Below are 102,063 nucleotides of genomic sequence, written 5' to 3' on the forward strand. Positions count from 1 at the left end.
CACAGCTCTTACCCTCTGCCACCGAGGTGTTCATCTCAGGCCCTTGAGCAACCTGGCGTATGGAAGGTGTCCCTGCCCGTGGCAGGGGGTTGGAACTGGATGAGCTTTAAGGTCCTTTCCAACTTAAACCAGTTTGGGATTCTATGATGTCCACTCTCCTGCCAGAGCCCCAGCAGCCCTGCCACTATGCATGGGAAAAGGCATTTCCCAGGGTTCTTTCCTTTGGATACACAGTGGGTTTTTTTGCTTGTTGACAAGGGAGTATTTCCTTTTTGGAAACAGGGATTGTTTTTGCAGCAGCTTTTACTGCAGTTTGTAAAACAAACATTTCCCAAGTGCTTCATGGTTCAGATGATGTTACTGTTATTGGAACATCAGTGTGAATGTCAGAAAATGTACTTCTTGATGGGTTTTGTGCTGCCCAGCTCCCAGATGTGATGCTGAGGACTGCTGGATCCTTTTGGCTGAGCTGGCTGGGGGTTTCCTGCATTGGAAAAGCATTTAGGTTTAGATTAACATGCTGTAGCCCAAGACTAGTTCTCGCGCCGCTGCATGCAGAAGGGGCGCATCCCCTCTGCTTTGCTTGAGTCAGGCTGAAGCCACCTCTTGTCTCATGAGGGAAGGACATCTGCAGCCAGTTCTAGTTCTACCCACCTCATTCTCTCTGCTCCCCTTCCTGACAGGCCCCATACCTGCACTTCTGGGAGAAGCTGGAGAAAGTTTTCCCTCTAATACATCCTCTCACTATCCCCGCTACATGCAGGATGCCAGATTTGATGCAGATGCTCTGATCTGTTCTGACAAATCCTCTGTTTCTAAGTAGATAATAACTAGAAAATCTTCCTAAATAAATCCTGTTTTCAGAGCTGTGCACAGAGTTGCAATTCTTTTCATACTAATTAACTGCTGCTCCTTGCACTGAACTGGGTCCATCCTCAGCCCCTTGTAGGAGAAAGAGGGCACAGATTTACGGCTGCTGAAGTCAGTGTGGGACCAGAATGGAGTTTTATGACTGTAAAACATGAGTCTGATTTAGCAGCAGTAATGCCCAAGTGACCAAAACACTCCTTGGCTGAGCAAGTATTAGAGGTAGCAGATAGCTGTAATCCCAAATTGCAGTGGAAAGGACTGGGATACCTTGTCATTATATCAGTAGTGGAGCGAAGCTGGCACATGGATCTGACCTGGAAAAGAGGAATATATTAGAATAATACCTGTTTATTTCCATGTCTTCCATCAGATCAAGTTGATATATGGATACCGAGACATCCCCCTGGCAAAGGGCTTCCTGGATCTCCATCTATCGCAAGCTGGGACCACATATGGCCATGCTGGTGAGGTATGTGCGCGTATTGAACAAACACAACTTCTTTGGGGAGGTTCATCATGGGCACACTGAAGAAGTGAACATCCCTGGTGGTGGCGGCTGCTGCATTCCTGTGGTCACTGCATCTGTGGTCCAGCTTTTTGACCTTTTTCCATCTGCACATCCTCGGTCTGCAGCCAAAGCCATCGGACAGCAGAATAGAGCTGCAGTACAAGGCTCTGGCTTGTACAAGAGGCAGCGGTGCCACCTTCAGCACAGAGCAGCAGAGCCTGTGGAGCTCGGGAACAGGAGCCTTTCCTTGGATGGATGCATTTCACAGAAAACTGGAAATATCATAGAATGGTTATGGTCCTTTCCAACGCAAAGATCATCCAGTTCCAGCTGCCTGCTATGGGCAGGGACAGCTCACACTAGACCATGTGCTCGCCTCCCCTTGTGCAGCCGTGCACCGCTGCGGTGTCACCAGGAGGTGGCACAGCACGAATGGAGATGCTGCGGAGACAGCAGCCGCTCCGCACCCCGAAACGACCCGCAGTGATTCAGTAGCAGGACGGTTCCAGGAACGGGCAGGAAAGTCCCATCTTCTTTCTCGGAAACGCGTTGTGCAAAACCCTTGTACATGGGAGGGAATAAAAACAAAGGCACAAAACCCACATTTATTTGGAGAGAAGGGAAAAAATGAGCACATTCCCCCGCTTTGAGAACATGCAGATGTCAGGACAGCCACTGTCTTGTGTCCCCATGGCCTTTCTGCATGAGCAGAGCCTCAGACTCCTGTTCCTCTGTCTGACGCCCTCTAATATCCCATCTATCAGTACGTCCTTTAAGGAAACTTCATTTATAGCTTGTATGATATTAATGATGTAAGCTATGAATCATTTATATGCTATAAGCTATAAATTAAGTTTATTTAGAAATAAAATACATGCTTTATAAAAGTTATATATTTAAACAATATACAATAAAATATAAAACATAATTCTAATTATGATTATAATGACTTAATATTTACATTTACAGTTTTATTTATAAATATATACTTATAAAATCTGTATATTTTATTATATTTATATAAAAATATGTTTATATACTTAATATATATTTATATGTAATTGTGTATATATATATTTAAAATATAAATATGTGTTTTTATTATATGATATATAATGATATATAAATATAATTATATGTATATATATTATTACATATTATTTGTAATTTATATATAATTTTTATATTTATACATTTATATGAATATATTTATGATAAATATATAAATTTAAATATAAATAAATATATGAAAGTATTAATAATACTTTCATCCCCAGATGGAATCAAATGCATGTTCCCCACAGGACATATTTAGCCCAAATTCCCTTGCAGGAGCTCTCTTTAAGCACCTGTGCAATTTCCAGCTGTATTTTTTGCTAAATATCAGCAATTTTCCCTTTCTAGCAGAGAACAGAGGCTGTACTGACCTCCAGCTCTTTGCATTTCAAGAACATCATTGTCTATATTTCACTTGTACAGATGATTTTGCAAGGCATTGCTAGGATTGTAAACCATACACCACACCACTTAGCCCATGCCCACTCTGTAACCCAAAAAAAGCTGATTTCTTCCCAGAAAAGACTTCCTCCTCTCCCAGTTTTCCCTTCTTGGGTTTACATGTCAAAAGTTAACAGAGAATTAATGGGGTCCTAAGAGAACAAGGACCAAGCACCTCCTTCGGGTTCTTGGGGTCCTTTGGGTGCACAAGGACCAGCCAAGCGGCTGCTTCTCCCTCCCCAGCAGCTCCCCATGGGGGGGCTTTGTCTTGCCCAGATGCTTTTTCAAGTCAGTCCAGCTTTTAGCTTTCACAGCATCCTCATGGATGCAGCTTCATGCCATGCCCTCCGATCTGAGCCTGGAAGAGTTGTCCCTGTCACTACTACAGCCAACCTAGCAGGAAAAACCCCAGGACAGCACATAGGTGTTCTGCAAAAACAGGAAATCAGATGTAGAGGATACTGTGCAATCATTTACTCACCGGAGCCCGTTTCTTGCTTTTCAGTCTCTTGTGAGAGGCAATCACAAATCCCCACGTGCAATGTGGTATAGCTCTGCGACACGATATTGGCAGGAGCCTCCTGTCCTACCCTGAGAGGGGAAAAAACCATTGCAGTTTCAAGGCCAGTTATTTTTCAAATTAAAGGAAAAAAAAGAGAAATAAATGTTATGCCTTTCTTTTGTTCTTTGTGCATTCCTGCTTTGCATCCTGAAACCCTTTAGAGAATTTGTGTTTGGAACATGAAATGGATTTCTCAACATGAGGCCAAACAAAACCAAGTTCTGTGGGTGGAGGAAGCGGTGGCCTGTGCCAGCAGCCAGTGCCAGCAAGTAGATGTCCTCAGCTGCCTAAGGTAAGGTCGAGCAAATCATTCTTCAAATCCTTCTTGCATCCCACAGCACTTGCTTTAAAGTCATAATCATAAACTCATAGAATAATAGAATGGTTTGGGTTGGAAGAGACCTTAAACCTCATCCAGTTCCAACCCCCTGCTATGGGCAGGGACACCTTCCACTAGAGCAGGTTGCTCCAAGCCTCATCCAACCTGTGTAAAAATAGCTCTATTCACATACCTGGATGAGGAGGACGACGTCTTAGATCATCTTGGTGTGTTTTGCAGTTGGAGGAGCTGATGGCTGGGCTGGCTCCTGGCTTTCATTTGGGACATGGAACAAGAAGACTGCTGCAAGGTAGGAAGCTGCTCAAAGTGAGGGTCAGGCTGGTACGGCCACCTGCAAGAGAAATGATTATTTACTTATAGGCATTATAGGTTCCTATAGCTGCATCCAGTTACCTGGGAGAGACAATAGTGATGGCAGTGACAGTTCTTCCCACAGACCCATGGTATTTTACCACCACAATGACACAGAAAGACCTGTGCCAGCACAGCCCAAATCCATGGGGAGCATTTGTCTTTGGCATCTGGGCTCCCACTGACATCCACCACCCATATCTGACCCAACCCAAGACCTCTCCAGGGGCATTAATTACTGGACTAGATGACTTCTGATATTGTCAAATGGCAAACATTCATTCTAAAAAGCCCCAGCAGGAGGGCTGCATTCAGTCCTCATGCCAGTGACATCCACCGTGACCACAGACACCCAGAAGCGTTTCTACCTCCACTGCTGCACAGCCTATGTCCTTCTTTACCTGTCCATAAAACACCATGTGATGTCTGTGCCGGGATGAGGATGCATAGGGACAAACCGGACACCTCCATTCTGCCCAGAACATAAGTTCATGAACTCCTGTTATCATTCAGGCATGACCTAATTGAAACAGCAGGACTTACACAATCATCTCCTCTGTCCCCTTCTTCCACTTCTTTAAAAACACACTTCCTGCTCTTTCCAGCTGGACAAGCTATCCTTGTGCCTGCTTTGAAGTAAATATGTTGTTGGGTTTGGCTGCTGTCACAGCCACACATGGTCTTCGGCCTGATATTTTGTCCATCTGCTGCTAAAGAGAATAGTTTAAAATCAAAAGGGGTTTGAGGTGCGGAGTAGAATTAGGGAGAACCAATGCAAGAGGAAATTCTCAGCTTTTCACATGAATAGTAATGCAAGCTGAAATGCCTTAAAAGTTAAATACTCTGAGAGATGCTTGTTACGACATCCTGGTACTCACGTGCTGCAAACAGGGGAGCATATGTTGGTTCGCATTAGCTGAGGGCCTGATCCATCCTGCTCACCCCTCTCCGCATGCAGATGTAATCCAACCCTGATTTCCTCTTTTGTCTCAAGTGAATGGAAAAAGGGAATTGGACTCCTCCGCCGCCGAGGTTGCCAACATCTGCCTTGCCTCATTTCTTCTGCTTGAAGAACATCTGGCTCTGCTCTGGGACAGCCATGTATGGCCAGTTGTGTTGCACAGGAACAAGCTGGGCTCGCTGTGATAAAGCTTCTCATCTGCCTGGCTGGAGATGCCCAGTGCCCTCATGGAATGGGAGACCGTGTGTTCATGGTGCCTTTCCTTCCAGAGCACACACAGATAGCTTTCTGTTTGATGCTGTCAACCTGTTTTCCTCTCCCTGCAGGTTGCTGTGAAAAAAGGATGGGTTTTGTTCAGTTGGACACAAGATGTGGAGGTGCCTGCCTAAGAAAAAACACATATAGCCATGGCACTGCTGCTGTGAAGGGGGGATACAGCTGTGAGGAGCTGCACAGGGCTGGGGTACATTGCCTTTACTCTGCCAGGTGTCTTCAGGCAGGACATCCCCTTTTAGGCCATCTGCTATGGGCTTCCTGCAGGACAACAGCCCTTTGCTTAACATTGCTCAGCTTTACCCTCCTCCTCCTCCACAGGAGTTAGTCTCTGCTATTTTGCAGCTTGCATCACTGCTTTTTGTGAAGTTCCTTGAAATTCTCAGAAGTGCTAAATCCCAACAACCCACTTCGTTGTTGTGGCTTGCTTGCACTTAGGGTGAGTTGCTGAACTAGCATTTGAACTAGACAACGCCCATATCACTATCACAGCTGCAAGAGGATGAGGAGACCTGGAAAGCCGTGTTATTCCTGTCCAGACATTTTGCTAACGCCCCTTTGCTCCCCAGAACTTTGCAGGGTGAAATGCTCCTAAACCTTGAGCACACGTGTGCCTTGCTCTCCAAACTCAAAACCCACTGCCTGGCACTGATTTTCCTTACCTAAAATCAAAGGCAAAGGCTGCTCTTTGCTGTTGCTCTGGGATGCCTGTTTGGGGAATGGTGCTTGGGGACCAGCACTGGAAGCAGCTGGTGGTGAATGGCCCTTTGTGTGCTCGCTGCATAAAGAGGGCATTATTAACTCTGATAAATAAGAATCTCCCTGTTAATAAGAGCAAGTTATTGCATGAGTTACCTCCAGGAACGTGCAGCATCCGCAGCACAGAGCTGCCTCATCCTCTTTGTGCTGGGTTGATGGATGCACCCTGGGGCACGGCCAACACGCTCTGGTTCAGGTTTGTCAGCAGAGACACTGTGTGCATGGGGGGCTCCTGCTGTGCTGGAAAACAAGGAGAAGAACCAAAACGTTAGGCCAGTTTTGGAGCTGGTTTGCATGCTGGAGCAGGGCATTCCCACTGGTCACGGAGCAGGTACAGAGGCTGCAGCTCCTGGGAACGGTTTTTCCCCCTGCAGCCCTTCAGCTCAGGGCAGGGCAAGGGAGGGAGGAGGAATTCCTCTGAAGGGATTATTTCAGAAGCCAGTTCATTTCCAGGAAATATCTCTCTTGTTCTTTTTATTTTTTCAATGGAAAAGCCCAGTCCTTGTGAACTTTTGTTAGTTCCCTCTTGCCAGCAAAGTTCCACTTTGTGCTGGTGACAGAACCCCTTTCTCCAAGCACTGGCCACAGGCCAGGACCTGGAAATCTTGACTATGTGCTACCAATGCCAGGAACCCTGTCCCCCTGATGCTTCAGCTCCAATCAGCTGGCCTTTGGGGCGCTCTCTGTAGGTCCTTTTCCTTCTCCTCCTTGTGCAGGAGATAACAGAGCCAGCTCTGCTTGCTTCATCTTTCCCTGTAATGAAAAGCCTCAAATATCATGAAGAATAGTCAATCAAACCTGTGGTAGCAGAGGATGAAGTGGGTTGGTGGTAGTTCCTTGCAAGAAACAACTGTGCAAGAGATGTTGGAAGGAATAGCCCAGGCAGGAGATGCTCTTCACCCCAGAGAAGGAAATGCAATTGCCACCAGAAGATTTCACACCTCAGTCCTGCACTCTGTTTTCATGTCTTGCCTGAATCCCAGTGCACTCCTCTTCAACCAGCTGCCAGAGGTGCTCTCTCTGGGACAGGACTGTGCTGGGGCTTTTATTGCTGTTTGTTGTCTTTACATCACTCAAAGACCTCTTCCCTTTCACAGAGCTCCCATTTCCTGGAGCTGAGTGCGTGCACAGGTGACTGCAGTGTTGGTGATTGCACTTCCCAGGGGTGGGGATTACAGATGGAGCTGTTGTGCAATCAGGAGGGAAATAATCACGATCCTTTTAAATATGTGTGCTCCAACTGCCAAAATCTGTTTTGAAGCTGAGTGGGGAACAGACCCAAGCAGTGATTGCGACACAGCCACCGCTGCAGAGCAGATAAAGAGAACTGGGCTTCGTTTGTTCTGTGAGAGTTTTAACCTTTGCAAAGGACCTGGGTACAGGGATAAGCGTGCCCGAGCTGTCAGGAGGAGAATAATAGAATCATAGAATGGTTTGGGTGGGAAGGGACCTTTAAAGGCCACCTAGTCCAACGCCCCTGCAGTGAGCAGGGACATCTTCAACTAGAATAGATTGCTCAAAACCCTGTCCAACCTGATCTTGTATGTTACCAGGGATGAAACACCTACCTCCTCTCTGGGCAAGCTGTGCCAGTGTCTTACCACTTATTGTAAATTACTTCTTCCTTATATCTAGTCTAAATCTACCCCCTTCTAGTTTAAAACCATTACCCCTTATCCTATCACAACAGGCACTGCTGTAAAGTTTGTCTCCATCTTTTTTATAAGCCCCTTTTAAGTACTAAAAGGCTGTTATAAGGTCATTGCAGAGCTTTCTCTTCTCCAGGCTGACAGAGATAGCAAACATGAGGGACTACAGCTTGCTGGCCAGTAGCTCTTGGACCTCTGTAGCCACCTCCATCCCCATGGGAAGGAGTCTGAGCTGTTCCTGACAGTCCACAGCAATGATGACATACGAGGGTGTAACTGCAGTTTCTATAGAGACTTTTATTGGAAGGGTATAAAAATAGGGTGCAAATTTCATTAAGATGTATTTAAACATATCGTAGGCAAATAGCCTCACGCATTGGTGGGAGACGAGCCCAGAAGTTTGGCAGCATGTCCAGAATTCCCTGATGCACCCAGATCTACTGAGCAAAGCAGAGCCTTGATCCCTAGAGATGGATTACGACCCCTGCAAACCTCTCTGTTCCTTTGCTGTGTGCTGCTCTATTTGGTGAGAGCTCTCAGGAGTGTAGGCACCATTTCATCAACCAGCCATTGGAAATGCAACTTGGGGTAGGGCTTAATGTAGCAATGTGCAGGTGAAATGTCTTTTGCATTGGAGAGGAACCCTCAGCGGATGCTCACTGGAAATTCAGAGCTTGTTCACCTCTTCGTGGTATGCTGATAATGGTAGTAAATATGTGCAGTATCACATCAGGTTAATATGGAGTAATGTGTAAATGAGCATCTTGGATCTTTAACAGTCCACCTGCTGAAGCTGTTTCCATTCAAAAGCCCCATCCAAAGTCAGATCAAAATTATCCTTTTCCTGCTCTCGGGAGAGTTCCAAAAACACCTGAAATGGACAAGACAAAACTGATTATTTCTCTGACTTTCACTAGACACTGTGATGCTCCTTTACAAGAGGTACAGCCCTGCAACCCCTATGAGTGGTATGTGAAGTAGTTTTACATGGGGAGCACGTATACACAGTAGCTAAGACTCTTATGCTCTCTGGCATAAGATGCTGAGAGGCACCCGCTGATCATAGGTATATCCATAGAGTAAGTTTTACCCATCAATGGTTTGACATAAACATTCCTCATCTTTGCTACCAGCAATTGCTGTACAAGCAGCAATAACCTACTGCTTCAGGAGCAACCACAGAGGCTGGTCATGGGCATCTACCAAGAGCATCCATCCCCATGATGCGCTGTGTGCCTGACTTGGGTGAGTGGAGTCAGGCAGCAACAATTTTCCTGCACTTATCCCATCATGCTAAATCCCAACAACGGAAAAAACTCAGACCATTTTCTACCACTTTCCCAGCAGACGATTCATCACCCACCACCCCCCAGCAGTCTTTTGGTGGTGCCTCTCTGCTCCACCAAAGTCTCACGACAGCTTTTCTTCCTGCTCACGCCTTTACAGCATAGCCAGCCTTGAAATCACCTACCTGAGCCAAAGTGTTCAAAGAGAAGCTGTAGTCCTCAAAGTTGCAATTTCGTTTGGCTGGAGAGAAATGGAAAGAGGGTCAAAAATTAACAGTCTGTGTTCCACCTTCTCAGAAAACCAACTTGTTTTGCTCTTACCTTCCTCTAGCTTGGAGAATGACTGAGACAGGGGCAGTGCATCTTCCATTGGGACCTTGTAGACTAGCAAAGAGGGGAACCTTGAAGAAAAAGAAGAAAAGGTGATTCTTGCTCTGTATTGAGGTCCTGGGACCAAAACTTTATGTCATGCTATGAGCTGGATGTGTGATGTTTTGCTGTAGAGTGCACAGTAGGGTTGGATGTGGTGACATTATCAAAACAGGTCCACATACAGGGACTCTGAGCTGTTCATCCCTCTCCAACTGAGATCCTGAGTCTGGCCATCACACTGGGCACATTTTTAGGGATGAATTAGTGTTGAAACCACAGTTCATCCCATATGTTATAGTTACCGCTCCTGACGGGCTGCGCTTGGGAAAATCCTCAAAATCTCAGCATGGAGAAGATCAGCACGCCCTGGATCCTTCACCTTAATTTCCAGCAGATAGCTCTTGCCAAACTTGTTCTTCAGGTACTGAATGGAGCCAATGCACCTGCAGGAGGGGGAGGAAAAAGATGGAGTGTGAAACCATTGGTACCCCATTATCTGCTCCTTCCTAAATTGATGAAATCATAGGGAGCACTTCACAAAGCCCACAGTGATGGGCTCAGGAAGGTGAGGCTGGAGGAGAAACCCCTGTTGCTGCATGGGCTGTTTCCCAGCTCAGCTGCATTCCCACCGTAGCTGCCCAGACACCAGGATGGCCACACGGTCACACACTGCCTCTGCCTCCTCCATGTAGTGTGTTGAAAGGATGGCTCCTGACTCCTTGGTTTTCAGGGCGGCACGAAGCGTTTTCCTTAAGACCAGAAGGGGGGAAAAAAGAAGGAGAAAAATAAGTTAACATTCCCAGGAATATCAGGCACCACTTCTTATAGCTTTGTCCCTCCAAATGCATCTCCCTTGAAACAAGTGTAAAAATTCGCATACAACAACTTTAGACTGATGTGCAAATGGTAATACTTTGAAATAATAATATCGGAATATATATATTAAAAAATATATATATGAGAATACATCCTTTTGACTCAGGTCCCTTTATGAGTCCTTCCAAATCCCATGTATGACTGTCCTAAGGTTTGCAATAAGGATGAGGGTAAAATGTTTTTTCTCTCTCCTTGCTCATGCTAGAGAGAACCAAGAAAATGGAATATCCAGCAAAACCATTGGCAGGTGATGAGCAGCACTAACCACAGATGGGGTGAAACACTCTTTACTTAGCCTTAGGCATTGCATTCTTGGCTTCCAACCCCTTTACCACCATTGTGGCACAGTGCCTGAGGTCCTACTCACCAGACACAGCGCTGCCCGTTGGGGTCCATGCCAGTTGATGGCTCGTCCAGGAGCAAGACTGCAGGGTTGCCGAGCATGCACACTGCAAAGCACAGCTAGGACAGGGAAAAGGGGCTGAGTCAATCCTTTTGCAGTCCCTGGAATTCTGTCTACAAAGAGCTGCAGACACAATTGCTTCATTTATGGGAATTGAGGTTTGATTTATAGGCAATGTGGTTTTGGAAAAGGCTGATTTTCCATCACCCCACAGTGGGAGACGACACGATGTTCTCCTTGTAGTTCAGAGAACAGGTAGGTCCCTCTGCTAACAAAGGGGATATTTGATTTGTGCTATGAGCAGTGCAGTGCTCATTGTAGGTAACACAATACAAACCTTTCTGGTTATCCCAGCAGATAATTTTCTAGGTTTCTTTTTTAGGTAGCCTTGAAGCTGCAGAGCATTTACTATTCTGTGAAGAAAGGGAACAAGTGGAAAAAGGAAAGAACATTTTTGTTATTCCAAATCAATACTCTCATCAAGGACTCCCAAAGTGATAAGAAAAAACAACTTTCTTCCCCTTGCCTTTTACTCCTGCTTGTTTTCATGAAACATTTGTTGCATTATTAAAATGTAAGTGAATATTTGAAGCAAAGTGTACTGAATAAGCCACAAGCTTTTGTCTAAATCCAGCATTAGTGTCAATAGCATTATAAATCCATTCCACCTTGCCAATGTCAGCTGAACAGGCAGCGCTTAAGCACTCTTTCTTGTAATGCCCAACTATAACATCAGATTTCAGAAAAGCTTCCTAAAGATAACACACTTAAAAGGGCATTAGTGGTAAATTTATCCTCACTAGACGCACTCAGGCGAATTGGAGATTTTCTTAACCCACTCACTTAATCATGGCATTTAGCACAAAATCGTTTTTGCAGCTCCATTTCCTGAGATTCTTTATGGCTTATTCTGACTTTCTGGCCCTCTCCTCATAGCCTAGGAGTAGGGATAAACCATTTGCCAACTCCTGGAAGCACCCTCCATCCGTACCGGTTGACAGCAGCAGCCGTATCTTCCTTGGACACCCCTTTCATGGCTGCATAGACCTGCAGATGCTGGAGCACGGTGAGGTCCGGCCAGAGTGGGTCCTCCTGCGGGCAGTACCCCAGGAAGGGGGGTGCATGGTCCTGGAGATGGGAGGTTGCTCCATCTCCTCTCTTCATCAGCACCTGCACAAACAAGGTGATCTCTTAACATACAAAGAAGGGTATGGTTCAGAGGAAGGCTATGGGCTTCACAGGGATTTAGACAAGGAAACCCAAAGAGCAAGGCAGTGATTTTGCAACCCTCATTTGCATTGTTTCTAAAGATAAACATGGACAATTAAGGTAGATGCAGCTGCTTGTCAAAGTCAGAACAAGCTCACAGTTTGCTGGTGATGCGCTGGCACAGGGTGCCCAGAGAAGCTGGGGCTGCCCCATCCCTGGCAGTGTTCAAGGCCAGGTTGGACACAGGGGCTTGGAGCAACCTGCTCTAGTGGAAGGTGTCCCTGCCCGTGGCAGGGGGTTGGAACTGAATGAGCTCTAAGGTCCCTTACAACACAAACCATTCCATGATTCTATGAATATTTTTATCAATACATTTAGTTTAATACAATCATTACAATTTAATAGCACAGTGAATGTATTTAAAACCTTGATCACTAATAATGCTTTGAAAAATAATGATAGCTTAGCCTAGGAGCAAGGTTTGCACTTGTGTTTTTATCATGGATCTCTCCCCTTTCTCCTACCTGCCCAGCAGTCAGTGTCGTCTCTCCAGTGATCATTTTCATAGCTGTGCTTTTACCAGCTCCGTTGGGCCCCAGTAGCCCTAATACTTCTCCTGGAATCAATGCATATAATTTCTTAGTAATATTTCCCCTTCAAGAAATATACCAGGCACAGTCCCACAGAAGAAAAAAAAATACAAAAGAGAGTATGCTAATACAAAGATCATATAAAAGTAAATAGTATAAATATATGCCTGAGAACCCATGACTTTTCAACTGTAACTGATGCTGTGAGTCTGAGCATTGCTCCCAGGGCTCTCAGAAGCTTCTGCTGAAGTGGATCCTGGCAAGAAAGGGCTATGTTATTTTAGGTAACAGAGTCAAAGGTAACTAACACGATGCATCCACGTCACATTGTCCATTAACACATCAACTACAGACTGAACATGCCTTAACCACAGAGCAAATAGATTTGACCTTTACGTTCTTGCTCAGATAACTGAGAATTAACTCTCTGGGTATGATCAGGAGTCCAAATTAGGTCTAGGAAAACAGTTCCAAATCTCACCTTTTTTAACACAGAAGGAAACATTTTTGGTGGCCATTTTCTTCTTCTTCTTAAAAACTGAACCGGCTTGCTTTATTTTATATTCCTTGCACAGATTGCTGACAATAATGACTGATTTCTGGAAGCGAGGAGGGACAAGAAAGATCAGTCTATTATATCGGATAACATTAAGCCTTCAGTAATATTTTTCCATTAAAAAAGGGAGAAAACCTTCTAAAGATCTTTGTTTTATGGTTCACTGAGAATCTGAGGTGCAACAGGACAATTTATTGTCCACATTCCTTTTAACAGCTTTCTTCTCTACCCTGATGGAACCCACACTGTATATTTGGGAGTTGGATTCTCCCCATGAGAATAATACAGCCAGACCACTGACCTGTACTTATTTGGTGATTTGTTTTTTACCGGTGGGCTTCTTATTGGTATAAAATAAGACAAGACTTGGTCATACCTCCTCCTGACTTGGAGCTGCTATGGCATTTCTCACTGCTGCTCTTTCAGCTTTAACATCTTCATCTTCCTCTTCAAGCTCCTCAGGATGCTGGTGGCTGCTTTCTCTTCTTGGGGAAATCCTACAAATGCACCACATTCATCTTAGCATTTTGTTCTTCAACCTTGTTCTCCACCAATGGAGAACATTCACTCCTGGATAAACCAAGAGTTCAACATTTCTTGCATTTTTTAATCAACATTAATTTGAAAAATATATTTATAATCTGTAATTTATAATCAAAGAACCAAGCTGGTACATCCACACAGCACAAGCAACACCATATAAAGGTACTAACAAGCCTGAGAGCTGTTTTATAGCTCTGTAGCATTTAAGGAGCTACTTTAGTTATAAAAAAATCACCAGTACTACAACAAATATTCAAATATAAGGACAAAAAGGCAATGATATCTGACCAAAATGTTGCCTTCAGGGAAAAGCAGTGTGGTGGAAGCTTAGATCTCGCATGTGCCTGCGATGCACGTGTGTTTATACCAACCTAAATATTGGGTCTTTTCTTAGAACTGCTCTTCCATATTTGATCTCCAAATATCGAAGAAGAAAAATGAAACCCACAGAATGGATATAAGGCTGAAAGAAAAGAGGTTGCCGCATTAACAGCCTTGCCTTCCATGCTACTACGGCTGAAACTGAGAAGGTGGTGGTGGGGTTATAAAATATGTGGGGGGGAAAACCACAGTATGTAAAAATAAAGCCCATTAACATCTAAATTTGGGGTAATCCTGAAGGATGTGAATTCTACTGTCACTCACCGATATGAGAAAATACCAATAGTAGAAGAAAAACATCATTCATAAAATGTTTGTTAGCATTAAGTGATTTGGGCTAATTCCATTTCCCCTTCCCCATTTCAAAGGAGCTAGGTTACTACAAGGGAGTAGCCCATTGAGATGCTCCTGCATGAAATGAGCCCAGGGCTCTTGCCTGTTTACTCATAACTGAGGACAGGGCTTTAGTAGACACTCATTACTAAACAAAAGTAATCTTAAAAGTTTTCTTACTGCAAAGACAGCTATTAGTACATCACTCTCTGAAGTCACATCAAGTAACTTGGCGTCTTCTATAAAAATCTATAAGAATAATAAGAAAATACACAATGAAGACCTGATGGCTCATTCTGGAAGGGTTAAAAGCAAATAACAGATACTTTGAAAATGTAGGAAAGCTTCTGATTTACCCAAAATAGTCACTATACAATGAACAAATAAGATGTTTAACTTTGGGCATCCAATACCAGAAAAAGGCACAGCACTCAGTACCTGTCTCAAACCCTCCTTCCAGGGGTAATGACCTATCATAGGGAAACATCTCATCTCCTCTCCTTTGAGCAGAGAAGAGGTGGAGGTGAATGGGACAGGACAGAGGAGGAGCCTCTCCTGTTTGGACTCACTCCTAAGCAATTTGGGGCTCATAAACGGTCTTGCATGTAGCTGGAGGGTTTCATTAAATTCTTGGCTAACTTTCCACCACCCCACTCAGCTGACATGGAATAAAGCACCTTGTGAGTGTTCTTAATTCTCCCTTGGTTTCCATGCAATGTAAGATGTGCAATTTTCTCTTATGGTTGTTCAAGCCAAGTTGCTCCACTCTGCGTAGGAAGATCCTAATCTACAATCACAGCTCAACTGCACGAGAAGTATCCCCTAACCATAATGAACAGCTGGGAAAATTAGATCTGATCCGAAATGGACATCTAATGATGCACTCTGACCATTGGGAAAATCCCATTCATAAGAGGAAACTAAGGAGCCTTCCCAGAGTACAGTGTGATTAGCACCAGACTTTGCTCACAAGGACACATAGTTGTGTTCTATGGTGGGATTCCTCTCCTCGCCTAGTGCTGCTGCTTACCTGCAGGCAGCTCATCGTCACACCCAGCAGCGGGTACACGGGAATCAAAAGAGACAGAATGTAGAGGCTGGCTCTGATATCAGTGAATAAATCCATGACTCTGCTGATGATATAAGTAACGAAGCATACCTAAAAATAAAGCAAGAGGGTAACTTAGCTGATGGAAGGGATCACACTCATCACTGGTCTTAAAAGTTGTGTGGGTCTACTTTTTTAATTTCCTGATGGATTTCTAAAGGTGGACAGGAGATATAAAGATGAGAAACAGTAAGGGGTCAGGAGATTCTCAACCATCTCTGCCTGAGGGTAGGATGCTGGTTTGGGTCAGCCAGAGAAACTTCTTCCCAGGCACAGGGCTGCTTCAGGGAGAACAATGAAGCACGGCATCCCATCCTGTTCATTCCATCCCAGGTTCATGCCAAATAATCCATGTCAGGCTGCATCTAACCTAATGGTTCATATCTCAACACCTTACATCTCCTGGATCCAAAGTGTTGAACAGAGCGATAAATAACTTTTTTGCCTTCATTCCTGAACCAGCTGAGGGTAGATCCAGGCATTTCCCTGTGCCACAGCAGGATTATGGGAACAGAACATGGTGTTAGGAATTTGATATAGAATTGACTGCTATAAAACACATGCTCATATTTATGTTCTACATCTATGCTTGGTGTTTTGACATAGAGTTCATCCTTAAGATCTCAAAATACTCTTCTATAAACCCTACAGCACATTTTCTAGCCATATGCTTACCACTATCAGGATAAAAGACCAAAAATCACAGTTCCATCCTTTGCGAAAGATGAAGGAGATCACATAGATGAAGAGAACAATAGAAATTCCATAGCCAAAAGCACCTGTGATCTACAGAAAGAAAGGGCTTTCATTAGAAATTAGAGTCATCTAAATAACCAGAAACCTATATATAGCAATATGGTTCAGTTTAAACGATCATATATTAAGATCAAGGTATTCATAAATTACCACAATTCTACTGCCAAGTGTAAGGGGGTATATTAAAGGCAAGATTTATTGCCTTTTATTTCCAGCTGGGGAAACCTACATGATAGAAGGTGAAACAAGGAGAAGGTCACTAAGCACCTGGGGACCCAAAGGTGTCTCCTTTATCCCTACACATGCTCAAAATATTACCTCAATCCCTCCCTAGTGAACCAGCAATCAACAGAATGGGATGTACCAGTAGAAAGAGAGCGTCGGCGTGCCAGGAAATCTTGGTGCTCAATGCAAACTGGATCCCAAACATTGAGAAGAGAAGGAGCCAGCACAGTGGGATGTCCACCAGTGCCTGGCCACACCAGTATGCTGAGGGAAAGAGCCCTGAGACCCTCAGCTGCGCACGAGCTCCCACCTGGGAAGACACAATGCAAAGGGCAGTTTGTTGACTGCAAAGCTGCTCATGGCATCACACTCAAATGTCCTTGTTGCAATGCAGTTGTAATCCCTTCTGCACACCCCAAATCTGCTCCATTTCAAGGGATTTACCTTGTAATCCTGCATGTAGCCCATTGCAAAGTGAGGAGGAAAACCAGGGAATAACAACAGCATATAAAAGAGGTAAAAAGAAACAAAATAATTCCAGTATTGTGGATCCTCTATCTGAAAACAGAAGAACAAAGCATTTGTAGAAACCATCTGCAACGTAAAGACTAGATGCAACAATTCATTTTACTGCATTTCTCATGTAATACAGGGCAGGATGAACACAAAGTGAGATTTGAAACCAAATATTGGCAGGAAGAAGGTTTTCCTCAAACTACAGCCCTGCAAAGTGATGTAGAGAATAAGGAACCTCCTGAAGAAACCCTCCCAGCCACGTTCAGCATCCCTTGAGATCCACAGGGGAAAAATTAGCTTCAGTTTTCCTGAAGTCAAACACGATGGTTCCAGAGTGAGCATTGAGGAAGGTGGGTTTACAGGTTTACAGACAGCCCATGTGTTTCCTATTAAAAGCTGATGAGTTCCTGAGACCTTAATCAGATTCAAGAACTGTTTTCTGACACCTCTTGGCTTGGACACTTACAGAGAAAAATGGATGGCTCCAGATCCGAATATGCATGGTGGAATTGAGGGCTCTCAGCAGAGCATTGCTAATGATGTTCACAAGCACCGGGAAGCAGTTGACAATCTCCATGTGGCATAACACGGTAAACCTGTAGCTCTTCAAAGAGCAAGAAAACAAGATGAAAACTCTTGGCTTTTCTCATCTGCAGTAGAAAAGGAGCATAGCCAGGAGAATCCAGGCCTGGAATAACTTTGCTTACACTTTGTTTGCTTAAAAACCTGAATTATGAGATATTAGAAGTCAATGCTACAAAAAATATGAAGCTTGAAGTGGAGGATGAAGGTGATAAGGTCTCCTCTATCATGTAATTTACTGGTTAAAGCATTCACATCTTTGAATCCATGGGCCTTACTCAATAGGACCATCCCACAGGTAGACGTGATGGAGGCATCATGCTGAATTATTCAGTTATTGGGAAGAAACGGGTGGAGGAGAACAAAAATCCTCACCTGACCTTCGCAAGACACCTTTATAGCCCCATTGTGTTTTAGCTCCTCTGTGGTGTTTTCCTCACTTGTTATTTCTACTGTGAGATCTTGGCTCTCGAGCATGTGGATGAAGTCTTCAATGTCTGTTCCTGGCGTGAAAGCCAAAAGCAGAGGAATCATAATACTGGACAAAAGAGTCTTTGGTGGTTTGTTTTTTTAGTTCAAATCCATGACCACCAAACAAAACCTGGGAAAGTCTAATAACTGTGGACATCAGACAGCACACACATGGGGGATCATTGCACATTAATTCTTGTGAAGTTAATGGATTTCAGTCTCATTGACTGCATTTTTGCATTGTCATTTTTTCCCTGCCTTTGCTGAATTGCTGCAAAACGTGTCCTCCTTTGCGATGGTCTGATGAAGCCAGCACTTTCGTACTCTGGCCAAATAATGTAAAATAGCATCCATTCATAGGAATATCGAAGGTAAAACTGGAAGTAGACCATTAATTAGTGAGCATTAGTGAGCCCTTACTGGAGTATGGCTTGAGAATCCCACATTGTGAAAATGCAGAAATTGTTTGGATAGAGGTCTGGATTTGGGGCAGGGAATGAACTGGGTCCCTTCTAATCTCGTTTGCTATGATACCCCTTTTCACATCACTACATCAGGATCTCACCCAGTGGGTTTCATTCACAACCCTTTAAAAATGACAATTCCCATCTTCTCCATCACAAAACCCTCAATCATCCCTTAGATCCCCTGCATCCTACAACCATCTCCTCTCTCACATTTTCCTTTGCAACGCCAAGCAGCCCCAGCATAGGAAAGGATGAGGAAAGGCTCGTTCCCCTCACCAGTGTTGTTGTGGACCAGGAGGCTGGTTGTTGTCTCTGACCAAGCCCTCTTCCCCTGGGGCAAGAAATACCGTGCAGATGAGAGCTCCCAAGCACTCACACTCTGCCAGGCAGCAACCAGGGACAGTTGCAAAACCAGAGGAAGCAGAAAAACCACATAGAGCAGCAAACTAAAGAGAGAGATGAAGAAACACTCTGAAAACACATTCAGCAGAACGCGGTCGTGTACCGGGAATGGTAAACTGTATTCAGGTTACCCAACGCTCCTTCTGTTAGGAATTTTTGGCAATTTTCAGAAGTCTCAAATTTGATCGTTCACAAAGGACCTCAAAACGTATCAGGAAGAGGACCTCAGATGTGGAGTGCCCAAATTTTTAGAGCCATAAAATGCTTTTCAGACTTCCTTAAAGATGCCTAAATCAGCATCTCCCATCTGTTTCTTGTACCCCAGCAGGAAATACCCACTTGAAGATCAATGGGGCCAAAATAGCTCAACACTGGCAACGTGAGAGAATTTTAAGCTGAAAGAGGAAGCCTGAAAGTAGCATTTTTCCCTCCTCTTTTTGTACAGTTTATTTTAAAACTTTCCCCTCCCTCTGAAATAAACGGATTTCTAAATGATTCTTTTCTTCAGAAAGAAAATAGGTTTCCATTGCATAAATTACTCAGAAAGGAAAAGGCACAAAAAGGGAGATTTTTATACTACTGGCACTGGAAAAGAAGCAGCTTTCGTCTCCTCTGAGTGCAGATTACCAAGATCATTCATTACTAAAACCTGATATCAACTAATCTAAATGCTCATCAAAACAGCCTGCTGTGATTGTCTAGATCTGCAAGAGAGAATCGCTTTAGTACTTACATGGACTGCAGGTTTTTCATTGAACTCTTAAGCTTTAAGAAGTGCACCCATGCCATGGCAGAGACCTGCTGCCTCCAGAGACCCAAGCCGATGACTGCCGCCTTCCCAGAGCCCGAGAGCAGCAGGGAGTCCGGCTCCATCTCATCAGGGCATCGTGGTCCTGCTTCTGCATGCTCCTCCCCGAGGACGTGCTCATCTGCAGAGAGTTTTCCACGTGCACATTTATGTCTAAGACCAGCTTCTATGTTTTAATGTATGAAAGCCTAAGAGCCATCTAGTAACCAGATGTTGGAGGCCAGGGGTTATTGCAAAGTAGCCGTTCCCTTTGGCTGCGGGTTGTGTGTTTGCAGCCACGATTGTACCTTCATCCACTGTGGCTTCTTCCTCCAGTCTCAGGAAGACATCCTCTAGGGTTGTCATGCTAACTCCATAATTGATAATTCCCTGGTCAGAGCAGCTGTCGAGGCCACTGAACAGATCTGCAGGACAGAGATAATGTGAGTGCCTTCAGCGTTTCAAATATAAGCACATGTAAGCTCCATCCCTGGCAATGTTCAAGGCCAGGTTGGACAGCGCCTTGGGCAACATGGTCCAGTGTGAAGCATCCCTGCCCAAGGCAGAGGCATTGGAACTAGATGATCTTAAGGTCCTTTCCAACTCAAACCATTCTATGATTCTATAATCCTGTGCTAAAATTGTGGGGGAAAATCAAAATGCAACAGTTCTAATTCCTTATGTGACTCTTGTAGAAAATCTCCCTCTTCATTTCTCTTCCCCCACATTTATGATTATTTTTTTTTCCTATGGACAATTCTTAATTATTTTAATATACTTTACCTGGGAATTTGTTCATATTTTCTAATGGCAGTTTATATCTCAGCTCGTATTGACTGTGTCCTGAGAATATGACATTGGGGATGTACCGTTTAACCAGAGATGTCACGCTCCCTAAGTCACAGGACTCATTGACATGGATCCTGTTCAGTTATAAAAACAGAGATGCTTAGTTTTGAAAAAACAAACAAGCAATACAACCAACCAAACAAACCCAACAAACCCAAATAAAAATAATCCCCCAAACCCAAACATGAACCCAAACTCAACCAACCAACCACCACCACTGTGTTTGATTGGATGCATATAAAGAAAGCTCCAGTATATTTCATTCATTCCTTACTCTGGAGTAAATTGTTGATTCAGTTTATTTAACTGACTATTAATTAGATTAATTTTCTTGTTTTGATGACATCTGCTCTGTGGTTTCCCCCGACAGTCATTCCGGTGGCTCCTTGTACATGCATATTCCCAGATAGCAGTTTCTGGGGCTGAAGTAGATACCTTAAATGATAGCAAATCCCCCATTTTTTCTTCAAGAACAGAGAAGAACCAACACATTTCAGCCTCCCATGTGAGATAAAAGCCTTGCGGTCTAGAGAAAGAAAGAGCCAAAGGAATTTATACTGCAGAGCTGTGGTTCTAAACTGTTTTTGCAGCTGAACCTCACATGGGCTTTCTGATCCAGCGTTGTCCTGCAGAGATGCTGCAGGCTGAGCCAGTGCTTACCTGCAAGGATATCAGCCTCATCCATGAACTGAGTACTGAACAGGATCACCCGTCCAGCTCTGAGCTCCTTGAGGAGGCTCCACACCTTGTGCCTGGAAAGAGGATCCAACCCAGCCGTTGGCTCATCCAGGAACAAAACCTGCAGAACGAGTGAAATCAGACATTCCTCATGACAGAGTAATTGCTTGTCTTTTGGGTTTAGTGTTCTCCTGAAAGCCTCAGGTCCTGAGGGCAAGAGATCCAGGACACCTTTTATACAAGGGCATCTATTCTGGGAGCTGAGGTCAGGGAACTGTCTATGTGCTTTAAAACTAGATTACCAAGATGGATCAGTAATATAATGAAATTATTAAATTTATTAACTTTAATAATTATGAGAACTTTAAAGATGTCTGAAATAATGCAAGAACTTTTAGCCAAGTACCTCAGAAGGTTTTACTTACGTTGGACCTGAACATTCCCTATATTACTGAGCCGTGCCTGCTGCTTTACCTGGGGGGTCCCAAGCATGGCTATTCCAATGGATAACTTCCGTTTCTGTCCACCGCTGAGTTTCTCCGCTTGAGTGTCTTGAATGTTACCGATATCCAGCAGTTCCAAGATGTTTTGCACCTAGAACAGCACAAGGATGCCCATTCTCAGCACCAGATATCCTTCCATCCTTTACTAGTTGTGAAGGACATCTGGCTGGGACTGGAGGTGCAGTTTCTAAGAGCATGTACTGAGGTCTACCACCACCAGCAGGAGGTCATACCCTCATCTCCTCAGGTTGTGCAGATGAATTGCTGTGGTAGCATCAAGCCCACAAGCTTGCCTACTAACCTGGTTGATAATGGACACCAGCTTTGGTTCTCAGAAGACACAACCAGGAGGACCCTTTGAGCTTCCCAAAGGAGCCTTTGCTGAAACATGATGCATTCCAGGGGTGTATTCAGAGAAACACACAACTTACCTCTCGCTCTACCTCTTTGGACTTGATGCCCTTGATTTCTGCAAAGGTTTTCAAGTTTTCTTTCACCGTTAAGACTTCAAACTGCACATTGAACTGGGGACAAATGCCAATCATCTCTCTAATCTCTTCCCTGTCTCTTATTTCAGAGAGTTTGTAATTGTAGATGGTTGCAGAGCCTGTTTACAGGAACAAATATGGTGAGGTGGAATGAACTGATCTTTACAGCTTCTGAATCAAGCCCACTACTTGCCATCCTACCTTCAGAAGGGAAAGTGAGTCCACTGAGCACATTTAACAGTGTCGTCTTCCCAGCCCCACTGTGGCCGAGTAAGGCAGTGATCTGACCCTCATAAATATTTAGAGACAAACCTAGAATGAAAACAACATCAAGTTTGGGAAGAAGTGAGGTTTAACTTGGCTCAACTCGTTGTTGAAGGCAAGATAAGTCAAGAAGTATAAGCCCTAAGTAGCAATAATTAGCAAAATGTTAAGCAATGTGGGACAGAGTTCTGCAAACCTTTAACTAAAGGTATAAGAAGCTGCTCTGTATTTAGCAGAAGAGACCAAAATACAGTAGAAAAAAATCTTTCATCTCTTTAGTCTTATTAAAAATGAAAAATCAGTAAAGGCAAGACAAAATAGTGACCAGTTACATCACTTAATATTTGACATAAATTTCCAAGCAATGCAAGTGTTTTCTTTGACTGAAATGTTTGCACAACTGTTTTCCCTCATTTTTAACAGGAAGCAGTATCACAGCTTTCTTACCTCTTAAAGCTTCTGTCTTCTTGTCCTTCTTTTTATATGCTTTTTTAATATTGTTGAGTCTAAAAGGAGGATAAGGAGAATATTATTTCAGGATTCTTTTTTAGTGGAAGGTGTCCCTGCCTGTGGCAGGAGGTTGGAACTGGATGAGCTTTAAGGTCCCTTCAACTCAAACCACTCTATGAAATACATTTCCCTGATGTTCTTTTTCATTCTTATGGGCCTTAATTTACAATGAGAGAAATGGCATAAAAAGTAAGAGGTACTGGGAAGCAACCCTGAGATTCAGCAGGATTTGGCATGCTCTGTACACAGACGTGAACATCTCTACCTGACACACAACACTGCAGCACCCAGCCTTGCAAAGACAAGCCCATTGCAACACATGGGTGGTTTATAATGGACTGACCTCCATGTTCTCCTTATTGACCCTAATGGATGTTTAACAAAGTCCAAAACAAAAAATCCCTGTTATTTTTTAATCTCAATTTATCCAAATTTCACCATTAGTGCTCAGCTTGAATTATCTATTTCTCTCATCTGCATTTTATTACTAATATTTCTCTGTGAAACAAAGTGTTTTGCAAGAGCCTCATGAACACAAAAACTGCCTGGCTAAGTCAAAATAAAGCTGATGGTGGAAGCGGTGGTTGGTGGGAGCATTAAACCCAAGCTACCCAAACTCAAAAAGCATGAAAAGCAACTCCTGTCTTTACCTGATGGCCTCTTTTCCCATGAATTCAGGGGGCACTGGCTCTACGTCATCACTGAGGAGCTCCTCAGGGCTCACTGAAGCTCTGGGCATCTCTCTGGTGGAGCCTCTCCTGCTCCGCACCCAGTACGAGGGCTTCAGGCAGAAAAAAGGGGGGTCTGGGATGCCATATTTGCCTGATGGGAAAGCAGAGAAGATGACCTGTCATTAACCAAAGTGACAACCAAGACACCATCCTGGACTAAACCTTTAAGAGGGTCTAATAAGTACTTGGGTTACTCAAAACTGGTACTTTGAGAAGTTAAAGAAAGAGGTTTGGAGATGGGTTTAGACAAGACAAGCAGGTTGGCTTCAGGGCTATATCTAGTGAATTCAGCATTTACTTAATGAATCAACATATTGTCCCATACATTATTACACTGTTTTCTCATAAACAGTTCAACAGCAATATAAGAGAAAGAAAAACCACTAAGTACTTTGTTGTTTTTGATTTGGGACTTAAGAGCATGTGTGCCAGGGGCAGAAAAGTCACTCAGTAATATAATACAATACTTTTTTTTAGGCCAAAACCTATTTTGAGAATGGAGCAGCCCCTCATTTCCTTGACAAGCTATTACAAACAATCCATATAAATCAAAGGTATAAAATGAGAGAGTATAATCATAAGTATAAATTATACCTACCTGGCAGAACTTTGTCGAAGTACATAGCTAACAGCATGTACAAGACTGAGTCAAAGACCAACATAATGTAAGTTGAAAATAAAAAGTATGAATCCTCCATTAGGTTAGAAAAAGAGAAACCCATTCCGTATTTTTCTAAATGGAAAACCTGAAAGAAAGGACAAAGAAGAATAATTTTCAGGCTGGAAAACTATGCACATGCTGTCAAACCATGGGTGCAATTGACTTTGTTAACCTAGACATCGTCTGTGGTACTGACCAATTTTCCTTTCGTTCTATCTAGTGAGGAAAGGAAATACATTTATGTCATGCAGACATCTTATGATTTCATTTAGAATTTTCCAGAACAATCCAGAAGCAGAGATCAGAGTGTTATAGAAAATCATCGAAGAAACATGATATTGGCACCCTTGACATGACAGAGTCATGACAAAGGCGGTGATATTTTACATAGTGATTGATTTATCCATATGGTAAATTGTCAGTAAAGTCAGTTTCTTTTCCTTCTGGTGTAGAAATCTCCTCTCCCAGGCAGATTTGTGTGTGTGTGTGTATATATATAAAAAAACATATATATTTGTGTGTATATATCTACCTATCTCTCTCTCTCAGGAAATCAAATATTACTGCACAGAATTATCCAAAGTGGGGATGGAGGATGGATGGCTGCAGCAGAAACCTCGAATTGTGTTTGCAGTGTTTCTGTTGCCAGGAAGAGTTGCTGCAGCAAAAGGGGAATGACCGAGTAGAGAAGAGCTGATGTCCCCAAGTCAACTCCCATCCTCCTGGGGTCCAGCCCCAGAGGATAATGGTGCCGTTGTGTGCGGCGATGGGCTCCCTGCAGCTTCCTCGGGTTCATGTGGGTGCTACAGAAGTGCACAATGACAGATTGTGAGGAGGGCTGTGGTTTTCTTTGCATTCATCAGCTTTTAAACAGGGGAATGGGATGGGAGCATTGGAGCCCCTCTTTGCTGCCCAACAGCAACTCTGCTCGCATGGAGGTTTCAAGCCATGATGTGGGTATGAATGAAGAGTACCTGAAGATTTTACAAATGTGGAGAACCTGGTCTTTTGAAATGAGGACCATGACTTCCTACACCTTTATCACCAAAGCACAGCAGGGTCTTTTATTGCCACTGTCTGTGATAAAATATACTCTGTTTGTCCCCACTATTTGCCCAGGACAGCAAACTATTGGGAAGGTTCAGCTGCAGAGACGATGCACCATACCTTTGCAATGCCAGCATTAAATGCAAAAGGACAGAAGAGACCAAGAAACCACTTTAGTGGTTCAGGAAGATTTTCTATCAGCACCACAAGGCTCAGGCATCCGAAGAGGAAGGTGATGAGGAACCCCACGGAGCCAGCAAGTTTGGAGGTCCTTAATAGGGAGCAGAGCATGAAAACCAGGTGGATCTGTAATAACAAAAGTTTCCTTCAGTAACTGAAGAAAATAAAACTCTTTAATGGTAGCGCCTCCATTTGGCAGGCAAAGAGATTGCTGCTGAGCTGAGTCCTTGTAATAAAATGCACTAAAGTCCTTCTTAGTGTGTTGATCTGAGTTTCAAATCAGGTCTTTGGTAGCCAACCTGTTGCCTGTCAGACCTTCAGGCTGCAATTCAAATCACTGCAGCTGAGTAAGAGAATCCACCCAGCTATTTCAATCAGTATGACCATGCAAAGGATACAGTCCTGCGCCATGCAAAAGGCCCATCAACAGTGTAATAAATCACATAGTGAGAAAATTTGGCTGTAAAACCTGACTTACACACGCCAGGCCATAGAGGAAAAACAGCAGTAAGACTGCAGGGAAGCTGCTGAGGTAGAAAGAATCCTGCACCACGAGAGCTGTCAGCAGGCAGGAGAGGACCATCACATAAGCAGCATACAGCAGACTCCAGGAGAGCCTGAGGATGGAAAGGGGGCATTACAGTTTCATTTAAATAAGAACTGTTATTACAACTTAATCTGCATGTCACAACCACTTTATATTAAGATATTAATTATTTCCCAGGGTCAACTCATTTGCATCCTAGGCAGAACAGATAGCACCATCCACCTGAGGAGGAAATACCCAAGGAAGAAGAATACACGCTTCTGATTTTCCCTTAGAGTACTGGAGAAAACTTATGATCTCATTAACTGACTGTTCAAGTGCCCAGGAGCATACTGACTTCTGGCAAACATACTTTAGTTAAAAAAGAGCTCACCAAAACGCAATGTCCTGCAGTCCCATTGTCTTCATCAAAACTTTGAGCTGCTTCTTTTCTCTTACAACATTCATTGACAAGAAATACATGAATGGAGAGAAACACATCACGATAGTAATCATGAAGTAACTGTACTCTAGTGTGATTGAGGAGATGACGCTCCGGGACTTCATGCGGATGCCAGCAATTGATTTCATTTCTTCCCAAACAGAATGATTTGACACCACCTAAAGGAATTCAAGGTCAATGTTTCAGTACTTATTTTCTACAGCGAGATGGATTTATATAAGGAACCTTCTGATCCGTCATTCCTAGATGTACTTTTGAATGCAGCTTTATAGAAAACATCAACAAGTAATTCAATAATGCCCTACAGGAAGGGCTCATCTGATTTATCTGTCTGCACCTCAGCCAGATTCCCTCCTTTGTCTAATGGGAGAGATAAATCTTTCGGCTCATCCAGAGGTAAGGATTCAGGCACACAAATGATTCACATTCCCCAGTGTCCTGTTTCTCTCCCCAGGTATGAAAGCTGCCTGGACACCTGGAGATGCACAGCCAGGTGGAATGAATCCTATCCTGCTATACTTTTGAGGAACAATTTGGAAAGGAAGGACAAGAAATGACAGACATGTCTGCTTTGAAACCAAATCATCCAGCAGATGTGCAGAGCACCCCAGTCTCCTGCAAGAACTGTCTTTTCCTCGGAATCTGAGTAATTCCGTAAACCAAATAGTGGTATTACACTTGGTTCCCAGCCTTTAAGAGAAATTGTCATTTAAGAGAAACTGAAGTTAGCACAAATCTTCAAAATTAAATCAAAATCCATCATTTTCTTTAGGAACTGCTGCTTGCATTCAACTTCCCACTGGCACTGCCAATAGTACTCAGGTGACCGAGTATTTAAAAAGCTTATTTTTATGCACAATTTTCTGGCTTTGCTATTGCCACAGAACAATTTGTCTCTCCTATACCAAGCTTAAAACAAAAGGACCCCTACATCAGCTCGTAAGTTCAATTTACCTCTATAATAGCAGCATCGATGCTGGCCTGCAGGGACAGGAAGCCTTTGTACCAATACCTTGGGCTGTGACAGTACCGTGATGAGAAATTATAGCAGTTATCTGCAAGGTGAGAGGTTAAGGGCATCACAGGTAAGAGCAGTGGAAAGTAAATGGTTTTCACTACAAAAGCTGATGATAAGATGCATGTGCACTATGGGAACTCTTCAAATGGACAGTGTCCCCCTGACCAAAAAAATAACAACTTATTAAATCACTGAACAGGTATAGGTTAATCCAATAGAGCAATTCCATCCATGCCAGGCAATCACCCACCCACAAATTCTCATTTTGTATTACCTATGTATCCAAAGTTGTCATTTGGAATAGCCACATTCCCAGTAGGAAACCTGAGGTGATAGGAGAAGTTGTCCTTAAATACAACCCCTATAATTTCATTATTTGAAATCCAGGCTTCTTCCAGGGCTCTCTCACTGTCCAGTGCCTCTAATATTATACCTGTGGTGTGTAAGAAAAGTATTGCAATGAGTTTCTATATGAGTTTCTATAGGTCTGCAAATATGTGCACAGGGATTGGGGGTATATTCTGCTTTTTTAGCACTGCAACTCCTCCTTCCCAGTTCTCCTCACTGGATGGGGTGGCACCTTTAAATACTTTACACTTTATCTGTTGAGAAATATACCTCAGAAGAACAAACCAAGGTGTCTTAATAGTATTAGTCTACATAGTGAATATTGGGAAAGATTCAGCTTTGCAGCTCAGAGGCACACACTGGCCTCACTAGTAACTGATATACTAGAGAAGAAATATTTGTGAGAATGGAAAATTTGGGATGAATTTTCTCCCCTCACAAAGACACTGGAGAACTAGTCAAACACAATACCTGTACAATAGGTTAAATAGTGACAAAGCTACATATTTAGCAAGCCAACCATACCTATCATTACAGAGTTCAAGGCCACTTTATTCATGATCTGTCTTGTGGTCACAGTGATGGGTGTATAAGCAATGGTGACCCCAGTGGCATCATAGGCAGGATCATCCAACTGCCCGAGGTAGCTGTAAGGCACTTCAGGGTAGCGGATGTTCATCATAAACGTGCACACTATGAAAATCACGGGCAGAAAGAACAGAGACAGCATCCACTCCTAGGAGAGGAGAGAGCAGAGAAGAGGATTTAATATATGACAATACAAAAGCATATTCTATGTGGGATTAAGGTATAAACAAGAAGCACTAAGTATCTTAGATGTTAACATTGCATTGTGCCTGTCACCTCTGTAAATTACTCTGCTCGAAGAACCCATCTGTGCTCTCATATATCACATAAAAACCAGAAGTATTATCAGTCAAGAAAGTGAAGTCTCAAGTGAAGTCTCAAACCAGCCAGGCTTTCCAAAAGTACTTTAACTTAGGGCAGGCAGGGATTGGCCACTCTCAGGGGTTACCTACTCACTTTTGCCTTTCTGTTTCAGCTTACCTGAAAGCTCTGCATCTTCATCCTCCACTTGATTAGTACGTTTTTCCACAAGAGAACTTTAGTTTGCTGGAACACACTCATATTTCTCTGAAGAGTCTTCATCTTTGCACCTACAAACATTTTTTTTTTGCCCCAAATTACTTTCAAATACAAGAAAAACCAGAAGAGCAGTGGCTGCTTTCACGTGCACATCTGCACAGTGATGCTTTCCTTCCCTTCTCACTGTGAGGAGCAGCTCAGACCTTGTGTGCTGAGCACAAACCAGCCCTGCAGCACAGTTTCTAGCACGGAGGGACCACATCATCCTCAACATGCTCCCAGCCCTTACAACTTAGTGGTAAGACACTGATTACAACCAGAATTTCACACTTTCGTGCTGTAGCATGGTAGTGCTGGAGGAGTTATTGATGAAATACAAAGGGAAGATCATTCCACGTGGCCTAAAATGGGTTTAGGTGGCTTTAATAGCCAAGAAATGACAACATGGTCAATTAAAATCACCAAAACCTTTCTGCATGTCATCTTAATGTGCTGAAGGCTTCATACCAAGAAGCGTTGAGCAACTCCTGGCTGTAGCGTGAGCTGAGCTCACATGGAAAACAGCGTTGATTGAGAGCAACTCGGAGCTACGAGAGAACAAATTCTTGGAAGTGTGCGGGGAGAGCTGTTGTTGCTGGGGATATTAATAGAAAACATGAGAGAAACAGCCAGCCATGAGCATGCTTTGGTGTGTTACTCCAACAGACCTGGCAGCATCCTTGAAAAGACGTGGTCAAAGCAAAACAGAGATTTGTTGCTTAGATTAATGCTGGCGGTGGTATCTTAAAGAAGTAGGCACAGAACTGGCTGTCGAAGTAAGTTTTGCAGATGAGATACATCCATATTAACCATCAGTAATTATGAGTAACTTTAATGAGGAAAACAACTTGAGTACCTTTAATGGGGAAAAGGACTAAGTAACCCCTATGCAGAACAACACTCATTGCTCTGTTGCCACATATGTAGCTAAAATATACTTTCAAACAAGACATTGATCTTCTATACATGAAGTCTCAGGCAGAAATAGCAGAACATTTATAGATCTAATCCTTCCAAACCTTCCTGTCATATGGAAGGAGGATTTATGTTGTGCTGTTCCCTTTGTGGGATGATTCCTCACAATGCTGACAGGCAAGACAGAGTTTATCTTCTTCCAATTATTTATACTCAGCCCACAGGAGAGGCATGTTCCCTGTAATGAGGCAGCAGGCACCAGAATGCTGGAAGAGCAGCTGCAACAAATGGTCTTCTCTCAGTGCATGCTGCAAACACATGCACTAGCACAGCATGCCAGGAGGATGAGCAGGGACACGGGCTCAGTGACAGAAGGCTTTTCAAATTCAGTCTTTAGCTTACACTGCCTGTCAGGAAAGAAATCTGCTCCTCACGTGCTGGATTAGTTAAAATATGGAGCTGAACTGATCCTACTGCATCCTCTTAGCACTGAAAAACTCTGGAAATACACCTCTGTCATAAACTGAGCTCCATTTGTATTATTTCATATCAAAGTATCACCTTTAAGTAGTCACTAAGCTTAATCACAAGCTTAATTCAGCCTGTCAGAAAGATGCCCAGTGTCCCACCTGTGCATTCATATTCTCAGCCAATATTGACAGTGTTATTAATTACTGGATGTTTTCATATCTTTTAAATAACAATTTTTACTTGCTTTGAGAAGAATGTTTAACCTTACCTTGATGGGAAGGTTTGAAAGGAATCCAGAGCTTGTCCTTTGCAGCGTGCCTGTAGAAGCTGAGATGCTGAGCCTCCCTGGGATGGACTGGCCCGGCTGTCCCAGAGGCTCTCAGTGTTCCTTTGTCCACGCACTCATTTCTTCACTCCAGCACTTCTGCCAAAAGGCATTCCTCACACCATCACTTCTCTTTTCCCTGGCTTCCTTCCCCCCTCCTTCCTCCTTGGCAGATGTTCAGATTTATTTATGTTATAAAAAGCAAACAGAGCATATTGCTGTTGAGTTGCTGGAGCAGATTCTCTGAGAAGTTACTCAGCAAATTCTTGAGTCTTGGCCAAGAGAAGTAAAATGAGCCAACAACAAACCACACAAAAACCCTTTCTCTGGCAAACTCCGTTGTGTTTCTCAGTGCAGCAAGAGAGGCTGAAGTCAACAGCGATATAACAGCACACTGCTGCAGGTGGAAGAGCAAAAGGTGACTCTCACTCATCCCCAAATGGCAAAGGTTGTATTTGCAAAGTTGCAGTGTCACCAGCCTGGTATGAGAAGAGTGTGTGGGGTGGTTGCCTGGGGGCTTCTCCTGGCAGGAGGGGCCCAAAACTGAGCTACAGCAGCCACCTGCTGGTACCTGCCTGCATCCCTGCCTGCATCGCCCAGACACTCATCAGTGCCTGCGTAAGTCATCTGCATCCTCCTTGCCTGCATTACCCATACTGCATCATCCGTACCTGCATCACTGGCATCATCCACATGAACCAGAGGTGATTTAGAGCTCATGGTGTAGGTAAGGATCTTGCTGCTGTGTCGGTCCCATAGGGTGGAGCTGCCACTGTCCTCTAGTGAGTCCACAGCCCAGCCTTTCCCCAAGGCTGGATGTATTGAGAAACAGGACAACAGGGCACCAGGGGAAACACCTGGTTGCCTAAATGTAGGGAGATTCTATTTTACTTAGTTGTTGTAATTCCTTATTTAAAAGGAGCCCTGGCTGGCAGATGTCTAAGAAGAGATGCTGAACTGCTCAGGCAGGGCCAGGATGCTGGTGCTTGCTCCATTTCCCCATTAGCGTCCCATTCCTTCCAAGCTCACAAGAGTGTGGGGGCTAGCAAGGAGCCCACCCTTTCTTCAAAAACAAATCAGACACACAGAAGACCTGCTCAGCCAACTGTCCTGCTCCAGCACATCTTGTTTATGATTCCAGATAATAGTCACTTTTTAAAGATGGTGATTGAAGAGCTGCCAGTTTTCAATACACTTTTCCAGGGGCTGCTGAGTCCTCTCCTCTCTCCATGTGTCCAGTGCTGAGGACTAGAGACAGACCAAGGTGACCTGAGCTGGAACACAGCAACAGCAGCTTTTGGGGTCAAAACACAGCCCCAGACCCCTCCATCAGAAAACACTACCTTTTTTGGCCACATTACACCAGCCAGAAGGATGCCTCTGTCCTGCTGTCCTCCTGCCATGGATGACTGAGGGTTTCAGAGCCTCCTCTGAATTTGTACATGATTCTCTCCAACAACCAAGCCTCCAGCACAGCCACAGTGCCCACCTCACAGCCTTGGAACCATCAATTCACCTCAGCCCAGCAAACTTTCATGAGTCAGTCTGAACAGATGAAGGGCAGGCATCAATTTGACAAAGGATAAAGGCTTTATTTATTAAAATAAGATCTGTTTAGTTTGTGAGACAGAAAACCTGCAGAGCAATATGTGTTGCAACATCGGTAATCAAGACCCAGGGCTGCAGCTGATCACACACATCAGTAACACTGATGAAATACACTGGCTATTTTCCTTTGTGGCTCCAAGGAATCAGGGGTGAAGTGGTCTCTGCTCCACAGCCCCATCAGATGCTGCATCAGGGTCATGCTCCTCCAGGTCCCTGGTGAGGTCTACAAACACCTGCAATGTGCCACAGCAGAAACAACCCCATTATAGCCAGTATTCACCCTGACAGTATTTACACTGGTCACAGGCTATTTCTTCCTTTTACATAGTCAGTTCCTAACCTATAACTTCTACATCAGCATACCTGTTGCAAGGAGTGCAACGACAAGCTGTAATCCTCAAGCCTGAAATTCTGTTTAGCTGCAGAAGGATGGAGAGGGCATCCATAAAAACCAAATCCATATGAGCAATTTGAAAGCAATCTTCTTGCTTAATGGATTGTTTCCTTTTACCTGCTTCTAGCTTGGAGAAAGACTGGGACAGAGGTAGTGCATTTTCCATTGGTATCTTGTAGATGAGTGAAGAAGTCGTCCTGAAAAAGTAATAAAATGATGAGTTCATCACTGTGTGAGTCAACACCAAGGTTTAGGGGTGCTTGTAGGTACTCCCAAGTGAATTATTGAACAAGGAACAACAGAGGGTCCCAGCACAAGTCCGGGCTGGGTGTGCAGCCCATGGGCAGTGACCTTCCTTGCCAAGATGCGTAGGGGAAGAGGTGCAGAACTTCGGTGTGGAGAGCATCGCTTTGCCCCGGGTCTGTCACTTTGATTTCTAGGTGGTAACTTGTGCCAGACTTCTTTTTCAGATCCTCAAGGGAACCGATGTACCTGCAGAGGAGGGAAAACATTGCTCAAACCGTCATGATCAGCAAATCAAGCAGCCACTGTATACGAGCAGCAGATGCCTCTCCTCTTATTCATCAGCTGTTTACACTGTGCTGCTGAAACAACCTCCTCACCAAACTGTTTGTTACACACTTGGAACAATCCAAACCAAGATATTCTATTAGATTAAGAAGAATCATAGTTGACAAACTGGTTTGGGTTGGAAGGACCTTAAAGCTCATCCAGTTCCAACCCCCTGCCATGGGCAGGGACACCTTCCATTAGAGCCCATAGACCCCAGTGCCCACCGTAGCTGCCCTGACACCAGGATGGCCACCCGGTCACACATCGCTGCCGCCTCCTCCAGGTACTGCGTGCTGAGGATGGCTGCACGCTCCTTGCTTTTCATGGCAGTCTGAATCACTTTCCTGGGAACAGAGGGGTCACAGTTACTTCCCAGGAATAGCCACAGAAAATCTGGTTTATGTCTCCCACACCCCAATTGAAATGATGAAGTTATAAATGAGTTGATGACTATTTAAAAGCCGTCAGCTATCTTGTGTAAAGATGACATGTGGATGCTGATGTTACGTTGCAATTTGTCATGTCAGCATCCCTCCAAATTTTACACCTTCAGCATAAACTGCTGATGAAAAGCTGGAGCAAAGCACTAAATATCAATGACGAAAGGGAAGGACTACCTCTGAATTTTTCTCTTGCTCTGAAGAAAACAGGAGTTTTTGTCTTTTGTACCACATACATGGGTTCGGCTGGTGTCTACTGAGATTTTTTGGGGTGTACCACCATTCAGATTGCATCTGATGGTTAGCAAGGGCTTACTGCCTGCTGAATAAGGAGTTTAAGGGTACTCCATCCCTGTGCATTAGGAAAAAGGGGAACCTCTCTGCCTGCTCAATGGTTACTACAATAGGGAAGGTAAAACCCATTCCGTTAAGTCTGTCACACACTTCTCAACTTTGCTAAAACATGGTTGCTCACCACATAAGGCGCTGTCCTTTCAGGTCCATGCCCACTGATGGCTCATCCCAAAGCATTACCATTGGATCTCCCAGGATGCTCAATGCAAAACACAGCTGAAACAGGAAAGACACTGAGGTCAGGTCAGGTTTGCTTTTACTTTACCTGCAGAACTGGCGAGTTGTCCCTCTACACCTTAATTCATGTGAATCTCTCAGAAGCTGAAGTTCATGATTCCAAAATGCAAGAGGAACAAGGATTCAAAAAAACCACCTCAAGGTGTTCTTAGTTAACATTGGAAACTCCCAAAATCAGCTTCCCCCAAAACTTCTAAGCCTGCCAAAGAACTAAAAGGGGTTTTCCATCCCATTTACTGGCAGATGCACATGGTGGGGCACGAAGAGGTGATTACCTTGTAAATCCAATTTGTGGTTAGCATTTATTAAACACACAATGTGGGAGAATGGGGAAAGAGAAGAGGGAGGGATCCTGCCAGGCTGGATTCAAAAGCTACTGATGGAAACAGATCATGCCAGGAACCCATTCTGCTCAAGGATTTCTGTACACGTTTAAGGAAGAAAGCAGGCATAGAAAAGCTAAAAGTAGCCAACACACATCTAACACAAACCTTTCTGGCTTCTCCAGCAGATAACCTCCTAGCTGGGGTTCTTAAATGCTTCTGGAGATCCAAAACCTTTCCTATGCTGTGGGGAACAGAAAGGAAAAACACTGAAATGACCATCTCTGCTTGCTAAGGCAGGGGTACAGAGGAACCAGACACTAACGTATTTGTTTCAGCTGATACACATCACCTAGGGTTACTTGGTGATTTTACTGCTAGCTTGGATGGTAAATTGAGTAATTTTTACTGAAATTCAAGACAATAAGTGCAGCTAATGAGAGAAGTGAGTTATTCACCTAACTGACCATGAATTGGAGCAAGTGTAGGGTTTCCTAGATAAAATAGGGTTAAAATCTTTATTGATAAGGAATTGAGAACAGTAACAGCTAGCAGATCTCATGAGAATGAGATCCCATTTCTCAAAGTGGCATCGAAGGTGCTGCCTCTTAATCACGGCAGCCAGGTTTGCTAGCAGACAAACCTTTCCCTGTCCTATACCTCTGGAGAGAGGAAGAACCGAAAGCTGACATTTGGTTTTGTACCGGCTGATGATAACTGCTGCATCGTCTTTCCTCATCCCTCTCACGGCAGTGTAGACCTGCAGGTGCTGGTGCACGGTGAGGTCTGGCCAGAGCGGGTCCTGCTGTGGGCAGCAGCCCAGGCATCCCAGGATGCTCTGCCCTGGGGTGGAGACAGCTCCATCATGGACCTTGAGCAGCACCTGCAAACACACACACCTCCATAGCTGTAGAATGTTATTCTGGGGAGAACCATTGAACCCCTTGGAAATGTGGTTGTGTTTTCTCCTGTGTTGTGAGGAACCTCATGAGCACATAGAATCATGGAATGGTTTGTGTTGAAGGGACCTTAAAGCTCATCCAGTTCCAACCCCCTACCACGGGCAGGGACACCTTCCACTAGAGCAGGTTGCTCCAAGCCCCTGTGTCCAACCTGGCCTTGAACACTGCCAGGGATGGGGCAGCCACAGCTTCTCTGGGCACCCTGTGCCAGCGCCTCAGCACCCTCACAGGGAAGTATTTACCACCATAAAACTTTGGGTAATAGTACCAACATGAGACCATTTTTTTCTTTGTAATTCTTCTCTATTTCAAACATTCAGTCCCAAATCTGTAACAGCAATGGTATTTTCCCTCCCCCAGCACATGCCATTAATCATCCTGCACATAATTAAGTGATGGATTTTTGCTGGCCCAACCCTGTTCCCATTCGTTTTCAATTTCCTGGGTTTGCAAGGCTGTTTATGAAGAGTGTTATTAATACGTTTTTTAGATGTCAACATTTCTTACAGGGTGTGTGAAATTTCTTGATGTGTTTCAAACACACACCAAAGACTTTGTGTAGCTCAAACCCTTAACTCTGTAACACTGATTTTGATGTAAATTAGAATGTGCTCAGACTAAATCAAAGCACATCATTCTTTTCTTCTTACTTCTGCAAATAGGGTTGCATGTACATAAATTCCCTGACTTTAGGGCTGTGTTGCCAGCTTGCCTTATCACATCCTTAATTCATAAGGGCATCAAGGTCACCCCCTGCTGCCCCAAAAGAGTCACCTACCTCCCCAGCAGTCACTGTTATATCTCCAGAAATCATGTTTATAGTGGTGCTTTTTCCAGCTCCATTGGGTCCTAACAGACCTAATACTTCTCCTGGAAAAATGATGCAAGAACTGTTAATAATAAATATTGTTAATAAAACTGTCTTCCCTGTGTGCCAGGCAATATCTAAAAGAACAGTAGGAGGAAAAACTGCTCATAAATCCCCATAAATTAAATGCAGGAGTTCAGGTGTGTTTGGTCCAGTCACACAGAGGAATATTCTAACAAAAATATGGTCTGCAAATGTGACCTTCACATTAGTCATTTATAAGGAGTTCAGCAAAATACTTGAACCTTTTTTAACTGTAAAAGAGAGGTTTTTGACAGCAACTTTCTTCCTTTTCTTAAAGATGGAACTGGCTTTCTTGTCTTCATATTCCTTGCGCAAACTGTTGACAACGATCGTTGACTCCTGTGAAGAGATGAAGTGGGAAATAAAACCTCTGTTCCTATCCCACAAGACAGCTCATCTGTTCTTACCATTAAGTATGACCCTGTAAAGACAACATTCCTAAATTAAAAATCCAGGAAACAGAGCAACAGAATGAAGAAAAGCAGAATAGGATTTAAAATACAGTGCCAGCTAAACTCCTCCTGGTGCCAGGGTGACTGTGGGCTTCATGGCGAGATGTGCACTTGGACATCAGATCAGTAAATAACAAGTGCATGAGCTAAGAAAGCAGACAGGCCTGAAGATGGAGAATGAAAAGAAAACAAGCCATAAGGCTGGTTTCACCTCCTCCTGCTGCAGTGAGGCCATGACATTCCTCACTCTCTCCCTCTCTGCATGGACTTCTGGGGGCTCCTCCACAGGGTGCTCCCTGTTCTGGCGGGCAACCAATCTCCTCTTCTGGATCCTACAAATGGAGGAGGAGAGATAGTGTCAATGGGAATCACTTCCAAAAAGGATTGATTTTTCAAGTTTGTTCCCAGTGTGTTGCCAACGCAGTGCCCTGTAAAATTTGAGTTCAGGAGGTGTTGCACAGACAGTATCTACTCAAATATTTATTAACTGGGGAAAAAATAATCCTGCTGGCATGCATCAGAAAATAAGGGCTGTATTTAGCTTTTCTTTCATCAGCAAGCATTGGCTGGTCCTATAAGTATTGACCAGGTTGACACCTTCCACTAGACCAGGTTGGACGGGGCTTGGAGCAACCTGCTCTAGTGGAAGGTGTCCCTGTCCATGGCAGGGGGTTGGAACTGGATGAACTTTAAGGTCCCTTCCAACACAAACCACTCTGGAATTATATGATATGATTCTATAGTCCTTTGCTCGACACATGCCAGTGATTTGTTCAAGGAGAATTTAAATACATGTGGCAGATTTTCAAAGGTATTTGGGCATCTCACTCGCAACTGCGTCACATTTGTCAATATTTGACAACTCAATATTTTTCAAAAACCTCCTACATGACTTAGGTGGTCAGTCACATGCTGTTGGTGACAGATAAGCAGAGAGCAGGTTTCAAACCCCAACCTGATGAAGCTTATGGGGAAGTTTCCATCCTGCAGCAAGCAACAGTAACACAGTTGAAAAGGAGTTAAAATGTTGGATTTCAGTTTGTAACTCTCAGCTTGGCCAGCTGGAGTGAAACATCCTGAAACCTCAGTTATGAAGCTTAATGTAAAAAAGCTTAAATCACATTTGTTGTTCTCTCTAGGACATTGCAGGTCAACTGACCTTCTATTGCAACATGCTGGGTGGGAATTCACCACCAAACGCATTCAGGGAAACTCCAGTAAGTAAAGTCAGACAATAATAACCCAAAAGAATATAACCCCCCACCTCCCTTCATTCTCAATTTCCTCCCTTCCAGATAAACTGATTCAAACAAAAAATATTACTTTAACCACACTTTGCTACAGGTCTTTAAGTTCACTTGTACCCTCCTCCTGCTGTCAGGGGTTGAGCCAGGAGGATGCTGCCTGGTTGTGCAGCACTGAGCCCATCCCACAGACTGGGACAACCAGGCTCCAAAGGCACCCTGGTGCCCACGACACACCTGAAAATGGGATCAAGTCTCGTAACTGCTTCTCCAGATCTCATCTCCAAACAGCGCAGGAGAAAAGCAAAAATCACACAATGGATGAAAGGCTGAAAAGGAAAAAAATGGAATAGGTTCGTATGGAGAGAAGATAACATCACACTTGTTTAGCTTTAACTATAAGGGGATGCAGGAATCTATCTCATTTACTTCAGCTACTGAAAAGGTCCAGAAGGGGAAGAAGTTAAATTGATGCTTCACATACATTTCCACCTCATATGCAGATCATTTGCAAAGGCCTTGGCTTCATACTGCAGTTTTAGCTCAGATAATCTGCACCCCAACAGACATCCTACAGGATCAGAGAGCACTCCTTTCTTTTGTAGAAGCAGCATTAGACTGAGTAGTTGATTAATAATATCCCTGCCTTATACATGAGCTCTGCATAATCCCCCCACTTTTGCCCATATGATACAGCAACCAGGGGTCACGTATGGCACAAGCCCATGATGACTTGGATGTTCCTTCCATCCAACATTTAATATGAAACTTTGACCGCGTAACCCATGCTTTATTTATGGGGAGAGTTATAAAAGCCCATTGCAAGTCCATCACATTAGAACGGTCATGCAAAACCCCATCATCGAATTGCTCCTTACTGCAAAGGCAGCTACGAAAATGTGATTCCACGTCTCAAGAAGAGTGATATTGTCAAACCATGAGTAACTCTGCAAGAAAAGAAGGTCAGTCAGTCAGAAAAATTCCCTAGCACAGGGTGCCTCAGCGCAAGGTCAGGGCAAGCGTGACATGTAGGATGCTCAGCTTTCCTCAGGATGGGATAAAGGAGCTTTGATTTGTACTTATTCTTTTGAGTTCATACTGCCTCAAAGAGCTGTGGCTTCCTTGGCTAGAGCTAATTCAGAGATATCTCAAATCAATCAGGTTGGATTGATCTTTTTCATCATTGCTTCTCTCTTCCCAGTCTTTCACCTCCTTCTGCCAGGTTACTTCATCCAGGTATCCCCCTCTACCACCTTCCCCTCCCATCCTACCCTGGCTGCCAAAATACAGTCATTATAACAGCTCTTTGTAACTAAACCCCCCCAAATATCCCAATCAAACAAGTCCAGTCTTGGCCCCTTATCTCAATCCTCAACTTGGACCCTTTATTCTCCTGTTGTCTTTTGACAGTTGGCTCTTTGAGACAGGGAATTTGCAAAGTGCCTCTTGCTTTTCCAGTTTGTGCCATTAGGACCATTACTGAATTTAGTAGGACATGTTTACTTACTGGTGTACTGAAGATCAACCAGCCCAGAGGTGGAAACACAGGAATCAAAATAGAGAAGGTGAAATAAAGTGCTTCGTGTAGGTCACTGAGCATATAGAGCGTAGAATTCACCTCGAATAAATCAGAAAAACATTTCCAATATTAATGTGTTCTTGCTAAAAAGTAGGCTGTCACTAAAAATCAATCTGATTTGGGTTATTCTGCTGAATAGCGGTATATTTGAAATGAAATCTCAAGTGGTGAGATGTGTAAATCAAATGCTTCAGATTCACTTCACTTACCAGAATGAAGATGAAAGACCAAATGTAACGATTGCTTCGTCCTGTGCGAAATTTAAAGGCAATTAAATAGACGAGGAGGACGAGAGATACTCCATAACCAATGGTGCAAATGATCTGGAGAAAGAGAATGGTGTCAGCGACAAGGAGATGGATGTGGGTATATGAAACCTGCCTAGAGCAATCTGTTTAAATGAAAGTATTTAAAGGACAAACTCACTGTGAAAGGAGGGAAAGGGATTTGTGTCTGCAGGCAAAGAGCTCACCAGGGGCAGGACAGTGTTGGCCTGCAAGGGGCAGATGCGATTGAAGAGCACCAGGACCCCAAACATGAGGCACATCAGGGTCCAGAAGAGTGGGACATCCACCAGTGCCTGCCCACACCAGTATGCTGAGGGGAAGAGCCCTGCGAGCCGCAGCTGGGCACGAGCCTGGAGCTGTGAAAGAGAATGGGGAAAGGGAGATGATTTAGAATAGCCTAAAGCATCATTCCTGCTCCTCCTTATCCATTACCCTCAGTCCTTCCTTCCCTGCCTCAGCCTTCCTCTCCTTTTCAAGCACTTCTAAGTCTGTCTTAGTTCTTCTCTTGTTTTAAACCACATCATTATTTAAAAAACCCAAACAAATCCTCCTGACCCCCAAAAGCTTTAACACCCCCCAAACTGTTCAGACCCCTCACTGATTCCCTGAGATGGAGGGTAACACACTTTGGAACAACATTGTGCTCATGTGACTATATTTCTTCTATATATTATATCTAGATGTATCTAGTTTATTATGATATTATTCTACATGGTATAGATATATCTAGATATAATATGATATATTATAGATATAATATATATTATAGATGTAATATCTAGAAATGCCCACTGGTACGTGCTCTCTGCTCTCCAGAGATGTTTCATTTGCATTTATTCCTTGTGTAAGACCACTTCCAGCATGTGCTTTTTACCTTGTAATCCTCCATGCTCCTCATTGCAAACTGAGGAGGCAAACCAGCAGCCAAAATCAGCATGTAGCTGAGGCAGATGAAAAAGATATCACTCTTTACTTCTGGGTTTTGTATCTGTGGAAGACAAATACGGAGGCATATCAATAAACAGCTTCCCAGGGAAAATCTAGCTAGCTCAATGCTCCTAGGATGGTTAAACATGCAAGTGCATGATAACACTAATGGGAAGTCATTTGTGTTTAAGAAAATAAAACAAGGCATTAAAAAAACCCCCAAATTTAGCATCTTAGAAGCTGCAAAAAGTATTGGAATTAGTGTAAACTGTTGTGGATAGATTCCATCTTTTTGATGTTTTTCTTTCCAAACAGATGCTGAAGAAAAGTGAGGTGTGCAAGAATTACTTGTGAAATACTTATATTTATTCCTATATATAATACTTCTATACATTCCTATACTAAGAAATACTTATATGAATTCCTACCATATTGCCACATAGCACAAGCTTAAACGTCTCATGGCACTGAAAACCTGTAGAGCACTTAAACACTGCAGAAGAAATTACCATTAAATAGCACTGGTTTTGACTGCTGAGCAATGCCCCCAGGAGCTGGCCAGCAGTTGGACCATTAACCCCAACCCTTGGAGGCTGCTCGCCCAACCAGGTTTCCAACCCATTGATTATCACTTCGGCATGGCTATTTCAATTCATTTTCATCCAGAAACACTCACACTGTAAAAGGGCTCACTCCAGACACGGATGCGCGCAGTGGAATTGAAGAGCCTTAGAAAGGTGTTGCTGAGGATATTCACCAGCACAGGGAAGCAGTTGATGGGTTCTGCACTGCACATGACCGTGAATCGGTAGCTCTGAAGATGTGAGAGCAAAAGACATTACCTTTACACTCATGGAAGGTGTGAGAAGGAGCTGAGAGCAGTGAGGCGTTGAGAGGAAAGCAATGACAAAGGAATTAGAGTTATTGGTGGGATCATGGAGACCTGGAAATGTGCTAACGAGAACCACAAGGAAAATGAATGATAAAGACTTCTGGAGAAGATGATTGATAAAGACAACAACTTCTGGAGAAGAGCACAAAAGACTTGCATTAGTGCTTTCCTCTAAAGATCACTGTTAAGAAGCATGCAGTGGAAAGACCCAAATATAATCCTGGTTTCCCCCAAACAGAACTACCAATATTATTTAATATGTCAAACAAATATTCTCCCTTTTGCTGGTGTGTGTATTTTGCTGTGCCTCATTTAAACACATTGCAGAAAATCCTGTTGACACACAGAATGAAAGAAGCAAAAATATCCCTCACCTTGCCTTCCAGGGATATTTTTATAGCTCCGTTATATAGTGGAATGCTTGTGATGTTTTTCTCCAGAGTTATTTCTGGGGTTATGTTTTGAGTCTTCAAAGCAGCAAGGAAATCCTCAATTTCTGACCCTGAAATCAAGCCAGGAACAGAAATTAGAGTAGTTAGAGATTTATTTCTTTAAGTATAAACAGTTTCATATAGGCAAGTTCCCACTTGCAGAGCAGAGGTATGTTAAAACCCCCCAAACATTCAGAATATAAGCAAACTTATATTTCCCCTATTCTTCTTCTATTATAATTAAACTGGTTAAACACAATGTATGTTTCCACAGTTAGGTTGTTTATTGCTTTTAATAAGGAAATAAATGCCTGGTTCGTTGTTTTTTTAAATATCAGCTACTCAGTTATCATCACTAAAACTGCATTTGCTTCTGGCCAAAAGAAAACACCTCCCAAAGCCACAAGTATATAAAGGGACGTACAGAAATAGCAAGGCAAGGTTGGTCTATCAACTCTAAGAGGACTCAGAGTGGTGCAGAAAGCGAATCAACATCACATGTTCTTCTTCACCTGTGTCATTGATGATGAGAAGGTTTGATGATTTATTTTGCATTTTCTCTTCAGTGGGAAGGAAATACAAGCTGGCTGTGATTTCCCAGTTACTGGAGCTGTCCCACAGTTGAAATCCAATGAAAATCATCATCATTGGAAGGATGAATATTCCAAAGAACAGCAATCTAAATGGAAAAACAGGCCATAAGTGGGTGCAGGGGAACTCCACTTCCAACTGTGTGATTTATGCTGAGAAAGACAAGGGGGAATTTAAAACTTAAGCAATTCAGAGCTCTACCAGTAAGATCCGACTGTCCTTATTACTGCAGCTTTTCTATGTTTTTCACCTAATTATCTGCTTCTAAATATCACCACCAGTATTTAAGTGTTCCCTCATTCACCCAAGGTAATGATCAAATACTTTGAAAAGCACCAAGAGGGAAGGCGAGAGCTCTTGTACTTACATGGACCTGAGAAACTTTCCTTCATGCTTTAGCTTTAAGAAGCGAACTCTCATCACAGCACACACTTGCTGCCTCCAGAGCTCCATCTCGCTCACTGCTGTGCTTCTCTGTTTGGAAAACACCAGGAGGCTTTGGTCCCTCTCCTCCAGGTCTCCGTCCTCTGTGTGTTCAGCACAAGGAATACCATTATCCACAAAGAGCATTCAAGGGACACATTTTAATCACAGTCAACAAGAATCTTCTATTCTGGTTAGAGGAATGCTTTTACTTTTTACCCAGAAAACAAACAAGGGCAGAGAAAAGGGGCCATAATCTATCTAGAACGTAATTTACATCACTGAGTTCAGATTGGCAGAACCTGGGCTCATCTGGAAACACTTCCAATAGCTTCATTGGCCTTGTGAAATGCTGATGTCTACCTTATTTCTTCCCACCTCCTGGTCTGGGCAGTGCACCCTTCAAAGGCAAATCACTTCCAATGTCATCCTTCAATTCTTGAGCTTAAAAGCATGTGGGAAGTCAAGATTGAATCATCGAGACTTCTCCAAGAAGGTCTTCTTCAGGAAAGTTAAATACAACTGCAGCTCTTGACTTACCAAAACCTACTGAAATTCACATTGATACTAATTAGGTAATCAATTAAAAGGTATGCCTATGTGGAACCTTAACCATAACTTGCAAATCGGAGTCACTGTTTTACCTTCTTGATCAATGGCTTCCTCACCCTCCAGCTTCAAGAAAACCTCTTCCAGGGTTGTCCTGCTAACCTCATAGTTAACAACACCCTGTGAAAGGCTGCTCTCCAGATGGCTGAAGAGATCTGCACAATAGAAACAACAGACTCAGCCCAGTGACCAAGGCTGGTGTTGAGCAGAAGCTTAGACTGGCAGGATTGATCTTGCATGTTCTAGCATTCACATCATTCATCTCCATAGCTTAAAAGCCATGACAAATTTATTGCTCTCTTTAGAAGTAAGTAGCAGAAAATTCAGAGTCTTTGATTACCATGGGCCATCATGAAACCATAGGAGACCCAGTGGATTGTAGTTTGTAGATCAGTTGGTGGATTTTCTTTTGTTCATCTGCGTTATTAATATTAGCATGTCCATTAGAGGCTTTCTATAAGGATAATATTTATGGAGCTCTGGGCTTCCAAATCCCATGCAGTATTGACCAGGGAATATAGTTATTCCCTCCACCGAAACTTTGCTGTCTGCTTTTCCCACCACTTGGTTTCCCTTTACAACCCTGGCATAAGGACAGGCTTTTCTTACCTGAGAAGCTATTAGTGTTTTCCAAAGGTAGCATATAACGCAGCTCTCCCTGCTTCTGTCCTTTGAGCACAGCACTGGGGATGTACTGTCTGACCAGGGATGATATAAGCTCAGGGTCACACAACTCATCTATGTGCATCCTGTTTGTATCAGAAAGCAATTACTATAATATTAAATGAGAAAAAAACAAAGCATGCATCACCCATTTAAAACAGAAAGCCACCAGAAGCTCTTCAAGCCATAGGGAAACCTCCAAAACTGGGCAGCATTTCAGTGGGGATTTTCATTGACATCTGCAGTGCCCCTGGTTTTGCCATGCACAAAAGGAACACAGAAATTAAAATCCAAAGGAAAACAGCTTCCCATTAAAGCAGTTGTACATCGCTGGCACCACAGAAGAGGTGGAAATTACAATTCATTGTACTCTCATCCCATTTGGGCTGCAAAGGAGGTTGCGAAGTCATTTTAGCTGCATGCACAGAGCTTTGAGTATTGGCTTCCAAAGAAAAGCAGCTTCTTATCCAAAGCAAGATATTTTTGGTAGCGTCAAAAGTCTTCTAAATTGATTTGTCAAGATTTCTATTACTCTATATAGAAGCTCTGTAGAGACACAAACCCTACAAGAAAGGACATCAACTAGAAGCTTTCCATAAAAAGAGTGATGACAAAAAGAAAAGGATTTACCTCAAGTGATAGCCAATTCCCCATTTTCTCTTCAAGTACAGAGATGAGCCCACACACTGTAATCTCCCATTTGAGAGGAAAGCTTTCCGATCTAAGGAGGCATGGATACAGAGGATTGAGGGGGGATTTACAACAGTGCAGCAGACTGACCTCACTCTGCTCCTTCTGAACTCAACAGGCATTTTTATAATGAAGTTGAGAGGAGTAAGGCCAGTGCTGAAGGGTCTTTCTTTTTAAACTGATTCCTTTCTCCTAAGCATCAAGGTTAATCTTTTAATTACACATTCTTACAGGCCTGTGGAAGATTTCCCATGCAGCCCGGGAGCAATATGGAGACAGGAAAAATATTAATTCAAACAATATCACTAATGCGTGTGGGTGCTGCTAGTAGTATATCCAGATAATATGCAAGTGCTTCATCCTGATGCAGAACACAAGCAAAGTCTTGGAGAAGCACATCAGTCCAGTTTTAGCCTTTGCTCAGCCTGGGGTGGGTGGTCGCTGTCAGACAAAATGTGTCCCATGAGCACAGACTGCATCATGGTGGGACCCATATGTAGGCTCTGCAACAGGAAAGTCTTGTTTGTAAAGTGTATTCAGCTACAGTGTGAAGATCTAGGCTCACCAGCATGAGCATCAGCTTCCTCCATGGACTGGGTCGTGAAGAGCGTCACACGTCCAGCCTGGCGCTCCTTCAGAAGGTTCCACACGTGATGCCTGGAGCAGGGATCCAACCCAGCCGTTGGTTCATCTAGAAGCAGCACCTGCAAAGGCGAATGAGAACAGACCTCCACGTGTCCAAGCTGGAATTTCCATCTTTACATCATTTCATTTCATGTTTTTGATGATCTCATTCCGAGAATAAAATGCATCCTCAAATATCAGCCATAGTTATTGCTTTCTCCTATTACAGTATTATTACCATTTTAATCTAAAATACAGTTCTCATTGACCTAGAATCCTCAATCCTTCCAGCAGCCAAGTGAATTAGCAGTTCAGCAGATTCTGAGTGCCAGGGGAAAAGCACAAGTGTCTATGTGCCAAGTCAAAATGCAAAGCTATGTGCTACAACAGTTTGTGTTTTGTATGTATAAATATGACCATTCCCTACCTGGGGATTCCCTAAAATTGCAATTCCAAGAGACAATTTTCTTTTCTGTCCTCCACTCAGAGCATCAGCATGAATGTCCTGAAGATCAGCGAGGTCCAGCATTGCGAGAACCTTCTGCACCTTGGCAACATACAAAGACAAGAGCCAGATTTCCAAAGCACTGGTCGCATTTTAATTCATAGAATCATAGAATCAACTGAGTTGGAAAGACCTTTAAGATGATCAAGTCCGACCTTTACCCCAGGTCTGTCAAGACCACCAGTAAACCATGTCATAGAGGCTGGTTATAATCTTTTAAAAAGCTCAAACTTTCCAAGATGCCATGAAACAGAGGTTAGTGACTGACAAGCACATACCAACCTCTTGCTCTAATTCTTTCTGCTGAATCCCCTTGATGTGAGCAAAAGTTCTCAGGTTTTCCTTCACTGTTAAGGCTTCAAAATGCAAATTTAACTGGGGGCAAATCCCAACCATTGCCTGAATTCCTTCCATATCCCATACTTCAGAAACTTTGTGGTTGTATATCATTGCAGAACCTGCAGACAGGAATGAATGAAACAAATCTCATATGGTACAGTATTTCCAAGTTATAGGGGGAAAGCAGACTGCTTTGTATTCATACCTTGGACACTAATTCCAGCATTGTGAATGTTTTTCAAGTGCTTAAAAATTAAAAGGCAAAATAACTTTGTGTTGTCCAAAGCTTTAACACCACTCAAAGACACTTCAGAGCACAAAATCTCTCCCTTAAGAACTAGAACATATTTCCTATAGGTATGCAGCTCATGGAAAACATCAGGCCACCCAGACTGAGAAATAACCATCTGTGCATGCTTGCACACATGAGCATATCCATAAGGGATGCATTATCCTGAAGCTTGTGTTGATGGAGCAATCTGCACTGACAACAAGCCAGATTGGATGACTGAGGCGAGAATTTGGGGTTTTGCATCTTTATTCTTTTATATATGGAAAGGCAACCATCTTTTCCTCTTCAGCATTGGGGTCCATCATCTTACCTGCTGAAGGCTTGGAAAATCCACTGAGCACATTTAAGAGAGCAGTTTTTCCAGATCCACTGTGACCAAGTAACGCAGTGATCTGGCCTTCATATATACTTAAGGACAAACCTAGAATAAAAATAGGATGACATTGGCATGGAAGTTTGTGATAAATAGACTTGTACCTGTAGCTTGCTACCAAGTATGACAGAGGAGTGACGCTTACAAAGATGAGAGGCAAAAAGCACAGATCCAAAACCATAGGTTGCATCTTCAGAAGTTAGGACTAAACTTCGTAAGGAACTTCCAGCCATGAATTGAGGGAACAAGCGTATTAGCTTCCATATTCAAAGAATTTTGACTTCTGTTTTCTATGGGGTTCATAGACTTTTATTTTAGCATGGCTCAAGAAAAAGTCCACAGAAAGAGAAGAGCCCATACCCTTTCCAACACGTGAGATCAAGTTTTTTCAAAGCAGCCAGACTTTGTTACCTCATTTCCTTTAAAAAGAAAATACTTCTTTTGTATTTCTGTGGGTTGTTGGGGTTTTGTCAGTCAATATAAACCTTTGAGACCATATTGATACTTTCACCATCACTTGGAGATCTTGCTAAACAAAGGCGTCTAACACACATCCCACAACTATGCTATGACTGTATCAACTACCTTCAAACCTGCAGCTGGCAGATGTGCAAGTGCTTGGAGAACAGGGCTCGGGCAGTGACAGCAGCCTCAGCTATAGACAGGGACCAAAAAGACAAGTTTTATTTGCCCAAAGTAGTTTACAATTAGAAAGGGAGGTTCAAGAGGGGACTTCTCAACTGGTTCATTGCTGCAAAAGCCACAGCTTTTAAGGACACTTAAACTGTTGCAAAAAAAGTAATAAATATTTACTTTCCTGGAGTGGGTGGGAAAAAAAAATAACAACCTGGTGGAAATCTGCCAGTCATTTACCCCACCAGAAACAACCATTGCATAATGGGTTTTGACAGTGCTGGGGGCAGGATTAAGCACATCTAGTAAATTCTAAAACAGTTTGGGTTCATATCTGATGGAAAATGAAATCAAAAGTGTTACAAGACCTCTCTTACCCCTTAGAGCTTCTGTTCTCTTGTCCTTCTTCTTGTATGTTTTTTTAACGTTGTTTAGTCTAAAGGAAAGGTAAGCAAGCCGTTACTATTGGATCTCACAACTCTGGCACGTTTCTCCTGCCTCAAAATAACCTTGGAAAACTACTGGAAGAGTATTTCTCAACCTCCTCCTCAAACTGGTCCTGCTCCTTACCAGCTGAAGGGATTGCTTTATAGAATGCATTTCTTCTACTCTTAAAAGCAGAATTAGGTAACGTGCTTTTCTAGAAGATGTTTAAAAGGTTTCAAAGTCAAACTTAGAGCACTTAGTGAATGAAGCAGAAATCCCTAGGGAATGTAGTTATATAATTAAAAACAATGACCTGGCTATTATTTTAGCAGATTTATATTTGCTTTCTAGTAATATACAATGGACAGTAACAGCAATGGGCCAAGCTCCATAGCGATGTAAATGATGGTATCTTATGCAGCATACTCCTTCAGCAATGTTTTAAAGGTGATGGTGAAGGGGGACAGACTCATTGGTGCTGCTGTGCGAAGAGGAAAGTGCAGGGAAAAGAGCTGGTCCCTGGCACTGAGGATGTACATGCCCAATAAATCTTAAAATCCAGCTCTGGAGTGGAATGAAACACTGAACAAAACCCTTTCGCATATTTACCACTAACCTTATCTATATATGTTAAATGGCTTGGTCTAACATTTACTCGTGCAATATGGCTATGCCCTCTAGAGTCAAACACAACACTTAGCATTATATTTGTCATGCCTACAGGAGTCTTTACCTAATTGCTTCCTTCCCATCAAAGCCTGGAGGCATCGGCTCAATGTTATTGCTGAGGACAGGATCGTTGCTGCTCTCGCTGTCAGCTTGTACCCCCATGTACCCACTCCTGGGCTTGCACCAGTACGATGGTCTCAGGAAGAACAAAGGTGGGTATGGTGCTCCATACTTGCCTGGTTCAGAAACAGAGGAGGTGAAATATCAACCAAAATCTGCTATATGTCAGCTCAACTTCGATAAATGCCGTGCCCAGCCACCTCTTCTCTATAGGTGCAGAATATAGACTTTCAGCAGCATAAAAGGATTGGTAATCTGCAGTTAAAGTTGTCCACTCATCTCTATCTGTAAATGCAGGTGAGGAACGATCACAGCAGAGACCTCATTGAGAACCTCTTTGGCCCAGAAGGTATAGGAAAATCAGGTCAAGTCCAACAACATCCTTTTAAGCTCAGTGGTTAGGGCTTCTGGAGTAGGATCTCAGTGCCTCATTGCAGGGTTTAATGTTCCTTTTAGAGCCTGTTTTTGAGGTAGCTACATGCACTCAGCTCGTGGGAAAACAGGATTCTTCCCAACCACTTTCTTACTGAGCAATACAGCAAACCCAGTTTTCATCCCCTGATGTAACATGCCAAAACTCATTGTTGTTAAGATGCCCTTCCACAACCTGACCAGCTTGCTACTAGGACACCTTTTTTATTGCTCCATGTAAATTACTGTTCTCTCAGTCTATTCCATGGCCCCTTTGGCAACTTTCCGCCTACAAAGAGAGATGATTATTGAAGAATAATGCGAGGAAATTTGTATTCTTTCCCTTACATTTCTACTCACCAGGCAAAACTTTATCAAAGTAGATGGCCAACAGCAAATACAAGACACTGTCAAGGCTCAGTATGAGGTATAGGTTAAAGAAAGGGTACAATTCTGGTGTAAAGGCTGGTCCATATTTGTCCAATTTTAACATCTAGGGGAAAACAAAAAAGCACGAGTCAGATGCAACACTTCCTTTAGCCAGAAATACTATGTGCCAGCCACTGCTGTGTCATCATGACCATTTTCGCCAGAAACCCACGTCCACTCATGATCATGATGCTGTTTCCAAGCAGAACAACACTTTATCACGACCACAAGTATCAGAAGTGCTTCAGTAAGCTCAATTCAAAGTTGTGCAGAAGCTGCAGCACCAGAAGAGTAATGCACATAATATTTGCTAACGCAGCACTTCAAGACCTCATGGTTCTTGCAAATGTTGGTACCCACTAGACATCCCACTGCTGGGATAATTTTCCAGAGATTGAAATTAATTGTATACACAGAACTGATAAGTTCATGATGCAGTTGACAAACCTTTGAGATGCCAGCTGTAAAGGCAAAAGGACTGAAGAGATTTAAAATCCATTCCAAATACGATGGTAGTTCTTCAAACAATGTCAAAAAGCCCAGCAATCCAAAGAGGACGTGAAGGACAAAGCCCACAAAACTGGCAAAATTTGACTGCTTTAACAATGAGCTGAGCATGAAACAGAAGTGAATCTGCAGCAGAGAAAACCAGTAGTTAGCATATGCATTTCTGCTGGTGGCTAAATAAACCAACATGGAAATCCAATGAGCAAAATTAGAGACCCAGTTGAGTTTCAGCTGTCCCCTACACAGCATGTCACAAGGTTTGCACCATTTAGCAGAGAGGTCTATAAGGGCAGACAGATAAGACCCCTGTTGGCCTCCCGAGGAGGCTGGATGCCAGGAAGCAGCCCCAGCCTTCCCATTAATGCTAATGTCAGCATCTCTCTTTACTCTGATCCAAGTCAGAATGTAATAGAAGTGAGATATTAGCCTACAAATTATAACAATAAATCCCAGCAGTGAAGTATTTGTTACTTTCTCGTATAATGCCCAGCCCCAGAGCACTCTGTAGTCTTTGAGTTTCAGATGTTTTACTTAGGAAACGGAAAAGAATTGTTCAGCATTTAAGAAGACAAAAGCAGACTTACAGATGCTGTGCCATAAAAGAAATAAAAGAAGTATATTTCAAAAAAGCTGTAGTCATGGATGACTCCTGTAATCGTGATCAGTGTCAGGAGAGTTGCTGTTATTGAAATGTAAATGGTGTACAGCAAGCTCCAGGATAACCTACAAATGAAGGCACAGTTATTTTTGCCTCTGTACATGACAGCACACGCCATGGCATAGCCAATATAACGCACATTGTTTTTAATTCAAATACTTCATAATTCCAAATACAAATCTCTTTAGAGTTTCCAGACTGGAAAGGTGCAAATCACAGAACCATAGAATGGTTTCGGTTGAAAGGGACCTTAAATCTCATACAGTTCCAACCCCCTGCCACATGCAGGAACACCTCTCAGTAGACCAGGTTGCTCAAACATCCATGTCTTGTGGCTACCCAAATCTCTGCAAATGCAATGATGCCAGCGAAGAGCCACAGGGCATCTAATCACTCTAAGGTGATTGTAAGTGATTGCTGCTGGGGTCTGGGGAGCTACTCTTCTGAGCTGAATGGTGCTACCAGACCCACATCCGTCCCACAAGCTAGTATACATCTTATATACATAATTCCTATAATTACCCAGTTTATTTCTATGAGACTTACCAGAACGCAATATCTTGCAAACCCATTGCTCTCATTAACACCTTCAGCTTCTTTTTCTCTCTTATAACTTTCACTGATAAAAAGTACATGTATGGGGAGAAGCACAGCATAATATAAATAATGAACCAAAAATAATCCAGTTTATACACGGGTTTGATCAAGGGCGATTTCAGACGAACACCACTGATTGACTTCATCTCTTGCCACACAGAATGGTTTGTTTTCATCTAAAGGAAAGAAATTAGCCATTCATTTAATTTTCTGTAATGAAACAGCCAATATCAGAACAAACAGGTTCTCTTAAGTGTTTATTATTAGTCTGTCAGTAACAATGTTACATTTGTAAGCGGCAAATAACATCAATATTTAGTGTCTCTTGGTATTGCCTTGTAATACTCACTAACACTGCCTTGAGCCAGGAGAATGATCTGTCATTCTTTTATCTTTTGAATCACTCTATGCATTTGAAAAGTTAATGATGATCACAGAAAAGCAACTGGTTTGAGTTTGTTGGGGTTTTTTTGGTTAGTTGGTTGTGTTTTTAAGTTTACAGATAACTCTGGAAAGAATAGAAAATGTTATTTTCCATCATGATCACACTTACTTCTATGACCGCAGCATCGATGCTGGACTGCACCGATAGGAAACCTGCATACCAGTACAAGGGAATGTTGCAGATTGATGAAAAATTGAAGCAGGTATCTGAAAGAAAATAAATGAAGAATTTTATATATTTCCATATATATGTGTGTGTAAATATATATATATACACACACACACACATATAAATTCTCAAGTATAATCTGTGAGGTTGAAAATGTATTTGACCTAAAGGTCAGGAAATCAAGAATCAATGCTGAGGGCAGGAGAGAAGCTCCTCTAGAAAATCCAGAGCACACTGAAGCTGGGGTCACATCTGCAAAGAGCTACTGACTTGTGTAGACAGGACAAATGACCTCTCCATCCTTTCTATTTTCCAAGACGAGTTCTTAGCAAAATACTTTTCTTTTTTCTCCATCGACTGATGAACTCACTTGATTTTCATCTCATAATAAGGTTACTATTTGTTTTGGATAATTTACTACTTTTAGTCAGTAAGTAGGGGTGATTTTGGTCAAAGAAGTAGTAATATGGACAAATGTGTGTGTAGATTTATGCTTTAATGTATTAAATACATGTCCATACACTAAATGTTAGAAGTAGATTAGTGTACACGCAACGCTCATTTTCCAGGCATGATCTGACATGGCAAGACTTAGAAAGTAGAGGGACAAAAAAGACTGTGGATAATGTGTTCTTAAAAGCTTTTTTCTCTAACATTTGTTTCCTTCTAAATAAACAAACTCTCAAATTCTAATTAATATCTTTCAAAAGCACTTAGCACATAGAGCCTTTGATCCCTTTGCAGTGGCATGGCATCACAGAGATCCATCTAAGCACTTTTTAATGTAAAATCAAGTCCTCTGGTTTCATTTATTTTGTTACCGATGTGTTCAAAGGCATCACTTGGAGACACCACACGGTAGCTTTGAAATCTGAGATGGTAGGAGAAGTCATCCTTAAAAACAACACCGATAATGTCTTCCTCCAAAACTGCTCTTGTTTCCAGATCTTTCTTATTGTCCACCTCTTCTATTATTATTCCTGGTGTTAAAAAAGAGGGAAAACAGAAGAATAAAACTACCACAGCTGAAACTTAGATTTTACATTATTACATTTATTAAATATGAAAATGGGCATCAGCCACAATCTGTACCCTCAAGAACTATGTTGTCTAAACGCTTTTCTCCCTGCACACAATGACTGTGTCAGGGTCAGTTCAGACTGTGCAGCTCTAACAATGATTTAAGAGCAGCATTACCTGTCATTGCAGAATCCGAAGCCACTTTGCTCATTATGTGCCTGGTGGTGGTTGTTACAGGTGTGTATGCAAGTTTAACCCCTGTAGCATTGAAGGCTGGATCATCCAACCGTCCCAGGAACTTGTAAGGGATTTCTTGCCGTGGGTAGTGGAATATCATACTTGCTGATGTTTGTATTATTAAGAGAAAAACCACTGATGTGGTCCATTCCTAGTGAAAGGAAAGAAATGCAGAAGTGAGTGGCAGCCGAATGAATTGGAGGTTGGGTGGTGTGGGAATTGTCTTCAAGGACCCTCCTCATCCAGCTCTACTATGCACGGTCCAGCTCCTCCAGCCATCAATGCTGTCTTTCTTGAATGATGAAGAGCCATTTCACAGATATAATAACTTTAAAATATGAGGAATGTTTGAAGTGAAAAATATGTTTTCTTAGCACTGGAGCCAATGAGGTCTGCTAGTAATTTTACATCCGTGATCATCAACTGGACGTTGTGTTCCTCTGGGCAGCACGGAAATGGGATCAACAACCAAAAGCCACAAGCCAGCTTTGTAACAAGACCTTCTTGTGCCATGATATTGTAGTGTCTCACATTTTCCAGAGAACCACATTACCAGCTGAGGTTTCTCATATATCACCCAGCATAAAAACAATGCAAAGTAAAAATCATTTGTAGTGGAAATCCTAACTTCCCTTTGGAAGAACTGGTACTTGCCTGAAAACTTTCTGTCTTCCTCCTCCACACCAGAAGAATATTTTTCCATAGGAGAGCTTGGGTTTGCTGAAGTATTTTTGAGGCTTTCTTGAATATCCCCTGCATTGTCCCAGCTAGGAAGAGAAAGAAAATATTATCATTTAGAATACAATCATAGAATAAAACAGATCACTGGAAGTGAATATATGTATTCAGGTAAACACCAATACCATGCCAAAGGTTAAGAACTTCTCTCCATTTTACAGTTTGGACAACCAAAGTGAAGTTTGAAGGAAATAGTCCAAGATCACACAAGGGAACAGAGACCTGGGTTGGACTAAGCTGCCTCTTCCACTTGCATCCTTCTTCATCCAAAGAGGCTTTGCAGAAAGAGGCATTCAACTGGCTGTAGTTTGATTCTTTATGTACATAAAATTAACAGAGAAAAGCCAGTCCATCCTGTACTAAGAATGTGAGAAGATTGAACAGCATATCGAAGAAAGCAGTTATACATTTTTTCTTTTTTATGCAGTTATTCAAAATACTTAACACAAATGATCTGCAGCAGCGGGGTCAAGTCCAGCTCCTGAGTGCTAGAAGATATTGATGTGTTCAGTTTTCACCCAAAAGCTAATACATTGTATTACAGCTCTGGGGTAGATAGAGCAGGGCAGCATTAACACAGCAATGTGTTTCTTTATATCCTCCTAAATACTAAACAGGGAGTATCTATTGGGGGATATTTCTACGGGGAATATTTATTTCATCTCCAACTTTAACCATGTGGCCAAGCAGCAAATATCCTGTGCAAGAACAATAGCAATTTCAGAGCAACTGGTTTCATAACCTCCCCAGGAGGAGAGCAGGGGAGGGAACCTCAGAACATGTTGTTGTATTTTAATCCTTCAAAATGACTGGAACCAAAAGAAATCAAAGCGAGCTCAAACACACAGTGCTCTATTCCCCTTGGACATCACTTCCTGGTTTCACAGATTGGGCAGCTGGAGTTAATAAACGGTTCTACTACTCTGTTCCCTTCACTGTTTGTTTTTGGAAGAACTCAGTATTTGCATACTCCAGGGGCAATGGATCCAGAATCCCTGTTTATCCTCTGACTGTTAGCATAAGGCTTATCTCCCTGGCGTGCTGCTTTCCCTGCCTGGAGCTCTCTCCCTTGCTCCCCCACTGCAGCCTGCAGTGAAGGTTAAAGGCAATCCGGAAGAGATTTCTAGGAAGCACTAAGTTTTTTGCCCAGGTCTGGACTTCAGCCGCTGTGAACTGGAAGCAGCAGCTCAAGGATGCTGGGGCAGTAAACAAGAGTTCATGCTGGAGTATTTGGATAACATGGAAAACATTGTGCTCTTGTAAGAGCTGCACTGAATGTCTACAGAGATAACAAACACTTCATTAAAACTAAAGATGGAGCAATTCTAAAATTTTTAGGAAATTCCAACTAAATTTCTACCAGTTTTTATCTTATTTTTGCCTTTGGAGCAAGAAGCAAATACCGCTGGAAACACAAAGCCGGAAATTCAAATAAGTGATGCTGCCTGCAAATGCTGCACAGGCTTCATCAAGATGAATTCAACTTTCAATTAGATATCAAAAGACACAAAATGTAAGTGGGGCAAACACCTCTACAAGACCTGAGATTCAAACCTTCTGATTCAGAAGACAAAACCAAGCATCAGAAATCTATTTGGAGGCAATGGTGTTTGAGAAGCTTTAAACCAGTTAAGAGCATCACTTGTAAGACTGGATGTCTCTGGAAGCATTTCCCTTCCCTGGGGCTCATTAATTCCACCCAAACTTCTTGCTCTCCAGGAACACACTCCCCAGGTGCTGCAGGAACTTTTACTGGGATCCTGTGTCTATCTTTACTAACCCAAAGGTTATCCCAGGAAGCCATGTCCCATAGAACCACTTTGTTTATTTACCATCTCAGGGATTTCCTATTTGGCAGCTCCTCAGACTTTTTTTCCCCCCTCTAATAAAAACCTATCAGAGCATATAATGAACAACTCCTAAATGCTATTTAGGAGCACTGGCAGGAACCTCTCGATGCTGGCTATGAAGAAAGCCAGCAGCTTTCCCATAGCCAACGATCAATCCCTGCACATGAAGAGTGCAGAGGTGAACATGCTCACTATATATCCTCTTGTTTGCCAGTTAGTGCAAAAACAAAGACCTGCATCTGACCCCTACGCAGCCCTGTCTAACTCCTGATAAATGTGAGACAGGTTTGTACTGACTCTACTCTTTAAAAGTTTTAAACTCAGAACTTGAGGAAAAACAGCTCTAAGCCTGTTCTGCATCAAAGTTCAACACTTTAATTCATAGAGAAGTGAAGTTTGGGGGTCTGTGCTTATAGAACCCTTTATTGGTGATGGCAAGGCTGGAGGAGGGGGGAGAAAAGAGGGATTGTTATCTGGAAAGACCCAGTGCTCAACCTGCAGCTCTATCTTGAGCCAAAGTACATCAGCAGCAAGAATCAAAATCACACCCAGAAAAGCAGAATAGTTTTGCTTCTTTGCCTCTTAAACATTTTGATGTGAAGCTTAGTGTTTGCCAGAGAACAGAGCTGGAAAGCACAGCTCTTACAGTATGACATTGTATTAAAATAGTTAGGAAAGAAAATGATCACCAAACACAACCCCTGCATGAAAGTGCCCTTAACAAAAGGAAAAATGAAGCTTCTTACCTGGTAATGTGCTTTCCATTAGGAACAGGTCTCCTCCAGCTCCCAGATGCCTGAGCTCTTCGTCTCTTCGCAGCCCTGGAGAGGGTTCAATGCTGTATCACAGCTTGATGGCCTTGCCCCTCTCCAGCCTGACGTCAGAGTCCGGTCCCAGAGGTGGGAATGCTCTTAAAGCTTCTGGAGCAATGACCCAGCGGGGGAGCAACACCTGCAACCACCCAGCCTAAAGCCTGGACATATTAACACTGTGTTTTGCAGTATTTAATAAAACATGTGCATTGTGTGCAACACAACAGCATGTTTCTACTGGAAGCTGGTGTCCTGAGATGGGGTGAATGTGAGCTCTGATGGGTGGCAAAGCAACCTCGCCCCTGCCCGAGCTTCTCTGGAGGAGAAACTTCACATCTCAGGTCCCCAGAGCCTGAGTAGCAGAAACTCCTTCCTTTCTAGAGGCAAATCCTATGTCCGTGGACCACTGGGATTTCTGTTTCTCAGTTCCTCTTTGGTTTTAATATATTTAATTTTCCACTCCTTTTAATTGCTTTTCCAGTAGTTGCCACACAGCTGGAATCAGGATGGGGTTTGTTGGGTGTTCTAAAAAAAAAAAAAAAGCTTTCCAATGGATCTGCATTCAAAACAGGCAGGTGAGGAAAACAGATAAGCCAGGAAATCCAAATGAGTGTAGAGCCACATGACAATTCAACTAGCTTAAGGAATTTGGTTGTCCTGGAGCTTCAACAGCTCAACTACTCTGCATCTGATCCGCAGAGCTGACTAAAAACCTTAAAACACAAAAGCCATCTGGTTGTTGCTTAATAAAAGGCTGTAAATCTTCTGCAGCTGCCAATTTACTCATTTTCGAGGCATGAGCTTATTTAGGAGAGGAGCAGAGTGTTTCCCTGCATCACTTCCTGTTGGGCAACAAGGGAGGAATGGGGAAGGCTGCTCATCACTGCAGAAAGCACATCTGTGATGCACTTCACTAAAAACCCACTACTTTTCCAACACATGCCTTGTGCCACAGCTTGCTGGCAGTACCTGGTGAAGTGTAGAGCCCTGGCACATCTGCACTTTATCTACAGAAAAATGCATTTTAACCCCAAAACGACACCTGGGAACTTTCCCCAAATTCAGGTTGAATTCTTTGGGGTGGTTTTCATCCTCACTGAGGGGTTCAGGGAGCACAATCCCCTTTCATTTTGCTAGGTCCTTAACTAACCCACCACAGGGCTGAAGATGGACCTTCTCCTCAGCAGCAGGTCATGCCAGTCCCACAGAGCAGCTGACGAGCAAGCAATGCACTTCATCCCTGCAGACCATGGTTTCATGGTCCAGCTTCAGACATCCCTCGTGAGCACCCACCCAGCGAGCTTGTCCTGGGTTCCAACCACAAAAATGGATTATTATCTTTTCAGTGCGGTTGATTTTCAAGTGGATGAACGTGATTAACTCTGCAGACGCAGGACGTGGTGTGCCAGGAGCATGCAGCTGCCGCGGGGTCACTTCTAGCCTGAAGTTGGGTTGAATTCATCTGGCTGCAGGCGGTTGAATTCCAAGTGTCTCAATATTGAAATTCCCTGAATTCATTTGAAAATAAGGAATTATTGCAGCCTGACAGCCCCAGTTATACCTGCCCCCCATGCTCTGCCTGAGCCCGCTCACCTGCAAGCCTCAGTGCGCCCCAGGAACAGCAAAGACTTTTGAAATCAACCCCCTTATTTCTAGCAGAGGAAAGCACACACATAATAGAAACACTAGAATTTAACAATCCAATCCATCTTTATTTTGGTAGTACTTTCTGGTGGAAAAGGAAAAACCTCGACTTTACAAACACAACAAAGTGGTAAAAGACAGACATGGATAAATTAAACTGCAAATGATTCAAAGTGCCCAATAGCAACATCAGGAGGAGTGTTACCAACGTGCCACCTTTAGACCCAACACCTTGTGTATCTGCAGAGTGCTGGACATCAGCTACACAACAGACTTCACTTCCTATACAGAGAGATTTTTAAATAAAGGCTTTTCTTGGGGACATAAATGAAATTAGACACATTAAATTCCTCCATAGAAAAATACAACCTTATAATAACACCACAAAGTAAATGCATCTCCCAAGTTTTGGATATACTAGCTCAGTATTTCTCACAACCACCCTGCAAGGTAACCAAGCCCAATGGACCGGGAACGGTGGCACAAACTGAACTGATTTACTCCAAGTCCCACAGTCAGCCTGAATCCAGCTGCCTTGTCTCAGAGCACAACCTGGGCATGTGTATTGTACGGCTGTGATTTGGCATGAACCAAGTGACTTAAACTTGCAGGAATAGAGCTCTCAAACCAGAGAATCCCCTGGGAACGTAATTTTGCATGTGTTTTTCCCTATTCTGGCAACTATAGTCATCATATGATACTTTGAAAGACTTCTGACACAATCCACTATGATTACATTAATGTTTGAGGTGGCATCTTGTGCCACATTGACTCTATGTCCCCACACCAAAAAGGTCCCACCCAAACACGCAGTTCACCTAAAGAGCCAAATTCTTCACACAAATACAGTGCCACCACCAACTGGGTTACTCCAGGGTAAACAAGATCAGTACCAAGGTGAGCAAATCTAGCTGCTAATAGAATCTTTCTTCTGATCCAATTGAAACATTAGGAAATAAGAAAGTATTTGAAACAAGAGGATGTTATCCAGACAGTCCAGAGCTATTTTACAGACTATTAACTTTGACTTTAATTTAAAGGATAAAATTAAAAGAAGGCATCAAGGCTAACAGGTCACAGCTGTACTTTGATAAGTTCACATGAACAAAGAGTGCTGTACGTTGCTGGACAGATGTGCAGATGACACTTGGCTGAAATACCATTAAAAGAGAGATGGAAGTAAGAAAGGTGGGATTTGGAGAAGACACCTAACTTGTATGTACACACATGGGAAAGCATCCCAAGACGAAATTCTGGGTCGCGCCTTTGCTCCAAATAAAGGAAAATGCTCAGAGATGTCAGTCAGCAGCATGGATGCAGCTGAGAGCAATGGGATGGGGGTTCCCAGGGGCTAAATAAAAGGCTACAGAAATAAAAGAGCTGAATTTGGGTCATTTTCATTTTCTTATAGAGAAGCTTCACCCCTAGAAAGGTTGCTACTGGAGCTGCAGTTTAGAGGCTGGTGCTTTAATCCCATTCTTTACCTCCATTCTGTTTCCAGCACAGGAGATTGGGGCATATGCAAGTGCCATGGCTGAGGGCTCCCCAAAACAGGGACCTTCCCCTGGGGAAGCAGATGGGATGTCCACATGTTCCTGCAGTTCTTGGGCTCAAAATTTTAACTACAGCACAAAATCTGTACATGTTTATACAATCCACAGGTACAGAAGAGGAAGCAAAAGTTGTACATAAAGAGTTCACACCTCCCCATCGTAAAGTAAGAAACTAATGATAACAGATTTGGGCTCAACATGCTGACAAACCACTATCAGACGTATAACATACATTATTGCCTGATAAATACAAACAGTTGGGACACACAACTCTCTGTTAATCCATAGTTTCTTGAGTTTTTGCAAGAAAAACAAAGGTCTTTTCTAATTCTAATGTGAAGATGCATAATTGATATGACTTATGAAGCCAATGTCTTGATATAAATGCACCTCTATACTTGTTCATTGCAGAACACAATGAACTGTTAGCAATCTTTAATTGTACCTTATAAAACTAAAGGAAGTGATGATAGCTTTGTGTAGAAAACCAAAATATATATATTTTTTCATACATCTGCCACATCTTAGGATACAGGACCACCTATTCTGCTTCTCTTAGTGCTTCTATGCAAACCAAAGGCACTATTCCTACCGATGAGGTTGTGAATTTGGATCTTTTCCTTTTGGGTTTAACAAAGGTGAATGGAAAACTGCCAGGTGAGGACAAAGCAAACTTTCCTGTGCTGAGCACACTGCTGCATTACTTACTGCTATCACAACAAAGACGGATTAGGAAATACTGTTGCACGGACTTATGAATTCACTGTCAAAGAAAACGAAGACATCTAAGAAGGACTGTCTCTAAAAGCAACTGGCAGGATACATGTTGTTACACCCAACAAAAGAATCAAGACTTTGTAACGAAGACAGGGAATACTCACATCTCTGCAAATCCCGTAACTACACAATTATGTCTTTGTACTTTCACCAAGCAGGGGAAAGAAAGCATCCACATCTGTACACCCCTTGAACCCTACAGTGCATGCATTACAAACACCAGCGCCTCCCATAACAGCAGCAGGAATCAGCCACAGCTGCCAGTAGAAAGGAATGTGTGTGTCAACAAGTGCCATATTATATCTGTAAAGGAACATTTTCACATTGGTTGGATACCAAGCTAAGCTCGCAGTGGAATTCAGGACCCTCTCTGCAGTGAATATGATTACTTTGGAGTGGTTTTGCCCCTCTCTTCTAAGCAAGTGCATCTTCTAAGCATAAGCAGGGATGGAGCAGCCGGTGGGAGAACAGGACCTTGCAGGGACACATGTCTGCACAGCACCTCATTGGGCAGGCAGCAATACCCAGCCAAAGGCATGGGGGAAGGCAAGACCCAGTGAGCAGGTCCCACAGGGCAGGATGCTCCAACAGCAACTGGTTTTGCTCAGATGCAAGATTTCCAGTAAGGATCCCAACCTCAGCACAGCACAGCCAAGGGAGAAAGGCAGGCGGGTGCTCCTGCACAAGCCACCAACACCAGGAGGTGACTGACTGTTGCGGCAGCATCTTCTTGCTCAAACTGGGAAACAGCGAGGGGAGAAGGAATTTCAGGTCAGCCAGAACAACGGTGGGGATGCTCACCGCTATTGCGGCAATATTCCTAAGGCCAGGATGGTGGAATGTGCTCCGTGCTTCCAAATACGATTTTCCTTCTCCATCCCAGCTTGGGTGTTTTCCACGCTCATACCCTGATGTCTGCACAGAGGATCATCACTGGCACAACACACCAGCTGCAGAGCAGGTCTGGACCATGAGGAGCTCAGAAAACAACTCTGTCTTCCTGTGTTCTCTCCCACCACAGTGTGCTGTTCAGGGTGCCAAAGGTGCTGTCCTCCTCCTCCTGCTCTTTAGCAAGCTCAACAAAAACCTGTGACAGACAGAAAGGGTGTGAATACACCATGCTGCTTATAGGAATTTCCTTAGTAGAATTCACGCTAAAAGCTTCACAAATATCAGATGTATTGCTTCATCTCCAAACAGGAAGTTATTAGTATTTTGAGGTTTTTCTCCTTGCTCCCACCCTTCCACATAAGTTCTTCAAGAGAACAGTGAAAAGGAAGTTGAACCAAGTACACACTGAAGGACGTTTATGGTCAGCAATAACTAATCCAGAATAAGCAATACTAAGCCTCATCTTTACCCTCCCTTTCAGGGAACTGGAAGTCCCAATTCTCTTTGGAAAAGGGGATTTCAGGTCCCCAAAAGTGCCCAAGCAGGCATCAGCAGAGCATCCCCAGCTGCCTGAAAGCCAGGTACAGGGGACAAGCTGCCTGCACAGGGCTCCTCATCCCCTCCATCCTCTACCATAGCAAGGGCAAATTGAGTCCACCCCAGATACCTACAAAACCCCCACCAAAAGACCTGCAACACCTTTGCCTGTCGGGGTTTACTTCCACAAAGCATCATTTGCTTTAAAAACATACCTGTTCCAGTGTTGCCTGAGAAAAGCTGTACTCCTCGATGTTAAAGGCATGTTTTACTGTCGAAAGAATTAGTAAGAGAGCACATTTAGGGTTGCTTCACTATCTGACACAACTGGATTTAAAGTATTCTAAGCTGGTACAAGTGCTTACTCCGGATTTCACTCAAAACAGAGTTGGGGACAGCAATAATAATAGAAAACATAAATCATACAGATTTGGAACAGAAATGAAGAAGTGCCACCTCATGGCAAATGTGTTGGTTATGGGGGACAAAATGATTTCTGTATGTGATGCATGGCAATTGCTTAATTACCTTCTTCCAGCTTGGAAAAAGAATGTGATAGTGACTGTACATCTTCTTTAGGAATTTTATATGCCAAAATAGAAGCAAAACTGGAATAAAGAAACAAAGAAAATACAGCTTCAGGTGAAATTACTCAAAGCAAAAAGATTAACACCCAAGTGAAGGGATTTAAACTCATTTTACAAAGGTTATTCCAGGCATTTTGACTAGTTGTCATCATACAAGACAACAGGAATGATGCAGCTTCAGACCAGCTGGTTTATAACCCGTATCAGAGACCCAGGTCCAGGCGCATCAGCTGAGATCCCCTGAGACTGCTTTGTGTTTCATGCTCTTCAGCTTGGATTCAACCACTTGTATTCTCTTATAAACTCATGAAAGAAAAATCGCTGCCGGGAACTCCTGTGGTTGTGAGGTTTTGCCTTTCAAATGAACTCAGGCAGAGGCCACAGGGTCTATTGGGACTTTGCATCATGCAGAGGTTCCTGCAACCCACATTCCAGAAAAGGGAGCTGCTCTACCCCACACATTTGCTTCTATAAACTGAACTCTCCTCCAGATCACCCCCATTTGAGGAACACTCCTTACACGATGCCCCCAGTGCCCTTCTGGAGAGTTTCACCAAGCCAGATCCTTGAGTTCATACAGCAAATTAAAGTTGTTGACAGAAAACCACCCAACCCACCCTCAAACTCTGAGGTACCCCCAGAAAACGCTGAAGCGTTTCCAGACAAGGGCCAGTGACTCAGATTTTACCCATTTCCCGAGGGCCCCAACTGAGGAGGAAGCCGTCAGGCAACAGTTATGCAGAAATAGAGTTTTGCTTCCTCTGTGCTGAACATCTGCAGGCAGGGCTCGCAGCCATCGCCTGGCAGCTTCTGCTGGCCTGCAAAACCCTCCCTTTTCTTGTTTTTTAAGCCATGTTTAAATATTTGTTGTAAGTTTTACTATCCTGGCATTCCCTGCTCGGTGCCAAGGAACTGCTGAGGAATCAGGGGTTTGTATTAACATCAACATTTTCCATGTATTTGTTCAACTTCACCTTTCCTGGCGATTTGCGTTCGGGAAGATGTGCAAAATCTGGCTCTGCAGATACTCCACCTGCTGTACATCTGCTGTTTCTTTTAGTTTCATTTCCAAGAAGTATCCTCTGCCAAACTTACTCTTCAGGTGTTGGACGGTACCTATACATCTACCAGTTGCAGAGAAAAATGAGTCATACCTATTACAACACACTCAAAAAGCAACCTAACTCCTAACAGACCATTTTTTTTCAGTTTAAAGCTTAATTTTGCTCCAAGTTTAAGGTGCAAAATAAATTGTATATCTGTATTTTCAAAGCAATATGTTCTAGTTGACTGCTGTCCTGCCCTCCCTGCAGGGAGGGCTCTGGTGGTACCTGAGCTGCCCGGACACCAGGATGGCCACACGGTCACAGACAGCATCTGCCTCCTCCATGTAGTGAGTGGTCAGGATTGCTGCTCTCTCCTTATTTTTAAATGCTGCTCGAATTGCTCGCCTACAGAACATAATCCAAAAAAATCCCTGAATAAAACATTTGGCACTAACAGTAAATCCTGGGTTAGTAGGGAGAGGGGACTGTGATGGTCAAACACAAACCCTCTATTTTATGGAACAATACTACTACAATTAACACCTGAATTTTTCACAAACATGACTCAAATCTATACTCCTTATAAGATTACTTTTGACTTCCAAGCTTTAAATCTCCAAGCTGTTCTGGGAGAGGACACAGATGAAGCGCACCTGGCACTAAGGATGCGTTATTCCCTGTCTATGGCTCTCCCTAGTGTTAAGAGGGATAATGCACACATAAAACTGGGCAAAGAGAGACAAGCCTGTGGCCATCATGGCCCTGGCAACACTCACCACATGTGCTGCTTGGCTTTTGGATCCATCCCAGTCGATGGTTCATCCAAGAGTGTGACCCGTGGGTTGCCCAGCATACTGAGGGCAAAGCACAGCTGGGAGGAAGGCAAAAGGACAGGGTAAGGACACCATGGGTCCTGGGGACACCCCAACATGGGCAGCTAGAGCAGCTCCCCCATACCTTGCGCTTCAGACCCACTCCCAGCTTCTTTGTTGTCTTCTGCAGGTGGTCTTTTAGATCCAGGGCACTTGAGATGCTGTAGAAGAGGGAGGGCCGCATGTGAAAAGCTGGGAGGGTGATGGTTTGGCTTTCCCCTCATCACACAGCATGCAGAGTCTCATTTGAAGGACTCAGTTACAAATATTTGGATATAAGGTATAAAAAAAGCAGAGCAGTAACAGAATTGGAGCTGTTATTATAAGGATTGCATTAGGAAAAGTGGAAATAACCTCCAACAAACCTCTAAGAAAACCACAGCTAAACCTTAAACATTCCTATAACAAACTACTTACCGTTTTACGACTTCCTTAACATCAGATGGACTCATTCCTTTGATAGCACCATAAATTTCAAAGTGTTCCTGCAATGTAATATCCGGCCAAAGCGGGTTTGTTTGAGGACAGTACCCCACAAATTTCACTGAGTCGTCTTCACTGTGCAGGCCAAAAGCATCATCTCCCATCAGAACCTGCGAGGAAAATGCACAAACCTTACTCAATATTGTAAGTTTCAGAACGAGTTTTGTAAAGTTTTAGCAAAAAAAACTTGGGAATGCTTGTAACAGTAATAATAATAATATTAATTTTCTGTTTGTAGCATGTAACGTACTTGCCCACTGGTTGGCTCAATCTCTCCAACAAGCATATTAATTAACGTGCTTTTCCCAGCTCCATTGGGTCCTAACAAACCCAGTATCTCCCCTAAAAAAAAAAAGAACACAAAATATTGCCCATGAGGTCAGATAAATGGATTCAAGAGTAGTTGTAACTAAAACAGATCAACAGCAAGTAGTTGAACTCCAACCTTTTTTTACGCAGAGAGAAACGTGGTTCGTTGCCACTTTCTTTATTTTTCTCCCCAGAAGAAATTCCTTTCTTTCATCAAACTCTTTGTGCAAGCTGCTGACTAGGATTGCTGGCATCTGGAATTGGAGAGAGAAGAGGCTGTGGATCTCAGCAACGCTGGGAAACCTCCAAATCAGGGTTCTGGGTAATGCCACAGCGTTACCTCCTCACTTTTGGGGCTGCTCAGCACTTCTTGGACTCGCAGCCTCTCTGCCTTCACATCTTCATCTTCGTTCTCATCACGTGGCACATCTGGAAACTTCCAGGTTTTGGCTTTTGTAAAACACTTTCTAAGGGTCAGAAAACAACACGATGCTGCTGCTCAGCATCCAGCTGAGATTTGCTTGTTGCTTTGATGCAGAAAGCAACTTGTATTTGCCAAACCTGGGAGTAACATGTTTCTGCAGCACATCTGAGAAGCCCCAAAAGAGCAGAAAGAGCTGGCAGTGACTGCAACTGCAGTCTTCATGCTGTGCTCTTTGGTGGGGTATGGCATCTCTAGCCACGCAATGGGAAAGGAAGTTCCCCTATTTTTATATAGGTGATATACTTACAAAATTCCTAATTTTGCAGGAGTAACTTAAAGGAAGTAACTTTAATGCACTTTAGTGACTGAATTTCAGACAACTAAAACTAGGAGAGCAAATTCTGCAGGCACTTGGGATAGGATATAACCAAAAGGTATTACATTTTCTGCAACATCCCCCTTAGCTATACACTGCATACTCCAGTTTCATCACTAGCATAACTTTTAAAAACAGCTCCTTTGGATTATTACTTTTACAAAGTCTATTCAACAGAGACAGACCTGAAAAACGGATCCTCTCTCACTGTCCTCCCTCCATTCTTCAGCTCAAAACATCGCAGTAGGAAGAGCCACACGACACACTGCAAATAGGGCTAAACCAGACAAATACAGTCGTGGTTACCTGGAGCACTGCTAGACCTTCAAGGGTGGTGACCCTATAGGTAAACCTACAGGTGATCCCACCAGTGTAATGTGCAACAAGAAGCCCCAGCTCTTTACCACCACAGAAATACTGATGTTTCCAAGAAGATGCTGCTCAGTGGGTCAACACTGAGCATGCACAACCAGAGTCTGTTTAGATTTAGTAGCAATGATTTGGGGTTTTTGGAGAGAGGAAAGACTATCCCCTGCTCCAGTTCTTGCTCATCAGCATTGAATTCCATAATAATCAGAATAAATATTGGCACCATTGATAAGGCTGCCGAAGCAGCAGATGTTAAGCTGGTAAGCAGCTTTACTGGTACTGTTCACACTGCAACAGGTTGCAAAAGCTGTGGGCTCCAGCGATGCTCAGCATTAGATCAAACCTTTTATTAATAAAGAAGCCTGAACAGAAGGGGCATCCCAGCAGGAGCTGGTAATTCTCCCAGCAAATACAGCAAATAATCAAATAACCACGCTTACAGCTAGAACTGCTACCAGGAGCCGGTCCCACGGGTCGTAGTATCCGCCGTTCTTCCGCTTGCCTTTCCATGAGACCTGACAATGAGGAAAATATATTCAGGTAAAGAATCACCTACCAGAGACTGCATGTTCTACACCACACTTTAGTCTCCATTAGTCATTTAAGATATGCTGCTCAAGCACTTTGAGCTCTGCAGAGACCCTGCTTGCACAAGTTCAACATCACTAAAACTCCATCAAAGTCCCTGGGGCTGCTCCTGGTATAAAGCCACCAGCTCCCAATTACCCCATCTCCCATCCCTGGGTTTGCTCAGTCCACAGGCTGAGAAACACATGGTTTTCCTTTAGATATTTAATGGAAGACTTGCTCCTTTCCTCATTTTAGAACTGCAACGCTTAACTGTCAGGATGAAGGTGGTTTTTCACCACCAGTTGCTATTTTTCATGTTAAATAGCTGCGGATGACGTTACACCACTGCTGCCCCATTATCATTACAGACACCCACCCAGCCCTAGCCATCAGCAAACACTCTGGAGAGGATCTCCTGTGTCCCCCTTACCTTTATAAAACAAATCAGGCAGCCAATAAGGGGATAAATGGGAATGAAGATGGAGAAGACATAATGCAGGACGGTGGTTACCAGGTAATAATCCAGAAAAAAGGCCACTTCAGTGACAACCGTACACAGCAAGGCTGTCTGTACAAAAGAAAAGGGGGCAAAAGTTAATTTTCATTTAGTGTAGGCTCTCTAAGCATAAATAATCTAATTTGAGGTACATTTTTTAAAGCTTTTATCATTCAGGATATGACAGTAATTCACATTAGTGAATGGTTCAGATTTCTTGTGCATTAAGGACACACAGCGCAATAAAATAACTGCGGCTTTGGAGATAACCAATCTTCCTAGCTAACCAAAACCAAAGTAAAGCTACTCACCACTGAAAATATAAATGACCAAAATTCTTTTGTATTCTGGACTTTTTTGAATGTGAAGGAGACCACGTAAGTGAAGAGCACGACTGATGGGACATAACCAATCAGGCAAAAAATCTGCAACGAGAGGAAAGGTTTCTCAGGAAAGCAAGAACCCAGGGGTGGATGTTTTGTATAACTGGAATTACTTCAGTGTGCTTCAAAACTCTGGATTCATCTGTGTCACTTAATTTGATGTATTTTGTCACCTTGGTACATATAACATACACTATTAAAGACATAAATAAGAGTATGTGGATAGGCAGGAACCTCACTTGCTCAGTTTCCTTTAAGCTATTTCCCCGTGTTTTAAATAACACAGGCTCCCATAAATGTTGACCTCAAGATTTTGGCAAGTATTAGGAATTCCACCTTCAACCTTAGCATTTGCACAGGAATGAAAGCAAGGGTAAAGGCACTTGGAGATAAACCAGCCCTGGAGCACAACAGTCACATCCCAAATCTGATTAACTCTAGAGCTCTGGGAAAGCAGCGAGGAAAATCTGATTCTTCTCAATTACAGCCCATATCTCAGGGAAGCCCGCACTGAATATAAAAGACATGAAGACTTGTAGCTTCTTCATTTCATTCACATACTGCAATTCATTGTGGAGCCGCTCTGTGTTCAAAGTCACTGTAACCTTGTCATTAGCAGCATGCTGATGCAAAGGGAGCAATTATCAATCAGCAGCAAAGAGCAAAAAGCAGACTGAGCAAGCAGGGCAAAAAAGGATAGAGCATTTCCTTGGAAGATCCTTGTGTGTAAAAGCTCCATTTTATTCCAGTTCTGAATGACACTCCAAAATGTGAGTATTTTTCCCCATGAAAAGTAGTACTATTTTGCCTTTGGTGCAGCGTGACTGCTGCCTCTGCTCCAGCAGCCTTAATTAAGCATTTTCATAGAATCACAGACTGATTTGAGTTGGAAGAGACCTTACAGCTCATCCAGCTCCAACCCCCTGCCACAGGCAGGGACACCTTCCACTAGAGCAGGTTGCTCCAAGCCCCTGTGTCCAACCTGGCCTTGAACACTGCCAGGGATGGGGCAGCCACAGCTTCTCTGGGCACCCTGTGCCAGCGCCTCAGCACCCTCACAGGGAAGAGCTTCTGCCTAAGAGCTCATCTCAATCTCCCCTCTGGCAGGTTAAAGCCCCCCTGTCCAAAGCCCCTCTCCAGGTTTCTTGTTGCCTGCTTTAGGCACTGGGAGCTGCTCTAAGGTCTCCCCTGCGCCTTCTCTTCTCCGGGGTGAACAAACCCAGCTCTCTCCATCCTAAGAAAACCTAAACCCTTGTAGAAAACAACATAACCACCCTCTCACACCCCCACATGTGCTCCAGTCCCCACTGCACTCACCACAGCAAGGAACTTGCCCACATAGAAATAAACACCATAATGGAAGGCGAAGAGGCTGCCTATCATCAGGATAAGGATGGAGAAGAACAGCGGGAGGTCAACCACAGCTTGCCCAGTCCAGTAAGCAGAGGGATAAAGCCCTGCTATCTTCAGCTGCGTGTATGCTTTGATCTACAATGGGAAAACACAATGTAAATTAAATGTTTGTTAGTTAAAACATCTCTTAAGATTTTTTTCCTCCAAATTCTAAGATTTTTAAGTTTTTGTGCACTCTCTGAATCAACACCCAGGAGTTTACCTTATGGTTTTCTGCATTATCCATGGCAAAATAGGGTGGCATTCCAGTTATGATGATTCCCAGCAACACGGCTTCAAAATAGATCTCCAGTCTGAAAATTGTGTCTGGAAGGTTCTGAAATATAAATCAGATTTCTTCAGTACTAGAATGTGTGTGACCAAAATAAATGCATTTAGAATTGGAACATGACTGTAAATGCTGAAACATATATTCTGTGTATCTCTAGATCATCTGCGCCACAGCAGGAAGGAAAACACCTATGGAAGTTTTTGGAGTTTTTTTAAATGTGTCTAATAAACTTCTAGGGCATTTATCTCCTGCAGCAGGTCCTCTCCTCCCGTAAAGGCCACCCCAGCTCTGCATAGGAGGCAGCAGACCTCTAACATCCCCACATTCAGCCTCCGAGAATTGCAGGTAACCTGTATCAAACCTGTAATAAATTCCCAAGAGAACATCCTCTTTTCAAGCCCCTTTTTCCTCCTCTTCCACAAGCTGCAGAGAAAAATCCCAACATCTTTCATCATAGAATCATGGAATGGTTTGGGTTGGAAAGGACCTTAAAGCAGGGCAGGACACCTTCCACTAGACAGGTTGCTCCAAGCCCCGTCCATCCTGGCCGTGAACACTGCCAGGGATGTGGAAGTGTCCTCTTCATGTCATTCCAATGCTTTGCCACCTACCCTGTGTTTAAGGGTGATTTTTGCTGTGCTGCTCACCTGAATGAAGGGGTTGCTCCAGATCTGAATGCTCTCCGTCACGTTTAAATTGCGCAGGAGTAGATTGCTGATGATGTTCATCAAAACTGGCAGGGAATGCACCATGGTACTGTTGAATACAACTGTGAAAACATAGTTCTGGAAAGGAAAGTATGTGCTGGATTAATTCTTCTGCACGAAGGGCAATACCCTGAGAGGGGTCTCCTATGGGCTTAATTAAACCTGAACATGGGGACAAATGTTTGCACAATAGAGGATGCTTTGCAGGAGGCTCTGGGCTGCTCAGGGTGGTTATAACACATCACCTTATTCAGGAAAACAGTCATGCTCACAGAGAACAAATTATTTGGGATAAATTCCCAGAATGTTTTATGCAACTGTGACACTATGACAAATGATGCTCCAGACAATTACAGTCTGAAAAACAAAACCCACAACAACCCACACTCGTATGTTCTTCCTAATGTATTTAGAAACCAGACAGGCCCAAATTTACATTAGCTAAGGGCTGCCCTGTCACACTGATATTAACAGTTTGCAATGAATAAAAATGGGAACAAGAGACAGAGCTGACATATTGCAAAGCAGTTGCTTTGCTGGGGATTAAATACGACCCCAACGTTCAAATCTGTTTCACACTCCTCCAGTGACCATATTGAAATGAATACTTACAATCCAAGAAGCTCATTTTCTTTACACATGAGAGCACGATGGAATTATACTTCTGTCAAATTGTATAATTCAACCAGCATAAGAAAAAAAAAATAAACCCCTATGCCAGGTCTCTTGTGAAATAAAATACTTCTCTTGGCTATTTGTATCCTTTGAAGGAGAAAAGGGGATGGAATTTTTATTGGTCTACCATAATTATCATTAAGGAAGAACATTCATTTTGATAATTGGATAATATTTCCATTCTGTTCATACAAGTCCTCTTTACAGACCTCTTGTATAAGCAATATCATATGATATTATTTGATTATATGACTCAATATGTGCCTTTCAGTCTGGAGAACAACAAACCCAGCCTCTACCCAGCTGCTTGTCTGCTCTTTGGGATACGACTGAGCCAGTCTGGCTGTCTTACCTGTCTGGATTCAAGGTCAAATACGTTTAAAGCTGTGCTGTGAGGTGCTACCGAGACGTAATCACTGTCATTGAACATCTCCAAGAGGATATTCATGCTCCCAAGAGAGTGGACAATGTCATCGATACTGGATTCTGGTGTGAGACAGAGAAAACAACACAGAATTGTGGAATTGTTTAGGTTGAAAAGACCATCAAGATCATCAAGTCCAACCATCAACCCAGCACTGCCAAGCCACCACTAAACCATGTCCTTAAGCACCACATCTACATGTCTTTTAAATACCTCCTCATCACCAGCTTGGAGTGTTTTACACAGATGTATTTTCTCACTGATACAATCCTATGATGAAAGATCACCGTTTCCTCACACATACCTACCAAAGAGTCCTCTGCTATTCTCAACGACATGAATGGCTTTATTTTGGCTTCCCACTCAACAGCCTCCAAAGAATTCAAGAAAATGTTATGGTTTTATTCTCCAATGCATTGTGCAAGTCATACACAGCAGAGCTGCCAACGAGCGTTATCAGGAGACTCAAAGTTTCAGTTGAACAGAGAATTAGCTAGAAGAGCAGGAAACCAGCAGCACTTTGATATGGTGTCCAGAGAAATTAAGCTGCATTAAGCACAAATTCCTGGTAGCTCAGACACATTTCCATTGCCTGGATTGCTGCTACACACATTTAAAACATCCCAAGTTGAAACAAAAAGGAATTTTCCAGAATGTTATATAGCAGGATTTTAAAGTTAATGTATCTAAATGGCTCTTGGGCCAGTTCCTTCATATGGGTCATTTTATGACATAGTGAGCACAAGGCTACCAGACATAGGAGGAGGAAGATCTCCAAACCAACCTCTATGGCATGAAGGATACTCACTCTCTACCACCTCCGGGTGCTTGGAAACAATTCATTTGGGTTAATTACAAGGAAAAGTAATTAACTTTTTGTGCCCAGCCCCAAGAGCTGTACACACCATCCTTCCCCACCGCATGAAATGCTACGTTAAAGAGAAAGGTGAAGAGAGGAGCATCTCTGCCCTCCTACCTGTGGAGTTCTGCAGCAGGAGGCGACTCCTGTACTTGTGAGAGTTCTCTCCGGGCTTCAGCAAGTACAAATCTGGGGAGAGTCTGATAGCAGCGACAGAGTTTTTGATGATGTGGTGTATGAAAAACAATAAAATCTGAACTACAAGAAAAATCAGGAAGAGCAACAACCTGAAAGAAAGAGAAGTTTGGGGGTTATTAAAATCCAGTGAAAGCCAACCCCATTTCCGTGCATGCTATTAAACATCACCTCCCTCACACCCAAAAAGCATGCATTCAACAGTAATGGATAGCATTATACTTACTATGCTTCAAATATAACTATGGGGAGAAAATTAAGCACACCCTGCCTTTTCTTTGGTGTCATTCAAACAAGTTTTGAGTATTTTTGTATACAAATAAGAAAGCCCCAATACTTACATAACTCTTACACACTTATTTTCCCGCTTGAGACTAAGGAAATGAACTTTTGCTATGGTGGAAACCTGCTTCTTCCAGAGGGCTGTATTGCTCATTGCTGGTGCCTTTGTCTCCGACAGCATTAGGAGGCTCTGCTCCATATCGTCGAGGGATTTTGTATCCATTTCATCCTGCACTTGCTGGGAATTGAACACGCTGTAATCTGAAAAAGAGGAGAGTGAAACTCTACAATGCGATGCTCTGGTAGATCTACGTGGTTTGGAATGGTAGGGCTGGAGGAAGCTGGGTGCCCATCAGTTCCTGCCCCTTGCTATCGCAGAAGCCATCTCATCTCAACTTAACCCCAAGGTCAATGACACTGATCTACCCAAAGCTCTGAATCACACACACAGCAGATGATATAAATTTCTGCCACTCAAAAGGTGTATTTGCCCCAATTTCTCACCATTAATCTACGTATCATGGAATCATAGAATCAACTAGGTTGGAGAAGACCTTTAAGATGATCAAGTCCAACCTTTATGCACAAGTATTGTTCAGTACCAGCTGTTAAACCCTCTTATACCCATGCAGAAACTTTGCAGGGTAGTTTACTAGTCTGTATCACACAGAAAGCTCTAGAAAGATTCAGATAACTTAAACCATTGAAAGTTAACATCAAAAGAAAAATTGATTCATTCTGGAGTAATATTAAATGATCCCAACTGCTCATTTGAATTCAAAGTTAATTTAAAGGAGGGGAAAACCAGACAAGTTCATCTATTTCAGCCTTAAGTGCAGGCTGCCAATATTACTGTTCATGCAGAAAGTTGGGAATAAATTTTACATTGCGCATTTACAACTGCTTGAAAGTAAAGCTCCATTAGGAAAATAAACCCCATTTTAAAAAGCATCACTGCAAAGCAAAGAAGATGTAAGTACACTGGATGAAAGATTAATTACTGCAGACATAGCAAGTAAAAAGTTTTTCCTCTGCATCCTCCCAGAACCACTCCACACCCAAAACCACTGCTTTTGAGTGGGTTTTCTATGTTAAATATTTCAAAAGCCTGGAACTGGCTGTGAGACCAGAGGAGCTGCTGTGCTCTGCAAGAGGACTTGTTATTCTTGCCTTCAAGGCAAAACTCCTTCTGGCAGTGATGTGGGCAATTCTACATTAACTAAGGCTAAAGCAAATATGAGGAAAACCAGGAAAATAGCCATGGTCCACCCTACCTGCTTGATCGATCTCTGCCTCAACCTCCAGCTTCAGGTAGACATCCTCCAGTGTCGTCATTGAAACGCCATAGGTGATAACGCCCAGGTGGGAATGAGTGTCGAGGTCAGAAAACAAGCCTAGAGACAGAAATGAAGCATTTTGCTCTGAAATAGGGTTACATCATCTCCCAAGAGGTCTTCAAGCACACCAGAGGCATCCCTAAAGCCTTTTGCATGGTGGGAAAAAGCAGGTAAGGTGTGAATGTGGTTGCTTAATTATGAAGACACAGGTCGTGGCTTGAGAACCGAGGTTGGGATAAGCTCTTTTTAGCACAAAACTTCAATGTCCGGTCAGAAATGGGCATGTTTTCCTGAAGCTGTAGTGTTTATGAAAAGCACCTCAGCACCTTGAATCTCCTGGGCTTAGAGCTTCCTCCTGGATCTTGCCAGGAAGTGAAGGACTTGACAAAATGAGGAGCTTCAGAGCCAAGGTCACACTGAAGGGAAAGGCAAATAGGTAAAATGGGAAGAGCAGTCAGATGCCCGACGATGCTCATCACATCTCCACAATTCCTTCTGCCCCAGTGGCTGAGGCATATTCCCAACCTCAGCTCCTCCTCAAAATAGTTCTGGGGAATTGATTCAATCCTGCATAAGGTGCCTGTTTTTCCAGAAAGTTCACATAGTGTCTGCTAGAGGTGAAGCCAAGAAATTATTAACTGATTAAATGCAATGGAGAAAATACCATTTATGAAATAAGAGCCACAAATGCACATCAGTATTGATTCTCCCTTAGCTTTGCACAAAGGGGACGCTGTTTCTTCCGTATGTCTTTTCCTGGGAGGTGACCAAGGAGCCCAGGGCAGGACTGATCAGGTAACTGCTGCCATCTAGTGAAATCAGCACATCTGCTCTGTATTCCCTCTCACAGTGAATTTTAAGGCAGTGACATGATGCTCTTTGCGGCTCACAACAAGGGGGATTGATTTTGGTAGGACTTGGCACTCTCTGGCTTCCTGTTGAAGGCCAACTCTGCTCATTAAAATTCTCTCTGATAAGATGATGCTTCTGCAGGACAAGGGGATTCTTGGACAAAGGGGTCTCTTCATCCTTCTGCTAACAGCATCTCCCCAACCCTTGCTGCTGGGTACCCGCATCCCTCTTAACATACCACAGCCTCCTCAGAGGAGACGATGAGGTCCTCACTCACCTAAGACCTCACTGACTGAGCATCAGCCAAATAATGAATACATATAAAACCATATAAATGCAGAAGTGATAACTTAATGAGAATTGCAGGCTACAGCCATGCTTGATGGATATCTCTTCTGCAGCCATGCAACCCTGCAGCACAACAGAACCATCGGTACCTGCAAACTTGTCCATGTCCTTGAGCGGCAGCGTGTACACGAGCTGCTCATCGTTCTCCTGGAGCAGGCTGGCTGCGGGGATGTGCTGTCGTATCAGAGAGGTTGTAGCTTCTGTGTTGCAATAGGCATCGATGTGCATGCTAAGAAAACACAGGACATTGGGGTTTTAAAGCTTTTCTCCTTACACCAGTATAGAACTGTCAGCCAGGAGAGCACCAAACACTCAGTACAAAGGGGTTGCTATCTTACAGATTTCAACAGAAAGCAATTTAAAAAGTGATATGTGATGTCAACATAACAGGTATCACACAAAAAGAATACCTCAAGCGGTAGCCAATTCCCCATTTGCTTTTGAGAAAGAGAGAGGATCCAAGGCATTTTAACATCCCTTGAGAAATCACAGCTTTACGATCTAGAAACAAAAGTCAAGAAGGACCTTGAATCAGAAGACTGAATTTTGCTTCAAACCCCCTGTATTTCACATAGAAGCGTATTCTGTGGTTAGAGAAGCATCACTTTCTGCTTTATGATAGGACTGTCACTGATGGACTGTCTCTGCCCCAGGTTGGTACCCATGGGATGGCAGCAGGACTCACCAGCGAGGATATCTGCCTCATCCATGAAGTGGGTGCTGAAAACTGTCACACGATCCGCTTTCCTGTTTTTCAGGAGGTTCCAGACAATGTGCCGTGAACATGGATCCATCCCTGCGGTCGGCTCATCCAGCAGCAAAACCTTAGTGCAAAACCAAGAGTGGTAAAACTACATTCACATACAAGGTATTGACCTCAGGAAATCCTACCTAAGTAACAAATACAGGTCTTTTTGCTTGAAGCCTGCTAATTAGTCCTCTAAAACATAGAGGAAACGTCCTGGAGTAAGCAGGGCAGCTCCCTTCACTATGCTTGGAATAAACTCATCCCCTTTTGTGGCAAATGGGAAAATCAAAATAGTAAGTTAATGCCAGTCTGTTTTATTCTGCTTCTAATACAACCACACTTAGCTATGGATTCATTCCTCCTATTAAGGGATGGTTAAACACACATTCTTGCTCTTAAAAGCACAGTGAACTGTCACACGCATCATTTTTAAATACAGATCTAAAAGCAGTCCCCATTCTTAAAGGCTAGAAATAATAGAACTGTAACACAAAAAAGAGCTCTGGCTCTGTCCCTGCTCCAAGTGCCTGGAGGCAAGGAATCTGGAGAGGGAGTTTTGACAAGGGCATGTAGTGACAGGACAAAGGGGAATGGCTTTAAACAGAGAAGCTGTGGCTGCCCCATCCCTGGCAGTGTTCAAGGCCAGGTTGGACACAGGGGTTTGGAGCAACCTGCTCTAGTGGAAGGTGTCCCTGCCCGTGGCAGGGGTTGGAACTGGATGAGCTTTAAGGTCCCTTCCAACTCAAACCAGTCTGTGATTCTATGATTCTATGGATTTGCAAGGAAAGTTATTTCTGACAGGTTCACTCCTGGGAGCTAAATCTTATCTGTCAGAAACAACATAAAACTTGTCATAGTATTTATTTCACAAGGAGATGAAATCCAGAACCACTGCCATTACCTAAACCTTTAACATGCTTAAGTACAAAGGTTGAGCCATTGAAGTGATTTTAAGTGTTTAAACCATAAGCAAAGAGAAAAGGAGCAACAGATGCTCAAAGTAACAGACTCTGCCTCTCACTTACTAATAGTATTATATTATTACATATACACATATATAGTACTACATATTATTAGCATGGTTCTGATGAAGACACCCACCCTTAGGTGTATTACTGACACCAAGAGAGGAACTTCTCCACCACACTCACCTTCGGGTTCCCGAGAACAGCAACCCCCACTGATAGTCGCCTCTTCTGCCCCCCACTTAATTTCTTAGCTTGGTTGTCTCTGATAGGCTGCATATCCAAATCCAACAGCACTTTCTGCACCTAAAAAACATACAAAACACATTTCTTGTTAAAAAAAGCTGTAAGTTTTTTAACCAGATTATTCATAATTACACTCAAATTAACTGTTCCTGATTCAGTGTATCTGAACTGCACACCCTGCTAGTAAACCTGTACATCCAGAGCAGGGTCTCAAGCTCCAGCAGACCTGAAGAACTTAAAAGGTATCTATGCTTGAACACAAATGCTGTGATTTAAAACATTTCATGAGCATTTTAGTCTCCTAGAAAAAACTGACAGTTTATCTTTGTAAAAATATCTGTCTGTACCTCTCTGTCTATTGTACTGTCGAGCAATATTTCTCTGCAAACCTGTCTTAAGGAAATCCCTGCACAGTGTAAAGGTATTTTGTCATACAGGTGAAAATACAGACAATATCTCTGCTCAGCTGATTACCTCTTGTATCAAATCATTCTGAGGGATTCCTTTAATTGCAGCAAATATGGAGAGGTTCTCCTCCACCGTTAGTATATCAAAGTGGATGTCAGACTGAGGGCACACCCCTGCTATCTGTCGCACTTCGAGCATCTCATCGATTTCAGAGACCTTGTGCCCATAGACAGAGACAAACCCTATAAAAGAAGAGCCAGGAGCAATCAATGGAGAGGTGTTTTCACTGCCAGAGAGCAGGCTAGCATGGACATGAATCTGAAGCGGGCTCTTTCAGATGTTACGCAGAGAAAAACATAGTGCATCCTGAAATACCAAAGGTCAACAGCTTTGGTTTTCCAAGGCAGGATGCTCAAGGTCTCTTAACATTGGAGAAGCTCACCATCTGTTGGCGGACACAGGCCGCAAAGGATGTTCATCAGCGTTGTCTTCCCGGTCCCACTGTGCCCAAGCAGAGCTGTGATCTGACCTTCATAGATGTCAAAGGATAAATCTGGTCCCCAAGGCAGGCACAAGAAGAAGAGGAGACGTTAGTGATGTGCTCGTGGCACCCAGAGCCGGCTCCTACCACAAAGGTACATTCAAATACTAACATATTGGGTTTGCATTTAGGCTCTGCTCGAGGGGACACCTTACCTCCATGCCTTAGTGGGGCACAGCACTGCTGGGGCTGGGACAGTCCCTGCACCACTACAGAGTGGCTGTGTTTAAATGCCATATAGGCAATTCAAGATGAAAAGATCAGGGAGATGGGGCAGGGAAGAACATATCACTAATGACACAGGCAGAGGAGCAACAGGACGATATCAATGGGCTTCCTTTGGTGATGGAAGGGCTCCCCTTTTGGGGTACCATTTTAAACAAGAATACCCTCAATACCATGACACGACACATACAAGCATATCTGGCATTCATGCTTTAAGGGCCAGCCCCACAAAGAGAACCAAAAAGCCCAAACTGAAACATAAAAGATCACTCAACAATTCAGCTATCGCTCCCTTGCATCTGGTAAGCAGCTAAAAAGCTAAAGTGTTCTTACTTCTGAGAGCCTCCACAGTTTCCCCCTTTTTCCTGAATGTTTTCTGAACACAGCTGATTCTGAAAGAAGACATGTCATTTTATAAACTATTTTAGGATCTTTATATGTCATTTTGAATGATCAACACTTGGCAACAGTCATAACAAGATGATCATACCAAAATAGCACTAGACATGTTAAAGACCCACAGAAGCAAGTCAAGAGACAGGACATCTTGTCACAGAACTTCATCCATCTCCACCCTAGTATCAGAAAACTTTTCCTTGTCACCTTCTAAGGTATCTCCTATGATGACAGACTCAATTATTGCAAATCTGTGTTTCTTTCACACATCAGAACAATGCACTACAGGTTTCCCAAGCTAGAAAAGGCAACAGCTACACCCCAATAATTTCACAACACAACAAAAGACTCAACAGATATGATATGGAAAAGATGTGGTAGTAGAATAGGCTCCAAAAATGTGATTACTGGCAGCTATTGATCAAAATTAGGTATCTTTCTCTAAGGAAAGGTAAAACACCTTCTTTCCAGTCCCACTGTTCTCCCAACTAGTTTATCTGAAGGCGCTATGTGAAGGATGTGTTTTGGAAGCCTGGCCACCCTGAAAATGAGGATGGGGAGTGGATTACAGGTGTGAATAGCAGGGAGGAGAAGCAAGTATAAAGAAAACAAAACCTGTACATGTAAAGATGACAAGACAGTGCAAAAACAATGGCAAGCTGGTGGAGGGACGCTATGGAAAGAGTGCAAGTGATGCAAAACCAGTCACGATATTATAATGTGAAAATCAGGATTACGACTGGACCCTTCAAACTATTGCAGATGCCCAAAGAGATATGGGTAATGTGGACAATACTTGTCCTAGTCGCTAAGCTCAAATATTTATTTGAGGCTACTGTAGCCAACCAGGAAGAGTGAAGATGTGGAGTTCCCCAACTCACATCAGGCTATGCCATTGGAAAATGATGGAACCAAGGGCTAAAAGGCAGATACTGAAAATAACATCTGGGAAACACCAACAAGTACATGACGGTCCAGATGCAAGACAGCAGGTGACACAAAATGCAGCATGAAAGATGAAAACACAGACATCCTTTTTTCAGTACTGTTTTACCCTCTTATATACGGCTAAAATCACCATGAAGTTCCCCTCTGGCCTACAGAGAACACATCAGCCTTCACACAAACCTAGAATTCAGCTTTTTCTCCTCAAATGTGTGTTACCAGAAACTAAACCTTCCCAGAAGAGTAGGCGTTTCAACATCTGCAACCGCTTATGCCTCTCATGGCCTCAGTGCAACTGAGGGAATGGAAAACCAGCCGGTTTTGAGAGGACTCCAGCCGAAGGAATACAATCCACAAACAAACCCTTTCTTTAAGCCCAGTGATCTATCCTTGGAGGGCATCCATGTCCTTGATGATGGGCCTTCAGTGAAGATGGAAACTAGCCGTGGTGCATGCGTGCAAGGGCTCTCTGCAATGCATACCATATGCTATTCGAATCCAGCATAGACTGGAGAACTAAGTGGTTTTCAAGTTACACATCAAAACGTCAGGGATCCAGGTGATCTCTTAATCTGCACGTGGGACAGGGCAGGAACTGTACCTGATGGCTTCTTTCCCCTGGAATTCCAAAGGCACGGGTTCAACTATCTCACTGAAGCTTAAACTGCCATTGACGCTGCTCTCGTACAATTCCTTGTAGTTCTTTCTGTGCTTGGACCAAAAGGAGGGCTTCATGAAGAAGAACGGCGTGCGGCGCAGTCCGAACTCCCCTGGATAGCAAAGGGAAAAAGCCAGTTTCTTAACAGTAACTGCAGATTCTCCTCCAAATTTGGCTTTTAGCTATAAAACCCATGAGCTACCCTGCTAAAGGCTCAGGAGCCAGCCTGCATTTCCATTCTGGAGGGATTCCATTAGCCAAGTTTACATTATCCACATTTAAGTCGTGGTTCCCATCAATGCTGCTAGGAGGCTCCGGTTTTTGCTAACTGTTTAAATACATGTGCAAATCTCTTTCTAGGCAAGAGAAATCCCCAGTGCTGAAAGAAAAGTGACTTAAACACAGGCTTAAAAACTAGAGAGAACAGAGGCAAAGAGAGCTGAAAGGCTCAACCTGGCATTCATCACAAGATTAACAACTGTATTCTGTGTTTCATGTTAAACTACTGCTGTCACAGGGAAAGGTCTGGAACAGGCAGAGGAGTCTTTAATTTTCAACCCTATAAGAGCAATTTGCAAAGCTGAGGCATTGGTTAACCCAGTAGGAAGCTTTTCCTCTAGAAAGAAGGGAACAGTAGTTTAGCTGGCATGCCTAAGGGCCACCGATTCTGAACATGCTGATACCCCTCCTCACATCTCACACCTTTAACAGGAAATAATTTATTTCAGCTACAAGTATTCTGAGTCACAGTGTGAAATGTATTTGCAAACAGCACCACCTCCTTTCTCCACAGTTGAAATTCAGACAGAAATAGAATTCTAAGATGTTTTAGGTTGGAAGGGACTTTAAAGCTCATCCAGCTCCAACCCCCTGCCACGGGCAGGGACACCTTCCACTAGAGCAGGTTGCTCCAAGCCCCTGTGTCCAACCTGGCCTTGAACACTGCCAGGGATGGGGCAGCCACAGCTTCTCTGGGCACTCTGTGCCAGCGCCTCAGCACCCTCACAGGGAAGAGCTTCTGCCTAAGAGCTCATCTCAGTCTCCCCTCTGGCAGGTTAAAGCCACTCCCCTTTGTCCTGTCACCAGCCATGTCAACCTGGGGCTCAGGACCTCAGGAACCGGTGATGCTAGCACCGTTCAGTCCAATTTTTCTCATGAACATACCTGGCATAATCTGATCCAGGTAGACAGCTACGAGCAGATAAAATATGCTATCCAGCACCAATAAAATGAGAGAGATAAAGAGTGGGTAAGGACCGTGACTTAGATTTGAAAACGTTGCACCATCTTCATAATCTTCTAGATGCATGACCTGCCAAAAACCAGAGACAGAGGGAGATGTTACACACCAGCACTGTACCAGCCTGGGAAGACACAACAGCAAACTTAGCACAGGAATAAATGAAAAAGTGACTGAGATGACAGCAGTGAACACAAAGAATAACAGCTGCTTCATGGTGCACTGTATTTTACTTGATACTAAATTGCTATGGCAAGCTATTAAAATAGGCATTTTTTTCCCCACCACCATCAGTTTATTAAAGACAATCATCATAATTTAACTACATCAAGATGATGTAGTTAAAGATGACACAAGATAAATGAGCACAACAAGGTTGCAATCTGAGGGGAAGATGGTGAGTTACCTGCGCAATGCCAATCAAGAAGCTGCACTGACACAAGGGGCTGAGGATCCACACGAAAGACTTGGGGAAATCTTCCAGCAGGACTATGTTAAGACCCACAAAACCAAAAGCCAGCGTCGCCAAGAACTCCACTATTCCCACATGTTTTGACTTTTTGAATAGAGGTGTCAGCATAAGTGCAAAGAAAACCTAAGAACAGATTAAAGAAACAGGTAATAAGGTAATATTAAGATATATTACAGGCTATATGAAAACCAAAGTAAAAAGACCATAGCTTCAATTTTCCCTCTGATACTCACATCATTTTCCTGGTAGTCACTACAGCATTCACCCACATCCCACTATTCCCTTACAAACAGACCATTGGGAGGGGCAGATTTCCCAAAGATGCCAAGTGACAGAGCACAGGAAAATGTTATAAAGGAAAAATTTGTTATATAAATTAATTCTCTGACCTTTAATTAGGGTTTTAACATTACACTATATAGAAACAGCCAATGTTTAGAAGAGGGCATGGGTTTGGACTTCAAAATGGTGCTGTACAGTGTTCAAAAACAGATGATTATCAACTTAGATATTTCAGTAAGGAAAGGTATTTCTCATAGTGACTATTGAGACCTGTACAACATCCTAAGCTGGAGAAGACCCTGGGAATGGGATGGGGATGGGTAAGACACCCACTGCCAATTGCTCCTACAGATGCTGTGTTTGTTCCAGATGCTTTAATAGGGAGAACAAGGTCAGATGGGAAGGGAAAAAGCTCCATAGGGATGGGATGGCTGAATTCAGTGAGATCAGGAATACTTACTGAAGAGACTCCATACAGGAAAAAAAGGAGGAATATCACAAAGGCACTGCTCTGGGGAAAGAGAGAAGAGGCCGTCGCAATCACTGCCATAAGAATGGACATGACAAAAATCAGGCTTATGTACAGCAGCACCCAAGAAAGCCTAGGAGCAAAACAGGGCAAAAAGAACAGAAACCAGTCAGTGAATTCCCAGCCGGAATTATCCCCACACACAAATAGCTAAAACTACCATTCTTTAATATTCCAGACAGCTGCATCAGAGGACAAGCTTGCAACAAAACAAGAGCCCCCACATAAAGAGAGCTCTTATAAACATCCCTGTGACTGTTCCAGGCATTAGAGCACACACATCAATACCCACAGCATCAGAAAGTTACACAATTAGATGATTCATGATTTTTATATTATTTAAACTTGCATCATTAATTCCCTGATACCACCAGAAGAGGGTAACTGAGCAGCAGGCTTCAATAATTAAAGAAATCCTATTTAATATTTAATACACTGGTCATTCCAGTAGCTGGGCTGGGTAATAAAATCCTTTTCTTTGTAAAAACAGAGCTGCAAGCCTGGGAGCAGTTCTGACCTCAGGAAATGAGGGAGGTTTGCAAACAGGCAGTGAAAAATGACACATCTTCAGCAGCAGCAAGTTTCCGACTTACATTCAGTGAATTATCAGAGCTGCGTTACCAGCATGTCATAACACATCGCTCCCATTTCACTATGGGAGAAGTAAAGTGATTCTCCCTGGACCAGAGACGCTCAGTGCTGATGTGCGAGAGGCGAGTGGGGATAGATGAATAATGCCACAGGTGAAGGCTTGACTAAATAGGATTTATCACCAAGGATGTACCAGAAATAACCAGAACTTCCAGGAAAAAAATCGGGTGCAGAAATCAAACAAAAGCAACCAGACAAAAATAACCCAGCTAGCTGTTACAGTGGGAAAGATGCTAAAACACCGTTGGCCCCTGCAGCAAAGGGCAAAGCTAAACCCATTTTTATCTCTGCAGCTACCAATGATTTCAAATTAGTACATCCCCTCATTTGGAAATAAGCCCAAACATTATATTGCACAAGGTAATTTCCATCATGGTAAGGAAACAAATTAAAACCTGTTGCTTAGACTGCTCTGTCACATTATAATGATTGAGTTAGATTCATTTAATTACTTGTTGGGGAAGCTGCTGCTCAGCTCTGAAGAGAAACTGCAGGTTACCTGTGGAGCCGCCAGTAAAGGAGGCGCCGAGCCAAAAATATTTAAAACCAATAAAAACCAAACTACATAAAAATCTCACACATCATCACATTTGAACCCCTCAAGTCAGGCATAACTTTACATGCATAAATGCAACAGCATTGCTCTGGTATTTACTTATTTAAATGATGCTGCAAGTTTCTCTCTGTTAGATTTGACAGAGCATCTCACTTTTACGCTGTTTCCAGTTCATCAGCCTGAAAACAACTAAAAAACTGGAAGATGGGATAGAACTGTTTTCCTAGAAAGTGTTAGTTTTTACATTTCTTTATCTATTTTATATTTCTTTTATCAAGAATGGGTTATTTCAAACACTCACGTACCAAAAGGCAGTGTCGTGGAGTCCCAGTATTTTTAAGAACTCCTTCAACTTCCTCTCCTTCTCTGCCACAATATGAATTGCCAGATAATACCCAAATGGTGAGAAAGCGATCACCAGGTAAATTAAAATGATGGCACGAGGAAAATTATCTATTTCCACCACTGCAGCCTCTCCCATAACCATTGCTCTTGTCAACTCAAGTTGTTCCCAAACGGATTGATTGGTCTTCAGCTGGAAGGAAGAGAAGGAAGAGTTAGTTTTGCATCACTCCTGCTTTTGCAGCCCCATCCAACCCAGCAGCAGCAACTCCAGCTCAGCCCTTAAGTGTTGTCACTAAAAGGGAGCGATCTGGAGAGCCCAAACCCCTATAGTCCCCAAATCCCAGTCCAAAAGCACAGAAATTAGAGAAAATCTGGATGCTAAGAGATAAAACTAATGATTTTGCAATTCCTATTGCCTAAAAATATGAGACTGGCTCTCACTGCAAGCGGCATGACGTGAGAGCAGCAGGGAAAAGGGCATTGCTGGCAAATACTGGCACCAAAATAGTAAGGCAAATTCTGCAGCGCCTTTTGGTGGAGCATTTGAAATAGCATTTTGAGGTGAGTACTGCTAAGCCTTTGTGTTTTGATGTCTAATGCAAGGCTCCAGCTCATTAGCACACAAATGAAGACAAATGTCTGTATTATTCAAACGGACAAGAACACCTCTGTACAAAACATGGCAAAACGCACATGAAATAGAATCCTAGAATAGTATGGGTTGGAAGGGGCCACAAAGCTCATCTAGTTCCAACCCCCTGCCACAGGCAGGAACACCTCCACTAGACCACGTTGCTCTTCTCATTGGATTCAAGCTGATTTTTGGTATGGGATTTTATACCATCAATAGATAACATCACAAAAACAGAGCCCTGGCAGTCCACGGATTTGAACCTCTTGCTTTAATGACATTATGTTTTCAGATTTACCTGTATAATTGCAGCATCGATGCAGGCTTGCAGAGCTATAAACCCCGAGCTCCAGTACGTCACCGATTCACATCCTTTCCGCAGGTTGGAGCAACTGGCTGCAGAATGAAGCATGACATTTTAAAATGCAAACAGCCAGGGTTAATCTGTCCTGTCCCCAGTGTAAAGATGGGAATGACTTTCCAGTTTATCCCTTAAACAATACATATGAGTGTGCACATTCACCTCTTGATTCCATATAGATGGAAGACATAGCGACCGAATCGTGGAACCTCAGCTGGTAGGACATGGCATCGTTGAATACAACACCCACAAAGTTTGAGGGTTTAAAAGCACTGGCTTCTTGCAGCTCCTCTTCACTTAAATACTCCTCAGTGATGATGCCTGTGAGATAAAGGACATTATCACACTGATTTAGGTATCAGCACAGCATGGAGAAAAACTATGCGTCAATTTTAAAGAAGCATCATGTTAATCATTAATGACTTATGTCATTTTGGAGATAGAGCTATAGATATATAGAGTTGTATTCTTGTCCCAGTGAAGGAAGTATTCTCCTAAATAGAAACTGGCAGGAGTATTGCTCAGTAGCAGGGTAAAATTTAATCTTATCCCTGAATCTTCCCTTTTTCCACCCCCCTATTTTTTGCTGCTCCAACAGCTTCTGAGCCCCAATCCTCTGCCAGCTATTCCAGAGTTTATTCTCCAGTACCAGCACTTTTCAAGAAGGGCAGATTAAGAGGCACATTGGGCTAAATATATGAAAACATGTTATTTTGCACCAACTTCGGCAAAGAGCGGGAGGAAGATGCGAAAGCAGAAAGTGGAACCATTTGCACCCATAAGGAAAATGTAGATGTTGGGCTGGTTCTCCAGCTCCTCTGAAGCATGTAGAGCACAAGAAAGAGAATCAAAGACACCAAACTAATACATCAGAGGGGTTTGGGAGAGATAAGTTCCCATTTACGTGCAAGATGTGTAGGCAAAGCACTTAAAAAAAGAAAACAAGAATAAAATCCCTTTCAAAAACAGACGTGACACAGTGTTAACAGCAGTTAAACAGAAATAAAGATGCTGTTGTGATAGTAACAACAGGATGGAAACCACAACTTAAAACATCTGCAGGACAGCATCATCTCCTGAATCTGCCCCAGAGCTGTCCGGGGGTTTTTGTGCTTTGCATCTGGGGCCTCCCAAAACCTCTCCTGCAGCCACATAACACTTGTTGGCTGCAGCAGGAGAATGGGAATCGCTGTGCAATGGCAGTGCCAGAACATTTGCCAGCCAAGCAGAAAAAACGCCTTCACAGTCTCTGTCTGAGAAGAATGAAAAGAAATGCTTTTTTCCTATCATCACCAGTGACAAACAGAAGCCACAGCGTGAGATATACTGAGGAAAATAAGATGCTTAGTGTCTAAATACCATCTTCGAAGTTATCAAAAGCCACTTTCTTCATGATTTCTCGTGCCATCCGGGTCGGTGGTGTGTATCCGATGATGAAATTCACCAGCATGGAGGTATCCAGAGTGCCGAGGTTGGTGTTGGCCACCTCGCCGTACTTCCTATGCGGGTGCATCATACTCATCAGAATGAGCCAGAACAAGAAGAAGAGTGGGAACAGGACCTCCTGTGTGAGGAAAGAAAGAAATGTGACAACTCCAAAGAGTGAGCACAGAAATGAAAACTTACACAAGTTTCTCCTAGTTACACAAAGCTTAAAGGAGGGACCATAAGTTTAATCACCTTGTTCCTGTAAATTTCCCTGAACATTTGCAATGCAACAGCAATTTCAATGCCAAATCCTTCCCTGGCACTGCAGCACGATTTTAATTGCATGCATTAGTAACCTAAGAAGCCACTTTAAGGTACAAAGGGATAATTCTACATGCTTTAAATATCAGCAAAATTATGCTGTTTGGGTGGAAAGTAGCAAAACACAAAGCATGAACCGTTAAACAAGTCTAGCCAAGCATTGAACTGCCTCTTCTATACCTCAAAATGAATCTTAAAGTAGTATACACATCACCTATGCATAGGGGTGAACTGTTAGGAAAGATAAAACCTTTTGGAGAGGTCAAATCCTGCTATAATGCTCAGATATGGGTGCAAACGTGCAATGAGATTGCAATATTAATACAAAGATAATGCCTTACACCTCAGGATACATTTTCAACCAAAGCACCACAAAATACCTTCTCAAAAATCCTATTCCACCCCAAAATTCAGAGCAGACTGTGAAGCTTCAGAAGCATTGTAACAAAACTCTGACTCAGGAGCCACTTGACTGCAGAATAACAGCAGACACAAAGGCAGCAGCAAGTGCTCCACTTACCTGAACGCTGCTCTTTTTAGTCCTGCACTTAATAAGACAGTTCTTGAATAGAAGAGCTTTCGTTTGCCTCCACACTCCTGCTTCTCTTGGAGCAGCTGGTGCCATTTTTCAAGACTAGATTGTTTAAGAAACAAACAAGAATCTATATTAAATGACAAAACAATTTAAAGAGGAAAAGCCAGGCAGCTGCCGCATTCATATATCTATATGATAGAGATATATGAACTGCAGTGCCTATATTTTCATATAAACTTTTCAGTTTCTCATATTTTAAATCCCTTCCCATACACACGATAGATGCTGTGACAGGCAGGAATTGGTAGCACTGATTTACAAGGTTTACTGGTTTACCCTAAGCCATCCTCTGCGCAAAGGTGGGATCAGCTTGATGCAAACAAGACTTGAGCTAACCTGGGCTTGTTTTCATTTTGCTACTATAAACTACAAACCAAAGTCTTTATCTCAGAGCACAATAGCAGTGTCCATCACATGGCAGCCAGCCAGATCCATGCATCCAAAAACAAGAGCTACCTCACCCCAGGCAAACTGTCCAGTTAACCGTGAGTAACCCCTTTGCATCCTGGAGCAGATCCAACACTACTTATTTTCTTTACTTTCTATCTTTTCATTAGGCCACCTGCTCAACACAATGATGCTGAACATAATCTTTTAGGAAATAAAAGAAGAAAGTAAAATGAAATTGAAGATGCTCTTCCAGGAGAGAGCATCCCATTCCACCCGGAATACCTGGTGAGGGACAGCAGGCTGGGGAACCACCAGGTTTCTATCCTGTTTTGCCACCACCTTGCTGTCCAAGGTTTGGAGTCACTGGTCAATCCACATCTCTCCCTGTTTCCTCATCTGTGGAGCTGAAACACAACTGTGAGTGGCTCAGCAGGGGCAGCCTGAGGATGAGCACTGGTACGGACCCAACCACCCCTTCCAGCCATAAGTCCCACCTCCTGCAACACCAACATGCCACAGGTTACAACCAAGTCGTTTCTCATTATGTCAACTAAAACACAGTGCAGATTTCAATGATTTTTCCATATTCCAGGTTTTTCAGCTACCAACACTAATTCCAGAAGCAGACTGATGGTTTTAGTGGCTGCATACTCAGAGCAGCTCCGTATCAGGACCTGGTTCCACTGTTATCTGTTAGACAACACATGGCTCAAGCTTCCTTCCCCAGCTGTCTTTTAATATGGAAATCTATTTTTGGAGCACAGACATCACCTAACTACAGAAACACACGAAGTTGCTGACATGCCAGCACCACTATTGCGAGCTGAGCTCCAACAACTTCAAGCACACAAACTGCTCCTGCATTTCTCTGGGCGTAGGAGGAAGGAGAAGAGGGGAAAGGCATCTGAGAACACCCAGACCCATTGATCACAGCTTCCATTGCTGGCTGCTGGGGTCCTTCCCTGGGCAGTGACCCAGCACTAGGACCCATGATGTCTGCACATCACTGGAAGCAAAGTCTTGGGAAAAGATCCCACGCAAAACCTGGATAAAACCCCATTGAAACTACTCCAGAAATGAAAAACATAAAGATTTTGATAAAAAGAATAATGAATGCTTAAACACGAAGCTATGCTAATAGCCAATCCTCACAGGAAACATGCACACAACTCCTCTGGGTCTTTTAGAGCTTCAAAACGACAGCACAGTGGCTTAGAATTAATCAAAAGCAGCAGCTATTGCTTACAGGTCATAAAAAATAACATGCTGCTGCCCTCTTCTCACACTGTGCCCTGTTAAGTGATTGGGCTGCCACTGTTTGCTTTCAGGAGCAGATTTCAAGAGCTCTTACAAGAGAAGCTCCACCAAGGTCCTTAGTGAATGCTGTGCAACTGTATTAAAGCAGCGACCCCTTTCCTTGGTCTTCTCTACTTTAAAGAAAAGCCAAAAAAACCTGGCAAAGATGCTTTAATCAGGCTGACTCACTAACACCAGTTAGTGTTGCTTTAATTATTTTCTATCCACTTAAACTAACAAACAGCAATACTCCCACATCCTCGCTGGAACCTTTCCATGCTGTAATTACATCACCTCGGTTGGAGGAAGGGTCATTTTCACATTGTCAATTGATTTCTTGATATTCCACCTGCCATCTCCACTTAAGCTAATGAAGCCATGCAACACATTAGGAATGCTGGAGAAGTATCGCTTGAATGGTGAAAACTGGTTGAAAACCAAATCCTTCTAGAAGCTCCAGATGTGGAAATGAACCCGTAGGCTGAATAGAAAAGGAGCTGCCAAGAGATTTATTCAAATAAGACTGGACAAAATGAAAACACTCCAAATCTGTGAAAGTCCTCCACAATTTAGGCACTTCCTTATGATCTTATCCCGACAGGAGAAGCAGCTGAAACACAACTACTTGTGGGCATCTCAATCAAAGCAATTACTGGGTTTGTACTTTAATTCCACATCGGGGATGCTCATCCTTCTTACAGGGCCTTCCCCAGACCAACCTGACACTGGCCTTTAAGGGTCAGTTGATGTGAATTAGTGCTGCCTTTCAGGTTTCCCTTGGTTTTTAAGCTAAAATCCCAAACAAGGGGTGGGGGATGAACCCAGCTCAATGAGCTTGAGGAAAAAGCAACCAACTTATCAGTGAACGACAGGTAAGAATACAAGATTATTGATCTCGCTGCAAGCAGACAGTAGCCTAAACAATACTTAAGAAAAACCCTGAGGTGCTTGTTACTGGTCTTACATTATTTAAGCTCAATGCTTTATATATGCATTTTTAAAACGCGATGAATTTTCCTCCCTGCCTGAATCCCAAGGGGTACAGCCGCGTCTCGAGCTGAGGGGTACCATGAAGCCCAGCACCGCAGTCTCCAACCCTCCGGACCGATACGGAACTGTACAGTGAGGGAATGCCCGGCTCCCGCATCCATATCCCGCATCCCTCCGCCGCACCCCGCATCCCTCCGCATCCCGCCCCGAGCCCAGCGCTCCGGAGCTCCACTGGTCGCTAATCGCGAGTGCGGGATTGAGGACACCCCTCCGTGTTTCCATCCCTCCCCTTCCCCCCCAGATAAACCCCTTCAAATACCAGCTCCTCACCATTCTTCGCCCAGCCACGAAACCTTAATGAACACATAAACAAATGACCCAAAGCCTTTACTCCGGGGCAATGACGCGCACCGGCAGGTACTGAAAACTCCTCCTCTTCCTCTCCTTTCCTTCCCCTTCCCGTTTTACACTCCTCGGGGGGGGCTGTTCCCCCGCTCCAGCCGGTCCCCCCCACTCCCGGTCCCCGCCTCCATCCGCAGCGGAGCGGAGCCCCCCCGGCCCCGGCACTCACCGCTCCGCTCCCGGCCCGGCACAGGGCAAGAGCGCGGCTGCACCACGGGCACCACCGCCCCGGGGCGGGGCGGAGCGGGGCGGAGCGGAGCGGGGCTGCCCCCCGTCACCACCCACCGCGCACCCCGAGGGACCGGGCGGGGCCGCAGCGCCGGCACCCGCCTACCGGGAGATACCCCCCCTTGAACGGGACCCTTTGTGCTGGGGACCCCCCCTCCACCAGGGATGCTTCTCTCATGGGAACCCCCTCCCATGGACCCCCTGTCCTGGGGCCCCACTCTTCCCAAGAGTCTTTCCCTCCCATGGACCCCTGTCCTGGGGCGTTCCTCCTCCTGGGACCCTCCTTCCATGGATCCTTGTCCTGGGGACCCCTCCTCTGGGGATGCTTCCCTCCTGGGAACCCTCTCCACATGGACCCCCCGTCCTAGGAACCCTGTCTTCTCAGGCTCCCCTACCCCATGGACCCATATCCCAGGGAGCCCCTTCTCTCAGGACTCCCCTTCCATGTACCTCTGTCCTGCGGTCCCCCTCTTCCTGAGACCCCCTCCTCTCATGGACCCCTGTCCTGGGGACCCTCTTGTCCCAGGAGCCCCCTTCCATGGATCCCTGTCCTGGGAACCCCTCCTCCCGGGTCCACCCCCTCCCAGGACACCCTTTCCCAGGACAAACCCCCCTCCTGGGGACTGCCCTGTCCTCACTAGGAAGCCAAGGAAAAGGGGTCAGAAATAAGGCCCAGGGACTGTGGATTGGGTGGGAGCTGCCTGGATACACCCAGCACTGCTGGTTCCTGCCTGCATCCAGAAGGTCACTGGAATTTTATTGCATTACCCAAAATACAATGAAAATGCTGCCTCGCATACAAACGCTGATCTCCTCTCGGTTACATGTGTTAGTTCCCCACCTTGGTGTCCCAAGTGTGCGTGATCCCACTGAGTTATTCCCATTCCAGTGAGTGTTCCTGTCACCCTCCGGACAGGCCCTTGCCCATGACCGGCCTTTTGCTGACAAGGAGGATGCGATCAAAACCACTGAGACCCTAATTACCCTGTTCCCATCACTGCCAGCACACTCGGACGTGCTCGTTTTCCTAAATCCCTCCTGCAAGCTGCTGGGAAAGGCTGAGCTGAAAGTGAAACCCGGAGGTGCCATTGAGCATCTGGAGCCCTGCGGCAGAGATGCTGCGTGCTTGGGAAGGAGCAGTGCAGCTTCATGTGCTCCTCGAGGAGGGACAGCTCAGCTTCCTGCGGTTGGATGGAGCAGGGTTTGAAGTGCCCTGGTCCGAGTTGGTTTTGTGCACCCAGGGAGCTGCACAAACATCACGCATGCCTGTGCTGGAGCACAGCGCTGTAATGATGGTGTGAATGCAATATTTCACTTGGAAAACTGAGATCAGGTGATGGTATCCTCATCCAGAAAGAAGGAAAGGGTCTTGAAGCACAGCGTTAAGTGGAACGCAGGGTTTACATGAGGAGGTGTCATGGCCATGCAGAAGCCTTTGTGTTCACACCTTCACCTACACCAATCACCTAGTCGTGATTGGAAATATCCAGGATTCGAGCCCCAGCCATGGTCCCAGGACCCTCATTAGGCACAGATCCCTTTTCTGCAGCCTCAGAGCAATCCAAATCCTGTGGGCTGGCATAGCAAGGTTTTGGGAAGGAGGTTTGGGGAAGGAGGTTTTTAAGACAAGGTTTTGGGGATGAAGTTTTTCGGGGACAAAGATGCTTCCACCAGGTGTCCCCCGAGAGCGGCACAGCCCAAGAGTGGTGGGTCCAGGCTTCTTCAGATACCCTTCATACAAAAAGTGATCAAATCCCACCTGGTTTTTATGCCAGCGCTTCCTTTAGGGGGAAAAGAATTATAAAGAAGCAGCCATCAGCAAGGCTTGCTTTAACTGGAAACGTTCTTCTTTTCACCAGTTTCCACCTTAAGAAAGAGCATGAGATAAAAGTACTCTAATTAAATAATGCCCTTTAGTTTTGCCTAATGAATGCTGTGTAAATACAATGGCATAACTTGAGCTTCTATTAAAAAAACCCCAAAACTTCTTATCTTCATCCATCTAGCATTAAACAGAACAGAGGCCCAACTGGGGCTGAATTCTTCTGGCCACTTTGATGTTTCTTGTGGTCTCTGTTTATACTTGAAAAGTTTTAACTGCTCTTATTCATGTTCTACCTGCAAAGTTTGGAACTCCTTGGGTATTTTAGCACAACCTCCCTCCTTCATTGGTCCACAGCTCAGCTCACCTTGAGCCCCATCCTTCCAGGGAAGAGCTTGGAACTGCAATACCCCCCCCCCCCCCCCCCCAGCACAGTTCATAGAACCACAGAGTGGTTTGTGTTGGAAGGGAGCTTAAAGCTCACCCAGCTCCAACCCCCTGCCATGGGCAGGGACACCTTCCACTAGAGCAGGTTGCTCCAAGCCCCTGTGTCCAGCCTGGCCTTGAATACTGCCAGGGATGGGGCAGCCACAGCTTCTCTGGACACCCTGTGCCAGCACCTCAGCACCCTCACCATTCACAGCAAGGTGCTCAGAACATCGGGCTATGTCCAACGGGAAGATAACATCACCTACAATACATTTTAGTGCCACACGATGGGACATCCGTGGCACTGGTGCTGCTGCATCCCCAGAGCCACTGAGCTCATGCGCAGCAGCATCGGTACAAGAGTCAAAACTAACCAGCACAAGGGGGAGAGAGCCTCCACGGAGCAAGCATCACCCAAAGCATTGCAATGCTTTTCATCTTCAAAGTACACCAAAACCACTGCGTAATTAATTTTTGCAACAGCCCTGCATGCTCAGATGCCTTAAACATGATCTCCATTTGTAGATATAAAGAGCCAAGGGTGATGTAATTTGTTCAAGGCCGAAAGGAGTCTGTAGCTTGGGGCAGGGATGGGTACTGCAGCACCAGAAACCTGCCCAGCTTAGCTTCTGAGCAAAGAACTTTGAAGACAAAAAAAGCAATTTCATCTCTTTAACTGGAATAAAGATCTAAGCAACTACACCCACTGCACCACGTGCAACAAAGCTCTGTGAATGGTTGCACAAAGGTTTGGCAGATACAGATGATCTGATTTTCTTTATGGAAACTTATTTCTGCCTATAATGGAAATCAGGACAAACGGGAAAAGGCCCATTTCTGCAGCGGGGTCTCTCCATCTGCATCCAAGCCAATAATAAACCAACCCAGCACCTGGCAAAATGTTTATACATCTATTTGTAAGTTGGGTATGTTTCTTCCAGGAGCTCAGTGTAAACATGTTGCAGCTGGAGGGGTTGTTGTCTAAACTAAATTAGGTGAGTTTGATGACAAAAGGTAAAATAACAAAGCAAAGGAAAAGTAACTTTCTTAATAGCATCAATGGAGATCAGCAGGGTGAGGTGGTGGGTCCAACAAACCGAGTGGGTGCTGGTGATGCAGGCTAGGGACCTTCACACCGGACAGCAGTATTTGTCCTTTGGCTGTAGGGCAAGCACAACACTGTGTCTTCACACCCGCAGTGTCTTCAGCTTCCAGGTACCCAACACCTATGGAGATGATGCTAGTGCCAGGAGCAGAGACGTGATCCTCAGCGGAGTGTGTGGATCCTCAGCACACTTCTGCTCCATGTGTGTGAGCAAAGCTCAAGTTTGGAACAGAGAATTCAGAACTTTAAAGAAACTTGAACATCCGAACTCCACCTTTTGCTGATGCTTATCCCAGCAAGTCTCCACCTTGTTTTCTATACCTAAATGACCAACAGCTCATGCCAAAGCAGCAGGAATTTTTTCCAGTCCTCATCACTGATGGACTATCGGCATTTTATCAGGAGCTTGGAAGCCACAGTGGCACATGCAGAATGGCATCTCTTCCCTGCCAGTCTGGATGGCCATCTCCTTGCAGAAGTATTTCTTACAAAAAGAAAGCTGTGCAGAGGCACTCACCTAAGGAATTCAGCAACCAGGATATTATGGCAACACAGTTCAATGCACTGCAGTTGTCATGCACTAATCCATCATGTTTCAGAAAGAAAACATGATTAACTGAATTTCCTCTCCTGAAGTAGGTAGAAACACAGCTTTTCAAGAGTAAAGAGAAAAAAGTCAGCATTAAAGTCATAAAGGAGCATTTCCAGATTCTTTGGTAGCATCCCTGCTCATCCTGCTGTGCAAAACCTGCTACACCAGGATGTGGAACAGAGCGAGAAGGAGATGCCCACATCAGAGCAGGCTCTATATCTTGCAAGCAAATATGGGAAACCAAATTCTGCCCACCATCCTTTCTTGTGCTGTGTTGAGAGGGGAGAACATGTTTGGTATCAAGCTAACAAATAAATGGCCAGAGCGTTATTCCCAAGTTTCAGTTTGGTGGATGTGGCCTGTTCTGTTGCAGCTGGAAAGCTGCTCCTGCTCCAATTGCTCTGCCCATTCCACAGAGAGCTTGCAAAAAGCCCAGGAATGCTGAAACGATTCTGTCCAGTGATGCAGAAGCTTCAGGTGAGCAGCTGCTCTTTCACTGCTTCTCTTTCTATCAAAGCTCTGCAGAGCCCTGTGAGAACCAGAGGCCGCTGCGTGAATTGCTGGGATCCAAATGCAGATAAACCCAAATTATTCTACATTTTCCTTTGGACTTACCATCTGCTTATTAACTGCCTGCAGTCCTGCCACTGGCCCACTTCTTGTTACTGCTTAGATCCATTTCTCTCATGCAAAGCACTGGCTGTGCCTCTTTGCTGCAGATGCTCTCCTGACCTCGGGCATGTCACTGTCGCAGAGGAACTGGGTGACCGCAACCCAAGGGCTGCTTATGCTGGGAGCCCGTGGCTTGCTCTTCCTTCTGCATCTAGGAGTACTGTTGCTTTATAAGCAGAAATAACACAAGAAACAGTATTTATACTGTAAATCAGAGATGTTCTCATCACACAAAGGGCACAGTTGTTTTTGCCCGATGCAGGGCTCCTCCTGCATCCAAACCAGTGGCTACAAGTCATCTGAGGTCAGTTCTCTTGATGCTGAGCACCAGCAGCAGGTTTTCAGCCTCGTGCCAGCAGCCTGCCTTCCCTCTGCTGAGGGTCTGCATTCAAGAGCTGCTCTTTTCTTTCTTTGAGGGATCATTATTAAAGACTGTGCCGGGCAGAACCAAATCACAGGCAAAAAGACCGAGTTTCCCATTGTGTGCTGCTTCTATTTGGAGGCAGCAGCTCCCGAGCGCCCGGCACTTCAGCAGGGCACAGGCAGGGAGGACAAAGCCACAGTTATGTGCTTGTGCCTTTTCTCATTAGGGTGAGTTTTGCTGGGCTGTGAGGCAGTGCGCCACACCGTCCGTCATTAGGAGCATCAGAGGTGCCAAGCAGGAACTGCTGCTGCTTCCCAGCTTGTTTCACCTGCTGTGCCTCCATCCAGACTGAAACAGCTGTGAAAAAGCAGTCCATCCAGAGTTTTTAGGTTTAATTAATCAGAAAAGTTGCCACCAACAGTTAAACTCAGTCTCAGAAATCAGGTAGCTTTGTCTGCAAGTATTATTCCACCATCTGCAGCAGAGGCAATCATAGAATCACAGAATGGTTTGGGTTTGGAAGGGACCTTAAATCTCAATCTCCCCTCTGTCAGGTTAAAGCCATTCCCCCTTGTCCTGTTCCTACAGGCCCTTGTCAAAAATCTCTCGATAGCTTATAAGAACACAGAACAGGCTTCAGAGAAGATACATACTCCATATTTACTGGAAACGATGCATTTGCATCAATAAACCTGTTTATAAGCACAAGGATGATGCATTTGCATCATCTAACGCGAGAGCCCAGATCCTCTGCCAGGAAAGCCCTTCAGCAGTAATTCACAGCACCTAATTTAGAGACCTGCCTCTCTCTGTGAGCTAGGAGGAGACTAAAATAAACCCTGCAAACCCCAGCTTCCTTCAGGGTTTACTGCTCAAGGTCTGCAGCTGTGCCCAGCTGAGAAGGGAGCTCTGCCACTGCCAAACCACCAGCTCTTTGCCATCCAAAACTTACCAATATCCAGAAGCAGGGCACAGTTAGCAAGTACAGGCCAATAATAGCAATTTATATCCATTTATAAAGAAAAGGGGTTAAAGCCCCGCTGAGAACAGCAGCATTTTGCACCTCTATAAACAATTAGGTGAAATGGAAGTTCATTAGGAGTCAGATTTACTCACAGCACGCAAGACACAAGCTTCACTCTGTGTCCTTACCCATCTTCTACAATAACATTCAAACTGGCTCAAAATAAGATTTCATAAAAGAAATTTCAATCTTGACCTAAGACTTGGCACGCGGAGAGTTTCAGCCCAGAACAGACTTTTATGGGAAGTCAGAAACCTCTGGAAAAAAACAAGTTTGCAACAGACTCTTTAACAACAGCAGTACCAGGCATACAAGGATAATATATACATTGCATGCAACGCCTACAGAATACTATAATCCCAGCCACATCAGTACAAACAGATATTCATTCTGGCCGTGAATGATACCTCATGTTGGTAGAAAAAAGAACCAAAATACCTATTTTAAATCAGCAGAGTTTGGAGGGAGGGAAAAGAATCAAAATACCTATTTTAAAGCAGTTTGGAGGGGGAAATGTGCCCATTGCTAATGGGGACATGGCAGAAAACAGGTATTTTCCACCAGCACTGCCATTGTCCCAATCCAGCAGCCATCAAACACTTGCCCACCAGCAGCTGTGCTCCCTTCCCAGTGAATTTTTGCTGTACGGATTATGAAATACAATTTCCTGCTCTAAAAAAGCACCGTGCCTTTGTATTGCAGCATGCTCTGGATATACATGTCATTTAAAGAAAATTATGCTTCCTGCTGCCAGCCCAACACAAATATCCCTCCAGACAGAGGCCGCTACCTGTCCTTATTTAGCACTGCTTTTCTCAGAATCTCGCTTTTGGAGCTGCTCAACCTCACTGAACCATTTCTGCAGTGGATTCCTCCTCCTCCTTCCTCTCCCTGGCTGCCGGGAAGGCGTCAGCCCTGAATATCTGGGCTCCTCATTGAATAATTAGAGTTGGAAGGGTCCTTAAAGCTCACCCAGTTCCACGGGCAGGGATACCTTCCACTAGAGCAGGTTGCTCCAAGCCTCTGTGTCCAACCTGGCCTTGAACAGTGCCAGGGATGGGGCAGCCACAGCTTCTCTGGACACCCTGTGCCAGCACCTCAGCACCCTCACAGGGAAGGGCTTCTGCCTCAGAGCTCATCTCAATCTCCCCTCTGGCAGGTTAAAGCCATTCCCTTTGTCCTCTCCCTACAGGCCCTTGTCCAAAGCCCCTCTCCAGGTTTCATGTAGCCCCTTTAGGCACTGGAGCTGCTTTCTCTCGCCTTAAGAAGCCTTCTCTTCTTCAGGCTGAACCAGCCCAGCTCTCTCAGCCTGTCCCCATAGCAGAGATGCTCCAGCCCTCGCAGCATCTCCGTGGCCCCATCTGGATTCACTTGAGCAGGTCCACATCTGCCTCCAACCCCTTGGCTGGCTGGGACATTGTATGCATCCATATCCAAAAAGTCATCCAGCACCCACATCTGAGGCAGCGCTTTTGCTGTGCAAAGGCAAAGCCCCCTGCAATGCAACACATGGCTCATGGCCACCTTTACAGCATCTGAGCCCTCCCGGTGCCGACGTTTACACCAAGCCATCCAAATTTGTACAATGTTAAACAGGAGCATAAAAGCCTACCGCAGGCTTTTCAGATGGATTCACAGAGAAAACCGGCTTCAGTAATTAACCCCAGATCACATTACCCTGAGAGCTACATAAACATCATAAAATTTTAATAAACCACCTCAAGAAAAACACTCACGGGGTGGTGGTTGTACACAGCGAGTGATAGAGGTCTACCCCAGAGAGCTTATAGGCAGCTCAGTTTGGCACTGAGGAGCTGCGATGCTGCTGTCACTGTGTTCCCACAGGAGCCTGCAACTCATTTTGCTGCAAAAGAACTTAGTGGAACAAAGGACTCGGTGAAAACCAGCCAGAAACAAAGTGCTCAATACAGAGCAGTGCCATAAGGTGAAAAAACCCCAAACCCCTAAATCTTGTGTAAGCCAAGGAGTAAGGGACATGGGGAAGGTGGCCCGCAGGGATTGCCATCCGCCTGACCAAAGGCTGTGCCCTCATCTGAATCCAGCCAACAGCACCCAACAAGTGTCACCACTGCTGGTGGCTCTGGGCTTGTTGGGGTCCTGCCCCCTCTCTGCTGGCCTGGGAAGGAGGGAGAATCTATCCCCAAACAGAGCTGGCTGGAGCTTTTTTAATGCAGCTTAAAGGTGCCTTGATTTCAGAGGAACCTTGAAGAAGTTGTTTAAATGTTCTTGGTGAAGAAGTACATGTGGTGTTTTACTCACCCTCGTGAAAGGGTGTAATTTAGAAAAGTCTGAATTTGCTTTATTGCAAAAGATGGGGATCTTCTGGATTAAGAAATCTTTGGGATGAAGCTACTGGGCATTCAAACCATGCCTGGCGAGTGACCTGCAAATCTTCCCACCGCGGGGACGAAAGGTGATGGATATGACCCTCAAAAAGGCATTTAACCATCCAACTCCCCCTGGCAGAGCTGAGTAGTTGTGGGACCGTGGACACGGAGCCTGCAGCACAGCATCAGGAATGCACACGGAGCAGAAAGGACCCAGAGCACTGCAAACCCTGCAGAACACAAAAGGGCTGGGACTGAAGGCTGGACTAAGTGCTCACAAGATGCCTGAAGGATGCTTTTTGGTCTATTAATTCACCAAAGTAAACAAAGAACCTATTATGAACCTATTATATACGTATATATATATGTGCATGGAGTACAGATAGGAGGAAATGCAAACAGTAAAAAACCCAGCAACATTTGAAGCATTAAACCCCATGTCAGCAGCCAAGTTAAAAGCAGCCACAACATTTGGCTCTGTCTCTACCATGCCAACACTAACATGTGTGACAGAGGGATGGGAACTCTGAGAGGGCTTTCTGCATGCAGGGCATGCCTCAAGCATGGGCGTCTCTGTAGCAGCACTGCAAAAAGGTGACCACAAAACATGAAACTGGTAAAATTTCATGCTTTTTTACAAGACACAAAACCATCACCAAGAACACAACTGAAGTCTCAGAGGGAGGTGCAAAGTAAGATGTGCCATATAAAAACACCATTTCCCTCAGGCCCCAAGTGATGATTTCTAGAGGTATGAGGCTGCTTTAGTGCATCTGTGCATTAACCTCATTAAAAGAAATATTAAAAACCCTGCCTGGCTGTTACATGTCATGTCTCTCCACCTCTGTCCCTCTTCTTCAGGTTAACAAACACCAGCACCGCCCTGACCCCTCCTAGAAGAGCATGCTCAGCCCATTATTCTTATCTAGCCAGATTTATGGCTCTAAGACCTTATTACTGCTTAGGTTACTAAGTTGAAAGTACTTTTTATTTACTGGCCTCTGCCCCTTTTATGAGCTGCATGTGCTTCTCGGGTCACATTATCTCCTCTGAATTGCCCAGCTATGTGGTTAAAGCCACAAAGAGAGACTTTACCAACAGTCCTGTGTGCAGTGGGACAGCAGTTTTTGTAACTTCTGTGATTTGCAGCATCCTCCTGGGCTTTTCACCCACCCACCCAAGATCTGAGGTGGATAAATGTGCTGTGAGCAAATGGCTGAGAGAGGAGATACTCGAGGAGGAGATGGAGGAAACTCAGACAAAAGGTAAGAGGTGGCTGAACTCTCAAGGGACTGTGTTTGGCTTTAAGTGCTGGCAGCCTGGAATTCCCTTTAACCCTGGGAACAAAGGAATGCAGGATATCGCTCGGCACCATTCAGGCCGGTGAAGAGCAGATGGTCTCTGCTCTCATAAGCAGCTCGTGCTCGGGACAGCTCATTGTTTCTCACCTCCTCTCTTGTCAAGCCTCATTCTCCTCCCCAGCATCTGCACCCGCTGTTTGCTTTGGCTTTTCTTCAAGCTCCTTCCCCACATATCCCCTTGGGGGCATCCCTTTTTCCAGCTGGTCCCTCTTGTCTTGGAGAACTTCCTGCAGTTCCTTCACCTTCTATAGTAAAGAGCCTCCCACCTCCTCTGCCAACCTTTAGTGTGCTTATTCCTACAATTTTCCATTTCCAGCTTGATACTGTGAGACCACTTTACCTCGGGAGCACTAGGGAAATGGCTGGCATTCTTTTGTCCACATGTAATCTCCTCTGCTTCTGTAAGCGGGCTGACCACTATCCCAGCTAAAAAATGATGGGAAATTTCATGAGATACCATCCAGGGGATGGCATCACACTTGAAAATATCATTGTCTTGCCTGTTGTATCTAAAAGCCATCCTTACACTCTCTCACAGGACAGACCAAGCCAAACCCTCGCTACATTTGCCCCACAATATCCTTCCTTCTCCACAGCTCCCATCCCCATGATGGGAGGCAATGGCTGGAAGCAGCAT

At 43.8% G+C, this 102,063-nt stretch overlaps 3 protein-coding genes across 8 annotated transcripts; all 3 read right to left on the bottom strand.

The window, feature by feature from the left end:
* Positions 1-8,047: 8,047 nt before the first annotated feature.
* LOC115616630 (ATP-binding cassette sub-family A member 10-like) lies at positions 8,048-30,941 on the bottom strand. Of its 2 annotated transcripts, XM_030506125.1 has the most exons (39): positions 30,700-30,941; positions 28,968-29,077; positions 28,425-28,635; positions 27,826-27,984; positions 27,488-27,588; positions 26,465-26,691; positions 26,023-26,161; positions 25,485-25,670; positions 24,255-24,402; positions 23,576-23,747; positions 22,863-22,921; positions 22,353-22,463; positions 22,095-22,270; positions 21,635-21,754; positions 21,143-21,281; positions 20,918-21,008; positions 20,417-20,556; positions 19,942-20,058; positions 19,580-19,775; positions 18,721-18,890; positions 17,882-18,009; positions 17,391-17,528; positions 16,853-16,966; positions 16,548-16,718; positions 16,103-16,213; positions 15,350-15,478; positions 14,500-14,568; positions 13,977-14,068; positions 13,439-13,559; positions 12,988-13,105; positions 12,441-12,532; positions 11,699-11,877; positions 11,045-11,120; positions 10,672-10,766; positions 10,058-10,177; positions 9,731-9,871; positions 9,378-9,457; positions 9,242-9,297; positions 8,048-8,641 (listed from the first exon to the last, which is right to left on the bottom strand). In XM_030506125.1, exons 2-39 carry the CDS (start codon positions 29,067-29,069, stop codon positions 8,543-8,545), a joined length of 4,893 nt encoding a protein of 1,630 aa, XP_030361985.1. In that variant the 5' UTR covers positions 29,070-29,077; positions 30,700-30,941; the 3' UTR covers positions 8,048-8,542. The 2 variants fall into 2 exon arrangements, with proteins under 2 accessions (XP_030361985.1, XP_030361986.1); XM_030506126.1 differs by lacking the exon at positions 28,968-29,077 and having other exon boundaries at positions 30,700-30,940.
* Positions 30,942-32,327: 1,386 nt separating this feature from the next.
* On the bottom strand, positions 32,328-57,862 carry LOC115616631 (ATP-binding cassette sub-family A member 9-like). Of its 2 annotated transcripts, none has more exons than XR_003994337.1 (39): positions 57,115-57,862; positions 54,435-54,547; positions 53,721-53,931; positions 53,345-53,503; positions 52,464-52,561; positions 51,860-52,086; positions 51,240-51,378; positions 50,596-50,781; positions 50,080-50,212; positions 49,253-49,424; positions 48,471-48,529; positions 47,398-47,508; positions 46,739-46,914; positions 46,379-46,498; positions 45,893-46,031; positions 45,268-45,358; positions 44,584-44,723; positions 44,010-44,129; positions 43,310-43,469; positions 42,864-43,030; positions 42,295-42,422; positions 41,705-41,842; positions 40,976-41,089; positions 40,287-40,457; positions 40,024-40,137; positions 39,743-39,853; positions 39,114-39,182; positions 38,473-38,564; positions 37,203-37,323; positions 36,761-36,878; positions 36,426-36,517; positions 35,390-35,568; positions 34,854-34,929; positions 34,247-34,341; positions 33,556-33,675; positions 33,114-33,250; positions 32,876-32,955; positions 32,728-32,783; positions 32,328-32,597 (listed from the first exon to the last, which is right to left on the bottom strand). XR_003994337.1 is itself a non-coding variant. In XM_030506127.1 (39 exons), the coding sequence occupies exons 1-39, from the start codon at positions 57,131-57,133 to the stop codon at positions 32,508-32,510; spliced, it is 4,845 nt and encodes a 1,614-aa protein (XP_030361987.1). In that variant the 5' UTR covers positions 57,134-57,858; the 3' UTR covers positions 32,328-32,507. The 2 variants fall into 2 exon arrangements, 1 of the variants encoding a protein (XP_030361987.1); XM_030506127.1 differs by having other exon boundaries at positions 33,110-33,250; positions 57,115-57,858.
* A 1,009-nt stretch (positions 57,863-58,871) lies between these two features.
* On the bottom strand, positions 58,872-91,727 carry ABCA5 (ATP binding cassette subfamily A member 5). 4 transcript variants are annotated; one of them, XM_030506129.1, is made up of 40 exons: positions 91,651-91,726; positions 89,076-89,197; positions 88,329-88,442; positions 87,419-87,623; positions 86,222-86,380; positions 85,997-86,094; positions 85,028-85,257; positions 83,447-83,588; positions 82,639-82,827; positions 82,157-82,304; positions 80,936-81,104; positions 79,327-79,385; positions 78,670-78,780; positions 78,294-78,469; positions 77,760-77,879; positions 76,546-76,684; positions 76,271-76,361; positions 75,950-76,089; positions 74,598-74,717; positions 73,383-73,584; positions 72,964-73,133; positions 71,916-72,049; positions 70,829-70,966; positions 70,113-70,226; positions 69,815-69,985; positions 68,426-68,539; positions 68,049-68,186; positions 67,489-67,563; positions 66,865-66,956; positions 66,220-66,346; positions 66,016-66,133; positions 65,821-65,912; positions 65,505-65,680; positions 65,173-65,248; positions 64,992-65,086; positions 64,501-64,620; positions 64,144-64,293; positions 63,111-63,190; positions 62,798-62,853; positions 58,872-62,241 (listed from the first exon to the last, which is right to left on the bottom strand). In XM_030506129.1, exons 3-40 carry the CDS (start codon positions 88,431-88,433, stop codon positions 62,134-62,136), a joined length of 4,947 nt encoding a protein of 1,648 aa, XP_030361989.1. In that variant the 5' UTR covers positions 88,434-88,442; positions 89,076-89,197; positions 91,651-91,726; the 3' UTR covers positions 58,872-62,133. The 4 variants fall into 4 exon arrangements, with proteins under 4 accessions (XP_030361989.1, XP_030361988.1, XP_030361992.1 ...); XM_030506128.1 differs by lacking the exon at positions 91,651-91,726 and adding an exon at positions 91,410-91,501; XM_030506132.1 differs by lacking the exon at positions 89,076-89,197 and having other exon boundaries at positions 91,651-91,727.
* Between the last annotated feature and the right edge of the window lie 10,336 nt (positions 91,728-102,063).

The sequence above is a fragment of the Strigops habroptila genome, chromosome 14, assembly GCF_004027225.2.
Source record: "Strigops habroptila isolate Jane chromosome 14, bStrHab1.2.pri, whole genome shotgun sequence".
In the NCBI taxonomy this organism is placed as follows: domain Eukaryota; kingdom Metazoa; phylum Chordata; class Aves; order Psittaciformes; family Psittacidae; genus Strigops; species Strigops habroptila.

Coding starts and splice junctions, on each gene's coding strand:
- LOC115616631 (XM_030506127.1), bottom strand. Junction 51,379..51,859: donor TTGCAAGATATTGCGTTCTG/GTAAGTCTCATA, acceptor CTTCATTTGTAG/GTTATCCTGGAGCTTGCTGT. Junction 37,324..38,472: donor AGACTTGATCCCATTTTCAG/GTGTGTCGTGGG, acceptor CTCCATTTGTAG/GATCCAGAAGAGGAGATTGG.
- LOC115616630 (XM_030506125.1), bottom strand. CDS start 29,069: ATGAAGACTCTTCAGAGAAATATGAGTGTGTTCCAGCAAACTAAAGTT. Junction 17,529..17,881: donor AGGTGTCTTGCGAAGGTCAG/GTGAGGATTTTT, acceptor TGCTCTTTGAAG/AGCTACAGGTTTACCGTGTT. Junction 11,121..11,698: donor ACGGCTGCTGCTGTCAACCG/GTACGGATGGAG, acceptor CTTTCTTCACAG/AATAGTAAATGCTCTGCAGC.
- ABCA5 (XM_030506132.1), bottom strand. CDS start 88,433: ATGGCACCAGCTGCTCCAAGAGAAGCAGGAGTGTGGAGGCAAACGAAA. Junction 83,589..85,027: donor CTCCACGACACTGCCTTTTG/GTACGTGAGTGT, acceptor TTTTGCTCCTAG/GCTTTCTTGGGTGCTGCTGT. Junction 73,134..73,382: donor AATAAGTGTGTAAGAGTTAT/GTAAGTATTGGG, acceptor TCTTTCTTTCAG/GTTGTTGCTCTTCCTGATTT.